A 117,945-nucleotide genomic window follows, 5' to 3' on the forward strand; every position below is an offset into this window, starting at 1 on the left:
CTACCAACTATATCATACAACACAAGAGTGGGCTCTACTTCATTTATCCCCACATTAAATGTGGTTGGGATTTAATCTCCATACTAATCTTGAGAAAAAAGTCTAAATTTATTATCTTTCCTCTTATTTTCATTTCCAAGATTATCAACCAACTTTATTACTATTCTTCTTCTATCATTTCAAAGAATAACTATCCAACTTTATATATTACATTTCTTCTTCTTCTCTCATTTTCTTATAATATTTCTTATGATCTATTTTCTTTCCTTTTTTACCCCCTTAAACTGGCAAATCCTGGTGATTTTCAAATTTATAGCATGAATCGTGCTGGAGTAACATTGAAATATACATCGATTTTGACATTCTGATGTGGAGGTGCACACATAAACATAGATGCTTTTCACTTGTATCTCGATGAAAAGCATCTATAATTATGTGTGCACCACCACATCAGAATGTACATTTTAATATTACTTCAACATCATCCTCATAACATATAATAATGCAGACTTAAGAATAAATAATATTTTAATAGTTTTGTATGTTTTGTGCCCAATATCATTAGACATACTATAATTATTCTTTTGTAACTTGTAGTAAATCATTTAAATTGTGGTCTAATCTAACCATCTAAATATAAATGATTTTGGTGAGGGAAAAATTGTAATCAAGTTCATAAAGTAAGGTCCAGAAAGAGTGATTTCAAATTAAAGGGAGGCTTAGTCATAAAATTCTCCAAATTAAAGGTAAGCCAATTAATTTGACGAATTATTCAATGATCCCTCAAGTAATCATAGAAAATGTTAACATTTTTACCTTTCACCTTCAAAATTTTGGGGTTTTCAACATTCAAACATCAAGAAGAAGATAGGATTTAGAAAGAGGTTGAAGATGGTAGGTTTTAGTAACAAATCCAATAAAATATTTTGTATGATCTCTTACATTATCCCAATTTTTGTACTAAACTTTCCTGAATTTATCCGAATTAATCAAATTGAACAATAATTACAGAATCCAAACTTTGTTACCGTGAAGGAAGGAAGGATATGTTGATACCACTTGGGTTTGGATCTTCCGAGTAAAAAAGACTACATCTGAGCTAGGTCAAAGTGGCCCAATTGCAAATTCATGACAGCCATGAGGTGCCTTGGACTTTGAAGATATAAACTCGATTTTGATACAGACAATTCTCCCAAAATTTCGCTAAATATGTCCTCAAAATTCAAAATGACACGCTCTTGCCGACACATCCATGAATGTTTGATCTACTTCCTCTTGGTGGGCCATGTTTCAATTAGACCCCCATGTCATGTTTAAGGCTAATAATGAAAAATGATCCAATCCAATTGTCAAAGATCACCGATGAATATTGTTTTTTTTATGCATTTTTTTTCTTATATATATCGATGACCTTGTCTTCAACTTCTAGTATAAAAAAAAATCCTTAATTTCTCAAATAATCCATCAGCTTTATTTGACCTCATCTACAACTTTTTGCCGAAAACCCTTTTTATCTTTTTTTTTTTTACATATAGAAGTATGGAAATTTTAGAAGATTGAATCTTCGGGTTGAAGATGAAGATAAATTTTTTTTTCCTAGAAGTTAAAGACGATGGGTATGGGAGAAAAAAAAATACAAGGGTCAGGTTTTTGGCTAGATCAGGTCAAAGATGATGGCACTTGCACTTACTTCTCAAAGAAGATCAATGTCAAGATATGTCATTAGTTTTAAAATACAGAGGGTATCTTGAATTTATTGAACGCGAATGTGATTAAATCACCCATTTTTTGTGCAATCTATCCACTTTTTTTAAAAATCTAAGCTAGTCAGGGACTAAGAGACCGATAAATAACAACATTGGCAACATTAATCAAATAAAATCAAGGGTGAGAAGATATCAATTGAGGTTCGTTTTGCTCAAATGGATTACCACATCAACAATCCAACACTACAGCCCTCTAAGTTTTATTGAAAAACTTAGATCGGAAAATACAAATTTCCATAAGTAATTTTTTTTTAAGTTTGATCCAAAGTTTTGAAAATGAGCGGTTACTGAACTTCCACATAACTTGCAAACTTAAAATTGAAATTCAACGGTGATAAATAATTATTTTTGGAAAAAAAAAAATTCAAAGTTCATAGAATTTTGTCTTATATAACCCTGAAACATCGGATCAAGTTTTTGGGTGCCACAAGGTGAGCCCAAGGACCCTTAGAGTGAAATCCTTACAAACTTGGTAAGGTTAGTCGGAATAAACGTAGATAGGGAGCGGATCATGGACATAAGTAAAAACACATGTAAAAACAATCATTTTTCAAAATATAGGTTATAAATTTTGGATTGACTTAAATTTTTGTGAGGGTGATCTCTATAATGAGAAGATCATCCTAAAAAAAAATCAGTCCAATCTGAAACTTCTAACCCCATCAAAAGTGATTTAGAATGTGGACTGTTTATTTTTCACCAACAATTTATAAATCACTTTGATGGATTTAGAAGTTTTAGATTGGGCTGAATTTTATGAGGATGATCTTCTCATTATAGAGATCATCCTCACAAAAAATCAGTTCAATCCGAAACTTCTAACCCATATTTTGAAAAATAATTATTTTTACTTATGTCCCATAATCCGAACCGCTCCCACATATATATATATATATATATATATATATATATATGTATAGGGTCCCGTTCAGCACCCTAAGTTTTACCACACACTTTAACAAACGTGTTTTGTCTTACATGGGTTAGAAGTTTTGGAATGAGCTGATTTTTGGTGAGGATGATCTCTATGGTGAGAAGATCATCCTCACCAAAAATCAGCTCATTCCAAAACTTCTAACCCCATCAAAAATGGTTTACAAAAAATGGACGGTCCACGATTTTTCAATGTGTAAACATGGGGCTAAACATTTTGGAATGGGCTGATTTTTGGGGAGGATGATCTTCTAATCATAGAGATCATCCTCACAAAAAATCAGCCCATTCCAAAACTTCTAACCCATGTAGGACAAAAAACGTTTGTTAAAGTGTGTGGTAAAACTTAGGGTGCTGAACATTTCCCATATATATATATATATAGGGTGGCGTTCAAGGGCCAACTTTTTAGCAAACTTTTTGGCAAAACATTTTTCGAAACATGGGTTAGAGGTTTTGGAATGGGCTGATTTTTGGTGAGGATGATCTCTACGGTGAGGAGATCATCCTCACCAAAAATCAGCCCATTCCAAAACTTCTAACCCATGTTTACAAGTGGAAAAATTGTGGACCGTCCACTTTTTATAAACTGGTTTTGATGGGGTTAGAAGTTTTGGAATGGGCTGATTTTTGGTGAGGATGATCTCCTCACCGTAGAGATCATCCTCACCAAAAATCAGCCCATTCCAAAACCTCTAACCCATGTTTTGAAAAATGTTTGCCAAAAAGTTTGCTAAAAAGTTGGCCCTTGAACACCCCCCCTATATATATATATAGGGTAGCGATCAATGGCCAACAGTTTGGCAAACATTTTGGCAAACACATTTCAAAACATGGGTTAGAGGTCTTGGAATGGGCTGATTTTTGGTGAGGATGATCTCTATGGTGAGGAGATCATCATCACCAAAAATCAGCCCATTCCAAAACTTCTAACCTCATCAAAAATGGTTTACAAAAAATGGACGGTTCACGATTTTTCAACTTGTAAAATGAGGCTAGAAGTTTTGGAATGAGCTGATTTTTGGTGAGGATGATCTCCTCACTGTAGAGATCATCCTCACCAAAAATCAGCTCATTCCAAGACCTCTAACCCATGTTTTGAAAAAGTGTTTGCCAAAATGTTTGCCAAACTGTTGGCCACGGATAGGGACCCATATATATATATATATATATATATATATATGGGAAATGTTCAGCACCCTAAGTTTTACCACACACTTTAACAAACGTTTTTTGTCCTACATGGGTTAGAAGTTTTGGAATGAGCTGATTTTTGGTGAGGATGATCTCTATGATTAGAAGATCATCCTCCCCAAAAATCAGCCCATTCCAAAATGTTTAGCCCCATGTTTACACGTTGAAAAATTGTGGACCGTCCATTTTTTGTAAATCAATTTTGATGGGGTTAGAAGTTTTGGAATGAGCTGATTTTTGGTGAGGATGATCTCCTCACCATAGAGATCATCCTCACCAAAAATCAGCTCATTCCGAAACTTCTAACCCATGTAAGACAAAACGCGTTTGTTAAAGTGTGTGGTAAAACTAAGGGTGGCGAACGGGACCCTATATATATATATAGGGTCCCGTTCGCCACCCTTAGTTTTACCACACACTTTAACAAACGCGTTTTGTCTTACATGGGTTAGAAGTTTCGGAATGAGCTGATTTTTGGTGAGGATGATCTCTATGGTGAGGAGATCATCCTCACCAAAAATCAGCTCATTCCAAAACTTCTAACCCCATCAAAATTGGTTTCCAAAAAATGGACGGTCCACAATTTTTCAACGTGTAAACATGGGGCTAAACATTTTGGAATGGGCTGATTTTTGGGGAGGATGATCTTCTAATCATAGAGATCATCCTCATCAAAAGTCAGCCCATTCCAAAACTTCTAACCCATGTAGGACAAAAAACGTTTGTTAAAGTGTGTGGTAAAACTTAGGGTGCTGAACATTTCCCATATATATATATATATATATATGAGAGAGAGAGAGAGAGAGATTTGAACCACAATCTTCTCCTAAGGTCCTTCTTTTCCAAGTTTTTGGTGAAGTCGTTGTCTATAAAAATCCCCACATGAGAGGAACTTGCGAATGACTTTATAGAAATCACTTCACATAATTTTGCAAATTAAAAAAAAAATACTTCCTTTTTTTCATAATTTTTATGAAATTTATAATTATTATGAACTATCTAACGATAATTATAGGACCACTTAGGTTCACAACCATAGTCACAAAATTAGTTGAATTTTCATGAAAATTTGGAAAAAAAAAAAACCTAATGAGTGGTCAGACGAAAAAAAAAGTTTATCAATTGGGGTCGAAATAATAATCAACAATCAATTCAAAAAATAGCCAATTGTTACAAAAAATTGGAAAATTTTCAATTAATCACCAAATATTTTATAAAAACCACCCATTTTTCAAAAATAATTGTGATTTTTCAAATTTACCATCCTCTTTTTTTTGGACTACTCTCGATAAAATAAAAAAAAAAAAATCCCAATTTATTCGAAATAACAGAATTGGCTCCCTCCCGAATTTGAACTTGATTACTATGGTTACAAATGAAGGGGAATAGGATATGAAATGGACCACATCCAAAGTCTAGATCTAACTGGAATCAATATATGTGGTCCTTGCCGACACAGGATCCTTTTTACGTGATCCATTAGTACTCATGCTTATAGTCTTCGACATGATCATCACGATGGACAATCAAATTGTACGATGAATTTTTCATATTGTAGGGACCATTCTTGAAAATTGACAATTCATTTTTGACATTACTTACATCATAGAATGTTTACTTGAAATTGAATAAAAATAATATATGATGCAAAATGCAGGTGGTGATGGAAAATAATATATGTAGCAATATCAATAATAATATTCTACATTAAAAAATATTAAAAAATTATAATATTTTCATCTCTGGGTTAATGTAACTTTTATAAATAATATCCTATTAGGTTTCATGTATTATTTATCCAAGAATTATCAATAATTTCAATTTTTTAGATGTACCTGGGAGATTTAGACGAGATATGATACTCTAAGAGGTCAATTGCCTTACACTACAAGGTGGACCCATAGATCCAGACACCCGTGTATATATATATCTTCAATTAAATTGAAAGTTTCATGTAACCATTTGTAATTAATAGTAGGGTTTGGCCCAGTCTCAGATTACAAAATTTAGTGTTAGAGACCAAGGAGTTATCAACATCTCCATCGATAAAATGTTATTCCAATTACAATTGAAAGAGAGAGATGACTTTCAAGTTCTTAATCCATGGAGACAATCTAGAGCACAACCTTCCCATTGTTGTAGATTAGGTGTCTTTCACAATAAAAGCCTATGAGAGGGATATGAAAATGACACTTTGTCGAGCCCATTAACCTCACTTTTTTCATTTTTTTTTTTTTTTTTATTTTCTTTGATAATTTTTATATGATCTAAATCGCGGAGTCTAGGTTATGAAATGGGATGGATAGTATGTTAATTACTTTGATCCCCATACTGTGATTCATGCTCATTTCATTATGTCCAAAGTCAAATCTTCCAACGCCTTAATAGAATATCTTTTTAGGATTTATATTATGAGATGATGGGACTTTTACACCAATCACCAACCTGATGCAATCCTCTTACTTTATCCAAGTTTGGAATAGGAAATGTAATGTAAGTGGGACCAACTTTGGGTGAGAATGACTCGATGTCATCATTCGACTCTTTCACTGAACAAATTCTAATAATAACAAGTCTATCTCTTAAATTCTTAATACACTTCCATTTAATATTTCTTAGATTAGATTAGAAATGGTGCATCCTCTGTATTCCGTACAATGCAAACATCTCTAGGTTACACGTGTGTGGTTCGGTTTACATCAAGTGAAATTTATTACAAATACGGTAGGCCTGTTGAGTTCAAATACAATTCCAGGGAGATGTTTCCAACCTATGATATTTTTTAACTTGCCAATTACATCTGTCATATGAAATATTATTTCATGTGTGTGTGTGTGCTGTCCATCGTTGGAGACAATCCACAACCACAAACTTTCCCATTGTTGTAGATAAATCCATAAGAAGGTCTCTTTCACAATAAAAGCATTTGGTGAAGTCTTTGTCAGGTCCATAAGAAGGTCTCTTTCACAATAAAAGCATTTGGTGAAGTCTTTGTCAGGTACCTGAAAATGATTTTGTCCACGTCACTTTGTAAATTTTAAGCTTTAAAAGTAATATTTGCCTTTCCTTTTTTTTCTTTTGTTAAGTTTTGTAAAGTTGTTAGCTATTCATTCTATACAAAGTTGTTAGCTATTCATTCTCTACATAGTGGGTCAGGTGACTCATGGAAAATGTCTCATAAAAAAACATGGTCACATCCCAATAAACACAAAATCCTATACATAAATATAACTTTTTTCCTATTGAGGAAGTCTAGTTTATCTCAAAAAAAATTTTATTTTTATGAGATCTTAGTGTGTTACGGTAGTTCTTGTCATTAAGTTTATTTCTTTTGACACATTCTTAACTTTTGATATGGAATTCCTTTGTTTTGAAATCCATTTCATTCTATTCGTTTCTCACTGAATTTTTAAACTCACTTCTATTTTTATTTAATACACTTTGCTTGTTTAGCAAAGAAATTCCACCTATTGGATTTCATGTTTACTTTGTCGGGATCATGAGTCATCTGAATTCAGAACCTGATCCATATTGTAATACATACATATTTTTTCTCCTTGCATGATGTATCAATATCTAGTTGGATTATCCAATTGTGCAGCATTTTCCTTATTAACATGATTATCGCTGCAGGAAAAAAAAAAAAAGTTCGCTCAGCCCAAAGATTTGGGTTAGCCAAATGAATCACATTCCTCCATTCCAGTCTGTCTAGAGCCAAGGCTTCTGTTTTCAATTTACATGCCAGCACCATTTTCACCCACTTTTTTTAGGTCTTCCTATCAATCTTTTGACATTCTCATCAATGGGTAGGTCTGCCATCAGTGGATCCATCAAAGCTTTATCCCAAAACTTTGGGCTCAATTTATAACCAAATTAGTAAACCAATAGAAATATACATAAATAATCAACAACATGTGGGTTGATCTCCATGAATAACATCCCCACCAATATAAGTTATGAACTCCTAGCATCCAGCCTGAATTTCCCAAGCCCAAATGAAAGAAAGTTATTGCCGGTGTAAAAAATAATTTCAAATCCCTTAATACGGATTCATGCAATACAGATTCGACAAGCATCTCAAGGGCTAGTAATTTACTAGTAGAAAGGAAACTCACTTTCGTGCAAGTCTACGCGCCGCTCCTAGTAACAAAGTTTTACCTATGACACCGGTTTGAAGTCCACAGACCAGAGCTACTGTTCCACCCACGACTAACCATCTCCAATCAACACCGTGATCTTCCTTGTCTGGCAAATCCTCTGGTTTTTCGTCAGCTTTGGGTGGTGGCTCTGAAGAATCAAGGTTGGCACTGATATGAATCTTTGTGGTGATCCGTGCCATCAGTGCACTTCTAGACAGTGAAGACTCAGACTTCCTTGCAAGCTCGTAGGCTCTCATTCCAGAGTGTAATTTCTTGACAGTTCCCCACATTCCATGTCGGACTCCCAGCTTTGCGACATCCTTGGGAATCCCCATGTCTTCATAGTGAACAAGGGTCACTTCGCAAGCAGATAACTGTCCATCCCCCTTACGAGATTCCACTGCATTCAAACATACACTTAAATTAAAATACAGAGTAACTATCAAAAAGATTTTTTGAAAGAAAAAAAAAAAGATGTAGCAACAATTGGTTCAAAACTGGAAATTGCAGCGCACATCACATGGTTAGTGATGACATTCGATGCGAGAGATTCACATAATGAAAATATATAAGAAATCCCCTAATTACAGAAGCTTGATGTCAGCCTCTGAAATTCCCATGGAACAATTTTTTAGCAAACTAAACCAATAAGTTGATCATTTTTAATAGACCTACAAACAAATAATGACCTTGATTAGAGACTTCTAGTAATTAGATTTGGGCATTTTTAATGGTTAATTTCAAGCTGTTGGTTTAATCATTTTTAGTACTCAAATTTAACATCCATAAATAACTAATCAAGCTAATTTTTTGTTGACAAGAAGTAAAAGAGTAGTGTTACACTGGTTACTGTGCCCAAAAGAGAGTGACACAAGGCATTTTCAGGAGCGTGACATCAAGTTTTTCCCATTAATAAAAACAGAAAATCATCATCTTGAGTGAGGTGTTGGGTTCAGTTTAACTTCTTTATGTGAGACACTCGCATCAAACTCATTCCAGTGAAGAATCTTACCAGCCTTGATGATCCAGCTTGAGTAATAAAGTTCCACGCGCCTTGGTTTGTCACGCTTTTGTAAACCTAGATATGGCACACCCTGCAAATATTGGAATGGGTCAAACGCACATAATGAACCCAAAAATGCCCTAGAATCAAATCTCCTCCCCTCTCTCGAAGTCAACAAACCCTACTAAACACAAGGGAATCTTGGGGGCATCATCTCGCTTCCTAAGAATCGACAAACCCTCTGATCTCATCGGATCCTTTGGACACTGATTTATTAAAAAAAAATATATCAATTTCAAGAGGATTCCTTTGACATAAGATCAGAATGCATTTATGTATAGTGTCAGAAGGATCCTTTGGACACTGAATTCTTGTTAAAAATCCCATTGTCAAGAGGGTCCCTTCAACATGAGATCAGAATGTATTTATGTACATATTCAAGGATTTGTCAACTTCAATAGAGGAGAGGAGATTTTATTCTATTAGATTTAGGGAAGATCGAGTTCAACAGAGGAGAGGTGAGAAGAAGTTCAGTTCGTTTTTTTAAGAGAACTCGTTCGAAATAGACGAAGGTAAGAGGGAGAAACGTAAGATATAACAAAAGAGTATTTTGATAAAATAAAATAACTAAATAAAACGTTGGTTACTGTAGCAAAACGACCTTCTAGCTAATTAGTTTCAAAACGCCCTTATTTTCTCAACTTTAATAGCATCCCCATAAAATAAACAGATTTTTTTTCTCATTTTCGATTCCACCACCTTATTCTCAATAACTTTTAGGGAAATTAGGTACGAACCCCCAACAAAATCTATTTAATAAAACACAACGGCGAGGCCCACTTGTGGGGGATAAACTTCCCATCCAGCTACAGTGACCCACTTTATTGCTTTCCTCCTCGCTCTTCAACTTTATTGTCTTTAATCTTCTCTTCCTCCCACCCCCTGCCTTTTTTCAATAATACCCCTCTTACTTTACTATCTTTACTCTTTAACCCCTTCAACCCCAAAGATTATTTAATAATATCCCTCTAATTTTATTATTTTTCCTCTTTTTCCCCCTTAATCCCAAAAGAGAATGCCCGTGCCTATGGCACGGGCGAACTCTAGTACCATATAGTTGAGATCCCCACTTGACCAAAACATTGTGATGTTTAACTCTGACATTCTCTCTCCATCATAAACACAAATGATGGCTACTTATAGCACACACGGACAGCATCTGTGGAACGACAAAATTGCTCGAGTTCTTAAAATGACTGTTTTGCCCCTAAAGCAAAAAAAATAAAAATACACTTGGTTATAAATGCCTCTTTTCCTATAAAGAAGCAACAATTGTCCATAAAAATTCAATATCATCATTTGTATGAATAAAAAAATCAAAGGTGGAAAAGTATCAGTTAATGATGTCATTTTCAGCACATCTGGCCAGTTCACATTTGATAGATTAATGTCCTATTGCGATAAATCTCCTACTTGTTTGATTCAAGTAGTAACAACAAAAAGCTGGAAGTCCAAAGGATAGAAATCATCCATGAAAATGGCTTGTCCAATGGCTAAAAGTAGCCAATAAGATTAATTTTGGGTGTGCGTGGTGGTCCTCAGCTATTAGTGAGCTAAACAGTCATGGTCCGCCATTTTTTTTAATATAGGTAAAAATGCTTGGTTAGGACAGGTAATAGGGTTAGTGGTTAGCATAAGAAGTATGGGTTCAAGGGGTTTTGAATCATGGCCCACCATGACATGCAAAGTTTGAAGTCATCCAGTTCTCTTCCCCAAACTGCACCCCCAGGTGTAAAACAGAAGGAAGAAGGCATGTGGCAACTTATGATGCACACAACCCATCCATTTTGGCACTACTTGGACCTACTAAACTAAGCAACCTGACTGATGATTTCAAGCTATTTGATTGAAACACCCCCAAAAAAAATATGGGCCAAACCAAAATTCCATGTAGCATACTTTTCAGGCCTACTGACCCCATAAGTGATTGGCTCGCATTTGGGTGGACCCATGCACCAAAAATTCATCAGATTGGCTATATCTAAATGAGAAGCCATAACATCAGCTAATGCCTTATATTCATATGGAAATCCTCTCACCAGTTGTGTTTTCTCTTCTACATTAGGAGTTTTCCTTATTCCATGATCTAACAAAATCCTACTTGCCAAAAGAAAAATAATAAGAGTAACTTCTGTGTTTGACGGGCAAGATGAACATCTATAGAATCATGGGCAGTTTTGTAAATTTTCATATGTAACAACCTGTCGCTTAAAGTTGTATTCTTCAATATGCTCATGTTACTAAAGTAGGGTATGAAGGATGGACACATGAACACTCTTCTAGAAATCAGTTTTGTTTGTTCCAAAAATCACTAGAATAAATGATGGTACTATTGTATATGTAATGATGCAAGATTCTAGCGGGATTGGATGTTCTCTGATGTCAATCCTCCTTGCTAAGCTGTACTTGAAGGGACATCCTAGGAAATGGAATCTTAATTTCAATAGGGAGTACAAGGCATGGTAATGTCCAGGAAGAGCATAAACCAAGCATTAGAAATAAATTCAACAACAGGAAACTGAAACCAAACTAAATGATTAAAGAAATGTGTCTCAATTGATACCTTGGTCACACAATAATACGTCCTTCCAGACTCCCATATCCGCCTACCAATGATGTATTCTCTATCACTACAGAAAAAGGGGAACTGAAAATGACAGAACAGAAGATAATCAATCCAAAAAACAGTGCAAAAAAAAAAAAGAGAGAGAGAGAGAAGACATTAATAATGAATATTTGAAGGGCATTGCTTTTCACATACCTTTTTTATCCAGTGGACAATCATTGTCCCCGTACTTGGGCATTCCTTCAATATTTTCACGTAAGTAAGCATGGGATCCCATTTAGGCCGAAACTCATCATCCCAAAAGAAATCTCTAACCAGCTCAGGTGTTGCATCCTCAAATATAGTTCGACTACGGTAAACAGTGGGGCCAGTCTGATAAACAAGATGCGGTGTCAGATACTAATGCATATTTTTCAATGAATTGCAATAAGAACAAATGGGGAAGCCTATCAAAGCTAATGCTTTACATTTTCAACGTATTTCCACATAGTATCAAATATTTCCAGTTTCACATTACCCGATATGGCATTCAATTAACAATTTCTTTGTGTACGTATTTCAGTGGAAATCAACTTTCGTTGCATGAAATATTTAGTGAACATAAAGTTCAATGAAAGAATCAAATTTCAGATATAAATATGCAAGATTTGGTGGAAATCTTTGATGAACAGTAGTTTTGAATGAAACATTCCTTTTTAATTCGTTTGGGAAAAGATGTCACAAAATAACACAACTGTATAAACTGCTTATAGAGAGGACTTGTAATTTATACATGATTTCATCTTATTTGATGTATTTTAAGCATACATACAATTGCTATTGGTACAAATAAACTCTCTGGGGACAATGTAATCAAACTTGTAATTGAAAAATAAAGAATTCAAACACAGGCGAATATTTTTTTGTGAAACTAAAAAAATTTCAACAGTGAAAGTGCCAGGTAGCTTAGCCAGTAAAGTCTATGGGTTATGATACCAGGTCTATGGTATCAATTACTGCCATCACCAAGTTACTGATCTCATTGAAAATAGGTTTACCAATTTTTTTTTTAAAGAAGTGCAGATAGTAGTAGCGTGACATGATTACTCATTTCCATCATTCTCAGATTCTCAGATACAAGCATCAGCATGAAGCAAAACGCTATTGATCGACCCTCCAAAAAAAACGATATTGATTTTTATTATTACATTCCATTAATGATTTTATAGTTTGATAACATTTGATGTAATCTCATGTCTGTTTTATCATTTCAATGAAAAACTCCTTAAATTCTCACCATTTACAAGAAAATAGCATTAATTTACATGCTTATTTCCAGGTTGACTGATAAATACACTGAAGCCAAAATGCAATGCAATGCATTGCTCATAAACAATCGAAATTATATATTTAGAAAAAAAAAAAAACAAATGAATAACATACAGATTAGAAAATCATGCATCACATTATCTTTTATACAAGAATGAATAGATTAAAAAAAATCATAATCAGACTAAGAGCCTTCACATATTGTGGTTAAAACTAAGTTGAATAAAAGAACTTGTGGTAATAAACATTCATGCAAGAAAAAAAAGTAATGGCCTTCTATCACGTAAATAATGCAAACCTAACATAGACGATAAATAAATCTCCCATGTAGTAGCAAAATTCATTGTGGATTGATGCAAGCTTAGCAGAACTGAAGCAAACAAAATAGAAAGAAATCAGGATTACCAAGAAAAAAAAAGCTCAGCAGTTTATGGTCGTCTCTGTTGGAGATATTGATCTTTATGTTGGTTTTATTTTAATATTTATTCATGTTGCATTGTATTATGTGCATCCAGAAGCATCTTATTATGTTTTAAGTGGGTGGAGTATTTTTGTCCAACTTCAATTATTAATAGAATAAATAGGATTCTTGGTAGGAGAGTGACTCGGATTTTTCTCCTCTCTCCTCCCAACGAAACCCTAATCTCTTATCTCTTGTTTCTTCTCCTTTTTCTTATTTTAACGTCAATCCCTAAACTGGAACAGTCTCCTCTCAACCTCATCTCCAAGATTGAAATCAACTCCCATTGTTCAAAAGAAGTAATGGGTGGACCATCCTCAATAGAAGAATTGCCCCCTCTCCATGTTTTGATTCAATCCTCATCATTTCAATTGTTCCAACTGACACACTGCAGTACCAAAATAATACAACTGTGACATAGAATCAAACTTGGCAAAAAATGAATGAAAAAGGAATTAACATAAAAAAAAACAACTCAACGATAGCTTAGAATAGCACCCAAAAGGTCCACTGAGGGGTTTTAATCTCCAGAACTAACATAACTATATAATAAACATAGCCCCTATCCCTTTTATATGAATTCAACTCCTTTTATGCTTTAAATATATATATAAAGGTTTAAAATTCCATTCATTAATGGCATAAATGTAAAAGTAAACACTCATAAACAGGTTATTATTGTATCAAAGTACCCTCATTTTTAATTTTAACCAACTTTGAAATCAACTATAACAAACAAAATGAAACACACCAAAATTGCCCTCCCTCATGGAAAGTTCCAGCAAATTGCTCAAGGGAGGTTGGCAAATGTGACCAACCACATGAAGGAATTTAGTCAAGAGGTCCGACTTCAATCTTCTTTCTTCTCCTATAAAGGGGCACTAAATGTTGACAAAGATCACTTGGCTAAAAATGATAAACATACATAGAGAATTTCCATCTTTGGGAAGCTCTCCTCCCTATATTCAATATGTAAAATACATCTAGCATAAACGGGAATGTTCAAATGGATGAGTACAAATAGGAAATACATACAAAAAGATTTGAATATGCATGCCTTGACAAAAGATATAGCTCTAAGGAGAACTAAAAAGCAAGAATAGAACTAATGTTGCCAATCCCAAATAAGACGGACCAAATAGACACCGAAAATATTCATATTTTACAAATTCAAACAGAAAATAGATATAGATATATGCAAACTTGGTGATTGATTTGTACAGTGCACAATAGGCCAAAATGAAATAAGCATAGATATTTAAAAAGCCCAAAAAATGTGTATCAACCAAAAAGTGCATTTCAACTGCCTATGAAAAGGGAGAGATGGACATCAAAAACAAGGCCGAAATCTACCTCAGGTTCATGACGCCAAGCATAGTATGCCATGTTTGGGGTGGAGCGTTCCATCATACTTTGCCATGCCGCATCTCCAACCTTACCCTCAAGAATATACAGTAGGTGTTCTAGATCCTTCTCTGTAACAATATCCTGCTCCCCTTTTGAAGTTTCGATACTAAGACTGCAGGAATATGGAGATAACAGAAGTTTATTTTCTGTAAAAGTCTAAACCGCTAAAACTTCCCAAATTGATATTGACAATCAAATATTATCACAACTAGTTGTTCCTCAAAAAAGTTCCCAGATTTCACCTTAACCTTTAACAAGGAAAGGATGAAACACAACAAAATAAATAATATATCCCACATATACCTTTAGCAGCTAAGGGTTGAATTTCCTACAAAAAAAAAAAAGTCTGTGAGTGGTAATACCACAGATCTGAGTCCAATACCTGCCTTGATCCCTTGCCTACAGGGGAAATTGGAATTGGAGATCTTGAAATGGCATGGAGACCAGAAAATGATTTAACCACACAAGAAATTTAAATGTATGATGTTACTTTTGTATACAATAAGTATAAAGGTGTCAACAAGGATGACCATAGTAGTTGGAGAAGGAAGAAGCATTTGGGACACCTTCATGAATATGAAGCCTTCTTCATTTCTTTTCTCCTACAGTATCTCTTAACCAGGACTGGAGGAGACACCATCGACAATCAACAGACCTGAGAAATAGGTTCCTACAAAACAATCTGTTATTACCAAATAATCTAGGATGCAGCCGTTAAATCAGCTCAACTTGGTCATCACTAGAAACTTCTCCAAATCCCATTTTGTAATTCCAAGGAAATGTCCACCAAATTGAACTTGATCTACCCAGTATGTCTTCTTACTCCACCACCATATAGCTCTATCTTCTCCTAAAAGATACTCACTTAAATCCTTGTTAGGTCGCCACGAGAGGTAACTCTGCCCCTCAAGATTGGGATCATTGTGTTTTAATTGAAAATCCACCTAAGCAAGAGAAAGCTGTTCCAAGTTGTTGCAAGTTAGATGTGATTTTCACATCCTTGTGGTAGTAGAAGTTACAACTTTATAAATAGAACAGATTATATAAACATATTGACTGCTAGCAAAGACTGAAGGTCTATTAACACAACTTTTTTTTACTGATTGGTAAAAGTTAAATTTTGTTGAAATAAAATGGCATAAGGACAAGGCTTAATGTAAAAGGTCTACTTGCAAGAAGAGGGGCTTGATAGAAATGAGCAACCCATGAACAATGATATAAAGATAAATTACCAAACAAGCTATACCCTATTAAAATAAAACCGTGACAAATTGTCCCAATTACGCCTGTCACAGATAGTTGAAATACAAATTCGTATTCGAATCCAAAAAATCAGATATTATTCAAATTTTCAAATATCGAATTCGGACAATTTTTGACATCTGAATGGGTTTCAAATACAGCTGCAAAGCTTGTTCAACCTCATCTTGAGAGAATGACACCACAGGTACATTATTAATGAAAGTCGCAAATCTTACAGAAATGGGTTCCACCTCCTGCAACAGGACTGAGGCCGATTTGACAAGGTCTGCGAAAGTTCGGCTTCCAGGTTTTCCTGGATCTGGAGGCCTTTCGAATATCAGTGCATCTGATTCGATAATATTCGATCCGGTTTTAAATAAATAACTATAATACTTTATACTTTTAGTCCCCCACAACAACTCTCAAGTCTCAAGAGTCAAGACCTTGACTCCTTCGATCAAACTAGGGTTTGGCGATTGAGCGTCTCCTCCAATCCTCCTATCCTTTCTCCAACAACCTTGTCTCTGGCATCAACATTTGCAATGGCATATTTTTGTATGCAATGGCATACAGTCCAAAGGTCAGAAATATGACCGTTGGACAGATTTTTCTCTTTTTTTTTTAGTTTAAACTCACTTTTCTCTAATAAATATACCACTTATACCCCCCCATACTCCTTTTACAACATCTCTTCAACCTTCTAATCTCTTTCTTTCTCTCACAATTCACAAAGCTTCTAACTCTTAAATTTCATTACATTTTCTACTAGTCTCAAATAATTATAAATATTCTTTAATCTCTACTCTACAGGATTACTCTCAAAGTTCAAGTCTCAAATCAAGTCACTCTCCCACTCATAACTCTCAAAACTTAAAAAGACAAAAAAAAAAAAAAAAAAAAAAAAAAAAAAAAAAAAAGCTACTCAAGAATTGAGATTTAAACATTTTCTGCATTTTTTCTTCTACTAGCATATGTCACCGCATATGCGATGTGCGAAATGGCATATGCGAACAACATGTACAAGTTGCACACGGACGCATACATTAAATTGCACCACACCGATGTCTCTGCAAGTTGAGCAATCAGAGAAGACGACCAGAGATATTATAGTTCATTGGAGAAGAAGATTATGAAGTTATACATTTCACCGGAGAAGGTGATATTAATCGCGACTCAAATCTTAAGGAGTGTGCAACCTAAAAAATTGCCCATAACCTTGACCACTTCATGAAGAACTTTAGACATCCAATAAGAAAGTCCCTTCATATCTTGCCACACTCCAATATCCATCTCTAGTGACTAGGGCATCTTTTCTCAATAACAAGATGCCCAATAACACCTAGGCACCTGGCTAAACAGAACCATAGTTCCAATATTTCAGTTTCTACTACAACTTCGAAAAGGTGAGATGCAAATCAAGTCAATAGTCACAGGTTCCAATGGAAATTTTGCAATTATTTAGGATGCAGCTAGTTTGGGTCTACAGTTATTTCTTCATCACCAGCTAATTAGCCTTCTACCACCCTTCCCAAGTAAAACTACCTTAGAATCGAACAAATCTAGGTTGTCCTCCATCACTACCACACCCTTCCACGAACTCTCAGACACCTCCCACAATCCAAAATAAATAGCACAACTAAGTCTGAATTAACAATCCAAATTATAGCTAATTAGGGTTCAAAATTCTACAAACTTCCCACCTCTTCAACATCAATAGCCTCAACACACTTACAAACCCCCTCCTAAAATCTTTCTCAATCTTCTAACGTGTCAAAACTCAAAAACCCATTCTTTCCCGAACATTCTGTGGCAATTAATAAGTGAAACCTACATTCAACATCGCTAATCACATATTACAGGTCTGCAACCACTATCAAATTATATGCAAATCAAATAGTAATTGAAAAAAAAAACAGATGATTCGATACTCTGCAACAATTAATTAAGGAATCAAAAAATAAAAAACTCACTTAACATCGCTTCTCCGTTCCCCCGCCTGAGTCAAAGCTCCCAAGGCCACCGAGTCTGAAACAACCGATTGTTCATCTTTTCCTTTAAAATTGGACCAAAGCCTTCTACCAACCGAAAATGCCGAAAGTGCAGTAAAAGCAAACCAAAGCCTACGAGCTCCAAAACCCGGAGGAGCGGTCCAAAGGAACCTAAACTTGCTTCGTAAACCCAAGAACACGAGACCAGTCCATCGAGGCCTCCATGACCATCCGATCACCAATCCAATCATCACCGCCACCCAAATCGGGACTGCGCAAAGCAAAATGTCGACAAATGTTTCAACGATCGCTGGTTTCTTCATGAAATCCATTACATCTCTGTAGATTTCATCCATTCTTTTTTTTTTTTTTTTTGTGTCTGTGATTTGATGAGATTGAAAGAGAAACCCTAGAAAATAGGAACCTTATCGCGCAATTGATCTCCTACTTGGATCATTGTCTCTCTCTCTCTCTCTCGAGATCCAAGAGGTTCGGTGCCTGAAGCGAAGACCCTAAAAGTAGGTGCAGATGAGAGATACAGAGAGAGAGTCGGTGGGATTTTCTCTATTTCTTGGGCATATGATGTGACGTCGCAATTAGAAAACGCCTCACAGTTTTGTTTCAGAGGTTAAGATAAAATAAAAAATGTTTTTAATCGGCCAATAATTTGAGAGATTCTCTATCTTTTTTGATCTTTTGAGTGTCAATCTTGTGTAATCAAGAGAGTTGGATTGCTAATCAACTTACGGTTAGGTTTTAGACCACGTGGTGTATTCTTCTGATTTAATAGTTAGCTAGACGACGACAATATGGACTATGGATACCTGACCCTCATCATTGAATCCATCCGTTAACACCACTCATAGTGTATTTTTGGTGTTTTGGACGGTCCAACTAACCACATAACAGCTGACCCAACCAATATTATTTAATAATATATGTAATTTTGACTACCTACTTTAAAGCAGCCAGGCTGGTCGAAGAATTTTGGAGGAACCCTCCTAGTTATTGACACGTTGCGAATTATAATTTCGAATTTTTAACATGCCCTTATATATTTCTATGAATATTTGAGATACATCCTTACTTTTTTAACTACTAATATGGCATGCCATCCTTAATGTTATCTTCTTTTGTAGGTACATAAACTAATGAAAAATTGATATCAGTTCGCTCATCATCATCTCCATCTTTATCATCCTCGTAATTATTATGATTATTATTTTTTTTTTAAATCAAAGATTTTAAAGTCAATTTTTTAAGACTAAGGTCAAGGGACATGTCAAAATTTTTAAAGGACGGGTATTGGAGGTACCTGCATTTTTAATGAATTACTATTGGCATCCCAACTTTTACTTATTACATGTCATTTAAAATAAAGGATTTTTTACAAAATGTGCACAACTTATGTCCAACTTCTACCTTTTTCACAATGCACTAATCTCAAGAAACCAAAAACAATGCGTACTAATTCTTTCTTTTTAGGGCAATCCCAAAGTAAAATAGTGTTAGACTAATTTGAATGCTAACTATTTTTTTAATACCGTCGTAAGAACGGTGTGCATGGAAGATTTTTTTAAGTGATTAGGTATAACTAATATTAGGTGATAAGTTAGTTTTTCTCTTGATTTTTCTTTCAAAAATTCATCACCTTCAAACTCTCAAACCTCAATGATAAATCATTTCTTCAATTTTTCCACCAAAAGTTCTATTATGCCTTGAGGTTTAAAGGTTGAAGAGATAGGGTGGTAAAAGATTCTACCATAGAAGTTGAAGGTGACTTTAGGGAAGAAAAAACAAGGGCTTTTAACAAGATAAGCGTGTTTGGATCGTTTTGAAATCAATTTGAAAATTGGGTAACGATTGAAGATTACAAATTTTTACCAAAAATATAAAAATAGAATTTTTAGAAAGAAATCAAAGTTTTTATCCTAAACTGAAGTTGTTAATTTGTTTTTGAAGAAAAATCAAGTGCTCAGTAAAATACGGGTAGATGTTTTTAAGGGAATTATAAGATATTTAGTAATACCCAAATGGCATGCTCCTATGGGTAGGAAAACTATTAGTAGATGTAATTCCATGAAACAAAAAATGAATGAGCTTTGGTGCCTAGAACATTTGGGAGATAGATTCATCCTCCAAATTAAATCAACTAATTGGATTTTCCCATCAATGAGAAAAATCAAAAAAGAGATCCATACATGGAGGCGTTTACCCCCAATGCATAAAGATCATAATGCACAAGTTACACTGAGAGTAGAAAAAATAAATACTCACCAAAAATATATACATCTTCTACTCTATTCAAATTTGTGTTTCAAGTTTTACATGCTTGGGCATCATTTACTAGTTCAATAGACTCCAACCCTGGGAACTGCCCGATATCATATCCCGCAATTGGTTGAAACTCATTGTGTAAACCAACAGAAAATTCATCTGGACGGCTTCCACCACTTCGCAAATAATCTGAAATCTGTATTGCAGAAACCAATTGAACAATTTTAGGAGCTTGAGCTTGGAAACCATGCAGGACCTTAGCCAACCATGCTCTTAAGAAAAAAAAATATATATATATATATATAAGTGATAATGTAGAGCTTCATAATAATTAACATATAAAAACTTGAGGAATTTAAACGTTCCAAATGTAAACGTTAATAATATAGTTGCTACTTGGGGTGCAACTTGGTCTGGTTCAAACCAAAACAAACTAAACTGATAGCTTTGGGCTGGTTTGGTTCAGTTTGGAACAAGTTGTGGTTTGGTTCTTCATTCAAAGCTTGTATAGAACCGAACCCTCGTGTAATAAATAATTATATATTAATTTATTATGAAATATTTTAGGAGTTAGGACAGAGATAATGAATTTTTTATGGATAGGTTAATAATTTATTCTATGAAAATTTATGTTTATTATATATTTGTTTTTTTTTTAATAATCAAGCAAGTTTATAAAATATTGGCAGCCCATAGAACCGAACCAAACCAAACCAACCTTAGATCAGTTATTTTCTATTGGCATTTCAGTTTGGTTCTGGTTCTTATTTAGCAGAACCAATTTATGTCAGTTCAGTTCCAATTTGGTACCAAACCGAACCAAGTTGCACCTCTAGTTGCCACATACACATGTACATATATCACAGAAAATATGGCTCGTGAGAACTCACATGATCGCCGAGAGCCAAGCCACTTAAGGCTGCAGCCTCTAAACTTGAACCCAGTAGCCAATCACCACATATTCCAGCCCGGCCTTGCGGGTCAAAGATGCAGGGAATGCCTGGAGTATTAGTTGGGAGAGCAGCACCCCTGCCATTCCATGGCAAGAAAAATGAATATCAAATAATATGTAACAATGATACATGGATAGTAGAATAAATCGAATAGAATGCCCTACCATAACTGAACTCGGGTATAAAAGGGTCTCTGAAGTGATCCATTTGATAATCCCAGTGCAATCTCAACAGCCTCAAGCATGCCTTCCTTCACCCTCTCTGCAGTGGTATTTGGGATGTTTTCCTACTTGAATACGATTCAATTAATGGTTAGTTCTCAATAAAATTCATATCCACATCTCCATGCACCTATATTGGTCATAAGGGAAAATTTTCATATCTTTTTTATTATTATTATTATTATTATTATAACGAGAGAAGGCGGAGTAGAAGTGGTTCGACACCAAAATTTAGATTCCAAAAATGCCCCCACCTTAACATTTGAACTTAATATAATCAGGGTAATTTTGGTCGAAACCCAAGAAACTTGTGATCGCACATCCTTTAACAATTACAAAAATCCTTCCCACTGTGTAATCTTCAAAACTACCTTTAATTAATATTTTAAATTACAAATAAGCCTTCATATACATGTGCGTTTGCACATGCCACGTGGTGCAAAAAAATATATATATTAAAGATGCAAGGCATCAGATCTTGTGGTGTCAAAATTAGTGTTTGTGCACTATTGAATTGAATTAAAATATGATAACTATACAAAAACTTTAAGCTTATACACAATAAAATAATGCATGCATAGCTTGCCCACTAGCAGCTGAGAAAGTAGGGGAAAAAAAGTCAGATAGCCAACCTGCGGAACTTTGTTTCGTTTTCCATAAGTGGCAGTGCTGAAGAAGGTCCAACAATGAGGGCCATTTCTCAGGGAAGGGAACAGCTTCTTTGTGTTGTTTGCCATCCATGAGAGGGCATCAACACCTTTTACAAAAGCTCCTTCAAAAGGAGTTGTAGCTGTGCCTGTGCAACCTGAGACCGGAAGAGGATCTTCAAATGCAGCAAGAAGGGCCCAAATAGAACTCAGATCCAGCCTCTACAGACATGGAAAAAGACAAGATGAAGCAAGAAACCAATCAAATTAAATTATCAATGGTTGAAGGTCAATAAATGTTAAACATTAGATAAATGGATCAAATTTAACAGGTTTCATATAAACCTTCATTTGCCTCGCGATCAGTGGTAAACCTGACGTAGCGAGCAAGCGATTTGCACATTTTCCTGTTAGTGACACAAAAGACAAATAAAATGGTTAGTCATATATAATCCACGTGTACTTTTCTGTGAACATCTCTTTTGTGGTTTTCTAGGCTATTTGGAATAAGGGCAATGACAGTTTTTACTGAGGAGGATGATCTGGATAGAGTCAGGTCGGAAGTTGAGGCCCTTCTATATCAGGGGTCTTCCTTCCGTCCTCTCCAACTTCAGATGTCTCAGTTTTGAAGACTTTGTTTCGAGATGGGAAGAGATTGTCTATGCAACTCATGTGTAAGGTTGTGGGACGTCCTATTGTTATAATGTTCTTGTTGCTCTGATGTTAATGAGCCAAACTGTGACAGCCCCTATCGTGCTCCTCTTTCTTGTATGGTTTGTTAGACTTTTGCACCCCAAAAAAAAGAATAAAATAAAATGTATTTTAATCATATATACCACATACCCCCATGACATCTTTATAGTTAATAGAACTAGAAAATTAAATGAAGAATCAAATAGAATGACAAACTACTAGACAATTGATGATGGTCTGACCTAAGGAAACATATTAGAAAGGAAGCAAAGAATCAATTAGAGCTTGATACTTGTGTGTGTGTGTGTTGGGGGGGGGGGGGGGGGGGGGGGGGGGGGGGGGGCGTCTGACTGACCGAAGGACAAGGCAGACAACATAAACATATTAGAAAGGAGGCAAAGAATCAAATAAAGTGCATGATACTTGTGTGTGTGTGTGTGTGTGTGTTTGTGTGTGTGTGATGCTTGCTAATTTCAGGATCCCTATTTAAAAAAGGAAAATAGCATTCTTGATTTTTTGAGTGTCAGACAGAATTTATGTAGGCATTAAATGTTATAAAACATTGAACTGCAACTACATACAAGTATAGTAATCAGCAATAACCATAGAGTGGGCATAAAATATATTAAAACATTCAACTAAAATTACATATGGTCATAGTATTCAGCAACAATCATGTCATCAACAAGAAAAACGAGACTAATCAATTAGAGGAGGCCACCTGATTTTCCTTGTAAAGTAATGAAAGAAAAAACAGCTCAACCAGCCATTTGAGGTTATTGTCATAGTGAAAAAACACTTATATAGGGCAGCGTAACTTTGAAGTATTTCTCACCCCCAACAACTAATACTTTCTACGATTACAGTAATATATATGGTACAATATAAAGTTATAATGGCAACAGAAAAATTGAAAAGCAACTACAGAGGCATATACTCACCATTGTGAGCAATAACAATTGCATCAAACTGACCACGAGGTTTTCCATTCTCACTCAAATGCCACAGTCCATTAAATGCCTCTAGTTTACTTATCCAACAAGGCCTCACTACATTAACCAAACCTGTCTGCACCAAGGTTCATGTTTTTGTTAAGCAATAGTGTGGAGGACATCATCAATGGAAGACACGAGCAAAAGGAGGAAGATGGAAAGAAGAGATATGTAAAGTTTCTAAACCTTCTCAGGAATTAAATAGCAAAAAAACAAGATATTGCGAGCAGAAACTTGAACCAAAGAGATGAACATTAAATGAAAGCATTGGCAATTGCCAAGTGATTATAAGCATAATGAAGCTTGATATCAGTCCAGTTCTATTTCTAATAAAGATTGACACAAAACTTCTACGTGTTTAGTTTAGCCTGTAATAATAAGCAATCATCTAAAGTAACCATTGACTTCATCCCCTATGTCTGTGTAGCAGTAAAACCCATCTCAAGACTAAACAAAATAAAAAAAACTTCCATCTCAATCATCCTCTTCATCCCTGAGCAAAGATAAAGATCCGCATGTGTGAGGAGATTTTGCTGTTATCATTAATGGACTTGACAAGTTTGAGTATGTCTGGGACACTGGCATCCTCTCATGAACATTACTAACATTAGTAAACATGTTTCTCGTATGATAGAAATGCATCAGGAAGATGAACTAACTTCGCTAGCTACCAAAAGCAGCTAGAATTAAATCCTTACATGAATAACTCAAAGCAATTGGGCTTAGACCCATAGTTCAGTTGGTTTGACACGTTGCAAAGCAACTTTGAGATCGTGGGTTCAAGTCCAGCTTACCCATCCAAAATAAATAAATAAGTCAAAGTAATTACTATTATTATTACAAAACATTCGCATAGACAAGGTTTAAAATATTGTTTCTAGCAATGTTCCGGTCAGGAGAATAAACAAAACAGTCTTGACTAAAACATTCAGAGACAGTCCGAAACATTCAATGACTCAGGCATCAATGTTTTGTTTCGGTAATGGCCGATACAGAATACTCTGTAGAAACATTCTGAAACAGAACAAAATTTCGAACCATGTGCTTACATACACACATATAGTTGGATGTTAGTATCTAGATGGCCATGCAGATTCAGTACAAGAACATTCTACATCGGCTTGTATACAAGAACTTTGCATTTCTCTCAGTTCATTTTTTAGTCTGTTACCATAAAAAGTAACAGGAATACCACGAAAGTAAAATGATCAGAGAATCGTCAAAGAAGTGAGCATTTTATTTATACAAAAGGGGAAGAAAGAAGGAAGACAGGTCTCAGTTATAATTTCCCATATGTTCAATATTTTTTTCTCGATTCGTGATAAACTGACTAAAAAACCATACTCAACAAACGTGACATGTGCACAGAACCATAGATTTGTTTCCTCAAGCTACACAAGGAAAAAATCTATGGCACTGTGCACATTCCATGTCAATTGACGAAATTTGAGTATCTTTTCTTAAGTCAGTTATCACTATTCCTTTTTTCTTTTCATTCAGGTTTCATTAAAGAGGAAGCATGGTCACAAAAGAAGAAAGAGTGGGGGAGCAAGTCCAATTACCTATTTACCTGAGATAGAATTGAATCGGCCAGAGGGCGCATCCCATTAACAGCTATATATCTTGGGGATGAAGAAGGAATGGGAGTGAAGCAATCACCTACTTCAAGCTCTCCAATTGGACCCTGCCATTCTCGAACCAAACCCTTCTCTAACCATCCAGAAACCAACTCGGCAAATTTGGAATTACTAACTGTGAAGAATTGAGCAGCATGATCAAATATCAATGGCTGAGGATCAATTATTCTTGTTCCCATTCTTCCTCCCAACCCATGAAGCCCCTGTATAAACAAATAGTGTGAGAAACCTTGAAATATTTTGACTTATTGAAGATTGAGCACGGAAAGGTTAAGTGTTGAACTAAACTCTTTATATGTATCAAACCATAATTCTCCACATTCAAAAACCCATAACAGGAAACTCCAAAATGTAGCTACAGAAATACAAACTTTTAAATCTACAGAATCTCCATGAGGTTGATTTGAGTTTGGAGTAGCAGGCCTACACCGCCACCACTTCACCTCTTAATATGTGTCGAAAACCATGAAAACTCACTGAAATCTTGATTCCATACTCCAGGTTTCATTTCATCGAGCCCTTTAGCTTCCATAGTAATGGCTAAAATTGGGGCAGATTTCTCAGAAATGATAGAATCTTTCGGAAGTAAGTTCATGTGTGTTTCCTTTTGTTCTTTGCATCTCTTTTGATCATGGAGTGTATTTCTGGATTCTATTTATTGTCGCTCTTCTGTTATGTTGCTTTAGGAAACAAAAAATCTTTTGGTTTGCTTATAACATATCAGTGAGCCAGAGGTAAAACTCATTACAGAAAAGGAACCAGAACATTTGTTCTTCTGACGATGTTGATAAATGGGGCTACTTAGTAACTGAAATCGCTCGTCGAAGGGTGGTCCTCCGATGCTTTTTTCTCTTGTGTCCACTCTCTTAGGAAAATCCATCATTTTGGGTTACGTTTGTGTTTATTGAAAAAAACACAATACAAGGATCTTTGATGTCAAAGTGGTGACATCATTCTCAAGGTTAACGGTACTTATTTAGAAGGTACATCACTAACGAAATTATGAGGGGGATTGCCTTAGAGATTTGCTATATTGTTTTGAATTTTTCCTTGTGAGAACTGGGAACCTCTCACATATTCATTTCTTTATGTTTTCTTGTTGTTTCTCTTCATTATCTAAAAAAACATTCTTTTTTACCGGTCAAACAAAAAAATATATCATGAAGTTGATCAACATAGAAAATCATGTCAAGACCAAATTGTAATATCTCATAAATATTACTCTAGTGAGACCCAAATACGAACTGCTTGATAGAGAGACCGCTTTGAAAATCATAAACGGAAAACCCTCCATGACCCACATATAACTGCAGAACCTCAATTGACACCAAAACAACTGAATAATGAAGTGAAAAATCAAATTTTCATACACCCTATACCATTAATAAAAAAAAAACTGTTGTTCTAACATTTGGTATTGGTCAGTTAGGATTGCCATTTTTCACTTCAAATGTATGTTTTGCACAAAAATTTGCTCTTACGAATGTATTATATGTTTGTTATTACAAACCCAAAGACATATGGGCTTAATTTTATGCACCACTAACACCTATGGATTTTTGGTGTATTGGTTGGGTTCATATCATTTGGTATCACAGCCAACACCATATCCCGGGTTCAAATCTGGAAAAGAGGGCCTTGGGGAAGGGCTACCTTGGAGCCTAAAAATAAGGCTACAGGGGTGAAAGCCGACACAAAGTGAGCACTAAGGGCGTCAGTGAAAGGGACGACCTGGTGACCCGTAAAAGACGATACCAGAGTGGGTGTCTGCGGACCTTGGCTGCACCCCAAAGAGGTATGGGTTTAACTAACACCTAGGTATTTTTCTGTATATTTGGTCGTATCGTTTGTGTGAAAATGAGATCCAACACAACCAAAAAATACAAATAAAATTCCACAAATTATAAGCCATTCATGTAATTGAAACGAAATAACTAATTACATAAAGCTTAGAATCAGATACCACAAACCCATGATTAGAATTCCACCAAAAAATCGAAATATCAAAAGAGAACGCTCACCGTATCGAATACAGTAGACCGAATTCCCCTTTTCTCCAGATTGAGAGCGCATGTTAGTCCTGACATCCCTCCACCGATAATGGCGACAACAGGGTCTTCTGATATAGGAGTGGTGAAGATCAGTTGTTCTTGGTTGAATGTTTTCCTGAGAATCGATCTCCTAGAAGTACCATAAGAGGGTTTTCTAGGTTTTTTTAAAGTGGGTTTTTTGCCTTGCGTTGGATTTCTCTTGTTGGGGTTGTTGTCTGGTGGTCTGGTAGATTCTGCTCTGCAAATTAGGGTTAGGGTTTTGGATTTTTGGTTTAAGAATATGGGTTTAGAAGGTCTGGAGGTTTTGATGGGTTGAAGGAATGAAGAAGAACCAATGCAAGAAATCATGGTGGTGTTCGAAGGTTTGCGTTTTGGAGGGAAGAAGGTGAAATAGGTGGATAAGCTCTCTTTATTTCACTGCTATCTGAGAAAAAATAGTGGGGCGTTCTAGTTGCACACATCATTTATAATCTATACGCACACTTAAAATGTCGAATTAAAAATTAAAAAATTATATATACATATGGGAAATGTTCAGCACCCTAAGTTTTACCACACACTTTAACAAACGTTTTTTGTCCTACATGGGTTAGAAGTTTTGGAATGACCTGATTTTTGGTGAGGATGATCTCTATGATTAGAAGATCATCCTCCCCAAAAATCAGCCCATTCCGAAATGTTTAGCCCCATGTTTACACGTTGAAAAATCGTGGACCGTCCATTTTTTGTAAATCAATTTTGATGGGGTTAGAAGTTTTGGAATGAGCTGATTTTTGGTGAGGATGATCTTTATCCTCACCAAAAATCAGCTCATTCCGAAACTTCTAACCCATGTAAGACAAAACGCGTTTGTTAAAGTGTGTGGTAAAACTTAGGGTGCCGAACGGGACCCTATATATATATATGGGTCCCTATCCGTGGCCAACAGTTTGGCAAACATTTTGGCAAACACTTTTTCAAAACATGGGTTAGAGGTCTTGGAATGGGCTGATTTTTGGTGAGGATGATCTCTACGGTGAGGAGATCATCCTCACCAAAAATCAGCTCATTCCAAAACTTCTAGCCCCATTTTACAAGTTGAAAAATCGTGAACCGTCCATTTTTTGTAAACCATTTTTGATGAGGTTAGAAGTTTTGGAATGGGCTGATTTTTGGTGATGATGATCTCCTCACCATAGAGATCATCCTCACCAAAAATCAGCCCATTCCAAGACCTCTAACCCATGTTTTGAAAAATGTGTTTGCCAAAATGTTTGCCAAACTGTTGGCCATTGAACGCTACTCATATATATATATATATATGGGTTGGGTTCCGTGACTCACATTACGACTCACATTGTGACACACCATTTTGTCTTATATGGGCAAAAATATTTGGAATGGGCTGATTTTTTTTGTGAGGATGATCTCTATGGTGAGAAGATCATCCTTGCCAAAAATCAGCTCATTATGAAACTTCTAGCACCATGTTTATAAGTTGAAAAATTTTAGACCGTCCAATATTTGTAAATCAATTTTGATAGAGTTAGAAATTTTGGAATGGGATGATTTTTTGCCAGGATGATCCCCTCATCATAGAGATCATCCTCACAAAAAATCAGCCCATTCCAAACATTTTTGCCAATATAAGACAAACGGTGTGTCGCAATGTGAGTCGTAATAGGGGTCGTAATAACGCTATCCTATATATATATATATAGGGAGCGCTTCGGCAGCCCTGCTCTCTGCCATCTTTCATGCCTAGTTTTTTTGACCGTACGATAAAAACGAATCCAACGGCTCGTTTGCTCTAACCGGTTATAAGTTTAAAAATTCATTAATTAACTAACGCCCCCTGTTCAATTTTCTATTCACTCATAAATCCCTCACACAAACTACTTCTTCTCTTCTATCAAAACCTCTACAGAACGAATCCACCGATCTCCTCTTCAATCAGAAATTTTTACCCCTCTGTCTCTCACTCTAATACGACGCCATAGTCGTCGATCTCTACCCTCTCTCTCTCTCAAACTCTACCATCGCGCCGAACGACCCAACACCATCGCCGTCGATCTCTATCCTCTCTTTCTCTCTCTTTGTTCGAACTGCCTTCAGATCCCGTCGTCTTTGGAGCCATCGTTGTCTCTCTCACTCAACCCTCTCAAACTCCTCACCATCAATCTCTCTCAAGTTTGATCGAATAGGTATTTTTTTTCACTCTCGATTCATACAAAAATCGATTGGTTTTATTTTTATTTTTTATTGTAGTTGTTAAACTTGAAAGATCATGTGGATGGTAATTTTTTAAGTTACTGTTAAACGATTTGATCAAATAGGTTTTTTTTTTCTTTTGGGTTGTACTTGTTACAGAATCCCTCTGTTTGAACAATTTTTTTTTCTGAACTTTATCTTGATTTGTTTTGTTATTTGGATCTTGATTTTTATAAAAAAAAAAATGACCCTAACTTTTGCTAATACCAATCCAATTCATATGTCAATCAACAAATAATTAGTACACATCTTGTATAATTAACGAATTCGTAAATAAATTACCTACAAAGATCGTTGATATGTCAAAATTGTGAGTATTTTATCAACGAATTAGTAAATTATAAAAGTTGGGGTCGTTTTTTATGAACTGGATTGGTTTCTCTTGTTTTTTTTTTTCTTACAATGTTGATTCTGAAATATATGAGAAACTTTACTCCTATCCAACTCTTTGAAATGTATTACTGAAAGTTGCTTAGTAGATATAGATGGTTTAGATGGCAATGGGAATGCATTTGCAGGAATTATATTGAGACCATTTTCTTTTTATTGAGGTTAGTATAGATACTTCGTCTGATTTGCCATAATGTAAATTTAATACTCCAAATATGAATACGGAAGATGCTAAAAGTGACTATACTTGATCTTGGATAGATATATTGAGTAAATATGTTTGGTAGTGAAATAGGTACTTCTGTTTTTGATCCTTGGTGTCTCTAAAGCTAGTTTATGTTATGATTGATGGTGAATTGGAAGAAATTGTAGTTAACATGTACGACTAACTTTTGTTATAAATAATGAAATGTTAAAATTGAATCATTTGTAGTTTATTGGTCTTTTACCAGTTGTAGCAGTCCATCATGGATAAGATTGGTATTGACAAAGATGAGGGAATGCCTATTGATGACATTGTGGGATCGTCGTTAGTTGAAGTAGATAGTGGTGAATATGTCGATTGTCAAAGTCTTAACAAAGACATTGAAGATCTAAAAACACCTTATGTGGGGATGTTGTTTGACTCAAGTGAAGAAGCTAAAAAGTATTATGAGGATTATGGACGTCGTCAAGGATTTTGGATTCGAATTCGAAGCACTACTAAGTCACGACGGGGTTCAAATGAGCCGACTGGAATAGCATACGTTTACTCACATCAAGGTAAATTTCAATCAAAGAAGGTAGAAGAAGAAAATGAAATCGAGAAAAAAAGAAGTTGTTCTACTATTAGATGTGGATGTAATGCAACTATGTGTATTTTAAACGACAGATGGACTACTAGATGGAAAGTATCGATTTTTAATGATGACCATAATCACAAGGTAGTTACACCAGCTAGGAGAATGAAGATGAGGTCAAACCGAATCATGCCAAAAGCAGCTAAGAATTTAGTCGAAGCATTCCATAGAGAAAACATGCCAATTGGGAAAGTGGCATCAATTTTGGGTGGGGACACGATCGGTTTCGATAATAGAGATTGTTACAACCATTTGAGAAATGTTAGACACATGAAACTAGAAGGGGGTGATGCACAATCAGTATTGAACTATTTCAAGAAGAAACAAGCCGAAAATCCACAATTTTTTTATGCGATACAATGCGATGACGAATGCAGGGCAGTTAACTTTTTTTGGGTTGATTCTAGATCACGAATGGCATATGAATATTTTGGAGATGTGGTGTCATTTGACACAACTTATCGGACAAACAAATATAATATGCCGTTCGCCCCATTTACTGGAGTAAATCATCACCTTCAGTCAATACAATTTGGGGGTGCTCTTCTACAAGATGAGACAGAGGTAACTTTCATATGGTTGTTTGAGACCTGGCTAGAAGCAATGGGAGGACGTCATCCAATATCCATAATCACAGACCAAGATTTGGCAATGCGGAATGCAATTGCCAAAGTATTTCCCAATACCCGTCACGTCTTTGTATTTGGCATATTGAGAAGAAGTTTGCTGAGAAATTGTCTCATATATACTTTCAAAATACTAACTTCAAAGGTAAAATGAGAAATTGTATATGGTCGACATACACGATTGAGGACTTTGAAAAGCAATGGAAATCAGTGATCGTGGAAAATAGATTGGAAAACAACGAATGGCTTCAACAATTATTTGAAATAAGGGAGTCGTAGGTGCCAGTTTATAATCGCCAAACATTTTTTGTTGGTATGAATACCACCGGTCGTAGTGAAAGTATCAATGCCTTTTTCGATGGATTTGTTACTTCAAGGTCAAATCTTAAAGAATTTATTGTTAAGCATGAGCAAGCGTTGCAAAGGAATGTAGATGCAGAGAGTAAAGAAGATTTCATTTCAGAACATAAGTTTCGATGTGTTAATAAGGGTGAGTTGCTTTTAAAGCACGCGGCAAAATTATACACCAAAAATGTATTTGAGAAATTTAAGCAAGAATAGGTCAAAGTGATTCAATTTCGAATTGAAGAAGAACGGGAAATCGATAATGGATATCAATCATATGTGGTGAAAAGTAAATATGATGCACCTGAGGAGTTCATAGTGAAGTTTAATTTGAAAACATATGAGGGTACTTGTGAATGCAAAAAATTTGAATTTTTTGGAATACTTTGTCGACATTTGCTAAAGGTTTTTGCTCGTCATGATATTGATATTATACCGTCCCACTATATTCTCAAAAGATGGAGACAAGAAGCCAACCGTAAATTCAGAATCACGGGTTCACATACAATGAACAATGAAAATGAACAGTCGGATGCAATGAGAATTAGCTTCCTATGTCAACAGGCTACTAAATTGGCTTGTATTGCAGGAACTTCAATCGAGGGATACAAAATCTTCTTGGATGACTTAAATGAAACATAAAAAAAAATTGGAGAAATGAAACTTACAGTTGATGCATCTAATAATAGGGATGAGAAAAGTAGTAATGACCAAATGGATTTGTTACTTTTGGATCCAAATGTCTCACAAACAAAGGGTAGGAAGAAGGATGATAAGGGAAAAGAAAAAGTTCAATATGTTAGTCGATTGAAAAGCAATATTGAGTTGGCCCAACAGAAGAAAAAAAGGAAGTGTGCATTATGTCAAAAACTCGGGCATGACAAGCAGATTTGTCCTGAAAATCCAAATAGAAAACAAATTGGATGTATCGAAGGTAATTAAATTAATGTTTGTAAGTTAATATGCATTTATATCTATTGAAATATGACGCAAGGTTTTTTTTTTCTTGTTTGTTATTTTCAGTGAATGAAGAAGTACAATATTTAGACCAAGAAATTAATTGCAATTACGATGCATTACCTTTGGGGTAGGACATCGTTGTTGCGTGACCATAACAATGAAGGGGTTGCAGCAGTGCAGTGTTAATGGATGGTTTTCATCAAATTTCAAATTTTGTATGCCTACTCAAGGTTTTTTTGGGATTTTCTAATGAATGTCTATACAACACCAGACAATTGGTTAGCAAACTTTTGTCGCTAATTTTTCTCTTAAGTTATAAATGGTTTCTACAACAGGACTTGTACTTTGTATTATGACGTCTTCTATGAGTGTGGGCGAATTTTTTGGGCCTATATTCTTCTAACTTTTTCAAGTTTGTTTATCATGCTTATGACTTCTTTCCTCTTGGCACTACATTCTTAAATCTGACTGTTGAGAATACTAAATTCAATATAAAGCTGTTCGGTTTGCTTTTGTTCTTGGTTGCACAAGGTGCCATTGGTGCATCTTCTGTTAAAGTTGCTTTGATAATGATTTGAAGGCAGGATAATGATACTTCTACCATCCTAATAGAGGTATTGTTTTCTCGTAATCAGTTAAATATATTTAACTTGCCATTCTTGATGGAGGAATCATGTTTTCTGGAACAAATTTATGAGATCTATGTTCTAATGTAATTTGGGTGACATCAATTTGTGGAAACAATGGTGGCGCAAGCTTCATACTCATAAATATTTCCCAAGCTACTTTGTTTCTCCAATCCTCAAGTCAACGTTCAATTTACATAAACATTGCTTGCTGGTCATTTCAGTACTGCTTACCTGCTTGTGATCAGGACACTCAACATTATCGGATTTGTCTTAGATTGATGAGTAATCCATTGACAGCTTTACTCAACATCTGTTCTAACGTGAGTTGTCTAACTGATTGTATGACATTGCAGGGAGTCACAAGGCTGTTAAGAGTAACTTTCTCGCATCGGTGTACCTCTAACAAGCAGTTTCAATAGATAGAAGTCGGTGGTTATTCATTCATTAGATGCTCCTTTACAAAGGCCAGTGTAAATTTTAATAGCCCTTTCTTTGCGATTATGCTGTGAGCATCGCTCTGATATTATCAGATTGTTTCTGTTGCAGCCATTGATCTTTGTAGACTGATCTGGCAAATATTCAGAAGAAGAAAGATGAGGAGAAGGTGAGCTTTGAATTTGTAACTTTAATATCACTCTCCCTTTCTTTGATATCTAAAGCAACTGACTTGTAATTCCAATGTCTTCTTCTGCAGTAAATGAGATCCCCTTCATCCCCACCAAATTGGGAATCAAATATTGGATATAAACTCTACATTGCTCATCAATCACATACTCGACTTGTACACTCTTTTAAGAGTCCTCCCCTTCATCTCATACTCAGCAAAATCCCAACATTTTCTAACTCAATTAAGCGACATAGGCCTTGTGTATACACTCAAACAGTAAGTCGCCAAAATATATAACACAATATAGAAGGAAAATTTTGCTGGGCATAGCTGATGCTTTGGAGGAATATGAGAATTTAATCAAAGTTGAGAATGAAGCTGATATTGTTGTTGCAGAGCAGGCTGGATATGAAAAGCCATTGATATCTCGGTTGGCGCTGAAACCCGGGGAGGCAAGGCATAGATGGATACTGAAGTTTGGTTGTGATGGAAATTAAGTTCTTTTTTTTTTCTTTTCAATATTTGGTTTTTGCCCCACCATGATCTATTCAAAGCTGTTATCCATTGTGTATGCATGTTTTTATAATTTACGTTCTCTTGGTTTCTTCATAAGCATGGTGTTTAGAAATATCCTGTCCATACTATTGATTCCAATGTACTGTTCTCCACAGATTTCGAGTCTGGCAAGATCCATTCGTGTGCTTGCAGACATGGAAGAGAACCGATTGGTCATGTTTTAAAGAGAACAGAGGTAAGGGGAGGAGTGGGTTTTTATGAAAACAATATGATTCCCATTTTACGTATTTGGGTGACAAATGAATATATTTTAATTTTTGTCAACTACAAAGAGTGAGGCAAATCACGCAAGCTTCTTTGTTATTTGATAATTTGCATAGTACGGAAATTTGTTTGAAATCTATTGTGTGCTATGAAACCACCTTTGTGGCCAACAGAATATCTGTCTTCTAGATAAACTCTCTTTGTGTTTGTCATCGATCACTCTGAAATTTCTGATATCTATACTCTTGCATCCAGCTTGCAGATGGGCTCATCTTAGAGAAGACATCATGTCCCTTGGGTGTTCTCCTTATTGTTTTTGAGTCTAGACCTGATGCATTGATTCAGGTAAAAAAATAAAAAATTACTTGATGTTGTTATGTGTTGCTACCTGACACAATATGGATTTGGTGGTCATATTCACGCACTGTTGCAAACTGTGCTACTTTTATAGAAGGGGACTTAATTTTGCACAATCAACCTATATCCACCAAAGAACACATATGGGATCATCACCACCAATGGATGGAGATCACCCCATTGATGAATGCTACACTAGGCCCAACACCATGGAATGGTATATGAAAAATGGATTGAGGGCCATCCCATTGAGGAGCCCTACAAGGCCATTAGATGTTTTTTTTCTTCTTCTTTTTGACTACCACATATAGTGTTGCAGTTATAATCTAGTGCTTCAAAACTACTAAGTTAAAAGGTTTCTCTTAAATATTGGTTAGAGCTAACATTGTTTGTATTGCTACTACAGATTTTGGAGAGGTTGGACTTCATGGATCATAGTAAGAGTTTATTTCAGCGGTTGGACTGTTGATGGATGTATTATCTCAGGAAATGCACTGACAACTTTGTACAATGAGAGAAGGAAAGGAGATTGGGAGATGGAGAGTTGTACTAGCGTTTTAGGGATGGAGATGGACAAAAGTTGCTTCAGGGAATAGATAGGGATGCTGGAGACACCTTTTCTTAAGTTGAAATGTAACAGATGTGACATCTTTTAACATGGGCACACACATTTTTTTTTCAGCTCCATATATATAATGTACCTTACTGTTCAACATGTTCTTCGTTGTTCTATATAATGTACCTTGCTGTTCAACATGTTCTTCGTTGTTCGTACAATGCGCTATCAACATTCTTTTGAATCTGGATCAATGAACTGGTTGGCCAAGTGGATTACAAATTATTTGGCAGCATAGATTACAAATTATTGTACCAAAATGATACCTTACTGCCATTGCCACATAGATTCAAATTATTTTTTTGTTTATTTTTTTCATCTCGAAATAGAAATTTACATTAGAGAATCTAAAAAATGGAATGTAACTAGTAGGAATCACTAGTAAATTCACATAAATTTACATTAGAGAATCAACTTGAAGGGATGATCCCTTTCCTTGTGACTACACACTCGTCATGGATTGATACCACTCTCCTATGCTCTTGGCTTTAGCACTCCATGCAGAAGTCTTTATGAAATGACACTAAGTTGTATGTCATACCCAATAAGTAGTAAATAAAAAGGATCTTTAAGACAAGAGTCTGTGATAATTTGAACATAATAGAGATTTATCATATTCTTACTCCTTGTTAAATATAATTAGCAATAGACAAACTTCTATTCGATATATTTATACATCATTAACACAACCATAAACACAGTAAAAAGAAAAATTACATAAAACAATGGACATTCGCAATTATGTTCTTTTTGTTGGTCCTTGACTTTCTTCAAGAATTTGTGATTTCTTCTTTTGCCTTGACTTTCTTCATGGAATTGCGTTGGACTTCCATTGTGAAGTTGATTGTAAATCAATAAATGCCTCTCGGCTTCTTCAAATGTCCTAAAAGCTTTAAAACAATTACCCCTATATCCATTTGTATACTTGTGACATTCTTCCCACGTTGTGTAAATCCCAGGTTTACGCCCAACAAAAATGACATAACATTTTGTCATCCTAAATACCTGTACAAATAGAGTATTTCAAATAAATGACTAATCATATAAATAAAATTAAAACTTAAATAAACAAAGTCTAGCAAAATCAAAGTGGAGCATAAATGATATTACATATTAATAAGATCTATATATATATATATATATATAATATATATATATATATATATATATCATTCAGAGGAGACTAATCATAAAAGACAAATCTACGAATAATTCAAAAAAAAAACTTACACATTTCCAATTACCCCCAACAAAGAACTTCCTGGCCATTTCTAAGAAATGTGATGAATCCTAGAAAACAGGTTTTGATTCAGGTTGGGGGCAGGAATCAAATCGAAGTTTATTGTTGTACAAATCCGGAATCGAAACCAAATCAACTATACTTAGACCCGAACCAAATCAAACCAGCTATAGTTCATTTGATTTGGTTTAATTTGGTTCTTGGACCTCTTAAAGACATATGTCAAGGCACCAATTATCAAATCTTACACTTAAAACCCCACTTATCTGATGGTTGGAACCATGTCATTTGAACCACTCAAGATTGGTGACTAAAATTTGTTATAATATTGAAAACAAGTTCAAAATCCGTATTATAATATTTCCTATTTTAATACCTTCAATTCGTATTATAATATTTCCTATTATAATAAAATTATAATACCTTGAATCTGTATTATATCTTGAATCCGTATTTTCAAGTTCAAGAACTACCATGTCTGTTAAAATTGAAAAAAAAAAAAAACCCAATTCTTTTCCTAAGAATTGAGAAAAAATCATGCTATTTGCTACAACTTCAACAACAAAAAACAAAAAAAACAAAAAAAAAAATCCAATTATTTTCTTAAGAATCGGGAGTAAAGGAAATACTTAAGAATCGTTCAAACTCAATAATGGCGAGAGTGCGACGGCGACGGTGACGGAGAGTGTATGTGAACACGGGGATGGCGAGAGTATGTGAACACGGCGATGGTGAGAATCGTTCGGTTGTTTTCTTTAACGAATATTTTGAACAGACGATGGCGATCTCTACGGTCGTTCGAACCAGATCTGAGGAGTTTGAGAGGGTTGAGTGAGAGAGACAGCGATGGCTCCAAAGACGACGGGATCTGAAGGCAGTTCGAACAAAGAGAGAGAAAGAGAGGATAGAGATTGACGGCGATGGTGTTGGGTCGTTCGGCTCGATGGTAGAGTTTGAGAGAGAGAGAGAGAGGGTAGAGATCGACGACTATGGCGTCGTATTAGAGTGAGAGACAGAGGGGTAAAAGTTTCTGATTGAAGAGGAGATCGATGGATTCGTTTGTAGAGGTTTTGATAGAAGAGAAGAAGTAGTTTGTGTGAGGGATTTATGAGTGAATAGAAAATTGAACAGGGGGCGTTAGTTAATTAATGAATTTTTAAACTTATAACCGGTTAGAGCAAACGAGCCGTTGGATTCGTTTTTATCGTACGGAAAAAAAACTAGGCATGAAAGATGGCAGAGAGCAGGGCTGCCGAACCGCTCCCATATATATATATTATATATTATATATATATATGAAAAATGCTGAAATGGCACCAACATATACTCAAATGTGACAAAAATAATGTAGTGGTATGCACATGAATGTAGATGTTTTTTACTCGTATCTCATAGAAAAGCATCTACTATAATGCGCGCAACACCACATCATTTTGTCACCTTTGTGCCACCCGAGCATGACTTTATATATATTTGAAGAGTGCAAAGGTTATTGGTTTTTTTAAGAAAAAGCAAATTAAATTGATAAGAAAACTAAAAATAATGGGATTTTTTTATAGAAATGTGTAAGATTTTATGAAAACGATGAATTGAAGATAAGAAATTGCGTAGATATACCAACAGAGAGAGGAGGGCTTGAGGATGACTAGTTTTGAGGAGAAAAATCTAAATTTTTGGCAAGAGGTTGGGTACAAGGACATTTTAGTCTTTGCCCTTTTTATTATATTTAGAAGACCGAGGTCAAGCAATGGATGTCATTAATTTCAAAACATACCGGGCATATCCAATATTCATTATAGTGTAGAGTGGCATATCTAAATCACCCAAAAAATTAAGAGTATGTTTAGACAAGAGAAATTTAGGGGGGTGCGAGGAGTAATTGGTAAACAGTTGGTGCAAATAGTATAACTCAAAAATAGTGTGTCGGGTTGCAACTCTGGCAGATTGGACACGAGTTTATGGGTTGGGAAGGGTTGAAGATCAACCTGTGTTCAATCCAACCTCAAGCATAAAATGCTCAACTCAAGCCCAACCAAAGTCAAGTTAATCAGGTTGTCTCAGTTCTTATTAATATTAGATAATTTAGTAACAATAATAATTTATATAAGGATAAGTAGTATACAAAAATATATAAAATTTACAATTATTTGCCATTAAAAGGATGATGTCGATTAAATAGAGTTTGAATTGTGAATTATGAAAGAGAAAGAAATAAAGATATTCAAAAATATTTTTAAAATATAACCATGTTATATTGGTTGGGCAAATAGGGTAAAGTTTGAGTTCGAATGATACAACGTCTATGCTCGAACCCAACCCAATCTGATTCAATCAAACTCTTTTCTACCCAAACCCGACCCAAGATTGGGTTGAACCCATTAGGTTCAGGTGTGGCCCACCCAAGTTGCAGTCTCAATATTGTGTACGAGGATATTCACGTATCTTTAGCTCGAATTGTTTGTATCGACACATTAAAATTTTCATTTTTATTATAATACCGTTATAATTGCATAACTTTCTCAATAACTTCTATTGACACTGTAGTTATAAAACTCAGATTTGCTAAAATCTGAGACGTTAGATGAACTGTAGTTAGTTTGAAATTTGTTAAAATTTTCATTTTTATTATAATACCGCCCCCTATATATATATAGGGAAATGTTCAACAACAAATATTTTGGCAAAACATTTTTCAAAACATGAGTTAGAGGTTTGAAATGGGCTGATTTTTGGTGATGATGATCTCTATGATGTAGAGATCATCCTCACCAAAAATCAGCCCATTCCAAAACTTCTAACCCCATCAAAAATGATTTACAAAAAATGGACGGTCCACAAATTTTCAACTTGTAAATGGGGTTAAAAGTTTTGGAATGGGCTGATTTTTGGTGAGGATGATCTCCTCACCGTAGAGATCATCCTCACCAAAAATCAGCCCATTCCAAACCTCTAACCCATGTTTTGAAAAATGTTTTGCCAAAATGTTTGTTGCTGAACGGGACCCATATATATATCTCTTTCTATACGTATATAATGAGTATACAAATGATTTTCTTTAGGTGCATTTCTTATCAAAACTCATCATTTTTTATCTACTTAGAAATCCCATCTCGATGGTGACATTTGGATGTTGAAGGAAAACATATGAAACAAACTCCATTTCAATAAGCAATATGATATCTTTAACAAGCTAAAATGTACAAACCACTCGCAACATGCAAATCCAGAGAAAGAAAAATTAAAACACATATACACACAAATCAATATGATCATCAAAATTTAATCTCAGGGATTTGGGATCGGCTAAATGAAATTTGTTTCTTTCTCTTCCACTCCATTCAGAGCCATGTCTTTTGTTATCGAAAGTGTGTTTATTGTATCAACTTTCACTTCATATCGGCATGCTTTAAAAGATGCAAAGGATTGAATGTCTTTCCTTTAGAACTTAGTTATGTACCTTTTAATTAAATGCGGAAAACGGGAGTTATAATCTGCTTGTGCGCATGCAGCCATGTACCCCAATCATTGGGTCATTCGCTTTCAAGCTACTCATGTGTTGTGTCCAAGCCACAAAGGCTCCCCGTTGATGCTAACAATCTGTGTCGACTATCATGTACCCTATGCAGCCATGTACCCCAATCATTGGGTCATTCACTCTCAAGCTACTCATGTGTTGTGTCCAAGCCACAAAGGCTCCCCGTTGATGCTAACAATCTGTGTCGACTATCATGTACCCTATTATGATTCCAACTCCCTTAGAAAAACCAAATACTAGAGTCATTTTGAGGGGTGATGACCACTTTCAAAACCACCAACAACCTTATGGCTAGAAGATGTGGGCATTTGAGTCATTTTCTTAGTCTATCGTAGAAGACTGAGATCAAGGAACTTGTCAGTTTGAAGATTCACCAGGAGGGGTAAATGTAATTTCCAATTCCTCGAGGACCATATTTCGATATAAGCATTTTAGTCGGACCTTTACGAAGGTACAACCATATAAATACCTAAGTTTAAAACCCTACCTCGGTACCTCCTGCAATTTAACAAGAGAACTTCGGCGACGTGGGTTGGGTGTCTGGTTCATCTTCTTCAGCAATGGTGAGTTCTAAACCTAATTTTTATCGATTTCTCTATTGATTTCAATCTCACCATTAAAGTCCATGGATTTTCTTCAGGCGGATCCCGAAATAGATGTCGCATCAGGACAGCCGAAGAGGAGAACATTCAGGAAGTTCAGCTTCAGAGGAGTTGATTTGGATGCTTTGCTCGACATGTCTACTGATGAGCTTGTTAAGCTCTTCCATGCGAGGGCTCGCAGAAGGTGAGAATCACGAACATCACATCGACACTCATTAATCCTTCTTTCCTGCTAAAATTACGTTTTTTTTTGTTGATTAATCTTTTTTTTTCGATGCGTTTGGTAGGTTTCAGCGAGGTCTGAAGCGCAAGCCCATGGCTTTGATCAAGAAACTGCGCAAGGCGGTAATAGATCGTGTTATCTCTTCTGTTTCCTTTATTATGCAAAATATTCGTTTATTTATCTTTTTTGGAATTTGTTTGAATTACGTGTTGATTGTGTTGTTTCCCCTTTTTTTTGCTAGTGAGATGAGTTTATTATTTTTAATTTTTTTCAGATATCTGTTGTTCTTGAAGATAATTACTCGATTAGAAGACCATATTAGTCGAGGCCTTTATATGCATGCTTTTGTTTATTTTATGCTTGTTATATGCATTTTTCTTTGCCATACGAGTCTGTCTCAATTTGGTGTTGTAAGTCACTTAGCCCTTTTAGTTATAATGCATGTAGTGTATTCCTAGGAGGTTTTTCTTATTATAGTCCATGATTTCAGCTTAATATTCGTAATAGAGGATACAAATATTATTGTGTGAAGTATCCCTGGATTGGTAATATTGGGGTTTTGCGAGGATTTGACATTTGGGATGAACTTGGTTTGAGCAGCAATGGGAAACTCTGCAAGACATGCATAAAATTTAAGAGAATGGAAATAGATGAACAAGGGGAAAAAAAGCAAACTACATCCTCTCAAAGGTGTGTTGCGTTCTAAAATTTTGATATTTGATATAAGCACTATTATGGTTCTTGAAACTTTGTTGGCATTCTCTATTAAGCTTTATAAAAAACAATTGGAATATCAAAACTCCCTCCCCCATCCAATCTTAGGCAGATTGCTTTACAGTTGTTGCATGCTCATCCCTACTTTCTTTCGCATAGCCCTGCCTCACAGCCCTCACTTCAAAATAACCATCCTCACTAAATTTTGTGCCTAGTAAGTTGCCAATTGCTTGCTTTCAGTATTTGCACTTGTGGAATCATTTCGCTTTGCTCGAACAATCACTGAAGTTGATGAAGGTTGATTGAGGTTCTTTGTAGAAAATTGCAGTTCCGTGGCCCACATCCCCTTTTAAGGGGTCTTCGAGCAGTGTTTACTCACGATTTCCATTTCAAAAGCCTTTCATGTTACAAGTGATGTATCCAAGGCACACTTTGCAATTAGCAACTCCCATATTTCATTAGAATCCAAGTTTTTTTTATTATATTAAATAATATTTCCAAAGATATGAAAATCAATCGATACATATTTCGACTACTGGGTATTATAACTTACTCTTATCAAGTTTACGAGCCATTTTTTATGCATTATGTTGTATAGAAAAAGTGAACTGGCTCACGAGTTAGGCTAGTAATAGGTGTAGACATCTCATTTTTCATTGAGTTGATCAATTTGTCAACTCTTATTGTAGCAGTTTCCAATGATGGATGAATGTTTCAAGAGATTTTGTTCATCTCTAAATGTTTCCTAGAGCTTGAATGAAGATATTCTACAATGATGAGCTTTAACAACCTTGCTACGTTAGGAAAACATAATTTGTGATATAGAAATCATCATTCCAATATCAATTATTTTCGCAAGAATTTGATAAAACTTGACCAAAACACCAAAATGCCCTCTCAGAGCCTATTTTAGACATAGAAAGTATATACAAATACATGAAATAACATTTTAGAAACAAAATAAACCTTTCCACAAATTTTCCTCAAACTTCCCAAAATTATCAAAATGTTTGTCGTAGGGTCCACTTCCTTTTTTCAGAATGAAAAATTATGAGCGGCATAAACTGACATTTCTAATGAATTCCTCATGAAAACTTTAACAAATACTTGAATTAATTAAGTTGTGAGCTCATTCTCTTAAGTGGGTAAGGCTCTCCAAAAATGAATTAAAGAGGGGTCTTAAGAATTTTATAAAATTGTTAAATCTAAACCTTACGTAAATTTAAATAATTTTAACAAATTAAAACAATTAAAGTTTGCAATCAACTAAAATTCCTAGAAAATTATAATTTACAAGATAATCCAACTCAAACAAAGACGACTATAATATAACAAAAGTTATTTAGAAGAAAAATCTATGAAAAAGATCCCACTTCCAAAATTTGTATGCATTCTTGGAACCTAAAGAACGTGCCCGAGCTCCTAAGAAATATCTCTAACATTTGAAATCAGATCCCCAACTCAATACATACACCCATGCATTTTTTCAACCAACAAACCCTAGAAAGCCATCAAATATATCAAATCATTGTCAATAATTGCAACTCGTTCGAGGGGTTTCTCATCTTTGAGCTTGGAATTAGTTTCGATGGCGGATATTGGCTCAAGAATAATGTAAGAAATCATTATATCTATGGATTTTTGAGAGAAATAATTGTTGCAATCACATAAAAAAGCTTTTAGATATTTTATTATAGGATTTAAGTTGTTATTTTTTGCAATGTACTCTTTGATAATATTAAAGATGAACCTTTGTTGGGTAGTATGGGTGCCTAACACCTTTCAATCCCTAATATGGTCTTTATACCCATAATCTTTCTCGTAAATCAACCCAAATTTATTTTTCGAGTTTGATTTTGTTATTAGCCTTATAACTAGATTGCGAGTCTCAAATAAACCTTAAAACGAGTTTTCCTAAAACACAAAGGGGATCTGCTCTCGCGGGTTGAGGCATTTTTGGTCTGGAAGCGCCTAAATCAGTGGGATTGGATTTGCTTTGAGATTCGGAAAACTTGATTCTAGGTTTAATTGAGAGTCGCAACCTAGTTTTAGGTCTAAGAGTCAAAATAGACATTGAAAAATGGATTGTGGTTGATCTTTGATAGATATTTTGAGTACATGGATCATATAATGGGATTGAAAGGTGTTAGACACCAATTCTAGTTGACGAAAGTCGATCTCAACTATTATTAAAGAGTTTGCATTGCAAAAGTAACAACATAAACCCTAGAATAAGGGATTTGAAAGCTTTCATGTGTGATTGTGACAGTTGATTTTATTAGAAATCCGTAGTTGATGTGGTTATTCCTTGCGTTGTTCTTGATCCAATATTCGCCTTGATTTGATTTCAAGCTCAAAGAATAAAAATATTTAAGTAGTTTTGTGGTTTTTGATGATGATTTGAGTTATTTGATTGCTTTCTTTGATGTTTTTTCGTTGAAAATCAAGGCCTAGATGTAGGTATTGGGTTGGGGCTTTCACTTTCGATATTTCTAGGGAGTTTGGACGAATTTCTCTGAGACTCCAATATTGAATACAAATTTAGGATTTAAGTGTTAAAATTGTTTAGATTTAATAAATTTTTAGAAATTCTCTAGACTGCCCAATGGGCGGTCTTTTAATTTATTTTGTGGGCCCAACCACTTAAGTGAATAACCCACAACTTGATTATTTTTAATCAAAGTTTATTAAAAGATTTAGTTGTTTAGAATTTGTTAAGTATTTACTTGGAATTATGTTATGGTTTTTAATTATTGGTTCAAAGATTTTATTGTGTCCATGAGATTTTTGAGCTTTTGATTGTGTTGGATTTGAGGTAAATTATTGTCTTGCCCTCCAATCAGCCTTCGCTTTGGGACTTCATTTTTCAATATTTGGGATATTCAATAATCAGTTTTTCACGAGGATTTCATTGGGAATGTTGATTTCATGTTCCTAGTTTTTTCTAGTGTGAACAAGGTGCGAGTTCCACAAGGGGCATTTTGGGAAGTTTGGTTAAAATTCACGAAAAGGTTTATTTTTTGTTTTCAGATTTTCATTTCGTGTGTAATCTGGTACATGCAAAAGATTTTATGGAAACTGTGATGCATTGATTATCTATACCGTAGCTGATACTTTGCTTCAACTTGGTCTGTAAATGCAATGAATTGGTGTGTAGTTTCTTCGTAGAAACATTATCTACCCTTTGCGACGTTTGCTTCTAGATTCTTGAGTTACATTATTTGTTTTTGTTCTGTTGGTTTGTTAATATTTTAATCATGAGTATTGGAAAAGAAAGCATGTGTCGGCAATTGATTATGCAAGTTATTTGTTTATTTATCTATTTGTGAATGAATTTGTTTGAATTACATTGATTGTTTTGTTTGCCTTTTTGTTGTTGGCGAGATTAGTTTATTTTGGGCTTTTTTAGGTATCTGTTGTTCTTGAAGATGATTACTTGATTAGAAGACTAAATTAGTGGACACTTTTTTTTTCCCACAATGTTACGAAACTGCAAATTTGCGTGATTTTGGTTATTTTATGCTTTGGAGTTCTATGCACATTTCTTTATTTCACAAGTCTATGTGGATTTAGTGTCTTAAGCCATTTAGACCTTTTTGTTATATTGTGTGTAGTGTGTCCCTAGGAGGGTTTCTTCCTCTGGACCATGATTTCGGCTTGATATTCGTAATAGAGGAAAGAAATATTATTGTTAGAAGTATTCCATGAATTTGGTAATATTGATTTTTTACGAGGATTTAACACTTGGGATGAAAATGGTTTAGGCAGCAATGGGAAACTCTCCTTGTAAGACACGCTTAGAATTTAAGAAAATGGAAAATAATAAACAAAGAGAAAAAAAAGAAAGAAAACTGCATCCTCTTGGGACACATGAGTGTGCTGTTTTTGAATATTGATATAAACACTACTCTGGTTCTTGAAACTTTGTTGGCATTCACTACTAAACTTCTATAAAACAACTATTGGAGTGTCAAGACTCCCTCCATAGACTCCCTTATGAGGTTTGGACATCATAATCAGATGATGGGGGAACGTTGAGGACCGACCTCTCTACAATGGTGGCATGTTCATCCCTCCCCCCTTTTTTCCTCATAGCTATGCCTCTCCTCAAAAGAACCATCCTTACTACTTCGTGGACCTAGTAAGTTTCCAATCGCTTGCTTTTCAGCCCCATGTACCCCTTTAAGGGGTCTTCAAGTAATGTCTGCTTGTGATTTCGAGTTCGAAAAGGCTTCCATTTTACAAGTCTCTGGTCTGTACGTGTAACGAGTTGACGCGTAGTTTCTTCAAAGAAACATTGTCTGCCCAACCTTTGTGACATTTGCTTCTAGATTCTTGGGTTACATTATTTATAGTTATTCTTTCGGTTAATTAATTGTTTAATTATGAGTAATGGAGTTGAAAGCATGTCTGGCATTTTGATCCTAATTTGTTTCGATGACTAAACAGAAACGGGAGGCCCCACCTGGTGAGAAGCCGGAACCAGTTAGGACTCACCTCCGAAACATGATCATAGTACCTGAAATGATTGGAAGCATTATTGGGGTTTACAATGGCAAGACCTTCAATCAGGTTGAAATCAAGCCTGAAATGATTGGTCATTACCTGGCTGAGTTCTCCATTTCTTACAAGCCAGTCAAGCATGGTCGGCCAGGTATTGGTGCCACCCATTCATCGAGGTTCATTCCTCTCAAGTGAGATCAATACCAGCAATTTAGATGTTTTATTGACAATGGTTCATATGGATGCGATTATTTGTTTAACTTTTATTTAATTTGGACTTTAGCTTTACTGCTAAACAATTTTTGTTCTCTTGTGAGTTTTGATTAGATCTTAGTGTTATTTCTTAGTGTGCTCAAAAGTCAAAACCTCTTTCTGATCCTTTACTAAGAGCTATTACTTTTCTAAATTCCACTCCCAAAATGTTAGAATCAATGGGAGAGATAATTATATAATAATTCAACCTCCCAAGTATGAGTTTAAAAACGGTCTCTTATTTATTTATTTTTAATTTCTTATTATTAAAATGGTGAATAAAAAAATAGGGTATGAGTAAAAGAGAATTGCTCGGTAAGAGGCGAAAGTTGAGATGCTTCAATTTTAAGTTGAAGAGCTGGTCACTTATGCGAGCTGACTTGAACCTTTTAGACACAATCTTTGGCAACTTCCGAGAGTTGTCAATTCTCACTTTCAACTTTTGTCGCTGCTTGTGAAACTCTCCCTTAATTATTGTTAAGATCTAATCAATGTTTAGAATTACGAAAATCATCCTTTCATTACATTAAATGGCATATGTTAATTGTAATACATATCAAATTTTTTAAATTAACTTTGAATATTAAATTTTTGGTGGGGAGACATCCCCAGGTCACATGCACTAAGCTGGTTGAGTTGGGGGTTGCGCCAGACCTGACCTTGGAGGGTGACCCCAACGAGCTTATCAAGGCTCAACTTGCCATTAGGCCAACCCCCTGGGATTATTATTATTAATTAATATATTAATTTCATTTGTTTATTTATTTATTTTTATTTTAAGAAATACTTAAGTACCCAAGATTTCTCAATCTCCCTTCCAATTCCAGCACCTTTTCCCTTTCTCTATGGACTGGATTTTCTTCTAGATTCGGCAAGCAATAATAAACCAAGACACCTCAGAAGAATTTTATAGTCTCAGGCATGTTGAACCACTTAAATTTTGTCTCTAAGAATTTTTTAAAATTAAATTTGAATTAATGTTTAGAAATATTTATTTTTTCTATTATTAATTGGATTAATGAATACCCGATTACAAAATCTCATTTTACCTAGATCATAAATATTTAAATCTTAAAAATCAATAATATTTATGCTAAAGTAATTATTATTTTTATTATCTATGTAAACATAATTATTTTCTATTATTACTTGGACTAATAAATGTCAATTGGGATAGGTTATTCCAGTCAGGTGTAGGATTTCATTGACACTTGTTCGAAGTTGGGACTATTTTTTGTTTTTTCTGAACATGAGAAATTTCAAGTTTTTACGTAAGGTAATAGATAATTTAGACATAATATATCCCACCACGTTTTGGTGAATATTTGCAATGCCGTGCGTGCTTTCAACTTAATGACTCGCTCCTTAACCTCACTCTTCTATAAAAAAATTGAAATGACCTACATGTCCTATCATCAACCTCTACCCAAAATCATTTGATTTTTTCTTCTCAAATTCGTTCATCTTCAACCTCTTCGATGTAGTTTTACTCTCATTTTCAATCTTAATATTTTATCTACTTCAAGGTAAGATAGGATGCATACACGAGTAGAAAAAATTAAAATTTTCTACAAATGTTTGAAACAAGGTCAGAAACCATGAACTAAAAATAGGGTTGAATATCTTCAAAATTACTAATTTTCTGAAGAAAAATTAAGATGGACTTTTTTTTTTTATTTGTTGAGAAATTTGGGATTAGACCCATGTCTCATTTGGTTTGACACATTTCAAAACAATTTTGAGGTCATGGATTAAAGTCTAATTTATTTATTTAAAAAAAGAACAATGAGACTCTAGGTAAAAAAATCTAGGGTTTTCATATAAAGCATTAAAGTATTGATTTTTGAACTCAATCTGACAGGGGACTCAAAACTCATCAATGTGACATGGGCAAACAATCGTAGATTTTGTTTCTCGAGATACACAACCAACCTGTCATTTGCAATTGTGTATTTTAAGCGAAAGAATCTACAGTTCTTTGCGCATGACAAGTCAGTGAGTTTTTGAATTCGACTGTCAAGTTGAGTTAAAAAATCATTAGTCAAAGCATTAATGTTACATTGAAAACAAAGGATTGTAAATAAGGTTATATAGAATATAAATAATATATAATAGAGGTTAAAAAGATTTAAGATAACTGAATTTTAGAAGATGAATGTAAGTTTTTTATCTAGGGGTTGATGCTAGCATTTGGGTCACTTTATAATAGCCTATTAGAGAAGATGGGTCAATGGGTATGTCATCAGGCGGGTATTTCATGTATTCACAAAAATGTGGTGTGTACGTCTAAATTGCACATTTTGTACCAAATCAACAATTCCAAAATCAAGTACTTTTGATGTCATTTGTGAATTAGGTGAGACAAAAATATCGAGGTACACAATCTTCCTCTTCTTAGTCTTAATCTTTCATTCTTCTTTTTTGATTTAGGGAATTGGAAAAAATCTCTCATCTCTAAGATATCTCAATATCGTTCATGAACACAAATTCAAATCTTGATTGAGATTGAGATGTCTCATTCGAGTTATCTCAGTATTATTCAATAACAAGTGGCTATTAAATGTGAATTTTCACGAATGTTGTCTTGTTTGATAACAAAGATGACTCGAATAATATTCTAAAAATCTTGAGACTATAAAACATGTTGAGTCAACTATTATTATTTTTAAATATTTTTTTAAAAATTTAATAAATAAAAATATGATCTTGTGACTAAACTTCCCCTGACCCATCTTATTATATGTATATATATAGTAACAATTATTTGTATAGTAATAAATAATTTTAAGCTGAGTGAAATGGTATATGTCGTACGAGTCAACTCGTCTGTGACGAGACGAGATACCGAGTTTTAAAGCCAAAATCACGAAAGTGAGAAATCGATATTAGATAATAAAACAAAAGCGAGAGTGTGAGAGAAGTCAATTAACTCTCTCATTTACAATGGAGGCGGCGCTCTTCAGGCTTTCTTCACCTTCTCCTTCGTCTCTCCTCTTTCTTCGTCACAACGAAATCTCCAGAAAAGATTTCAACTTCAAATCAAAGAATTTTTCTGTTCGAGCTGTCTCAAATGGTGGAGATTCATGTAAAAAAAAAAAAAAATCACCTTTCTCTGTTTCTCAAAACATTTTCTTAATTCTATGCTTTCTGAAAAAAAAATCAATTTTTATTCTGTTTTAGCTGTCACACTGTTGGATTACGGAGCTGGAAATGTTCGAAGCGTGAGGAACGCAATTAGATATCTCGGATTTGACATTAAAGATGTGAGTTTTCTTGTTGTTATTTGCTTTTATTCGATAATTTGTTGTAGGAATGATAATGGTTAGAAAAATCTATGTGAAACCCTAATTTTATTTAATCAACTTTGTTATAGAGTAAGAAATTCGGAAACTTAACAATCTTTGACAAGTATCATTCAGCTATCTCAGTCTATGTTTATTAAGTCAGAATTTCTATAATGCCTTTTTGCAAATTAGAAGTTCTTATTCCGCTATGTAGTAATTTTGTGGTGGCCTTATAAGCAATTAAAAAGGGTCTGCTATACATAACATTGGGTTGGCTTTCTGTTGTGGCAATTATAATGTTTTTTATTTATTTTTATTTTAAGGAACCCAATGTTCATGTTACAGAACATTCAAAGGATTTTAACAAAATAAAATGCATTTGAAATGAAATGAGGTTCAAATTTATAATTTAAACAGTTATAGTGTTGTTATAGCAACCATTATTTCATAAAAAAAAATGGACCTGATGTTCATGTTTGCAAAACATCAAAGGATTTTAACAAAAGAAAGTGCATTTGAAATGAAATGAAGTTCAAATTTATAATTTAAATGGTTATTGTGTCGTTAGAATGCCTGTTATTTTCATAAAAAATGGATCCAATGTTCATGTTACAAAACATTAAAAATATTTTAACAGAAGAAGATGCATTTGAAGTGAAATGAAGTTCAAATTTATTATTTAAACAGTCATAAGGTCATTGTAGTGATTGTTTTTTTCTTAAAAAGTGGATTGATGATCATGTTACAAAGCACCAAAATGATTTTAACGAAAGAAAATGCATTTGAAATGAAATGAAATTCAAATTTATAATTTGAACGGCTACAGTGTCATTATAGGGATTCATTATTTTCCATGCAATGTTGTTTTAGAGCCATTGATTCTAATTTAAATAATTTTTGTGGAACTGTTACGCTGAAATAACACTTGCAAAATATTGTTATACACTTGTTATATTGAAAACAACAGCCTTTATATACAAGTGGGTGTTCAATGTCAGATAACATGACAGGAGAGAGACAGAGAGGAGTTATTGGTTTTGGATGAATTATATAAATCATCACAGGGTGTAATCTTTCTCTATCACTCACTCTCTCGCTCTTTCTCTTTGTAGGTATGTACACCGGAAGACATTCTCAGTGCTGACCGCCTTATTTTTCCTGGAGTTGGGGCCTTTGCTGCAGCAATGGATGTCTTGAATCAGAATGGGTTAGTGTTTTAATTCTTTAACAAGGATATCATGAATCACCACCTATTTGGGTTGCTAATTGTGCTGAAAAAAGATATTAGAGCTTTCTTGAGTGAAAAAGGCCCTTAGATTCAATCAATATATATATATATATGCTTTATCCCAACTATTTGGCGTCAATAACATAATGATTGCTAATATTTTAGATAAAAGACAATGTTGTTTGATATCAATCCTTCATTTTCACTTTTATTTATTTATAGTTCTTTCCGTGTTAACTGCCTAATTACATTCATTGGTTATGAGAAATTCTTAGAAATGCTTGTTTTGCAGGATGGCTGAAGCACTCTGTACCTACATAGAGAATGACCGCCCTTTTTTAGGCATTTGTCTTGGACTTCAGCTACTTTTTGAATCTAGTGAGGAGAATGGACCAGGCAAGTGTCTGATGTCTTTTTTCTTCCTAGTGTTTTCTTTGCTTTTATTAGCTCCGCTAAATATGCATTTTGCTAGCATTATCATCCTAAGTGTGGCATACCATGAATCCTTCTTTGTTGCAAGAGATATTTAGGATAGAATTACAATAACTTAAAACTGATACTTTTTGTAAACTTCATTTACTTTTGCTTTGTCTAGACTGATATCCTATCGAGGACCATTTGATAACAAGTCTGTCAAAGGTGATTCTGGTTCAGGAATTGATTCTGCAAAAAACCATTCTGGCAAAAACATTTCTTTTAGTGGTGTTACCAAACGACACAAGAAGTTTTTTCATTCTCATTCTATGAACAACTTTTCCTTTTCTTTTTGAAACAATTTTGACAGATTTGGTTGCCAAACATCTTTATAGACACATTTTCCATTTTGACTCCGAGACTTGATTATGAGAATGTTTAATGAACATGGCCTTATAATAACCAGTCATTGCATTTAATTGCTCTGTGCTGTATGCTACCTTGTTGGTAGACCACACAATTCTCAAATCTTTATTGATCTCCTACCAAAAACACTTACTTTGCCATGTTTATGGATGGGAATTTGCTCACTTTTTGGGTAACTTTGAGGTACAACTTTAATGTGCTCCGCTCCCTTTATATGTGTTATGCATGCAAGTAATTTCCTCTCTAGTCAGTATTGGGTTGGGGTAGGGGCAAGCAGCCATCTCGTTCATACTTCTAAGCTACCTTGACTTCCAGTCCTCTGCACGGAATCATGCTTTTTACTGCTGTAGTGCCTCTTTGTTGACGTGAGGGGTTGTAACATTAGCCTATTTATTGCTTTGGCCTTCTATACTATAATTGGTTTAAAAAAAAAAAAAAAAACTTTCTAGCATAGGGTTGTGCTGTTTGGAAGTAGAACTTATGAAACTTTTGTATTTTAAAGGTTTTTTCTTAATTGAAGTAAAAGTGACAGCTGTATTATGTACTTTGCAGTAAAAGGTCTTGGCTTGATACCCGGGGTGGTTGGACGTTTCGACTCGTCTAATGGTTTCAGAGTACCTCATATTGGTTGGAATTCTTTGCAAATCACTAAAGAATCAGGAATTTTGGATGACGTTGGCGGACAACATGTCTATTTTGTTCACTCATATCGTGCAATGCCTGTATCAATCGTGCCATCATTTCTTACTTCAATTACACATTTCTGACTTGAATTCAGATTGCTGATGCAAGTTATTTATTTATGTTTGTTGTAGTCAAAAGCTAATGAAGAGTGGATCTCATCAACATGCAATTATGGTGACAATTTCATTGCTTCTATTAAAAAGGGAAATGTGCACGCGGTCCAGTTTCACCCAGAAAAGAGTGGAGGCAAGAAGTTGTTTGTTGTCAACAATTATACCCTCTTGTTTTATATGCTGATAGTGTGGCTTTGTCCACTGGGGAAAACCACATTAAATGCTTGTTACCTGTGTTCTATCATCACCTATTTACCATTTTCTGCCGTTGCATACTAAAAGGAAACTTTCATTTGTTTTTCAGTCATTAATGCATGCTATTGCTTATTTAGTTCTTGTAGATGATTGTTATTCTTTTACAGTTTTACTCACTTAAAACTTTTAAAAAATAATGCCATTGTTTTAACCTACTCGAGCCTGGAATTGTTGGCTACTTGCTTCTACTCACACAACACAACTTCCAGATTGTGATGTAAACGAACCACAAAGACAGCAAAACAACCGAAAACAGTGAGTAATAGGACTAGAAATGATACCGGTACGAGTAACTTTTTGAGAAATCATGTCTCTTTTAAGAAGAAAACCTTATTCTTCAATCTTACACATTTCTTCAAACTAAAGTGATGTGGATTTCGGTAGTAATAAGATCTGTATAAACATGCCTTGACAATAGATACATCTCTAGATAATTGAATGACAAAATAGGATTCATGTTACAGTTCCCAATATTTGGGATGGACAAATAAAATAGGTCATTTTAAAGTGCACTAGAATGTTATATTCTTTTCTCATTTTTGGTCTTTGTGGGCGTTGGTCTGAATTTTGTTTTTATATTAAGCTGTTCTATCTTGAGATTTCTTCAGTCCTGTGTAACAAACGTGGGTGTGACCATATAGGTATACTTTTTTTTTACTGCATTTCTCATCTGAATATTAATCTGGGTTGTTCTGCTAGTTGACTTATTGAGTTGTCCAGTTGAATTGGAAATAGTGATCGACCCAGGATTATGGTTACGAATTCTCATTCTACGTTATGATGTGGAATCCATCTATCGTTCGACACACTCTCTCTAAATGTTGCATGTGCGGTTATTGTCTGATACGGTTTGCCATGTGATTTGGAATTTCAAAATCTGTTAATGGACGGTAAAACTTTGGCAAAAGCATTAGGACCTCTTTGTTCATACGTGTTCTGTTGAATAGTACTTACTAGTTGTTACCCATTGATTGGATCACCTTCTTATTGTTGATTGGTGTATTTGGCAATATTTGTTCCATTAATAATGGTAAACCTTATCATACTTATGTAGATTGGAAATGAATCTTTCAGATGTTGGTCTTTCAATACTGGGAAGGTTCTTGCATTCAAAGTCGCACTCGACAAAGGTAGCCTTTAAACCTTTGAGATAAATGCATCTACAATGCATATTTCATGACCACTCATGTCTGTTGGTTCAACTAACCATCTGAAAGCTTCACCCAAAATACAGAGGGCAACTAAAGGAAAAGCTTCAAGACTTGCCAAGAGAGTAAGAGTTCTTCAATTTGGAAATGATTTGTTACTCTTAAGTTGTCTTTCTTCTGTAAAAATTCATCATTTGTTATTTGAAAATTGCAACAGTGTCTACCAAATCGCATTACTAATTCTTTATGTAGCATTTTATTAGATTTACTCACTATTAGGCATCTCTTCACTGATTGCTCCGGTATTAGTTCAGGTAATTGCATGTCTTGATGTGAGGACAAATGATAATGGAGACCTTGTTGTGACAAAAGGAGATCAATATGATGTGAGAGAAGATACAGTAGAGAATGAGGTATGGATTTTTTTTAATGCCTTAACATCTAATCACGAATATGCTTTCAAGAATGCTTGTTATTTGACTCCTTATGTTTCCAATATATTCGATCAACTATAAGCAAACGATCTAAGTCCAAATCATCATCATCATCCGAGCCTTGTCCCAACTATTTGGGTTATTAGCTGTAGCAAACTGGAGTACTGGACATGACTGTGCTTCATTTTTTGTGACAACATTTTTGATGCCTAAACTCTACAAAATTTGCACGACCTTGACGTTTTCAGTTGTTCGTACATATAATTTCTGTGTAAGCCATGTGTTGCAAAATAATCAGCAAATCTCTCTGACCTGGTTTCTGTTCATTATGTTGAATATATGCCCCTTCGGCCAATAAAATTAGAGAGATTCTATGCCACCCCAACTTTTGCTAGCGCCACCCCAAGAGTGTGCTAATTCTTTGTTGATTTACATATTAATTGGGGTGGTGTTAGCAAAAGTTGGCGTATCAATAGAATCTCTCTAACATTATTTATCCCTTTTTTGAACTGGTATCCATTATCTTGAAAGATGTTTTAGTTACATTCAATTTAAGATCTTAACTGAATTCCAGCCAGTTTCCCCATAGGACAGGTGATATGTTCATTAGAAAAGAAACAATGGCATGATTATGTTATGTTCCTTGTCATGATTTTTATTGTATAAAGTCACTGTAAACTTGAATCCGTTTGACCCGACTTGTGTGCATATTCCTCTTTACTTTTCAATCTTTGTTTGAGATTTGCATTGGCATTTGTTAACTTATTATCATTTTTTAAATTTAATAATTAAAGGTGAGAAACCTTGGAAAGCCAGTGGAGCTTGCTGGGCAGTATTATAAAGATGGGGCTGATGAAGTAAGTCTCTTCTCTTTAATTTTAAATGTTTTTGAAGAGATGATATCCTCTTTAAGTAGTGAAATGCCTTTGCAGGTTAGTTTTTTGAATATAACTGGTTTCCGTGACTTCCCTCTAGGTGATTTACCAATGTTGGAGGTATGTTATTCAACAATTAAATTGAATGTTTTAGAATAGATTTTTCTTATGTTAATTTCTTATATATTGGACATATAATGTTTTTTTCTTCTATTGGTTTATCTAATTATTAGGTACTTGAACAAAATAAATATTATTAACCACTTGATGTTTTTTATAGGTACTACGCTGCACTTCAGAAAATGTTTTTGTACCACTTACAGTTGGTGGTGGTATAAGAGACTTCACTGATGGCAATGGGAGGTACTCTTTGGTGCTTTTTTTAAAACCAATTGACCATTAAGTACTTGATTTTGTAAATTTTAGGTACAATTTTAAGGTTTTCCTGAGAAATGCCCTCCTGTGCTAGTGACTACTAACAATCAGGCAATTGCTTGTGTTTAAGAGAGTAAAATTGTTGTTTTTCTCACATATTCCCGTCTTTTCTCAGGGACTATTCTAGTTTGGAAGTAGCATCGGAATATTTTAGGTCTGGTGCAGATAAGATTTCCATTGGAAGTGATGCTGTTTATGCCGCTGAAGCATATTTAAGAACTGGGGTATGCAGTGCACTTTTTACAACTGTTTCCTCAGTAGTATGACTAGTATTGGCAATTTATATTTTTTGGGTGATGTTTCTTTAAATAATTTTAAGGTAAAGACTGGAAATAGCAGCTTGGAACAAATTTCTCGGGTTTATGGGAATCAGGTAATTTTTTGGGTGGCTAATTGTTGCCATCTCTTAACTCTCCTGTTTTTCTTCTTGTTGATTGTGTGCATCTTTTTTCCCCCCAGTATTAACCCTTGCGACTGGACTTTTATTTGTGTGAACGAAACTGAGCAATTTTTAGATGCGACCAGAATTTTAGCGTGCAAGTTGTGTATATAATGATGTGGCTAAGGTTCTTTCTTCTTGTCCTAAGGAGGTTATAGATTTAGTGATTGGTGGGAATTGAAGAATTTCTTTATTGGGAGAAATTCTTGATGGAGCGTTAATAATCAGTGAATACATTGACTCAAGAACCCTGAAAACAAGGGGTGGTGTGTAAGATCTTGAAAAAGGCTCATGACTATTCGTAAGGAGTTTTCCTTGATTGCTTTCCGAGTAGGCTTTGGGTGGAGGTGGAGGGAATGGGTGAGGTGAATACATACCAATGGTTTCCTTCTCGGTCTTCAGTCTATGAATTCCCTACAAGAATTTTTGGAAGCTATAGGTATTTAAGCCAAGGCACTTTCCCTCTTTTATTATCAATATGTTTTAGTCCTTTAGCCTTTTATTAATTTCCCACCTTCAGTATGCGAATGACACCCTTGTTTTCCTATGCTTGTTACTTGTTGAGGATAGGTGGAAAATGCTTAGGTGTTCTTCAGTGTTTTCAGGCAACCTTTAGGCTTTGAGTGAATTTAAGAAAAGTATCGTCATAGATATCGGGGACTTGTGGAGAAAATCATTGATGAGCATGCTAGATGTTTGGCATACCTTATGGGCACTTTTCCTATTGCATATCCTGATCTTCAATTGGGGATATGCTCTAGCTCTAAAAGCTTTTGTGATATGATTGTGAAGTGGAAGAAGAATTATCTATCCTTGAGAGGGGGAAATCTACTTCTCCAACAAGCACTATACTATAGTATGTATTTTTTCCCCCAAATGTCTGTTTCAGTTGCCAAGCATATTGAAAACCTGACATTTATCTTTGCCTGTGGCTACGACATAGGCATCCACTTTGGGATTAAAGGGGTAAAAGAGGAAAAATAGTAAAGTTTGAGGGATATTATTGAAGGAGGGGGGGGGGGGGGGAGGATAGGAAAGACAATAAAGTTGAAGGGGTAAAAAATGAAAAATGGTAAAGTTTAAGGGGTATTATTGAAAATTGGGGTAAAAGAGGAAAGATAGTAAAATTGGAGGGATATTATTGAAAGGAGGTGGGGAGGATAGGAAAGACAAGGAAGTTGAAGGGGGTGAAGAGGAAAGGCAATAAAGTGGGATAGTGTAGTTATCATTGTGCTTTATTATATAAGATTCAAAGGAAATTTTTGTTGGCATGACATGGGTCTGAAGAAGAAATTTCATTTGGTTGAATGGAAGGTTGTGCATCAGCCAAAGAAATGTGGGGATAGGGTTGAGAAAATCTTATTATAATTAAGGCTCTTATTGGGAAGTAGTTATGAAGATTTAGCAAAGAGAGGCTTGCCCTTTGGAGGAGAGTCGTTGGTTAGAAATTTGGAATCAAACATCTGAATATTGATTGGCGGAAGGTTGAGGCTTCTTGTGGACTAGGTCTATGCAATGTGATTATGATGGGCCATAAAGATTTTGCTAGAGACAGTTTTAAAGCGATCAATGGTGATAAGGTCAAATTATGGAAGGATGATTGGTTCAGTGTGGAAAAGTTGTGTGAGATACACCCTTATTTGTTGATGTTATTCTCCGTAGTTAATTAATCTAGGGGAAGAAGTTAGTTGTATTTAGCACAGGGATTTAAAATGCATGTTTTTTGCGAGCTCGTTCTGTAAACACCCCAAATTGTGCAAGCCCAATTAATAAAATACTTTATAGACCTTTGATAAGGTTTAAAATCAAAGTGCAAGGCCCAATGATCAGAGTAGGGAAGTGTTTGATCAAAAGTCTATTTTAAAATCCAAAATTAATTCAAGGCCCAAGACATCAATTTGGTTTATGGACCTTTTACCCTTAAAAAAGGGAGCCTCATGGCACCTTCTCATTTATTCTCCCGAAAGCTTGTCACTTAACAAAGTCTCATAAATCTCAATATCCAAGGAAAATTATCATTGGTGGGCCATTGCTTAAAGCCCATTGGTAGGTTAACTCTTTGTAGGAAATCTTCATGGTGCTCCTAACAAAATTCAAGATTAAAAAAAAAACATAGTTGGGACCCTTGTAAATATGTCAAAAATCATGAAAATAAATTATTTTACCATTGTAAGAAAAAAAACACTAAAGTGCATGTACTTGATCATTTTTGTCACATGCCACACTCTAAGAAGGTCTATTTGGAATATATGTATTTGCCTATGCTTTTTGAGATATTTACATGGGAACTAAAGCTCACCTTTTCATATGTTTATCTCTTATTTTTCTTCTCACTTTTCAACTACCACTTCACCTATCATTTGTCCAAGTCTATGTGGGCTATGCCATGTGACAAAATCTTGACGATGGAAGGAAAAGTGATTTTGGAAAGGACAATGAGAGATGTGAAAAATGATTTTTCAGAGAGCAAATGAGGGAGATATTTGGAAAGGTGGAGTGGTATATGAAAAGTGATTTTTAAGAGGCCAAATGAGGGAGAGACATGTGGAAAGATGGGCTTTGATTCCCATGTAAATATCTCAAAAAGTATGGGTGAATGCATATCTTTAAAATGGACCCTCTTAAAGTGTGGCATGTGGCAAAAAGAACCAAGTACATGTATTTTGGTATTTTTTGTCTTTTGAAAGTAAAATAGTCTATCGCCATGATTTTTGATAAATTTATAGGAGTCTCAAGTATGCTTTCTTCTTGATTTTGAATGACATATGAGGCTTTGTCAAGTGACAAGCTTTGGGGAGAATGAATGAGAGGGTGTTGTGTGATCCCTTTTTTGAAAGGGTAAAAGGTCCATGGGCCAAATTGATCTCTTGGGGTTTGAATTAAATTTTAACGTGGACTTTAGTCAAATACTTTCCTATTCTTGTCATTAGACTTTTATTTTGATTTTAAACCTTATTCAAGATGTATAAAGTATTTTCTTTACTGAGCTGGGCTCGCACAATTTGAGGTGTTTACGCCTTCTACAATGATTTTAAGAGAGCAATTTCCAATCAAAATAATATAGGGAAAGTCAATTCCATCAAGTGAAAGGCTTGGGCGACAATGTTAGATAATCTCATAGTGGATCATTGTAATAATCAAGGTATTATAATCCCTGGTTGATGTGCCATTTGTATGGCCAATGGGGCAAACACTAACCACCTCCTATCTTGTTGCATTTTCTCTCAGAGTGTTATTTCTCTATTTCCTTGTCTGTTATGCAATGGGTTTTCCAAAAAAGATGTTGGAGATGTTTTCTCTGGATAGTCAAAAAGGCAAAATTAAATGATAGGGAAGTTTTTGCAGGAAATTTTCCATATTCAAAAAATTGTAGTAGGTGAATTTTAATAAAATCATCTCCACTTATAAATAAATAAAAAAACTCTAGGGATTGAAGTAGGTTTTGGAGTTTGCAGATTCATCGACTAACTTTTGATATTGTAGTGGTTTCATGATATTAATTGAAAGATTTTACTGGTAATCGGCATTTCCTTGTTTTGTGATACTGGTTTGTGGTTTCACTTTCTTTTAAGGTTTGTTTGTTTAAAGAAATATAAGAAAATGCATTTTCTTGAGAAGTTAACAAATTTACGTATTTGTCTCACCAATTTCCCAGGATTTTTTTTCCCTTGAGAAATGAGTTGCAAGAGTGTATTGAGTTAATTTTCCCATACCCTATGAAGTAGCAAATCCATGCCCCAATGCACTTGCATTACATTGCATCAAATATCCCATCCAAAGAGCTTAGATGAGGATAAAGTTGAATAAGTACAATTAGGAAGCTCCTTATGAACAAGAATTTAGGATTAAATATTTTTTATTCTTTATTTAAAAAGATAAGTTTTGGATAGAGATTAGTTCGGAGTATTTGAATTGTAGTAGGATAATTTTTGTTTGAGTTTGATTAGAAATAGAATATTTGGCTAGGGAGGTTTTATTGATGTAAGACAGTAACTGACGTTGGTCAGTGAATTGAGTTTAGTTTTGAACAGAGTTTTCTCTTTTGGTCTAATCCTCCATGTAGGGTTTCCGACATGGATTCGTCAAGACAAGCGAATCAACCCTAGGCCAGTCATGCATCACCCCATCCCTAGGAAAATATAATTTCACATGGTTGTGAGAAATCATTGTGTTTTTTTTCTAGCTCCCCCCCCCCCTCCCCACACACACACACACGAACCTGCCATTTGTTCTATCTTTTCCTCTTTGTGTTCCCTCACCATCGCCTGCTGCATATTGTTTCTGGTGATGGCATCCTCCCTTTGTTGAGTTCTTATCTAACATTTCCATTGTTTAAACAAAGTTACGTGCACATAGAATTTGATCATGTTAACAATATAACCTGCATTGAACCATATGTTGGTTTTGGAGCAGTATCATAACCTTAGTCGAGCAGTTGTCATTCATTTAGTGTTCTTCACATTGATCAAACAGAAATTTCCCACCGATTTTCGACAACTATTAAGCACTGGAATAGTCCTTTTTATTTTCTTCTATGCTTCCAAACATTGATATTTCATTATCTTAAGAAAATGGTTTTCTCAACAACTGTTCCATCCTATTGGGAATGCCTTTTCTTGTCAAAACAGACCCTTAAAAGTTTCTTTTTCCGTTGTATCTTAACTCTCTATCTAGAGCGAAGTCTTCTATTATTGAAAATGTGTTCATATTTGTTTTCACTATCTCCATCTACGTTCTTTTGGTTCTTCCTCTTTTAGGACCTACAACTTGAATATTTCTTTTAAAAAGAGGCTGCAATCAGCCTTTGTTTCGATTTTCTCTAAGCTTATTGCCTATTGGGGCTTCTCCTACATTTTCTTGAATGGGTTCATTTCTAATTTTATTTTTCCTGGCTTTCCAATCATCCATTTTAGTGTCCTAATGCTTCAAATTGATGTTTCTTGACCCCTCGACATTCAGCTCTATAAAGCATAGCTGGTCTTATTGCCGTTTATCAAATTTTCCTTTTAATTTGATTGGTATATATCTTCTTGTTACTTTTTTTTATTTTTTTTTGTTTATTATCCAAAAAAGAAAAGAATTTTGAAGCAAGCATTCAGATCTTAGGAATTCTTTATTCACTGATTATTTTATGGAAAATTTTCTGTCTCTTTCCATGTTCATGTCTCTATGTTTTGTCTTCTAATATGTGTCATTTCGATCCATGTGAAGTGCTGGTTTTAGTATTCAGAATGCGTGTTATGTTTATTTTGATAGTAATTAATGGACTCAACTATTTCTCTTATCAGGTCATAACAAATTTGAGTTCTCCGAATTAACACTCACCTTTCTAATTAGAAGTGACACCCTTTTGCATAAAAAATAAAATAGAGTGATATCTCCCCCCAACCCCCCCAAAAAAAAAAATTTTAAAAAATAGATATTATGTTACTTAAAATGCATTTCCTAGCTAGTTTATTGATTTAATACTTCTTTCTTAGGCAGTGGTTGTAAGTATTGATCCTTGTAGAGTGTATCTCAATAATCCTGAAGATGTAGAATTCAAGGCTGTTCGAGTTACAAATCCAGGTAAGATGCTTCAATCTTCTGTACTGAATTTGGTTGGTTGTTGCTGAAAACTTTGTGCCTTGCCTCTGTCACTTCTTGATGTTGGCTCCAGCTGCTTTTACTTACCACCCAACTTTCACTAAGACTGAATGTGTATTGCTACCATAATTTGTGTACTTGTTGCAGGCCCAAATGGAGAAGAATATGCTTGGTATCAGTGCACGGTAACCCTTTCTTCTTTCACGATGTTAAAACTAATCTTGTTGATGTCAGCCAAAGACGCGAACAATGTCAACTGTGGTTCTTTCTAATATTTCTTATAATTAACATATTTACTAACAAAAAGCATTTAAATAAAATAAAATAAACTACAAGCCTAGGGGGTCGAGCAGTCTTCTTCTTCTTTTCCATGAAGTCACTCTTGTTGCATTCCTTCCAGATGGTCCCTCATATAGGAAATTGTGTAAGTGTACAGCACCAAATGGTAATAATATCCAAAGAACTCACCCTCGAAAAGAGAGAGCTATAATGTGCCTGTTTAGGAGGTCATGATTAAGAGTACAAAGTCCAACCAATAAAAAATTGGTAAGAAAACGATCCACCCAATCCTTCCTAGCAACATCAGTGGATATGAAGGTGATTTACTGTTTTATCAGTGGACTTATACATGGAGCTAATATCAGTGGTAATCCTTTCATGATTAATTAAATAATTGGAGAGAACGTCGTTTGGAAGGTGCCACGTCGGCAAGGTGGTAAAGTCTATGTGTGGAAATGCAAAGGACTTTAGATCAAAAACCCCACCTTCACACTTAAGCCTTAACAAAAAAGAAGACAGAATTTAGTTTAGAGAGGTGGATCAAATTAAGAAATCCGTCTTGGATGGAATCTCTGGCAGGATCTTGAAATTGTTCAAACCATGAGATACTCTCCTTAGATAGTATGCATTGGACCTCTTTGGTTTAATGGTCAACATGGGTACACGATTCTATGCATCTTAAATTCCTTTTTGTTTGTTGCTCTACATGCAGGTTAATGGCGGGCGAGAGGGCCGGCCTATTGGAGCTTATGAGCTTGCAAAAGCTGTTGAAGAGCTAGGAGCTGGGGAAATATTACTCAATTGCATTGATTGTGATGGTAAAGTGATTTTTTTATATTCCGTAATTATAAAAGTTTAAGTAATCATTTATATTTTATTTGTTTTTGACATAGGTAGATTTCAACTTGACACACTGCCATGTGTTTTAGATCTATAAACCATACAAAGTTCATAAAGGATGGTAATCCAACCAATCCTAAGTGTTCTCAATGGAACAAAATGCCTTGGATCTTGTTCAATAACAGTGAAAATCCCTTTTTAATTATGTTTTAAGGGAAAAAAAAAAAGAGCAAGACCTCAACATCACCAAGGATTGTTAAACCGTAGAATGCTAATGTCCTGGTGGAATGAAACAAAGGAAATTGTGTTATGTCATTTAAAATCAATAATATTATTCTTACAAAGAACTGGTAGCTGAAATCCTAAATTTTGATCATCAACACTTCAGGAAATAGCTGTATTCATGTGTTTTTTTTTTTACCCAAACAAAATCAAGGATTACTTTAATGTCCAATTTTTCTTTTGACGGACTTACATACACCTATGGCCATGTTTTTTTTCCACTACAGAGAATTAGCTTGATGTGGGGTCCAGTTGATCATCAACCCTTCAGGAAATAGCCGTATTCATGTGTTTTTTTCCCTCTCTTTTTCCCCCAAACAAAATCAAGGATTACTTTAATGTCCATTTTTCTTTTGATGGACCTACATGCACCTGTGGCTATGTTTTTTTTTCCACTACAGAGAATTATCTTGATGTGGGGCTCAGTTGATACCGTTAACCATAGTAGGCAGGACTTGTGGATAGTTTGGACATAGTTTAGTCCAATAATTTCTCTTTGTTCAATAAATTCTCTTACAATGAGAAAAAACTGATCTCATTTGATGCCCTGAGAGGGACAATGGTTTATCGAGGTTGATTCAATTATTTGTATTTTGTGTTCTGTTTTCTTCTTAGATTACCTTATGTGCGTCCTTTTTCATTCTAGGACAGCTAATTCTAGTTTTGAAAATCTTATTTACTGTTGTCGCAGGCCAAGGAAAAGGTTTCGATATAGACCTTATAAAGCTGGTCTCAGATGCTGTGTCCATCCCCGTAATAGCGAGTAGTGGTGCAGGTGCAGTTGAACACTTCTCAGAGGTTTTTAAGAAAACAAATGCTTCTGCTGCACTCGCTGCTGGCATTTTCCATAGAAAGGAGGTAATTCTTAGAAAATCACTTCATTTCACTCACTAATCTATGAACAGCGATGAATTTAATAAAGCACTAAAAGTTTCAGAAATAGTTACAATAAATGAAAGAAAAAGAAACACAAATACTTGTTCGATTAGATGATATGAGACTTATTCAAAAAAAGAAAGAGAAGTATGTACAAAAGAGGTGACCAACCTTAAAGCAAAGAAAGCAAAAGAAAGACTTAACTTGAAGAACACACAGGCTCCCACCTAAAGACAAACTCTTCACAGAATACACCTTTAAACTCAAGAAAGCCATAAAATATTAATTATGATCTCGTGAGGTGAGGATTCTACTCCTAGCATTCAAAATTTCTATCTTCCATTTCTTCACAAGTCATCATCTATGCTTTATCTCCAAATTGGGGTTGGAACATGAACCATATTGCGCATTTAATTGTTTCCTGAGTCGTATCTTCGTAAGGTAAGTGTCTTCAAATCTTTTGGTATTACCTTCATCCATGTTCTTTTCAACCTTTCTCTTGTGCTTTTGAGTCTTGATTTGCACCAAAACACTCCTCGTTAGTACCGTTAATCTTTTTGTATATGCCCAAACTTTTCAATCTACTTACCTTTATTTTATCTCCTATTGGGGCTAATCCTATACTCACTTAGATCGCCCATTTCCGGTTGCATTTCTAGAAGCTTCTTGTCTCTTGACTGCCCATTGCCCAATATGTCCAACTCTAAAGTATCGTACGTCATATTTTCTTTTTGTTAACATTTTCCTTTAGTTTGATCTTTATACATGCAGTCACTAGCGAGAGCGTACCTCCACTTTATCTACATATCTTCTGTAACACATTTTCATGAGGTATATTTATTAGTTTTGGTTCAAATCAAATCTTGTGTTCTAGCTCAACTAACTTTCTCTTGACATGATGAATTGCACTTGAAGCAAACATGCTGATGCAGATTAGTAGTTAGAAGTGCGGACTTCAATTTCATTTATTTGAAAATTGGTAGGTTCGCTTTTCCTTGATTATATTTGCGGGGAATGGGTGATCAACTATTACTAGCCTTGAACCCATCCATGGCTCAATTGTTTTGACATTCTACTCCTCAACCACGACGTCGTGAATTGAGTCCATTTTCTGAAAATAGAAGAATAATTATTACTCTGGTGAAGAGGCAACATGCAACCGAGTTCAGTTCAAACTGTTTTATTCGTTTTTTCTGGTCTCGTTACTTGATGTTGGGAATATTTAGTTCGTTAAGATGCAAATGCAGTCGATAAACAGATGTCTTTTGTGGACTTGCAGGTACCCATACAATTTGTGAAAGAACACTTGTCAAAGGAAGGCATAGAGGTAAGAAATGTGATCGGGACACCCCCACATCAGCCCCCAGTCCCCGTATCATCATGTGTTGCCTAGAATTTTTTCAGAATAATAATGGACACCTTAGAATTTGTTGAAGCTGGGTAGAAATTTTTGTTCTTTTTGGTTTTTAAAAGCTTTCTATATTGTGTTAATATTGAGGAATCATAAATATATTGTATGCAAGAGTTGTATACTGTTGATAAACCATGTGATCGAACTGGGGTGGTTTGGCTCGCGTGTTTTTTCGAACTTCTTTGGGCGAATAGGGCTTCTTATATGTGAAAGCTGAGGTAAGGGGCACAATGTGGATCATGTGTTTAATCACATCGTGTCTCCCCATTTTGGGAAACCCCTTTCTCATGTTGAGACAATAATGATTGACATCCTTGAAAACCATACTCATGTGAGTTAAATACAAGATTAGTTGGGCAAAATCAAAGTTTCATTTAGTGATGGAGAAGAAGAAAAATGTTTGATGGTACATTTAATATTTTATGGAAAAAAAATGAACAAAATAATGAATGTTTCAGTAAGATGACACCTAATAATAAAATCAAATAAATGTCTAAAGTTAGGTTTAACATTCTTTATTTTTAACCATCGATCTTTTTCTTCCAATCCAAATTCAGAGAGAGAGAGAGAGAGGGGTGGGTAAGTTTGGGAATCTAGTCCCCTCGATAGAGGTTTGTTTACACCAAAATTGGGAAAACCAGTAATGGCCCCCGCTTTTGCATATAACCGCACTATTATCATGGCCATTTTCATCAGTGAAAATAGAGTTGAACCCATGAACCCCTGTAACTACATTTGGTTTTTAGTTTTTTTTTTTTTTTTAAACTACAAAATATATATTTTTTATTTTATTCTACAAAATAACCTTAATTAATTTTTGAAATTACAAAAAAAAAAAAACTTTATAATATAGTAAATGATGAAAATATGATTTAAAATTAGATTATATAGTTAAAAATTTTAAAGTGTTTTAAAAATAAGTATACAACTTTAAATCATGGTATAAATCCTAAATTTTGCGATGGGCTGTTCTATTTGCACCCACCTTTATGGGTAGTGCACCCACTTTCTTCCATACAAAATGTGCTTTATGTGCGTGCAGTGAGTTCAAATGGTGGGTGCATATAGCCTGGCCTAATACATATGCATTTGTACATTTTTATTTTTATTTTATATTGTGGGTATCCATCCCCACCCTTCGAGTGGGACTAATCCTATAGAAAAGTCCTACGTGCAACATGTTGAGTTGAGGGTCAGTCAAACCTTAGAGGGTGGTTTCAAACACTTGACCTACTCTTCTTGAAGAGCTTATCAAGGTTCGGCTTACCACTTATGTGCATTTGTATATGCTGCCTAGTATTTGAGAAGGGTGTATAACAACAAAATTAGGTTAATTTATTATTGGAGAGCAACTTTGGATTTCTTACTTGGATCAAAGATCCGCATTTATCTCGAGGTGATTCTATAATTTTAACCATGGTAACAAAATTTGGATTCAGTATTTATTTGGTGACAGCTCAATTTGGATAAATTTAGGAATGTTTTATAAATAAGAAAAATCAGAATTTTTTTTGAAAAATCTACTAAAGATGAAATTCTTCTATCTTGTTCTTGTGGAAGAAAATAAAAATTTTACGGTGAAGGATATAATTTCACCATATTCCGAGATTAACCAATAAATTACTGGTTAATTTATTGATTCACCAATGAATTTATCTAATCCTTAATTCAGATAATTTATAAAGTTCTAGAAAAATTAAGAGAATTTTCTGACTATGATTTTAACCCAGTATTCACATGGGATCAGTTTGATGATCCCATTTTCCTAGGGATTCTCAACACTCAAATCTTACGAAGAAGAGGATCCATATTATTGATCGACTCAGCGATGTGATGTGATCCAAGTGGGACCCTTCAAATTCGTCACCAACGCCAACTAGTTGATCCTCTCTCTCTCTCTCTGCCGGCTCTCAGGAAATCAGGTCCTCATTCCTCCACGTGGCAGTAGCAGACTCCACACAACGCTGGTCCAGCTTTTTCGATTAGTTAAAGTTTTTTTTTTTTTTTTTTTTTTCAGCTCTTTCGGCGCATATCCTCTAGTTTTGTACTTTTGCCACGCTTCAAGTGTTACAATGACCAACATACCCCCCAACATATTGAGACTTTAATTTGGTATGTTTTAGGATTTGAAGGAGGCGTTTATTATTATGTTTTTTTAGGTTAGCGTTTATTATTATTATTATTTACTTTTTAATATCTTTAATTAGGGTTTTTGTTAACATGCGTTGTAAGGACACATGCTAAGGTGCATTCGTTGGAAATAAGCATTTGAAGGTGTTTGGTGTGAAAAAAGACATTTTTTAGGACATTTTTTATTACAAGAAATTAAAATTTTAAAATCTATTTAAGGCACTTTAACGTATACTTAGGGCATGTTAACAAAATTTCAATTCAATTTAATTTAAGGTATGTTTGATTGCATATGAAAAATAGGGTGAAAAATTATTTTTCATAGAAAATGACATTTTTTATGTGTTTGATTGCAGATGTCCATGAAAATTCTGTTTTTCACCCCAATAAAAAAGTCCATTAAATCATAAATTTCACTTTTCCCCCATATGGATATGGGGGGAAAAGTGAAATTCATCTCAAATTTTTATCCCTAAAATATATTTTTCTTTTTTCCCACCACCACCATCACACTCAACCTCAATGTTGTCGTCGTCATCATCACCATCGTCGTCGTCGTCACTATCGTTGTCATCATTGCTGGCTACCTTCTCTCTTTCTTCTTCCCTAACCTCCGTAGCCACCATCACAACCTCTCCTCTTCTTCCCCACCATCACTACACAATCACAATCGCCACCATCAGCATCGTCATAGTCATTATCGATGCCATCTACAACCACCATCATCTTCTTTATTATTCTTCTACTTTCTCCTCATTTTTCCTTCGTCCTAACCATTCTCTCTCTCTCTCTCTCTCTCTCTCTCTCCTATGTTTTTTTTCCCTAATATTTTTTAAATATAGTCAAACAATAGAATTTGATGTTTTCACCCAATCTATTTTTCATGGATTTTAAATTTCATGGAAAATGACTTTCCATACAATCAAACACACCCTTAGAGTCTTTTAAAGTGTGTCGTAGGGCACATGTTACGATGCATTAATTATACCTTTATAATCTTTTTTTTTATTACCTAAAATTTCCTATCAAAACCACCCTCGGAATGCTTATTTCTCAGGTTTTTTTAAACGAAGGCACACGTTAGCAAAACCTATATTTAATTATGAGAGTTTCTATTACCACACCAATTTTTACTAACATCACACCAATTGTTTGGTGATTTATATAAAAATTGCTCTAGCATTAGTAAAAGTTGGTGTGACAGTAATAGCCCTCTTAATTATATTGCTTAGAAAAAGTGAAAAACTGCTATTGAAATATCACAGTCAAACCTAAAACCTATTATTATGAGATATTAAATTACAAAAATTAAATAATTTATTGTTGCCAGTCAGGTGCTGCTATTTACCACATCAACTTCTACTTATAGCACACTAATTACTTCACTTATATAACACACACCAAATAAGAACATATTACCCGTACACATACCAATTCTTTGCATTTTCGAGTGAACTTGTCTCAACCTCTGTTACTTGATTAGTGGGTTCGTTCAGTTCGAATTCGTGATTCGTCAATCAAGAGTAAACTTGATTCATAGGGATAGATAGAGATGAGGATATTTGAATATTGAAGTGATGAATAAGATAAGAAAAAGTGAAGATGATATATATTTTAGAAACAAAAAATCAGATATTTTTATATTTACAAATTGAAGATGAAAAGTCTTTGTTCATTTCTTAATTATTAGTCTATCAATAAAGACAAAGGTCAAAGAGATATGCTATCAATTTAAAAAGTTTAATATTATCAATATATTGAGGGATGTAAATAAATTAACACAAAGTCAAAGAAAGATACTCAAAATCATTCAACTGACGTGTATTGTGTACAAAACCGCAATTCTTTTTTCCCATTAGTATCTCTAGAAATAAAATCTAGTTATGCACACATTACACGTCACTTGAGTTCTTTATTTTAGTCAATTTAACACGGCTCTAACATAAAAATAACTTAAATAAACAATTCGTTTGGTTCATTGTATATGACGAATGAAGAGCAAATCATACCGCGAACTGATTCGGTTCGAACCGAAACCTTTCTAGTGAATTAGGTAACACTAGTCTCAACTATTGTTCAAAATATCGAAATGTATCAATCGATACATATTGGTACGATTAAGACTGATGAAATATTGACTATGAAACAATGAATATGTCGAGAATGTGTTAAATGTATTGACTAATGTCCTGATTTTTTTTTTTTTGACCGAGATATGACATTTTAAACTTTGTTCTTGACTCATTCAGATTTAGAGTCAACTCAATGATTTTTAAAATTGTCTACTTAGATATGCGTCAAATGTTCAATAAAATGTATTTTGAGATATTCAGTTGTTCCATGACCAACCTGAGGAGATGAACTAATTAAAACATAAACCCGAGAATCGGATATCGGGTCGGATTTTGGATCTAATCCAATCAATTGACAGCCCTACTTTTGTAATGACGTACGGTCGGATCTTTAAATCCTATTTAGGAAATGAAGTACTGAAATAAGCTACAATGGCAATGTTGTCAATTTTCTACTCGCGATATATTGTTTTCTATTTCTCGTAATGGTTCCTTGTGAGTGTAAGTCAGTCAGATTAGTCGTAAGAACTAGAGAAATTCGAGTGTGACATTGCTAGACCGGTTCGGTGTGGCTACCTTCATAAATAGTTACCAATGGTTTTGAGATCTTCTATTAAAGACACCAAATTTACGTGTAAAACAACTATTTAATTTCAAAGGGATTGGTGTGTTGTAAGTAAAAGTTGATCTGCTAATAGAATCTCACTAATTTTACGATGAATCATATCCTAGTTACCCATCGATATGGTCGATCGAAGACATATATAGAACCTTATTATCCACTTACACGTGTTATCTTGTGATATAATTTCTGAGAAAAATATGTTGGTAGTTGTGACTTATGGGCAAAAGTGGTAGATACAGGAAAAATATATAAATAAATAAAGGAAAAATCCCAAAATTGGCAAATCATACAAATAGAAAGAAATTAGAGAAAAATCTTGAAATTTATGTAAAATCCTCCAATATTCGATAAATTCTAAAAGGATGATCATGACAAAATATTTTTAAAAAAAATCTAAATTGTTCATTGAATGGATTAATATTGTATTATTTATGGTCTAATTTGAATGTCGAAGTGTCTTTGATAAGTATTTACTGGCACTGCAATTCAAGGGAATGTTGCAGCTATAGATCATATTTTGTTGCACAAATCCAAAGTCCCAATTAAATTATAGGCATAATGTTGGCATTGATTTTGTTTTGTATCTAGAAACCTAAACATTATGATCAACCAAAAATATTCTCTCACTATCAAAAATATAAAATAAATTAGACAACCTATATTGTTACCATTTTTTTTATAACAACTCGAGCAATGAAATTCTTTAGCATATTGAGTGCGGACGACATCCTCTTTTTTAAACACTGCACCTCTTCCCTAGAGCTTGAATATGTCTTTCAAGATCATATTTTGACTCAAAAATATAATTCTCCAATAGAGATTATATATGTCCGTTCTTAGCTTCAATGTCATGGAGTTGACCATTATAGAATTTAACGTGTTTGAGTCATAATCATTTGTTTTCCATGGTTTTCGAGATTGAATTCTTGAATGTAACTCTTAATAAAATTTGAGACCTCTTGTTACAAATTCCCTAACCTGAGATCTTGAAGAAAAATTCTTAATAGAATATTTTTTTTTTTTTTTTTTTTGCCCTTATTTCAACGACTTTGAAAAGTTGACCGGCATTTGGGTGTAGAGTGTGGTAAGATTGAGATCTCACATTTTTTAAATTGCTAGAATTTTATGGATTACAAATTCCATCAAACATTAATAACATCAATTGGAATCAATCATATATCTCAAGAATTTATCATGCTCATGATCTAAAATTAAAGTTATTCAGAAGCGTGCCTTGACCCTTGTGCCATCTAGATGAATAAATCGAAATAGAGAAAACCTATAGAATAAACTAATCTCCTCTTTTGTGCGAATCAAATCCAGTCACATCTAGAATATTAGATTCACCTTCTCTCTCTCTCTCTCATTATTCTTTGGATCGAGTAGGTTTATTGTTCTTGATAGATTATGATCAAAATCTGTAGAATAATTATTTCAACAATTTTGACTTGATACCTTAATAGGGGTGATGTTCTATTTTTTTTTTTTATACATGAGAGTAGAGGACCTAGAGTTTCTCTTTTAGTAGGAATCCTCTTCATCAAGATTTCTTAATATATATCTCAAATTAATATTCTTTCCACTTTGTAACGGTTAGAGTTTCTTGATATTGATATTCTTTTATTATAAAATCCAATTGGATTTGAAGTACCTTAAATGAGTAGGTTGAATGGGCTATTCCAAAATGTACAGGTATAATGCTAGTCGCTTGCAAAAATCTTCTTGTCAAGGACTTAGATTAAGACACTTCTCTATATTTCACATTTTTAGTTTGCTAAACTTTCGTGAAGGCTACATGTTCATTCTTTCTAGTTAAAATCTCACTAGGTTCTTCATTTTGCAAAAATCTTAGACTATTCTTGAGGCTTAAAGGTTGAAGTAGATAAAATCTTAGTTGCATATGTGAGTAAAATATTTTACTTAGAACCCATTTGGATACATTATTTGAATTAATTTATTAAAAAAAATTAAAAATTAAAAATCTTAATTTTTAATAAAGTAGAAGAAAACTACTTTCTCCCATAGTTATTTTTTACTTTGTATCCAAACAAGATCTTAGAATTTAAAGATGATTGATTTTGATAAGAAAAATAAAAGTTTTTTGGCTAAAGGTTCAATACGAAGGTTTTTAGATCATTTTATTTTTATCTATGGTAGAAGATCATAGGCAAGGTTTGGTCATCAATTTGAAAATATAGGGAGAGATTTAAATATTGACAAAAGTATAGGATATACTCAAATAACCCTATAAAATTCAGGGTATTTTAGTAACACCACAGTGAAATTGGAGATATTAGGTTTACCTCCTCCAAAATATAACATTAGTTACCCTTGATGGAAAGTAACATTCCTTTTTGTGTTGGAATGGTGAAATTTTGATTTTGATTTATTTTATTTTTAGAAATTTTGATTTAGTAATTAAAATTTTGAAATAAATAAAATTTTACGTTTGAGTTTTGGTCAAGGGTAAGCTTGATCTTATATTTAATATCAGTAATTTCACAAGGTAATATTACAAAAGAGTGGTGTTAGTTAGAACTATTGATGCTTTTTATCAATATACGAGTGAGATCTCGATGAAAATATCTATGGTGTTTGCACACCAATGTTCCTCGTAATGTTAGTTCAGCATTCTTCATTATAAAATTCCCTCAAAATTTATGACTTGCACCACATTATCTTTATATTGTGAGGAGAAGAAAAACAATCCGATAAATTCACGAGAAAACGCGGAAACATTGAGAACGGCAGTCGAGAGCACCGCACCCCATTCCCCATATACACGCACGCTTCAATAGAACAGTAAAAAACCCAAAATACCCCTCAATAAACACCAAATAACAAATAATTAATTTCTGTCGGATTTAACGAAGACCATTTATTTTCCCTATAAATATCCTTCGCTGCCTCCGAATCTTCATCTCCAGTCTTTCGTCTTATGTCTAAGTAACTTCTGATCAAACCGTACGGTCGTAGACGGTAACCACAGCTTGATTTACCGGCTAATGGCGGTGGACACACTCCATCTCCGTAAGGAGAGTTTCTCTGTAACAGGTGGAGAGAAGGAGAAAGTGAAGGTTGTGGAACCGGTTATCAAGGAGGCGCATTATAGAGGCGTACGTAAGCGTCCATGGGGACGATTTGCGGCCGAGATTCGAGATCCATGGAAGAAGACGAGGAAATGGCTTGGAACCTTCGATACGGCTGAAGAAGCCGCGTTAGCTTACGATGAAGCCGCGAGGAATCTCCGAGGACCGAAGGCGAAAACGAACTTTGGCGATGGAGGGATCATTGGATCGGCAATTTCTTCTTCTGGATCATTTCAGAGGCATCTTCACCAGTGGACTGCTGCGTACGTTAATGGAGATGGTCGGAATCTGTTTACTTTTGCCGGATCTCCGGGAGCTATTCCGGCGGGATCTGACTTTTCCGGTTTTAGGTTTGAAGCTATGGAGGAAGAGAAGAAGGTGAGAGAGGTGGTGAAGAAACCGTTATCGTTCGATCTTAATCTTCCACCACCGTTGTTTTGATCCGACGGTCGTTGTTTATCTAATATTTTTGTGGAAAATGTTTGGATTTTGGATATAATTTAACTGACGTTATAACGGAGGGAGCGTTTTTGTTTGGTTTTAACTTTGTTGTTCCTATTTTACCCTCGTTAGGAGAGTTTTATTCCGATTTTTGTACAGTTTGATGAATACTCAGATGTATTTAAAGGAAAACTTAGAACAATAGATATTACTCTTATGTATCGTTTTACTGACTTCTTCACTCTGGTTTGTTCATGGATTTTAAACTTGGTTTCACGTCTTGTCTTGTCCAAGGCTCGATATCGAGTCGTTTTAGATGAGTTTTCTGATACTTTTGAGACCATTTGTTCAAAAAAATAAAAAAAATTGAATCCTAAGGTATTAAATCTCGGTTAAAAAAGTGATTTATGTTTAAGATACATAAGTGTTACCCTATCTTACATAACAGGTGACATGTTTAAGATGCCTTTACCCTATACTTTGAACCCCCTTTGATAATCTTCTCCAAAAGTAAGTTATCTTTAAATTCATCAATTTATTTTAACCTAGTCAACTTTGACTTAAGTATTTCTTTTTCAATTTGATCTACCTAAAAATCCATCTTAATTGTAAAATTTTAAAAGAGAGCGAAAAAAATTAGGGTAAAAAATAAAGAGTCAAGATCTCTTCACTAATGAAAAATGACTCTTGATAAAAAAAATAACAATATCCCGACCGTTTAAAAAAAAAAAATCAATGATTGAGATTTATTCTCGTGATAAATATTATACATATACACATAAATCTAAATTGATGGATTTTGTATTTAAACATTAGGACCATGTGTTTTCTCATTAGTCATTCGACGGATCCCAAAAATTATATTTTAGATGATATATTTTGAGAGATAAATCCAGATAATTTTTTTTTTGTCACTTTGCAATATCCAATCTTGCTTAAGATTTGAAGGTAAGTGGTGATAAGATCTTAAGCTTAAAACCCCATGTGATAAACTATACGATAACAGGTTTTGACACCGTAAGTCAAGGGTCTTTGATATGGTATTTAGGTCATTTTAATTAGTTATCTCTCCTAATTGAGTAAGGTTGAGGTGCATGTAATCAGTTTGAAAACACGGTATATAAGATATTAGTCACGTGCTTTTATTTATTATTAGTAAATTAATGTATCGTTAAAAGTTGGAATCTTTTGTTTTAATCCCTCCATGAAACTTGCCAAGAAAGTATCGTAAACAGTAAACTGTAGTTCTTATATTACGGAAATATCCTTAATAATTTTCTAAGTTAACAAAAAAGTACTGATTCTTTTAAAAATAACGAAAATACCTAACGTCTTCCAGACGGCGACAATATAAAGAGTAACAAAAAAAAGGAATAATAATTTTTTTTTTTTTTGTCACCGTATGGTTTAAGGGTACGCGTCAAAGTGCAATAAATAAGTTTTTAGAAATTTACCAAAATACCCTCAGCATCCAGTTTTTTTACTAAAATACCTTAAGCGTCCAATTTTCAAAAAGTGTATTTATTGCACTTTAACGTGTACTTTTAGGCCACACGTTAACAAGGTCCATATTGGGATGACACCAAACGCGTTTCAGAAGAATGGTTTCTGACACGTGGGGCCCACTCCACAGCCGTATAATCACAGAGAATCTGCCACGTTTCGCCTCACAAGTTTTCTTATTTGACGGCTTTTCACCCTACTTAATGATTACACGTGTCACATGCTGCACTTAAATTGAACATAATAGACGGTCCATAGCCTTAAAACGTGTCAGACAGGTCTATTCGTTATGAAATGAGTGTCAAATACTCCACATGCGATCAAACGTTCTTAACCGTCGGATTTATTTCTTATTTGAGTAATGGGTGGGACTTCATGTTATGTTGGCGAAAGTTCAGCCAAGCAAAGGGAACTGGTGAAAAAGACTTGATATGTTGCGTTGATGGAAAATTCCCCCCACCCCCACCGAATCATAAATCATTTGCCTCGAGATATGTAAAATTTAAATTTTTTTTTTTTTTTTTTTTTTTTTTGTGTCCCAAAGTAAATGATCTATAATTTTATAATTGTGTACCGTGGGGCGTATGTCAGAGGGGGCATTAGATTATCGCAACTCTATAAAATATAATTGCTCTTGGCACCCCAACTTTTACTTACTACATCCTAAATTCTTGAATTGCTTATCATGCCCCAATTATAAATTAAAGCATACTCTTCAAAATTACATAGGTTTGACTTAAATTATAACTTCAACATTATAAAAGTTGGACAAAATTCGTTCAAATAATTTCAATAATTGTTTACAATTATGACTAAAGTCAAATTTTAATAAATACTTATTGACTACCAATAATTTGATTAGAAGATTTATCCTTTGGTAATTAGAAAATTAAAGAAACAATTGAGTAAAAAAAAATTATAAATTACATCATTATCGTCATCCTCAAAGCCTTACCCCAATTATTTGAGGTTGGTTAAACAAATCTTATTCCTTTAAACTTCATTTTTCAATAGCTGTAAAGCATATCATTTGTTTAAATAAAATAAATAATCTGAGTTCAACATATTTTGTTGGATTTGGGTGTTCTTAACAATCTCTGATTTTTTTTTTTGTGTTCGAATTCAAGTTCAAAATCTACAATTATTTCTTCGGAGAAATTTTGATCTTTAACGATAGAAAATGATTTTCAATCAAACATTTGAGATGAGAGGCTATTATAAACAAAATTAGAAGGAAAATTGGGCTAATCCCTTTAGAACTTGTGTTTTTCTCCCAAAATTCTATATTAGGGGGCACACATTTGAAATGCATTCCCGCCCCAAAAAAATATTTTCCTCATGACATTTAACTGGTCGTACATTTTCCAGAAAAAACGAGAAAGTTAGTCGTCGGAAAATTGCCGACATTAGAGTGTGTGGTGCATCTGATACTGATGTTGACTTGTATCAAAATATACACAACAGGCGTACAATAGCAGATGTCGTATTTAGAGTTGTGGCTTCACACGTGTAGAGATTCTAGTGCGTTGGACCTTCCTTCTGTCCGCAGCGAGTGGTTCAGATCAGATGTCGGTTTACTAGGTACCAAATTCTCACGTGGAGTGGAACCACAGAGTCCTTCATCTATCATATATATGTGTGAAACACCATGCATGGATGGACATGAATTCATGTATACATGCATGATGTATCTCCCATGAAATGCATCCGTGGCACTAACATATGTCTGGGTTTACTTCGATGTATACATTTAAATGGATGTTGACGAATGAAAGAACACTGAAGTGAATTGCTGATGTGGAGGTGCACACATAACCATAAATGCGTTTCACTCGTATCTCGATGAATTTATGCGTTTTAACTTTGGGCTGTGTTAATGGGCCAAGTAGGGCCAGTCCTAATTGGAAGTACTGGTCAGATTAAGAAGAAGGATAATCTAGGCCCAACCTGACCCAATGCATTAAAGTTTATGTGAATTGGAGACTAGTGAAGCCTACAAGGCTACAGTAACAATTGCGCTCGGCTTTTATCTCCAAAGTAGCAATTTTTGTAAACCGTCAGGTTATTTCATGGAAGGATCCACGATTTGCACAACAAACACACCACTAGTGATGGAGTAGGATCAGTTCAAATCCATTGGAGTGACCTCAAGCTGGAGCCTCATATCGCACTTATCGATGTGAAAGTGGATATGAACCATAGATGCTTTTTCACTCGTATCTCGATGAAAAAGCATATATGATTTCCAACCATACACTTTCACGTCAACAACAATTGCGAAATATGAGGTTACAGCTTGAGGTCACTTCAGCTTTATTCTTTTTACATATCTCATTACTTGACTTATTACGTAATAATCACCCTTAGATTCTCAGTTCTAATTCTAAGAGCATCGATCTGGTCAAAAGAGACTCTGATGCCAAACTGAGATTCATGTCTTCTGTTAATTGGAATCACAAACAACGAATGAAGGACAAGTTCAAATATATATACACTCATATTTTTCATAATGGGAAACCATTATCTCTTTCCGGATATACGTAGGTCATGATTTCTCGCCATTGGTGGTTATTGAGCCAAACGATCGCAACTTTTCCATTGGTGGGTATTGAGCCAAACGATCAATTTTGAGCCGACAATAATTTACATGATCAACTACCTCATTTATAATCACAAGATTTATTAATGGTAAGGATCAGGTAACAGATGTATTTACTTGGCCATACCAACTCAACTAGCTGGTCTATTTATCAATAATAGTTCAGGTGCCAATTAACACGTTTTGGCCTACATGCGTTGGAAGTTTTAGAATGGGCTGATTTTTTATGAAGGTGATCTCTATGATGAGAGAGAGAGAGAGAGAGAGAGAGTGGATTGGCAGAATTGGAATTCCAATGAGGATTTGATGTTCTTCATTCACTTCGCTTCGTTTACTAATACTGTAAAGTTAATCGTCATGGAATTCTTCTCCTTTGATCAATTACAAGAACCGTTGCAGAGATCTTGATCTCTTGGCAAAGGATACAATCTACAATATGATTTTTTTTTTTTATGATGTCCCCTTTCACTCATTAAAAGGTACTAGCAGAAGAAAAAGAGCTTTCAGGTTCATCAAATTAATAAAAATTGAATTTGGAAAGCAAGAAGATAGAAAAAGCATGAAATTCAGGTGATTTCAAGACCCAAGAAGGTTTACTGGGTTTCTGGAAGAATACATTGCTCCTTGATCCAATGAACCTATTCTCTCTCCATATGTTACCTAGAAACCATTTTGATTCAAGTAGTCTGCATGAGTGAAGCTTTAAATTTGAGTACAATTCTTTCCATGACTTGGTTCACTATTTTGTTCAACTTTGACATCGGAATGAAGAGATAAATTGTACTTTGCTCCATGTTATTTCTTCTTGCAGGAAATTGGAAGTGAATTATGAAAAAAGCAAAATTTATGGGAAAAGGCCTTGATGATAATGATCACCACAACAACGATGGAATTGCTACATAGAGGAGGGCATTAAAAATGGGATCTTGCTAACTCAAAGTGCATTAATAAGGGTTGTGTTTCACTGCGACTAATTTGACCAGAAAATTGAGAGTAGCACCATCAAGAAATGGGAAAACTATTTTCCTGAAGGATTGGATCACAAAATATTTTGCTACCATGAGGTAGGGAATGCGAAAAATTATACTCTAGATGGGACAATAAGAATTTCTAGCATTTGGAGAACCAGATGCCAGAGGAATGCATACAACAAGACCAGATAAGATAGCACAAGTTGCACGCCACATTCTTTTGATTGAATGAGTGATCATATTAGAGAGCAATTTTCTAACATCTGCAAAAAGTAGATCATTAGCCCAAGACAATGTGTGATTCCACCAGTCCGGCATAGTATACACGTGGTATCATGACACCCTTCTTTAGTGGATTTTACAATGCGTTTACACAATTAGTGTTATTATTAGTTTGTTTCATAACATGCAAAAAACAAGATATGCACGAAGATCAAATACATCAAAGTAGGAAACTTTGAAAAAGTACTTTTTTTTTTCATTCAAAATAAAGGTCCAAGACTTGAACGAATGTTTTAGACTTTAGTCCTAACTTTCAACTTGTGGGGGCCAGCCACAAAATTGAAAAATTAGAGTCCCATTATCCATCAAAAGTGAATCCCAGCAGACCCAAGCAATCACTACTATTGATGACACAGAAAACCCTTGATTTAGTTTCCACGGAACCAGAGCAATTATAGAGCAAAGAAGCCTAGGAACCCATAGAAGACTCTTGAACTGAGACTACAAGCATATTCAGGATGCCAATTGTGAAGAAAATATCTAGCATGACTGTCTAAGTTTGGTCCCCTTGTCTTTCATCTCATGTTGCAAAGGGATCAAGTTGGAAGCTCCAACTCCTACTTGAATAAAGAACCTAAACTAAGCATCTAGGACAAGATTCAACTTGGCAATGCTTCTTCTGAATGGTTTATTAAACCATAGTGACAAAGCTGGGATTCAGGAAAATTCAAAAAAATCAGCCGAACTCAGAAAAAATTGGGAAAAAAAATAAAAATGTATTGGTACTTAACATATTATTAAACAAAATTACACAATTTCATATTAAAATATAATATAAAAAAACATTGTTTACTTTTTCGAATCGTCGATTACTTTTTCAAATCAACTATTTAACAAAAAAGCTTTGTGAATAAGTTAGGATTAAATCGTCGGTTACCTTTTTTCAAACAAAAAAAACAGAAATTTGTCACTATGGTCTAAACGGTGTATTGGCTTCTGACTGAATGGGTAATTAACGCATGTAGTGACCAACCTATGGTTTCGCAAGAGCTTACAAGGTGATCAGTCAAGGTTTCAAATTGTAGACTACTATATGATATAAGAAACCAAAGAACAAGTCACTTGAGGATCAGAAACAAACTAATGACAGGTCATATATGGGATTGGGTAGTATAAGTTTAACTAAACCCAAACCAAGCATCAAAAACAAGGATTCTGATATTGATGACAGATTAAAATTTCCATGCTCAAGAGATTCCATTCATTCATATTTGAGAAAACCCCTATTGCAAGAAATATAACTTAGGCTGTCATGAAAGAAGAACGAGTTCTTATAATTTCCAATCCCCTTTACTATGATGAGTTTTTTTGCCCAGGTTTTGATTCATACCTGCATGCCCTTTAGAGGAAAAAAAGACCTAGAAAGACTACACCCGTTGCCAACAAACTGCTCCATCATTTGTAATCTTAAGCTTGAACCATACATATTATGTACAGCAGCAATTTACAACCATCCAAAGACCGGGTGTAGACGAACATGAATGGTAGGGCACTTAATGTGATCTGATGAAGCTCTCTCTATATGGTCTCTGTGTGGGCAGATTGCGAGAGCAGCCTAGAGTGGTTGTGCTCACCTTCGTAAGTGACGATAAGCATTGAGGGATCTTCCAAGCACCTCTCGACATGCTTCCTCGCTGGGCAACCTCTCATGCTGCTACATTTATAGTATCCCCTGCACAAGTTCAACCAAACCTTCTAAGTCGACCAGAGTGTCCGCACTATCAAACTTGAAATCACAATATTTAAAATGCACCTACAAATGTTTTGGTCCAATAACATAGAACTTTTGATAATAGAACATAAAAGATCCTTTTTTAGTTTAAAAGACATTTTTTTCCGGTAAGGAAAACATGCATAATTTTCCAATTTCTCTACATTGACTAGCAAATTGAACTAATATAAATCCATGAGACTACAACTGTACTTATTGAACAGTTCGTTGCTTTTGTTACTAAGAGTATGAGGTCAACCTAAGCACCAGAATTTACATTGAATGAAATCAAGACCACCATTTTTTTGTTTCAACGAAGACTTACTTAATCAATTATCAAGGTTAATCCGTAATAAAAGCTGCACAACATAATAAACTTCCATGGAGGCAATACAGTTTATGTAACTATACAGGTAGGTTTGCATAAATTTTAACAACTATTTATGATTATTTCCGAATAAAATGTAAAATTTTCATTGATGAAGCAGAGAGTGCCAACTTAGATAAGTTGGTAAAGAAGGCACGTGGAGAGTTGATCCCACGACTTAGGTTCAAATCCCATTGAACCCACTTTCACATTGAAAACTAAACACCTTTCTTGCCTGGCAAAAAAAATGTAAAATTTTCTTTTGGAAAATCAAGATACACAACTGGTCCAATAGTTTCTCCAAGTATGGGGGATATGTACGACAGCAATTGAAATTCTTCTCAAGTTCAAAAAGGAAAACAAAAGATTCCATCTTGCTAACAAAGATAAATCACCATTAGAAGGACAAGACTCAGAATATATGTCAAACACTAATATGAAACTAGAATTTAAAAAACCACAAATCAAATTTTGAACAAAGAGAAGATTTAAAAAAAAAAAAAACTCCATGTAGACTCATCATCCATAACTCTTTTTTTTATTAGTAAATCAATTTTATTAAGAAAAAGGTGAAGCAAGCAACTCAAGATGACCTTCCAAGAAATACAACCTAAGCAGATAACTAAGGCGCATCAAGACAACAAACCTGATCCCACCTTCCCACAAAGTCCTCAAAAAATACACCTTTGAACTCTTTGAAGGCGTTACACCAATAAAATAACAAACCAACAATAGAAATGATTAAATCCTCAACTTTGGGGGATTTATCTTGAAAAACTTTATTATAAACACATTAAAAATAGGAAAGGAAAATGTAGACATACCTAGGGTGTGGAGAACCCTTAATTGGCTTCTGCCCATACTTCCTCCACGAATACTCATCGGGAGGGATATCTGCAAGTTTGTTACTAATAGCAGGCACCTTGATAGATCTCTTCACCCTCAGTTTCCTATCAAAAGAAAAAACAATTAGCTAAATCATTGAATCTATAAAAAATTATAGATTAAATCTATAAAAAATATATAAAAAAAAATCTAACCTCCTCTTTGAACAGTGGCATCTACCACTACTTCCACATTTAACACTTCCATCTTCTCCCTTACCAGAGCACCTCCTCTTTGGAGTCTGGTTCGAGTTCCAATCCGACGACTGTGGTGCACCGATCAAATGAAAGGCTTTTCCATCCATGTTAGCCACACTTCCATCCATGCTTAGAGATGAGATGAAAGATCTAGTTGATGACATGGTGGGTGTGCAACTAGAGCTATCAAACTTGAGGTTTATGCCGCTATTGCTCCTCCTATACATCATCTCGGTTTGGAATTTCATCTGTTGTTGTTGCTGAATTTGAAACCTGTGTTGTTGTTGCTGATGTTGTTGTTGTTGTTGGAGGAGTTGATAGTGTGTTGGTGGTGTTTGTTGGGAAAGTTGGTGAGGATTCTTAGAAAGTGAACCCATTTCTAATGATGGGTTTTCTAAGAACATTTTCTGGGTAAGCTGAATAGAATTCTTAGCTGTTGTTGAATCCATCTCTGAAGTTGGATTTGATTGGAGAAGTTGAAGAGGCTTAGTAGAAGAAGTTGGGTTATCTAAGAAGATCTTTTGGGGTATGTGAGACTGAGATTGAAACTGAAATTTCTTCAATCTTCTAATTCTTCCATGACCCAAACCATTACTAAGAAGAGACACAACTCTCTTAAACTTGAACACAGCCTCCCCTGTTTCCACCATTAAATTTCTATACTGAATCTGATCTTGGGGTTGAGATAAGAGACTAAGAACTCTATGACAGCCCTCCACAGCTGCTTTGTTAGCTTCTTCAACCTCCTCCATGTTTTTCTCAAACCCAAACTCTCACAAAACCCTAGAAACCCAGATACAAAAACATCACAACAATTCCCAAAAACTAGCTCTACAACACAGATCACCAAAAACCTATTTCAAAGACACAAAAACCCAGATTGGGTTTGATCACAGCCTTTTTTCTCAAACCCCAACTCTCAAAAACCCTAGAAACCCAGATACAAAAACATCACAAAAACTAGCTCTACAACACAAATCACCAAAAACCCATTTCAAAAAAAAAAAAAAAAAAAACCCAGATTGGGTTAGATCAAAATTTCATTCTTCTTTCGATTTTCTCATTTCAAGGTGAATCAAACAGAGAGGAAAGTAAGGTTCTGAAGTGGGTACATAAGATTTGACCGCGAAAAAGAAAACCCAGACTGGGTTTAACGATTTAGATAGTTAGTAGATCAGAGAAGCTAAGATCAACAAGAGAAGAAGTTAAAAACAGACCTTTTGGCGATGAATTTATGCTTTGAAACCCTAGATTCTGCCTTCATGGCTGTGAGCTCGAAAGGTGTGAAATGGAAGACTTCGTCGCTCCCCCAAAAAAGAAAAACAAAATTCCTATCTTTTAAATATTATATTAAATAAATAAATATCGTCAAAAGTTACACAGAGAGAGAGAGAGAGAGAGAGAGAGATGGTGGGGGGCGCATTTAAATAACCTGCGCACCAGAGAAGCCCAGAAACGAAACTGCCGTCTCTGTCACAGATCCGGGCAGGTGGGGCCCACATAAGACCTCGTTATTCCTTTTTTTTTTTTTCTCTTTAATTTTTTTTGGTTATATTTATTTCGTGTGTTTTTCTTTTGATCTGTCTGGCTCGTCAATTGTGGGGCCCATAACGTCTCTCTGGAGTGGCACCCGCAGTATCTGTCGTTATATGGTCTAATAATGTTGTGACACGTGGAAAAAGAAACGAAAGTTGACACGTGTCCCGATGTTTGTTGACTAAGGCAGCCTTTGAAAGCCGGTTATTTTGTAGCCGAGGAAAACGGTGTTAAGAGGTTGGTGGCTTGTGGGTCCCACAAGGTCAGAAAACCATTGACTTGGCTTTACTAAGGGTTGTTTTTATTTTAAAATGACAAAATAGTCCTTATATGATCAAATTTGAAGTTTTCAACAAAGTAACAAATGTCTTTATTTTATTTTTGATTTCATAAAAATCATTTTCGGAAAGAATCTACTCATATTAAAGAACTTCCTTTTTTGTGCCCAATTCGATTTGATTTTGGGCTGCCATGTAACATAAGGGGAAGATTTTGGATCCACTTTTCACCAAATATATAAGGACAAAATGGTAATAAGTGAGGAATTAGTCTTTCTTATTTTCGAGTATCAGGTAAAATGGTAAGGCATTTTCAAACGAAATACCTTTAAGATTTTTCTTTAATGACAAAAATACCCTTAGAATGTTGTAGAATTTCAAACTAACATCTTAAAAGACTAAATCTTTTAATATGATTTATACAATATTTAAAAAAATCTAAACACAATTTGTAATACAAAATGATAATTTGAATAACTGTACTTCTATTGCTTTTTTTCTTCTACTTTTCTTAGAAGCATAAGCTCACTTCAAATTCACATAAAGCCTTCAATAATTTTTTAGGATTTAGTGCAAGAATCTAATGTTATTTACATTGAGGCCATTGGATCATACGTAGATGTGAACCGACTAAATGACACGTGCCAAGGAAAATAATCATTTTTGTGTTATGTATGAAGTAATATTCAAAGTTAATCAATTATAAACGTGTCTAGCTTGAGATGCATGAATGGGGAGAGTATGTCACACTGTAAGGCACAGACCATAATAGGTCATTAGTTGTAGTTGTCAACGATGAGCATTTCTCTTCTTGGTACATGTGTCCAGCTTGAGGTGCATGAATGGGGGGAGTATGTCACATGTGAGGGTGCAATCATAATAGGTCATTAGTTGTAGTTGTTAACGATGAGTGTTTCTCTACTAGGTAGGGTGCTCAAGAGTTTTAGTATCGATCCTGGACAAGAAATAACCTTGTCTAGGAAGGAAAATGTATCATCGAGAACCATCAATTACCGGAGATTCTTGGATTGGATAAAATATATCCTTATGATTACGAAGAAGATTTATGTGATCATAGAAAGAAGACATGGTCTAAGAAAATTGTTGAATTGAATAATTAACGGAGGCATCCCTATAAAAAGTAATGGAATGAGCAGTGTAAAGAACTTTTGGCTCAAAAACTTAAGAGCATTGTGTACTTTGAAGGAGAAAAAAGAAAAAAAAAAAAAAAAAAATAAACATTTTACTTGAGATTTAACTTTAGCATCAGAGGTTCTCTGACACGTGCCACATCGTTGCTCCGAGTCGGAGATAGCAATCAAGTAAGGAGTAGAACAAATCTAACCTTTTAAGGAATAATCCTGAGATATTCATGATTGGAGGATAAAAATCGTTGCTACATGTTAAATAAAGTAATTATATTATCCACTTTTTTTTATGAAGTCATGATTATCAAAATTAAAGCGATGCGATTGTGGTAGCATGGTAGCCACGAAAGTCTTTTTTTTTTTTTTTTAAGAAAAAAGAGAGAGAGTACTAAAGTTAGAGGTCAAAACACAAATATAGAGCATTATAAGCTTTTTCATTTTTTAAATTACCTATCGTGACAATGTATTTTTATGTATTTTGTTAAAATTATCCGAATCATCTTTTTTTTATATACATATTTACAAAAATGAGCATATATTCAGTTTCCTAATTGTACCTTTTTATGAAAATGATTGTTTACTGAAGGTTCATTGTGTATGAATTGAATGTTGGTTCACAATAATGGTATATAAGTAAATAGCTATACGAAGTACATTATATAATTGTTTTGATAAAAATAAATAATCATGAAATCAGTATGATCATTATAATAAATATAAAAATATATATAATTGATTCAATATTTTTTGCAAAATACTTAATCATTTTCGTAAAACACCCTAAATAAGTACTTAATCTCATACCACATTAATGGAATGTTTGATTGTATAAATCTATCTCGTCAACCTTATAAAATTTAGGGTGGATATCCGAATTAAGCTTCAATTAATACCCAACAAATCTTAAATAGTTCTTGAAAAGTACGGCAAATTCAAACATTAAAAAGGGTAATTAGATTATTAGGCATAATTATTACATCAACAAGTGTATTAAGTGAATTGCTAGTAAGGTTATTTATTATTTTGAAAAGAGGGGTGCTGGGGTGACACAATATTTACTGTGATTCTCACAAGTTTGACGTGGACATGTATACATAACCGTAGAAGGTTTTTACTTGTATCGCGAGGAAACACATCTATGTTTATGTGCACATCCCACATCAAACTTGTGAGAATTGCAATAAATACTTTTTGTCATTTCAGCATTTTCCTTTTGAAAATACTCAACACTTAACATGATCATAATCAATTATGTTGCTTCCGTGTCCATCTATTTCAATATCAAAATTATATCCGTTAGGATTCAAAATCATTTGAATATATAATAGATTTTGATTATGGGTATTTTTGTATCCGAATCATATTGGAACTAGAACTATCATAAAAAAGAAATCTATTGTGTATATGACGCCAAAAATATTATGTTTAAATAAAATGGTTTTTTTTTTTTTTTTTTTTAATCTTTTATACAAGACAAGTTCCAATCTTGAGTACACGATGTAGGTGCCAAATCATGTATAACTCTGACCTATTCGATTTCTAATGGTGTTGAGTGCTTGATGGTTGATTTTTAGTCCCACTAATCTTATGATCGCATCTGATAATCAAGTTAATTGTAATTTTGACAGAGTAATAGATCTCATCGTGTTATGAAGAAAACCTTATATATTACACCGATTTCAGAATTGACCCATTACACTTCTTATTATAAGGCTAAATGAGTAATATCTTTATGTTAATATGTCATATTATATAACCCTAAAATGCATTAATATGTGCATGGCAATATAAAAGGTACTAAACAAAGATATAATAAAGAACCAAGTAGGGTATCTTGGATTTTTAGCCAAGTTTGCTCCTAATGACACGGTGTCCGATGACAAAGGGGATGTTTGGATGTGGGGTCTAAATTGACTCACAAAAGGCTAAAGTTTGTGCTTGGCTGGGGTAGGGTTGTTTCCTAGTAAACCCACTTTTCTCCTATTTGCATTAGCTTTTTTGAGTTACTTTATATTTCACCTTATGGCTTTTTTTCGAAAATTTTACCTCCAATGATATTAAAACATTATACGTCCAATGAGCGATTAGATTGGACGAGATTACCAATGGAAACCCCAAAGAAATAATTTAGAATCTCAGTTGATCGTTTGATATTCGAAGAGTCCCAATTTTTTAGAGGATTGAAAATCAAAAAACTCGAAGATGGTTAATTAGGCAGGCGTGGGAACCCGACAATGTTAATGTGGCTACCCTAGCTCTAAAATTCACTTCCAAGCTAGTGACACAAAATGCATCTCTATCGAACTTCATTTATGAAAATTGTGGATCCCACCAACTATGGAGCAAATTGAGGACCCTACAAACTTTAACACCCCCGAGATTGCAACTCTTTGACAAACATGCTATCCCAATCGTTAAAATATGAAATCCAATAATTGAGATTTTTCTTAGGGATACATGATGTGTTCTTAAGATACATATTTTATCACTGACCATTGAATTTCACATTTTAATGGTGAGGATTGTGTATTTATTTATGAGTTTTCATTTTACGAGTCTAGTGGATCCTGAGATATAAAATACTTACAATGAATTAATAAATTAAAATTTTATTTTATTTATTTTTATCTATTTTTTTAAGTAAATGTTTCTAATACACTTATGGGATAACATTTTCAAACATCACTAGTATATTTTTTAACATCTAATTAGAGAGGGAGTAAGATGTATCAAATTGTTTACAGACGGGAGATCAACCTAAAATATGTTTAATCCATTACGACATATTTAACCTCATTAGAAGTTTATTTAAATATGAAATAATTGTGTTTTTCATATTAATCGTGAATCTAAGTCAATCTTTTTATATAATTAATAGTATATATATATTTGTGATAAGGATCATCAAATTGAGATCGTTCAATATTCGGTCGAATTGTCTAAAATATTATCTATATGACCCCAGGAGTGGGACTAACTCTGTGATCATTGTAGTTGACACAATCCCACCACTCATTATTGATTCCCCATTAACATATTACAAGATAAGACTATTTTTTTCAATAAAAAATGAATGAGAAGCATGAATGGTATCAAATACCTTGTATATTCAATAAAAAAGTTTAGGTTAAACTTGACTTTTGAGTACATCAGCTTATATTATATGTCATAGAGGTTAAAACATGTTTACTAAAGTCCAAAGTAATGATTTTGTTGATTCTTGTAGTTGGGTCATTTCATAAGTACTTTTTCCCCCCTAATTCAGGGTTAATTGTGGTTTAGGTTTTGACATTTGGATCCATATCCTTCTATGAGGAGTTTGCCTAACCTACAGAAAAAGACAACTATTAAAAATATTATTAAATTATAGTGAAATAATTAAGTGTAAGCACCTTTTGTTAATGGGTAGCTAAGTGTTCTTAAAGCTCAAATTAAATAATAATAAGTATTCATATTCTAAAAAAAAAAAAGATAATGTGCTTACGTAATCGTGATGTCGACCCGCAATAACGCTTAATGTCAAAGCAATATTTGTATAATAGTCTTTAATCTCTATCGGTTAATAAGGTTGTCGATGAATGAGATCAAATCAAAAATACAAACTGATAGCTTAGAATCATGTATTCGGCATGGATATGATCATCCACGTCTCAATCCATTAATGGAGATATGTTTCGATAGTTTATAAAAATATGACATATAAAAAGATGAAAATCTTGATTGTTAAAACATGACATCCAACTAACAAGAAAAAATACACATTTATTTTTATTTTTATTATGAGAGTGTTCAGACTTACGTTTGACTAGGAGGACCAAATGATCAGGGCTGGAACCAAGGCATATGGGACCCTCCTTCGGGCATCCTAATGCTATGTTTTATATTCTTAAAATTTACTTCAATCGTTGAATTTTTTATTTTATTGCCTTTTTTTTTTTAATTTTTTTTTTTAATGAGTATACAAATGCTTACCTTATATTTATATATATTTAATATAGTGTTTATAAAAACAAATTTGATTAATATATAATTCAAAATGACAAGATAAGGGCTTGACCTAATAAGTTATCGGATCATATATGTGTATCTACTCCGATTTTTTATTTTTTTATCAAATGGATTCCAAATCGCCCACCATCCAACTTAATCCGACGCATTTATCATCTTATTGGATTAGTAGCATTTTTAAAATCCAATTACTATGGAACAGTGGTCCAAATTTCAACTTAGATTATTAGGAAAGAAACTATAATCTCATGATGATTATTCGAGTCATCGAACCTTTGATAGTATAGGCAATGATGTGATATTGTTTTATACATATAAAATAAAATAATTTAAGAAAAATTTATAATCAATGTGTAATCTAACTTTCATTCTTAACCGTTGCACGGCTCTTACAGCCACCCTTTTTCTTATTATCCTAAATTGTGGATACTCCAAGCTTGCAGCCAAACACAAAAGATTCCATCGTTATCGTGTTCCGCGAAATGTCAATGAAACGTCCAATCATGACGACATATTCGTGGGATTTCCTTACAATTTTTATTTTTTATTTTTTCTATTTTTCTAAAAAGAAAAAAAATTAATTTCTCAAATTGAGAATTAACAAACTGAGGCACTCCACTGTGAACTGTCAAAGCAATAAACGCTTTAATTTGTTTTCCTAAAAATTAAGAGAACTGTTATTGGCACCCCAACTTTTACTTAGTGCATCCTAATTAAAATAGAAAAAAAAAATCAATAATTAAGAATAAGTAAAAATTGAGATGCCAATAAAAACTCGTTTCTCTCTCTCTCTCTAGATATCTATTTGTTAGATTTAAGATTTTATACGAACTTAATCCTAATGATAAACATTTGTTGACATTGTTTAAATATGTTATAATATTTTATATTGTTGAGGTAATAATTTAAACCAAACTTTTGTAGTGATTGAATGGTGTGTTTTAATCTTTAATTAGGGTGTTATAAATAATTTAAGAAATTAAGGTGTAATAAGTAAAAGTTAAGGTGCCAATAACAACTCTTAAAATTAGTTATCATTTTGACATTATTTTAAGTGTGTAATCAAACATCCTAAATTTTTTTTATGAATTTTTTAAGATATTTATTTATTTTAAAAATAATTTCTATTCAATCATACTACCCAAGTGATTTTTTGAAAAGAAATTAAAAATGAGGACTTTTAGGTCTTTTCAATATTCTTGCAAAGAAGACCATGGTCAATGGTCAATTATCATTGATTTCTAGAGGACTCAGAATTAGAATCATAACTATTAAATTTTATAAATTTTGATTTATATCGATTAAAATTCAAATTCTTGAATTGATGGAATTAGAATTAATATGATTAAAATAATTTCTTCTTAAATGATTTTGATTATCAACTTTAATTAGTATTGATTCTCAAATCAAATCAAAAAAATCAATTCTAAACTATTAGAATATTAAAAATAAATTGGAATCAAAGTTTTTTTTTATTTCGATTCAATTAAATGATTACTTATTGACACTCCAAGCCCAAACCTAATGGATATTCTAAATCACGTGAAATGCGTGACACAGCCAATGGTTTTGATCTTTTAAAAGTTAAACTGGTAATTTAAAATTCTTTTTGTTTTTTTAATCTGATATTTTATTAAATAAAGTCATCTAAATTGTGTGTGAGAGAGAGAGAGAGAGAGAGAGAGAGAATAATGTGTTTTGTTTGAAAGGAGTGAAAAAAAAGTCAAAGAGAGGGATGATGTGTCGGTTTCTTCTTGTTTTTTATTCCTCTTTTCTCCTCCTTCAAGGACAAGCCTTAAGAGCAAAGAAAGAGTAAGTGGATGCCATGTCGTCCGTCCACATCAGCATTGAAACTGTCCCTAAGAGAATAGTTTTGCTGACTTTGTGCTTCAGGCTCACGCTTCCCACTCAATAATAGGATGAAAATGTATTAAAGATTAAATTATGGATAGTTTAGTAAAGGATTGGGTTCTTGACTCCTGAGAACGACTCATAAAAAATATATATAATCCTAATCTTTTAAATGCAAAATTCAATGGTTGAGATTTATTCTCAAGATAAATATTTTTAAGATTTGTATTATTAAAATACTCATAAATCTCAATCATTGAATTTTTTGTTTTTTTCGTAAGTTGTTTTTAGGAGTCAATGGATCTCTATCCATTAATAAATCCCAATAAATTTGACAATATTAAGTTTACCCTCTTTAAAAATGCAAGATTAGGTTTATCCTTGACTGATAGTCAAGGTTCTTACTCTATATGTTAAGGGATTGAAACATGCTTAACTAATATCTTACAACACATGCTGATGTGGTAGTAGTATGTACTAGCTATATGCATCTTTCTCAAGATATGAGAGAAAAGCATTTATAGTTATTGTTGCAAAAAGAAATCACCTCCTCTCGTACTCCTATATCGTGTATGATCTTCTTCTTATTTCTTACAAAAAGTCTTAAATCTAAAAAAAAAAAATTAGATTAAAACCCTTCAACGATTAAGTTAATAGAACATAAAAAAAAGAATGATTAAATTAGAACACGAGACAAAAAGTTATTTATCTGTGTGTTCATACTTGTATTTATAGATTCTCAAAATTAGTCTCACATTGGTAATTTCTTTGAAAATCTTTCACATACCCTCAAATCCCCATTGGATTAGGATCTTTCTATACTTATCTTAATGATTTTGTGATGAATCATAATTCTTTCTAATGTTGATCTTCTTCTAAATTAATCTAATAATTTTATTCTAATTAAAATCTTGTAGGTCCTAAATTTTGTTTAAGGTTCGTTTTTATCATCTTTATAATTTTGTAATATTCTTTAACAAACCAAGTTGTCAATCATGTTAAGGTGAGTGCTCCGTATCCTCACATGTCTCACTTAGAAATTCTATAAGAAAAATATGGATTAAAGTAGTTAAAACTGATATAAGAGTTTTGATTAATTTCAAATTCAAGGAATTATACATTGACGACGAAATATTTAATTTCAAATTTTATATTTTCAAAGGCCTGGAATTTTCACGATGATGATGAAATATTTCTTCATCGTTAGTCAAGAGATACATTGAATCCTTTCATGCAAAATATACTCATAATCAAACGTCCAAAAAGTAAATTAATATATAAATCTAATTACTTCCTTCGACTTGCAACTACTAACCACCAAGGATAGCCATGCCACGTGTCCCAGCCACAATGGAGAGATTATTCTTTAATTCCCAACTACCACTCCCTTGAAGTTGAAGAGAAATCACACACAAAACTCGTCTCAACCTCCGCTAAAGCGCTTTGCAAGCCCATCCCTATCACCTCCGCTCCAATCTTCCATGAATAAAATAGCTAGAATGAGAAAGAAGTCTAAGAAATATATAAATTTTATTTTTTAAAATATTTTCATGTCAGACAATGTAATGGTACAAGGGTCATTCTTACCAAGATGATCGACATTGTCGAAAATCAATCCATCCAACATCACTAATCAAACTAGAATTTCGACTTGAACATATGATTTAGTTCGTTAATTCCTAATTACTTTCCATGGTAAGCTATTTTAAAATGAATTGTTGTTATCTTTGACGATGATGTCCTCAATATGAAAAACTTGTTCTGGGTTTATATTCTCCGATATGATGTCCATGTGGGGTCCTATAAGCGCAAAATATATATAGACCAAGAATTGTTGGAAATTTTGTATGTAAGCTTATTGAAATTAGATAGAAAAAGAAGAAGATCAAGGAAGACTGATCTGGAGTACTTTGAATTCGACGCTTTCTTTAAATGTTATTTTTATATCTTCAGTATGAACCACAGTATCAAGGGAAGTTGCTGGTAAAGATTAGATAAAGCAACTTATTTCTTTTGAAAGAAAAATCAACAAAATAATGCTTTAAAATATTTAAAATTATCCTCATTAAAATATAAAATTATTGATATTTTTAACAAGTACGGGGAGTAAATATAAATCAATTCTTTTAAAATGATAATTAAAAAGAGTACACAAATTCTTTTTCCAAAATTAAAGATGGATTTTCATAGTAACCCTTAAGAATTCTTCTCAAGAATGATGAAGGTTTCTTTACAAATGGCAGTTGAAATTGTGGGTCCAAAGGACTCCATGCAGTTTGGCATCTTAAAATTTAGAATTTAAACAATCATACCAGCCATGTGAATGGTCCTAAAAGAATTTACTTTTAGGTTAAGGATTTGATGATCATGTCACAAAAGGGTGGGAGAAAATAAAGGTGTTTTTTTTAATATTACTTTTTTACGATGACGGGGGTGTCAAAACTTACGTCAGACTAGGGGGATTGGAATAACCAGGGCTGGAGCCAACGCATATTGGTCCCTGCCCAGGCAAATGCAACGCCTGCACATCACAAGCACCTTGTAAGTGAGGGTGCGCCATCGCGGGTGGCCTCAAGGAAATACTCCTCATACTGGGTATCTAACACCCAAACTACGGACTCTCACCGCTTATTGGATTACCTATTATAAGGTGTTAAAATAGTCTTTAAATAGAAACGAAAAATGTTAGACTCAATTTCATAATAAACAATTATTAAAGTTCAATGGATTAATCAATGCTCCAAGATGAGACACCACTTTAAAAATGGTGTCTAAGCAATCGTTAATCAAGATTCAAAGGTTGCCTAAGCAACCCATTTTGTCAAATAATTACAACTTCGCAAAAACCAAAATGGTTACTTTTTAAAGAACTTGACCACTCATTCAACACGGATGTCGCCCACTGTTAAAACACAAAATCCAATAGTCAGGGTAAGATATATATCCTGAGAATATGTCACATTTTCCTAGGATAAATCACTCCCTTCTCATATCATGTTTTAATGGTTGGGATTTCATGTTTTTTCATGTGTCAAAGATCTTGACCCAATAGAAAAAAAAGGGTTGCAAATAAAAATGAGACCAACTAGTTGCACACCATTAATTGTTGGTTGCCCACCAAACTAAAAAATTCTCTTTGTTTTAGTTATTTTCATAATCTCTATTAACCTACAGTTACACTTCAATAGGTAACCTTCAAGGATTTAAAATTTATCCACCTTCCTACAATTTTGTATTCCTTTCTCGGGTTCTACTTTGCTCATGATCTATTTTTCTCATGACTGATTTTGTTTCGAAATAAGGTATTGTTTTTCCAATCTCTCTTTACATTTTGTTTATAAATTACTATGAATCTATGTTTGAATCTCATCTATTGGATTTACATATATTGTAGAATTATTGTGTTTATGTTTACTCTTTTGCAATTGTTCTTTCTTTAAATAGAATGAATCACAAACACTGAATATTCAAGAATATATATAATCTTAGACATTGATTTTTAAATATAAAACAAAGAAAAAGAAGTATGACCCTTTTTATTGTATGTTGTTGATTTTCTTTAATGGAATTTTCTTTGTGTTACTATTATTTTTGTGGGCAAACGAGAATTTTTAAGTGATGGAGTGAAATTGGCAATGGGTGGTGTGCAACATAAAGATTAAAAATCTAAAACTTGCATGTACTCTCACCTTTGTTTCAATCTCCATTATTGAAGAAAATTCCTCGACCGAGAACCCTGATTCGATCTTTCTCAATTTCATCCCCATACTCTTCAAGCATCTAAGAACTTCAACCATTGAATCAATTGAAGAAGATGGACTATTTACTCGTAATCCGATTTTAGCTACATCTGCTTTCTCCCCTTCTCTCGTCGATAATTTCCCTTCAATCTCTTGGTTTCGCTTCTTCAACTTTTCCTTCAGTTTCTTAAGCTCTAGCAAAATATAAAGCTGTTGTTTGAATAATTGAATTTTTATCAATCTGCAAGGAAAGAATAACAAAAGGATTGAGATTCAATTAAATTAGAATTCAAAAGCCTCAACACGTTTATAGATTTTCAGTGAAAAACTTGCGAAAATTAAAGCGAAACAAATCAATTTCGACGAATTTCGAAAAATGTAGGATAGATTGAAACCTTGGTTCGAGGGGCAACATTGAATGCAAAGCTGAATAACTTTGCTTCTCCTTCGCACGCCGTAAACGTTCATTGATCTTGTGTTGAAAACGTGGATCATTCTCAAAGCCTCTACATTTATAAATATTTGTCGAATTCAAGAACTCAATTACTCTCTTGTTCATGTTCCGACCGTTAGAATCCATAATCGAATCCTTCAACCCAAATCCTTCCATGGGTTTTGAGTATGGAACAAAAGCGCTTTGACTCATTGATAGCATCTCCTCTAGAAAGAATGGATCCGCCATTTTCAGCTTTTTTGTTTCTTGGTGCGTTTTCCCGGGAATTTTAAATTTGGGTTCCAACGGCTATAATTATATTGAATGGTTAAGAACTTATAAGATTGATCTCCAATTAATGATTGGGTTGGTGTGGAAGTCTTTGTCCTGAGTTTACACTGGTCAACGCTGAATTTATTTATTTATTTTTCGGTCTGTTTTGGTGGTGAAACCTTAAAATTAAGGCGTGCTTATGAATTTTCAAAATTAGTTGACATATGTCGTAGCGAGGCTGTTTGCAACGACCTAAGCACATTTTTGGGCTGGACAGAGAAGAAAGCGTGTGCAGTGAGCATAAAGGTGGGTGCAAATAGAACCTTCCTATTTGTCAATATTTGAATATTCAGGAAATTATTTAAAAAATAATATAAATAATTAAATTTTTAATAAAAGAAAGGATTTCTTTAAAATTACAAAAAAAAAAGATAATAAAATGTTTGTTAAATATAATTTTTTTCGACATGACGAAAATGCCCATGTGAAAAACATAAGACCTAAAATAAAAATTTTCCAACAGTCAGATTTAGTCTGAAAATCCTGTTCAACATGCATTTTTCTAAGTTGTTTTCCATGTTACGCTCTCTTACATTTAGAGAGATATTTAAGGGGGAGTTTTTCAAAGGAGAAAAGTATTGGAAAATATATATTTTTAATTTATAATCTCAAAAAAAAAAAAAAAAAAAGCCTATTGATCAAGCTTTTTCACTGAGGTTAATTTTGTCCTGATTTGGGGAAAAAGTATAAAAACGCCCGTTAAACAGGTATTTTGTTATCTTTTATTGTAATTTTCTAAAATTTATGTTTTATATAAATATATAATTATATTTCTATTATTTTTTAGTAAATTTTTTTGTTTAAAAATTTATCTGATCAACTAACCTGCTTTTTTAGGGGTTGCCAGACCACCAATTGTCGAAGAGAAACCCTTTCCTTATTATGACCCCAAGTGAAGAAAAAGAACTTATTAAGTCTCATTCACGGTTAAAAAGACCTCGAGATGCATAAAACAAGACCTCAAGATTTGTTATGAATCTCGAGAAGTTGTTTAACACATCTCAAAGTATTTTGATGGTTGATGAGGCTTAATAAAACCTATATTTTTGCCTCACTATCATAGTAAGGCTAGTCCGACTCATTGGGAAACACTACATTTTTGGAAGATCCTAAAAGGTAGGGGTACAACTTGGTTCAGGTTGGATTGGTTTTGAGCAAAATTAGAATCAAACTGACCAAGGTCGGTTCCATTATATTGAAACCAGAACCAAACCGAATTGATGTAGAACCGAACCGACGTTCATTCGGTTTGGTTTGGTTCGGTTCCATAGGTTGTCAAAAACATGTCATTAATAATTAAGAAAAAAAAAAAACATTTTAAAATAAATCTTCTATTGCCATTCTACAGGCCATACTACTTGCATCTTACCGGCCATTCTACAGGTCATCTTACAGTCGATGCAAAAGACGAGAGAGAAAGAGAGATGAACCGTCGACTGCCGGAGTTGAGGCAACCCATAGCCACAACCGCATGCCCGTACAGTTGCAAACAATTGCAAGAGAAAGGGGAAGAGAGGGATGATCGCTAACCATCGACTGCCAAATTTGAGGCTACAGTCGCAGTTGAGCTGCAGCATGCTGCACTGTAGCACACAATTGCACTTGCGAGAGAGAGAGAGAGAGAGAAAAAAAAGGAGAAGGAGAGAGAGAGGACTGCATAACGCCAGCCGTCAAATTTGAGCCCATAGCTGCAAGTTGACTACAAGAGATGAGAGTGATAATGAGAGTAGAGGGAAAGAACGACTGATGTTTAGGGTTTTAAAAAAAAATATATTATATGGGTTCGATTATACATAAAGTCTGAACCGAGAACCGAACCCATCAGTTCTCCATTTTTTCAACCCGAAATCGAACCATTATCAATTTAAACCAAACCAAACCAATTCAAATCTCACGGTTTGGTTCGATTCTCGATTTGAACCGAATTAACTTGCACCCCTACTAAAAGGTACCTTAAACACCTAGCATTACAAATGCTTCATTGCAACAAATCAAACTACCCAAACACAAAACACATAATTATAAAAGAGTATTCTTGGCTTCCTGTTTTGACTAGTTCATGTTTGGTATTACACTCTATTTTCTCTCTTTTTTTTTTCCAAAACCCTAGACCAAAAAGACGAAAAAGGAAGAATCTTGACCGCAAGGCCTCGTCTTGTTCTTGAACGATACCAAGATGACTCAAAAAGTTGATGTAAAATAACCATGACCTAGGTTCAAATCTCGTTGAATCCACTTTCATATATACATATACATATATATATATATATATATATACATATACATATATATATATATATATATATACATATACATATATATATATATATATGTATATATATATACATATATATGTATATATATATATACATATATATATATATATATATACATATATATGTATATATATATATACATATATATATATATATGTATATGTATATATATATATATATATATGTATATGTATATATATATATATATATATATGTATATGTATATATATTGAGAGGACCATCTCTCGTCTTGTACTTCTTCCATGATTTGAAATCCAGTTACAAATTGAGTTGGCTTCCAACGAGTCCAAATCATCTTGACAACTCATCTTGTATCGGGCAAGTTCAAATCCTTTTTATTAAAAATAATTATTTATTATTATCATCTAAATGAATATGTGTTACAATAAGAAAATCTCATTTTATAATAATCACAAAATTTTAAACAAATATTATCATCAATACAAGCAAATTGACTTGGTCAAGTTTCCCGTTGATCGACATCAAATTCCTATCAGTTTTTTGTCAAAATTTGATTTTTAATGTACAATCAAATGTTGGTGAACGATTTCTTCGTAAATTTTCTTAGCAATCAAACACACCTTAAAAACAAAAAATAAAAAATGGAGGCAATCACCATCAAGACAGGGTGGGGTTCGAAACTAAGAGGCTAAGTTGAAAAATAGCATTATCTCAGTCCATATAGATTGGTCTTTTAATTCTTCTCAGGTGTGGATCCAATCAATAATGTCTACCTTTGCCCGACACATCTCTTTTGGACCACCTAGTAGTGTTTGACCAATCCATTGACGATCATATACATGGTCATGTGAAGCAATTTCTAGCCATTAAATTTGGACCCACTTTTTTTATCTTGGACCCACCAACCTGTGGATAGGATCTTTTTGTGGACTAATACACAAAAACTCAACTTGGTTGGTCCCTTACAATTATTACATTTGATGATTTTCTTTTATGATTGATACCTAATCATTAATTTGATCATTTTTTATTCTATTCTACCTTATGTAATCAAATTAATATTTTATATGATATTTGATACAATGGGTTAGTGGGTTCTATGGAGTGGAGTTGATTATTTTCATGATAAGGATATTAATTATTTAATTTTTTTTTTATTTATATTAATGAGACAGCAAATGTGGACCTTTATGACGCATAATTTTAAAAATCATCCAAGAATGAGATTGGTAACGATTATTAGAAAAAAGACAACAAGAAGATTTACACACTTTTCCTCTTCTTTTTTTTTTTCTTGTTTCTCAGTTCTTCATCATTTTGGTTCACGGATCTGCAAAATACTAGTCTTATCCGAGATATTAAGATGATTCAATCTAAAACCATGCCTTGACGTGTTTTGTAACTCATCAAGCCGATTTTAAGTTTGTTGGTAGAACAAATTAACATACTAAACGAGTGTTGAAATACAATGAATATAGGCTATTATGTAAATTGAAAATTAACCTCACTAAAAAAATTAAATTCATTATGCCAATTTTTTTTTATGGTAAACCTGTTTTAAATAGTTCAGTAACTTAGTGCTGACGGGATTTGAACCCATATATTTGATATCATCACCCAAAGACTTTATCCACTAAGTTAACTGACACTTACTTCATTATACCATTTTTATTCTCCAAAATAATAGAGTTTGAATCAATATCCATAGTTTTGGCCAACTTTTCCAACAATTTATAAAAGACTAATGATAATCTGACGCTCCCTAATGTGGCAGTTACAGAATCACAACTCTTTTTCTTATGTATCCCGAAACAAATGATCTACGATTTTGTGATGGGGGTATTTGAAAAAAGAGTGTCAGATTATCACGACTCTTTATAAAACCAAAATAAATTGTTTTTTGTGTTGATGATTGGTATGGCAAAGACAACTCATAAAAATTAGATGTTCCACCGTGAATTTTTTTTTTCTAACCATATATTTATCCTAATTTATAAAAAAATCCAAGATTTTAATATTTTTTCTCTTCTATTTTTTGTTAGCTCCAAAACTGCTAGACCTACAAATGACAAAGCTCTTGTGTGTGTGACCATAGAATGGTCTTTTTCAACAATTGCGTCCCTTGTGTTTGGATACATCAGCCATTTGAGTGTACCACCTTTCTACATGCATAAAACAGCCAAAAGTAATGTCTCCACAAACTTAGAAAAAATGGGATAAGAGAATCTAGCTTGCAAAAAGGGGTATTTGTACTTAAGAGATTATCTTCACTCTTTGTCTCTTTGAGAACCAAATAGTTCAAGAAACTCTTACCTTGGATCAGGATCACTCCTATAGCCAAACATGACCTCATGGGTTCATCTCCCAACATTCTGGATGAACCAACCGTAGATGATCAATTATCACAACAAATCAGATCACTCTAATATCATTGACTATGGGAGCAAGAGACAATCACACCTACTCCAATACAAATTACAGATGGTATACTCCCACTCCCAATAACAATCAAACGATGAATTTGTTTGCTCTGCTAATAGGCTTGGGTCAAACTGCATTCAAGGAATTTGAACTCATGAAAATTAATATTTTGTAACTTGACTTGACATAAATCTACCTAATATTACTCATTCATTGAGGACACACGATATAATGATCTTTGATCTTCATGAAAACGAAACTCATATAATTATGTTAATAAGCTCATTTCAATTAATGTTAAAAAATGAGCCGTCCAAAATTTTCAACTTAAAATTCATATTTAATGAGATTAAGTATTTCAGAATGGATCGAAATTTTATGAGAATGGTAACTTTTCAGGTTAAAATTCATATTTAAGGAGATTAAGTATTTCAAAATAGATTGAAATTTTATGAGAATGATCTATTATTATATGGTTATATTATGTTAAATGTTATTCATACAAACTCCACTAGTAGGAGTACAAATATGAAGTAATTTAGACTACTTCACACAAGCAATTTATGAATTTTGCTCTACCCTTGCACAAGGGCAGCATTGTTATTCGATCCATCCATCACCTTGTTAATCGACTATTCATTTCAAAGTCTCATTGTTGGATTGATGTGCATCCCTTCGACCATATGATCAACTTTTTCCCTTTCTTTTCCCAAATGAGTTCTTGGTGTGATGGTTATCTTTTTTTATGTCTCTTGTGACTCGTGAAAAAACACGAATGATAAAACATATATCTCCAAGATACACCATGTTTCCTTAAGATAATTCTTTAAATTGATTTTGATGATATATAGGAAAATGCTAGCGACCAAGATTTCTTGAGACATTATCAACCTCCATAACCATAGGTTTTTAGAAATATTTGTCTTTCAAGATCATTATTTGCTTCTTTGCAAATCATTTTTTAGATATTTTTTTCTTTAAAAAAATGCCATTACACAGATATCTTCAGAATAAATCATGATGGTTGTTTCCCGTCTCAATCTTTATGCCCTTACAAAGAGGGGTTGAGATTTAATCTCATCACAAATCTCGAGAACAACTTTAACTTTACGCCGTTTTCACTTCTCTCCATTTTCAGGAATCCCCCTCCAACTTTATTACCTTTCCTCTTGTACCCTCCTTCCGAAGAATACCCCTTTCAAATTTATATGTTGCTGCCTTCAAATGTTTGTTATTGATATAAGATGAGATTTTTTCATTAATCAATCCACATTACAAAAGAGAAACAAATAATTTTAAACTTCAAATATTTACATCAATTAATATTGAACCATTTGAGAGCAATGTGATCCGACTGAGTCAATAGGATGGATCGATTTGAACCAGACTCGATCGAGTACCAATCTAATCCCAAAATCCAGTTATCAAAAACAAGAAGTATACAGTCTACAATAATTAACATGAGAGAGAATGGCAAGATGCCATTTTTTTTTTCATTGATTAAGGACTATTCTCAAAGCTTTGTTTACACATGAATGATCCCAAATCAATTCTACCTCTGATGGATACCCTTTGGAATCTGTTCTGTGTAAACTCTTTACTTCTCTTTTGACTTTGTTACTGAAAGAAGACTTACAAAGCTTTTCACTTACACATTGAACTCTTGTGTTCGGACTTCGGTTTCATAGTTCTAGTTTAGATGCCTCTGGATTCGTTTCTCATGAGTCGTGTTGGTCTTCATATGGGAAATTTGTTTCCGAGTGGAAGTTGTCGATTGAGTCAACGGCGTCGCCATCACCTTCTTCATTTTCACCATTGTAAGTCTCAAGGTAGGCATCATCACCTTCATCCTGTTAAAGAAAAGAAAAAAAAAGATGAGAGAAAATGGGCAAAGGTCAACAGACTAGCTTTACACATTGATCAGGGTCTGTATCACTAGAAAAAAACAATTTCTTAGAAAAATCAATTTCTTGAGAAAATGGTATTAAGGAAATAATTTTTTTTAGAAAATGTTTGATTGCACCTAGGAAAAGTGACAATTTGAGTGTTGGGATTTTGGTTTTGAGGGTGGTGCCCGTCACGATGTAAAATCCGTTCTCTTAAAGTAAATGATTTTCTAAGAAAATGCAGAATCATACACCTGAAAAAATTACATTTTCCTATGCAAACATACAGACTGTAAAAGTAATAGATCTAAGAGCAAGATAGTATCAACCTCAATATCTTCATCTTCACTAGAATATGCAGAATCCAGTTTTTCATACAACTCTTCATCTCCACGGTCCTTGACCATTTCCATTTGATCCTGAACATGTGAATAAGAGAGAACAAAGATTAGAAGAAATGGAATGTTGAATTAAAGCCCTCATTGATAAAATTAGTCAAAGTTGAAAATTTTATGGAGTTCATACAAGTTCGGATCTTAGCATCTCCGCCCTCCTGTGCAGCGCCGAAATGTGATTATAGAGTGCCTGTTCATTAAAATGAAGACAAGAATCAGTTCAAAATTCTTTTTTTGAATGAAAATAAATTTCTTAAAAAATAAAATACACGAAAGAGAAAAGCATTCCTATGATACAATAAAGGAGAGAATCAATAGTTAGGCCTCATTTGGCACAACTTTGCATCATTTCCATAAGAGTAGCCGTTGTGACATCGATTTTTTGGTGACAATGTTCAGGAGAGACCCTTTTGGGGTCTACAAGCACTTCCAGAAGCCATGGGGCATTTGCTTAAAAACAGCTTCTGAGGACATTTTGGTCATTTACATAAAACCGTAGAAACATTTTGGGGTATTTTTGTCATTAATGTAAATTTTATGTATATTCTTCAGCCAAAAAAGCTCTCTCTTTTTTTATTTTAACATTCTGTCCCAATTCCCACAAACAGGTCCGAGCGCTTTCAAACCCGCTATTGTGTTCTCACTTTTCCTGAGTTACCAAGTCATATGGAGTGATATGGATGGAATGTTCAATTAGGGACATACCTCACGCCTTTGAAGCTCAATTGAGCGCGCCAATGCTTTCCTTTTCGTTAAGAGATTCTTGGGCCTCAATAAAGGAGGCCGTTGATAATCCCTTCCTCGGAATACAATTACTGCGAACCCTTTGGAAACTTTGTCCACTGAAACCAAGATGCCCCCACTCTCAGCCTCCAACGACAATGCAATGCTCCTGACTTGGTCGAAAGTTCTAGCCTTCACAATAACTTTAACCAGTTCTCTATACTTCCAATGCAAGTGCATGTTCTCCACCGTACCATCAAAGACTCCTCGCCTCCCTGAAAATGGAATTCAGTCTGCTTAAAATTCCTCCTACTTCATGAAAAGTATTATGTGGGGATAGGGCATAAAATGGGTTGGATTTTATCTGAAATCCGAATATAACGGGTTTGGGTCCTTGGAGTAGATACGAATCAAAAATGGGTTGAGTATGGTTTGATGTCCCATGATCCGAGTTGGATCTGGATTGGATACGGATCCATCAATATATCCAGCAAGATCTGAATTACATATATTGCTTTGAAAATTATATTTTTAGGTTTTTCAAAATATCATTTTCAACTACTTTAATATAACATAAATTCCTAAAATAAAATGATTATAATGGTAAAATAGAATAGTATAGCAATTAACAAGTAAGTATAAAAGAAAAAAATGTTAAACGATCCAGAATTATCCGAATTAAGTGAAATCAAAATGATCCAAGTCGGATTTGGATTCAGATCAAGATAAAGAAATTTGGATCTGGATCTGGATATACTCAGGTCCGACCCATTTTAAGTCCTATGTGGGGAGGTAAATGAATAGGTTGTTACCGAGGAGCAGGAAAGCTTTCATCCTCAAACCAATTTTGCGAAACATAAACCTCTCCTCTTCGGTTATGCTTTCTGGATCTGCTGTTCGTTCCATAGGGTTCAAGAATACCTCCACCTTAGCTAAAGCCCGTTCTGCTTTCATTAACTTACGTTCAGCCTGTTACCAACATTGTGGATTAAAAAAAGCATGGGCACATGAGAAGAACATAGCTAATCAACCACATTTAAATCTGTCATTCATAAACCATTTGGCACGTTGGAAAAAATTCACGGTATCTCATTCACTAAAGAAAAATCATCCATTAGCTCATGAGATTCTAGTAGTTTCCAAGAAAATTACAATCTAGAAGTTCTTTTTTTTTGAGAAAGCTGGACTTGAACCCACGACCTCAAAGTTGCTTTGCAATGTGTCAAATCAACTGAGCTATGGGTCTAATCCCCTACTAATCTAGAAGTTGAGGATCACTCATATTTTTTGAGTTTGGCCAACTTACAAAAGCAAGTTTCCGCTCAAGCTTTCTAACAAGGTCTGCATGCCTTGCTACTTCTGCAGCTCTCATCATCGTCTCCCTATCATCATCATCTAACTTTTTTCCCCATCGGGCATCAGCTTCTAGAGTTTCACCAAGGGTACCAGCAATACCAGATTCCTCGGTTGTTTCAACACTTGTAATAAACAAGGATGAGGCTCTCAGTCGTGCTTGCTCCTCCTCATCTTGTAAGGCTTTTGCTAAAGTCTCCCTTTCTAATAATGCCTTTGTCACATCTGGTGATAAGAAATCCTTCCCTCTATAGAAGACAATGTAGTCTTTGTTTCTAGAAAGAAGCGTCCCTCCTGTCAGTTTCTACATTCAATCACAAAAAGATATAAGAAAATGTCCATACAGAACCTCCACGTAGCAATTTATGAACTAAAAGAATTACATGCATTTATGCTGAAAAACTAAGAAAAAAAAGTAAGCACTTACGGTTACATGTGCCAATATTCAGTAAATATTACAATATATGGATAACAGTTGGGTCTTCTTAACCTGTATCTATGTTACCAGGTTCACTAATATAGTAGCGAACCGCGAACAGGTACATACCAAACCAGTTCGAGGTTCTGTTTGTAGTGGGTTTGTCAAAAACAGAAAACCTAACGAACCCCTTATTTTGGTAAATTTTAGAGATACCTCCATGGTTTGGTCAAAATTTGAGATAACCCTTATTTTAGAAATACCAAGATTTCGCCAATATTAAAGATACCCCTTTGTTTTTAAACTGATGATATGTCATAATTGACCTGAGTCTTCTTCTATGAGATTAACATAAATGACTTAAATATCCGCCACAAACTACCTATACAAACTGGGTTCATTCAAGAGTGGCGAACCACGAACCGTGAACCTGAATTCAAACCCGGGAACCCATGAACCAGGTAACATATGATCAAATTATGAGAAATATATTTGTCTAGGTTCATTATGGAGCCAATGATCCCATCTCTCTCTCTCTCTCTCTCTCTCACACTCTCACACACTCACACACACACACATATGAACACCCTTTAGAATTGGGACCAATCCCAACAGATCCACTCTGCCACCACAAACAGGCATATCAGGTGAAGTCGTACGTGGAGGGACTCGATCTCACGACCCTGGGGAGCCCACCCGGGTCATTGAACCATCATCATCAAAACGTTACCCCGAGGTTTTGGAGTCGGCTAAACAAATCCGATTCTCCATTTCACTGTCCAAAGCAATGTTTTCTAATATTGAACATTTCTCCTAACCGCGCCTATAATTGGCCTTCATTGAACAATGCCCAAACCATCTCAGTTGACTTTCTCTTATTGCATATCCTTGTAATACCAATTTTGTTCTTTTGACTCAAATCCTGCATCATTTAGACAAGGCAGTTTCAACTAAACCTGGGATTAAAACATAGTCCTCAACAAATTGTTTTCTTGCATCCCCTTCCCTACAACTTGTACTAATAGTATACCTTTTATAGTTGTATATATGCCAAGGGATATATTTTCTCAGCTATAATTTATCGAAATAACAATTTATTCTTTTGGCCACCAGACAATTTTACCAAAAAAATTTAACAGTTGATTCCCTTAGCTCTTAATTATATCTTGCAGCACGGTCGATACTGTATGATTATAACCATAACCTTTCTTTGAATCAATTTCACATGTGTTCCTATTAAGATTTAATAGGTATGTTATATAACTATATGTACAGCTTTAGATACAGTGGGAGGTTATTTTTCCCTCACCAGTAATGGAGGAGGCTAGTCCTCTAGAGAGATGAGGAATTATATAAGAAATTCTAGAAGGTTCGCTTATGTACCACAAGATTGAAGTCTAAAATCTGATTGCATATTAAAAAGAAGAAGAATCTAGAACAGGTAGAGTAGAAAATGAAGAGTAGAGTATTCTGGAAACACAACTATTGAATTGTAGACACTTAACTCAATCCAATCCATAAGATCTCCATTTCCTCTTCCAACTCTCATTTATGTAGCTCTCCCAATAATAATAAGATTTGATACAAAAAGATCAAGTCTTCATATGAAATAGGAAGCGAAGGCTCATCCAACTGTGTCGAGGGTCATGAGATTGCCCAACATTCTTTTTAAAAACACCCTTGCATGTCAATGGGTTTAAGTGAGTAGCCCACTACTTGCTATCTGACAGACCACTTACCCTCAAGAATCCTCATAACTTGAGACCTATCAGATCTCCTCTCCTCTTCCATAAAAAGGTTGAGTGTTCTCTTAGGTATGAGTGTGTCAGAGAGTTGAATGAATTACTCACTCACTTTTGGGAAGGTTGACTATTAGTCAAAAGACAAGGGTGTTAGCACAAGTGTGAAACTAGGAGACACTAAGTTAGTGATATGCTGCTCAAAATGCACAAGAGAATCCCTTAAGAGAACCCTTCTACTTTCCCCTTTTTTTTTCAGTAATATGGAGCATTTGAAGGAGTGGAATTCTTACCTGATAAATGTTCTTCAAAGAAAGAAAAATAATTAGGAGCATGTGATAAGCATATAGATCATTTCCTCAAATATTCTCAAGAAGAATATAACAGCTATCGCATTAACAGTTATCACAAAAAATGTCATATATAAGCAATCACGAAACCAGAGTCACCATAGTTGCAGATCAAAATCACTTTTTTTCGGTTTTTTAACAAACAAAAGGGAAAGAAAGATTTTTAGAATTGACACGTCAAACTAAAAAATGCACTTGTTTAATATAACTAATATAATCTCGTAAAATGTGTAGAGATCAGAAAGCCATGTCAAGCATAAACAAAGTATGAGTTTACAACTTGGTGAAGATATTGGAAACAGTAGACTGAGCGAGCTTTTATATGCATATTGAAGAAGAATAAATTCCCTATACTGCATATTGTAATTAGGAATAAAATTTTTTACTTTGATATCTTCGGCCATTCTCTCGCTGGTAGTAAGCTGCACACCACGCTTCAGTGCTATCTTTGCAATCGAACTTCTTTCCCACAACTTGGCCATGGCCATAGCCAACCCCTGGTGCTGCCTGCTTCTTCCTAGAGATGGAAAAAAGGTCAAATCACAATCCAAGGACAATGGGACTAGAATATCATAAATATAGAGAGCTGCTACCGGCACCCCAACTTTTACTTATCACACCCCAATTTCTTAAATTATTTATCACACCCCAATTAAAGATTAAAATATACTCTTCAAATTACCAAGGTTTGGCTCAAATTATAATCTCACCATTACAAAACATTATAACACCCGTTTAAACAATTTCAATTGTTGTTTACAATTATGATTAGGATCATATAAAATCATAAACCCAAAAAATAGACATCTAGAAAGAAGAAGAAAAAAAATGAGAGAACTTCTATTGGCACCCCAACTTATACTTATTCTCAATCATTCACTTTTTTCGTTATTTTGAATTGGGGTATAATAAGTAAAAGTTGGGGGTGCCAATAAGGTGCCAATAACAGCTCTCTGAGTATATAAAGTAACCTTAATGCATACCTAGAGCAAAATGTGGCGGTAGCACCTTAGCAAGCCTTCGTAGAGCTGTTGTTTCCTTGATTCCAAGACCAGATCTCACTCCATATGGAAGTATTCTAAAGGGAGGTTTGTAACCAGAAATGAGACCCGGAAGCAAATCAGCATCTACGGGTAATGGACCGGATCCTGGCCAATCGGTATACCGCGGGCCTAAATCATCTAATAGCTTGTCAATTTCATGTTCATACTTGATTTCTGGTACCGGTTCCACTTTTGTCTCCTTGACAGGTACCAAGCCTCCTTGAGCCAAATGTATATCACCAGTAGAGCCACGCTCCATGGGATATCTATTATTTTTATGAGTAGTTGTTGTGTAAGTGTTGACGTCACCGTTATGAATTCGTTTTTTTGATTGTTGCATTGAAGGAAGCTCATAGCTCACTCCTCTGTACAAACAAATAGAAGTACCTGACCTCCATATTACCAGCCCACCAGTTTTTCTCTGAAAAATATGTAGGATTCCACATCAGCAAAGACTTCAAACAAATGTAGTTATTTAATGGGATTGTTCAAAAAGTTAAAACCCCTATATCCTCTACATGATGAACTCTATGCAATTATCCGAGACTTCTCTTCTAGACCGAGTATATTATAACATAATATTGCCTTGTCTATAGGTGTACTCAAAGAGGGTGGGATGCACAAACAAAACCCAAGCAGAAAAGGTCAAATATTTTTTTATTAATTACTGATTCGGTGGAACCAGAATGACTTTAGAGTACACAAAATAGAAGTACAGGGTACGGTCATTTGAGAGGATCAGCGTCAACATAGATATAGCCAATATTATGAAATTTGAAATTGTTTCTTTTCAGTTTCCAACTTCGGACTCTAAGCCTTCAATATGTTGCCCCTGGGCCCAACAACACAAAACACTCTTAGGATCTATGTTTACTAAATCCTTCACAATATCTTGACTCCACTTTTGCACTTTTTGTTTCTAAATAATTTACCAGGGTGAGATAATTTCTAAATCATGTACTTTACGATTTTACTGCCATAAATAGTATGTCAAGGGGCATTGCGGCCACTGCTATTTAGTGATAGAAATTTTCAAGTCTCTTTCAAATTGCTGCCTAAGTCACTGCAAAGCCACGAGGATTAGATGGCTCGGCTTATGGATTTTATCAGCAAGGCTCTAAATGACTAATAAGGTGTTGACTTGTAGCCCATTGACAATAGAACTTGTCCCTTGCATAGAATGAAGTTTGATTTAGAAAGTTTGATGGTTGTTAGTGTAGGTAGTGGGACGGTGCAGATGATTAGGAAACCCTGTTGAGTTGGAAAATTAGGAACTTCGTCTCTAAGCAGGAAACCAGAATTTTTGGAAGAATATACCTTTTTTTTCCTTCTTTCATTTTATTTTGTGTCGGGGTGGGGTGGTAGAGGATAACCCTGATCAGGTCAGGCACTCTCACTGGCCTAGATTGACAACAACATTACAACAAAATCAAGCTCAAGAGAACGTTTTAAAGGATAATTTTCACCTTTTGATTCATGCATCTTCTCTTCCATTTACTACAAATTTCAACTCTTTACAAGTGATAAAAACACCTTAAAGGTGAATTGTGTAGCGATTTGAGACCTTTAATCTGCTACCTCCAAACAACGCCCTTCATCTTGTAAAATTTTGATTTTCTTTACTTCTTTTGCTAGGTGGTTTTCTTTACTTGACGAAAATCCAAAAGCTAGAAACTAAGCAAATCCTCCAGAGTGGTGTCTGAAGGTTCTAGGAAGCACCACCAACCTCATTATAAGATATAAGCAACCTTTAGTTGAGTCCTAGAATGCATTAAAGTGAAAAGAAAAGGATTGTTTCCTCTGATTAGAAAAGCCCGCAATTTGGTGTGAGAATACAATGTTGGCAAGTAGAAAACCAGTTTGTGTACAAGCGAAGGGCGTTTTTGCAACATAACTTCTGTTGAAAGAGCGCTTGCACTCCAAAGGTAGTTTTTGTCCGTCTATCTTCTTTTTGCTAGGCGATCAAGAGGTTGGTGGTCATCAGAAGTGAAGGTGGATTCAACGGGATTCGAACCTAGTTTGTGGGATCAACGCTCCACGTGTCTTACCAACTTAACTAATTTATCATCCTCTTTCCCATCTTTCTTGGTAGCTTGTCTAACCTCTGAAGTGTGGATGTGGGTGTGTGGGTGGGTGTGGGTGTGGGTGTGGGTGCAGGTGCAGATGTGGGTGTACAAGTGAAGGACGTTTTTGCAACATAACTTCCACTGAAAGAGCACTTGCACTCCAAAGGTAGGTTTCGTCCATTTATCTTTTGTTTTGCTAGGCAAGCAAAGGGTTAGTAGTTAACAGAGGTGAAGGTGGATTCAATGGGATTTGAATCTAGTTGTGGGAATCAACACTCCTCAAGTCTTACCAACTTAGCTAATTTATCACCTTCCTTCCCATCTTTCTTGGTAGCTTATCTAACCTCTGAAGTGTGGATGCGGTGTGTGTGGGTGGGGTGGGTGCAGGTGCGGGTGCGCGTGCGCGTGCGGGTGAGGGTGAGGGAGCGGGTGCAGGAGCTAGTGCTACAGCAAGCATCGCAAGCTTATAAATTCCTGGCCTATATAATATAGTGTGTAAGAGACTATTTCACCACTTGCAAAAGCAATGGTGCATCCATTTAAACTCTCCCACGCAAAAGCATAAACAATAACAGTCCAATAACAAAATTCAAATATAATTTCTCGATAGCTCGATGAAAAAATAAAGTGAAACAACGGAATAGATATAATTGACTTCAACAAGAAACTAACCTCCAATATCTCATGCATCCTCTTCATGTTCAATGCTGGTGCACCCTCACATTTGAGCCTAACTATCTCTGCCGCCTTCCATTTCTCGTGAATCAAATCCACAACCGATTGAGTAACGCCACTACTTCCAATCCTCATCTTCTGCTTAATCCGAACCGCTAAATGCCTCAGCCTCCTCAATTCTGGCTCGGGAATTGTCAATTCAGCCAAAGAAGTCTTACTCCGTCGTCGAACAGAATTCCTCCCCTCTTCTTCCTTCACCGATGGCTTCTCCCACGGAAATCGAACCTCCCCATCACTTCCAAACCCATTTTCAACTCCTAAAGGAGATTCTACAGAAAGCCCATTTTGCGAATTCGAAAACATCCCTTCTTCAACATAAAAAACATCTTCCACCGATCCTTTCTTGACCACACTATCCTTCCTCTCACTCACGTCATCCACATATCCAAACTTCTTCAATTTCTCCACAATTCTCTCCATTGTACTACTACCACTACTAACACTAATATTACTATTCTTCTCATCATCTTCACTTGAAACACCACCATTTCTGTAATCCACCAATGCCTGAGGTCCTCTGTGGAGTTGTGGTTGGTGGGTTTCACTCCATTTATCAATCGAACTACGACTCGACAATCCACCATTAGAGGGAGAGTGAGAAATTGGTGTTTCTCCAACAAAAGGGCGTCTGTCATTCTTGTTTTTTGAGCAAAAAACCAGAATTCCTTTGTGGGTATTTTTCAGGGATTGTATTTGGGTAGATTGTGTTCTAGTTACATATAAATTGTGGTTTTTGTACCTTAGAATTTGCAGATGAACGCCATGAAACCTTGAGAATGAGCTCTGAAATGAATCCAAGAAACTTGTTGGGTGGATTTGACAACTGGGTACAACAGACATCAGAGAATCTACGCAGAAATTAATGAAATATAAAAAATAAAAAAATTGGACAAATAAGACTGCTGAGTTGAAGAGGGGGGTTAAGAACATAAACAGGTAGTCGTATCTTCTGCATCTCTCAAATAGATATCTATCCACCACAGAGGCACGGAAGGGAAGGGAGGAAGGCACGTGCGTTGCACGTGTTTCTAAGGGTGTACCATTATGTTTTTAATGTGCTCTCGGGAGTTAATTTCAAGCCTAGCTCCCTTGTAGGTAAGTATTGGATTGGAAGTAAAATCTCGGGATACGAGAATCCTTAGATATGCATGTAGTGAATTAGCCCCTTGGAAAAAAATAATAATAATTAAGAGACTCCATATGAAATGCAATTCCAGATCGATAAACGGTTAATGCCTGTAGGTTGTGAGTTCAATACCCAATGAGCATTAATTCCCCAAGGACCACCCGTGTGTGCGCACCCTCACTTACCTGGTGTGTGTGATGTGTGACATTGCACATGTCAAAACCCACGGTTTATGGATTAGGCAAAGCCCAAATAGAGGCTTTGTCCCCTGTTTATTGAGATACCCAATTATAAAAAATCATTTTTTTAACAAAGTAAAGTTAAAAAAAATCCACATTTACCCCTGTACAAACATCACTAATTGAAGTTTTACATTTTTTTCCTTTTTTTTTCCAAATTTGTAAAATTATTGCTTACAAAACATCACTATGGTGTCGTTTGTTAAATTGGAAAAAAATAACTGTTGAAACTAATAAGTGCGAAATTTAAGTGCTGAAAAGTTGTTTGTTTAGATGCTGAATCATGTTTGTTACATAATGTTGAAATTGATAAATTGTCTTTTTTTACTTTTACAATCACATTATACATTGTTTGCATGTTTTAAATGCTTATTTCTTATAAAATATAATAAAATATATTATTTCTTATAAGATTAAAATACAATTCATTTTTAAATAATAAGTAATATTCAAATTTTCAATTTATGAATAATCATTTTTATTTCTAAACCCCACATATTTTAAATTAAAAACAATAATGTCATACAAGTCACCAAAATTGAAATCAACATTAAAATAACTTAATTTTGGATGAATAATTTTTGATGAAAATGAAGGATGTGTAATTATAAAAGCATCTTATGAACTAATAAGAGCAACCCACGCTATAGCCAGTTTTTTTTTTTTTTTTTTGTCTAATATGGGTTAAACTTTTTGGAATGAGCAAATTTTTTGTGAGGATGATCTATATGGTCTAGATATCATTCTCACCAAAAATCAGCCCATTTTGAAATTTTAAATCATGTCAAAAATTGGTTTCAAAAAAAATTTGATGATTTACGATCGTTGAACTTGTTTTGATGGAGTTAGAAGTTTTGGGATGGGTTCCTCCTCATTGTAGAAATCATTATCACCAAAAATCAACTCATTCCAAAATTTTAACCCATATAAGACAAAATAAATTGGCCATGGTGTGAGTTTATTAATTTCTGGGATGTTTATATACTTATCCATGATATATAAGAGGTAATATCTTTTAAGTATAAGGACATACCTGTCCATGCTGGAAAAAAGTGAAGTGCTTATTGCTTCAACACTTTTTTTCAGCATCAAAATAGTGCTGAATTTTTTTCACTTATTTTTAACAATAAGCGCTAAAAAATATGGAGTAAACAAACACGCTATTTTGACAAAAAGTGTTGAATTATTATTTTTTTCCAGCAATAAACGCTGAAAATAACACAAACAAATACCACCTGTGTCGTAACAACTTTGTCTCTCCCTCTTTATCACTCTGACACCAACTTCATTTCCGTTTACAAAGGGACATCATAGTCATTCATACGCACTTTAGTGCACGTATATCTAATTTTTACCACACATTCATTATCACATCTAGAACCCATTGAGAGCACCACTACCTTCGACAAGTCCTTATCTTTCTCAATTGTCACGTGTGTTGCATGTAGGTAATTAGAACTAATTTTATCATTTTATTGATAGCAAAAATGGTATGTGTGGGCACACCCAAATTTGACTAGTCAAATCTTAACAGAGTAGTGATTTTCTGATGCCTCTTTTACGTATGCCCCCATACGTGGCATGGACTAGAACCAGTCTTTTTCCTCAGGATATACAATTACACATCCCCATAAATATGTGCAATTGTTTATCCCGATGAAAATGATCTATGATCATAGTACATGCCATGTCAAGGGCGTATGGGAGTGTCTGTCGGAGGGGGGGGGCGTTAGAAACTCATTCTTCATCTTAATAAGAGCATAACTTTTAATTCGAGAGTCCATTTCACAAGCGTTACATGTGTATGTTAGGTGTTCAGTGAAAATATATCCAATATCGAGCTTGATGCTTTCTGATAGATATTAACGAAGTATCCAAAACACAATCAAATCAAAAGTCGTGACTATATCTTCAAAATTATGAGTATGTCATTATTCGATCGCCAGTTGTTGTCAAAACTCATTGAAATTTATTGAACGTTATATCTTAATCTTCATAAATTACAAGTCATTTACTAACACTAATCGTTTTAATGAGTTGTAATAATCGTTGAAAAACTTAAGTACAGTTAAAAGAGGTGACAAAATGGCATTTTTTTGTACCATTAAGTATTTTTCTTTTATTTTTAGTACGACTAACCTTACTAACTTGTGGCATCCAAAAGCACGATCCAATGCTGCAAGGGTTGTAGAAGACAAAATCTAGGAATTTTGAAGGAAAAAAGATCTCAATTTTTTTTTTCAACATTAAGTTTTAATTTCAATTTTGGGAATTCCATGGAAGTTTGGTAGCTACCCATTTTCAAAACCTTAGATCAAGCCCTAAACACGGGTTGACAATGGGTCAAGTAAGGCCTCTATCAACTCCATACCCAATGTCTTACTTGAATTTTAGGGTAATGCCCAAGCTCAAAATTTTAGCCAAGTTGCAGGTGGATAAATATAACTGGTTTTTGGGCCACCCAAATGTTTACCCTTTTTCATGATTTATTATTATTATTTTTTTACTTTAATATAAAAAATTATATAATAAAAGTTATAATTATTTACATATATTTATATCTAGAATATGAAATTATAATTTTGCCTTCAGATAAACAAGTAGGATACGACGTATATGCATACCCGACCTACAAAACTTTTGGGTAAACGGGTATCGGGAAATATTACTCAAATTCTTTATTGGACATAAAATCCTTGCCCATATCCGATTTATTTGGGTCGGATGAGTCAGATAGATGGGTCTTATCCGACCTATTGCTAGACCTACCTAATTTTTTTTTTTTAATTTTTGTTTACTGATATTTTTCATGAATTCGAGAGGGCCGTGGTGTTAGATTGCTAATGTGCTAATCCATTTGAGCTCAAGGACACCTTAGTAAGAGTTAAAATCTTGTCAAGTTAGTAAATATATGTATATGGGTGGCATTTGGAGGCCCTAAAATGAGTCAAACATTGTGCATTGTATTTTTCAAAACATGGGTTAGAAGCTTCAGAATGAGCTGATTTTTAATGAGGATGATTTCTATGATGAGGAGATCATCCTCACAAAAAATCAGCCCATTCCAAAACTTCTAACCCCATCAAAAGTTATTTACAAAAATTGGACGGTCCATGATTTTTCAACTTGTAAACTAGGGTTAGAAATTTCGGAATGAGTTGATTTTTGGTAAGGATGATTTCTTCACCGTAGAGATCATCCTCACCAAAAATCAGCCCATTTTGAAGCTTCTGACCTATGTTTTGAAAAAAGTTTGGCTCTCTTTATTCATATAAGGTCATGTTCCGTGTACACTTATCTCTACTCATATCTCCACAACTCATTTGGAGCATTGGAAATCTACGGACGACATTAAATGTACACTTATAAAAATTTCTTATCAAATAAAAGTTTCAAAATTAGTTTTACTTCCCCGTAAAATTGATCCTCTCTCAACTTTGTTTCTCTATAGGAAGAACGACCTATTATTCGACAAACTAGTTTGTATTCTACGTCTTATTCGTTCCTTTGCTTAACAACCTATTCTTCGACAAACACCAAAGATTTGCGACGACGACAAAACCCATAATCTGAAACTCTCGCTCTATCTCTCTCTCTCGATCTGCCAATACTCTCTCGACAATAGATCTCTTTCTCTTGATATTCGTTACTCTACCCTCCTCTATGTTTCTATGCATTAAAGATCCAAAATAAACAAAGTCTCTCTCTGCCTTTTATTTCGAGTTGCAGAAGAAGCTTTCAAGCTTTGTTAATGGCATTCTATCCTATGTTCTTCTTCTTATTCTTTTATCAACATTTTCAACAACACCATCAAATGTAAATCTTACTTCTCAATTTTTAGCAACATCATCAAATGTAAATATGATTTCAGCAACACATCTGTGAATAATTTTAATTGCTTCATTATTTCCAATTTGTTTTATATAAAAAAATTGGGTTATATTTGTTTGATAGGTGATGTTCTTTATTCTATGAGGAGAGCTTTGAAGGATCCAAGAAATGTTCTACAGAGCTAGGATTCAACATTAGTGAACCTGTGTACATGGTTTCATGTTACTTATGATAGAGATAACAGAGTTACTAAATTGTAACTACCCAACGCGGTTTGTGGAGATATGGTTTCATGTTACTTGTGATTGAGAAAACAAAATTATGAATTGAAATTTTTTTCTAGGTAGGTAATACCAATTACGAAAATTTGAATGTGTAAATTGATCATGTACTCACTTACACGATTGGCTTTAAATCTAAGTCGTTGGATCTTCATCTAATCTCACGGCTAAGATCAATTGTGAAGATATGATTATCTATATGTGTACACGGAGTGCGATTCATATATATATATATATAGGGTCGGGTTCCTGCAACACACATTGCGACACACATATAGACAACGTGTTTGTCTTATATGGGCAAAAATGTTTGGAATGGGCTGATTTTTTGTGAGGATGATCTCTGTGATGAGGGGATCATCCTGGCAAAAAATCATCCCATTCCAAAACTTGTAACCCCATCAAAATTGATTTACAAAAATTGGACGGTCTATAATTTTTTAACAAAAATTGGACGGTCTAGAAGTTTCATAATGAGCTGATTTTTGGCAAGGATGATCTCCTCACCACAGAGATCATCCTCACAAAAAATCAGCCCATTCCAAACATTTTTGCCCATATAAGACAAAACACGTTGTCTATATGTGTGTTGAAATGGTTGTCGTTTGAACCTGACCCATATATATATATATATATATAGAGAGAGAGAGAGAGAGAGAGAGTGAGAGAGAGAGCGCCAAACATTATGCTAAACATTTTTCAAAATAAGGGTTAAAAGTTTTCGAATGGGTTGATTTTCTGTGAGGATGATCTCTATGGTGAGGAGATCATCTTCACCAAAAATCAGCTCATTCCGAAACTTATAACCTTAGTTTGCAAGTTGAAGAATCGTGGACCGTCCAATTTTTATAAATCACTTTTGACGAGG

At 34.3% G+C, this 117,945-nt stretch overlaps 7 protein-coding genes and 1 pseudogene across 9 annotated transcripts; 3 read left to right on the forward strand and 5 right to left on the reverse strand.

The window, feature by feature from the left end:
* Window positions 1-7,843: 7,843 nt before the first annotated feature.
* On the reverse strand, window positions 7,844-18,663 carry LOC147403434 (uncharacterized). The gene is made up of 6 exons (XM_086439022.1): window positions 18,049-18,663; window positions 14,783-14,948; window positions 11,857-12,033; window positions 11,659-11,742; window positions 9,045-9,126; window positions 7,844-8,432 (listed from the first exon to the last, which is right to left on the reverse strand). The coding sequence occupies exons 1-6, from the start codon at window positions 18,420-18,422 to the stop codon at window positions 8,005-8,007; spliced, it is 1,311 nt and encodes a 436-aa protein (XP_086295148.1). The 5' UTR covers window positions 18,423-18,663; the 3' UTR covers window positions 7,844-8,004.
* Window positions 18,664-20,317: 1,654 nt separating this feature from the next.
* Window positions 20,318-27,985, reverse strand: LOC147403435 (FAD/NAD(P)-binding oxidoreductase family protein). The gene is made up of 8 exons (XM_086439023.1): window positions 27,508-27,985; window positions 25,420-25,689; window positions 23,799-23,925; window positions 22,510-22,571; window positions 22,150-22,386; window positions 21,461-21,582; window positions 21,234-21,372; window positions 20,318-20,539 (listed from the first exon to the last, which is right to left on the reverse strand). The coding sequence occupies exons 1-8, from the start codon at window positions 27,883-27,885 to the stop codon at window positions 20,384-20,386; spliced, it is 1,491 nt and encodes a 496-aa protein (XP_086295149.1). The 5' UTR covers window positions 27,886-27,985; the 3' UTR covers window positions 20,318-20,383.
* A 13,166-nt stretch (window positions 27,986-41,151) lies between these two features.
* Window positions 41,152-47,099, forward strand: LOC147403436 (small ribosomal subunit protein uS19). Its single transcript, XM_086439025.1, has 4 exons — window positions 41,152-41,274; window positions 41,352-41,497; window positions 41,601-41,658; window positions 46,700-47,099. The coding sequence occupies exons 1-4, from the start codon at window positions 41,272-41,274 to the stop codon at window positions 46,946-46,948; spliced, it is 456 nt and encodes a 151-aa protein (XP_086295151.1). The 5' UTR covers window positions 41,152-41,271; the 3' UTR covers window positions 46,949-47,099.
* A 2,804-nt stretch (window positions 47,100-49,903) lies between these two features.
* Window positions 49,904-66,177, forward strand: AT-HF (HIS HF). Of its 2 annotated transcripts, XM_086439026.1 has the most exons (19): window positions 49,905-50,090; window positions 50,186-50,268; window positions 51,402-51,496; window positions 51,810-51,913; window positions 52,910-53,079; window positions 53,173-53,287; window positions 54,484-54,539; window positions 54,644-54,682; window positions 54,872-54,970; window positions 55,786-55,848; window positions 55,924-55,986; window positions 56,147-56,229; window positions 56,417-56,525; window positions 56,621-56,674; window positions 62,221-62,308; window positions 62,474-62,511; window positions 63,318-63,423; window positions 64,419-64,585; window positions 65,883-66,177. In XM_086439026.1, exons 1-19 carry the CDS (start codon window positions 49,949-49,951, stop codon window positions 65,994-65,996), a joined length of 1,788 nt encoding a protein of 595 aa, XP_086295152.1. In that variant the 5' UTR covers window positions 49,905-49,948; the 3' UTR covers window positions 65,997-66,177. The 2 variants fall into 2 exon arrangements, with proteins under 2 accessions (XP_086295153.1, XP_086295152.1); XM_086439027.1 differs by lacking the exons at window positions 62,221-62,308; window positions 62,474-62,511 and having other exon boundaries at window positions 49,904-50,090.
* A 7,567-nt stretch (window positions 66,178-73,744) lies between these two features.
* On the forward strand, window positions 73,745-74,594 carry LOC147403438 (ethylene-responsive transcription factor 9 pseudogene; annotated as a pseudogene).
* Window positions 74,595-80,866: 6,272 nt separating this feature from the next.
* On the reverse strand, window positions 80,867-84,303 carry LOC147403439 (putative WRKY transcription factor 21). 2 transcript variants are annotated; one of them, XM_086439029.1, is made up of 4 exons: window positions 84,104-84,303; window positions 82,845-83,669; window positions 82,629-82,754; window positions 80,867-81,398 (listed from the first exon to the last, which is right to left on the reverse strand). In XM_086439029.1, the coding sequence occupies exons 2-4, from the start codon at window positions 83,636-83,638 to the stop codon at window positions 81,245-81,247; spliced, it is 1,074 nt and encodes a 357-aa protein (XP_086295155.1). In that variant the 5' UTR covers window positions 83,639-83,669; window positions 84,104-84,303; the 3' UTR covers window positions 80,867-81,244. The 2 variants fall into 2 exon arrangements, with proteins under 2 accessions (XP_086295155.1, XP_086295154.1); XM_086439028.1 differs by having other exon boundaries at window positions 82,845-84,302.
* Window positions 84,304-94,150: 9,847 nt separating this feature from the next.
* On the reverse strand, window positions 94,151-96,148 carry LOC147403440 (transcription factor bHLH92-like). The gene is made up of 3 exons (XM_086437561.1): window positions 95,843-96,148; window positions 95,391-95,688; window positions 94,151-94,228 (listed from the first exon to the last, which is right to left on the reverse strand). The coding sequence occupies exons 1-3, from the start codon at window positions 96,127-96,129 to the stop codon at window positions 94,151-94,153; spliced, it is 663 nt and encodes a 220-aa protein (XP_086293687.1). The 5' UTR covers window positions 96,130-96,148.
* Window positions 96,149-102,182: 6,034 nt separating this feature from the next.
* On the reverse strand, window positions 102,183-112,572 carry CFM3A (CRM family member 3A). The gene is made up of 9 exons (XM_086439030.1): window positions 111,538-112,572; window positions 108,740-109,220; window positions 108,143-108,273; window positions 105,203-105,553; window positions 104,709-104,865; window positions 103,879-104,171; window positions 103,304-103,363; window positions 103,108-103,197; window positions 102,183-102,742 (listed from the first exon to the last, which is right to left on the reverse strand). The coding sequence occupies exons 1-9, from the start codon at window positions 112,528-112,530 to the stop codon at window positions 102,611-102,613; spliced, it is 2,688 nt and encodes an 895-aa protein (XP_086295156.1). The 5' UTR covers window positions 112,531-112,572; the 3' UTR covers window positions 102,183-102,610.
* Between the last annotated feature and the right edge of the window lie 5,373 nt (window positions 112,573-117,945).

This window comes from Akebia trifoliata, chromosome 4 (assembly GCF_017979445.1).
Source record: "Akebia trifoliata isolate Shusen 1 chromosome 4, ASM1797944v1, whole genome shotgun sequence".
Lineage (NCBI taxonomy): Eukaryota > Viridiplantae > Streptophyta > Magnoliopsida > Ranunculales > Lardizabalaceae > Akebia > Akebia trifoliata.

What these genes read in the sequence shown, in the direction of transcription:
- LOC147403434 (XM_086439022.1), bottom strand. Translation starts at nt 18,422, where the DNA reads ATGGATGAAATCTACAGAGATGTAATGGATTTCATGAAGAAACCAGCG. An exon ending in TTGTCCACTGGATAAAAAAG is followed by an intron (nt 11,743 to 11,856) that starts GTATGTGAAAAG and finishes TGTCATTTTCAG; the next exon opens with TTCCCCTTTTTCTGTAGTGA. An exon ending in CGTATTATTGTGTGACCAAG is followed by an intron (nt 9,127 to 11,658) that starts GTATCAATTGAG and finishes CAATATTTGCAG; the next exon opens with GGTGTGCCATATCTAGGTTT.
- LOC147403435 (XM_086439023.1), bottom strand. Translation starts at nt 27,885, where the DNA reads ATGATTTCTTGCATTGGTTCTTCTTCATTCCTTCAACCCATCAAAACC. An exon ending in TGATCGCGAGGCAAATGAAG is followed by an intron (nt 22,387 to 22,509) that starts GTTTATATGAAA and finishes CCATGTCTGTAG; the next exon opens with AGGCTGGATCTGAGTTCTAT. An exon ending in TATACCCGAGTTCAGTTATG is followed by an intron (nt 21,373 to 21,460) that starts GTAGGGCATTCT and finishes ATGGAATGGCAG; the next exon opens with GGGTGCTGCTCTCCCAACTA.
- LOC147403436 (XM_086439025.1), top strand. An exon ending in CATGCGAGGGCTCGCAGAAG is followed by an intron (nt 41,498 to 41,600) that starts GTGAGAATCACG and finishes TGCGTTTGGTAG; the next exon opens with GTTTCAGCGAGGTCTGAAGC. An exon ending in TCAAGAAACTGCGCAAGGCG is followed by an intron (nt 41,659 to 46,699) that starts GTAATAGATCGT and finishes ATGACTAAACAG; the next exon opens with AAACGGGAGGCCCCACCTGG.
- AT-HF (XM_086439026.1), top strand. Translation starts at nt 49,949, where the DNA reads ATGGAGGCGGCGCTCTTCAGGCTTTCTTCACCTTCTCCTTCGTCTCTC. An exon ending in ATAAAGATGGGGCTGATGAA is followed by an intron (nt 55,849 to 55,923) that starts GTAAGTCTCTTC and finishes ATGCCTTTGCAG; the next exon opens with GTTAGTTTTTTGAATATAAC. An exon ending in TGTTCGAGTTACAAATCCAG is followed by an intron (nt 62,309 to 62,473) that starts GTAAGATGCTTC and finishes TACTTGTTGCAG; the next exon opens with GCCCAAATGGAGAAGAATAT.
- LOC147403439 (XM_086439029.1), bottom strand. Translation starts at nt 83,638, where the DNA reads ATGGAGGAGGTTGAAGAAGCTAACAAAGCAGCTGTGGAGGGCTGTCAT. An exon ending in TGCCACTGTTCAAAGAGGAG is followed by an intron (nt 82,755 to 82,844) that starts GTTAGATTTTTT and finishes TTCTTTTGATAG; the next exon opens with GAAACTGAGGGTGAAGAGAT. An exon ending in AAGGGTTCTCCACACCCTAG is followed by an intron (nt 81,399 to 82,628) that starts GTATGTCTACAT and finishes GAACTTGTGCAG; the next exon opens with GGGATACTATAAATGTAGCA.
- LOC147403440 (XM_086437561.1), bottom strand. Translation starts at nt 96,129, where the DNA reads ATGGCGGATCCATTCTTTCTAGAGGAGATGCTATCAATGAGTCAAAGC. An exon ending in ATGTTGCCCCTCGAACCAAG is followed by an intron (nt 95,689 to 95,842) that starts GTTTCAATCTAT and finishes CTTTCCTTGCAG; the next exon opens with ATTGATAAAAATTCAATTAT. An exon ending in AGATTGAAACAAAGGTGAGA is followed by an intron (nt 94,229 to 95,390) that starts GTACATGCAAGT and finishes TGTGATGTGCAG; the next exon opens with GCGTTGCATTTGCCTGGGCA.
- CFM3A (XM_086439030.1), bottom strand. Translation starts at nt 112,530, where the DNA reads ATGTTCTTAACCCCCCTCTTCAACTCAGCAGTCTTATTTGTCCAATTT. An exon ending in GAATGGCCGAAGATATCAAA is followed by an intron (nt 105,554 to 108,142) that starts GTAAAAAATTTT and finishes GATTGAATGTAG; the next exon opens with AAACTGACAGGAGGGACGCT. An exon ending in TTGAGCTTCAAAGGCGTGAG is followed by an intron (nt 103,364 to 103,878) that starts GTATGTCCCTAA and finishes TTTAATGAACAG; the next exon opens with GCACTCTATAATCACATTTC.